Source organism: Thalassophryne amazonica, chromosome 10 (assembly GCF_902500255.1).
Source record: "Thalassophryne amazonica chromosome 10, fThaAma1.1, whole genome shotgun sequence".
NCBI classification, from domain to species: Eukaryota; Metazoa; Chordata; class Actinopteri; order Batrachoidiformes; family Batrachoididae; genus Thalassophryne; species Thalassophryne amazonica.
Window position 1 is genome coordinate 81,792,103 of NC_047112.1, and position 144,179 is coordinate 81,936,281.

The 144,179-nt window shown below is 40.7% G+C and overlaps 4 protein-coding genes and 1 long non-coding RNA gene across 6 annotated transcripts; 1 reads left to right on the forward strand and 4 right to left on the reverse strand.

Annotated features, from left to right (window-relative positions):
- Window positions 1–281: 281 nt before the first annotated feature.
- On the reverse strand, window positions 282–20,472 carry LOC117518142 (desmoglein-2-like). Its single transcript, XM_034179203.1, has 8 exons — window positions 20,443–20,472; window positions 20,190–20,392; window positions 19,845–19,987; window positions 19,314–19,535; window positions 16,699–16,953; window positions 15,388–15,509; window positions 5,747–6,070; window positions 282–1,178 (listed from the first exon to the last, which is right to left on the reverse strand). Exons 1-8 carry the CDS (start codon window positions 20,470–20,472, stop codon window positions 282–284), a joined length of 2,196 nt encoding a protein of 731 aa, XP_034035094.1.
- A 21-nt stretch (window positions 20,473–20,493) lies between these two features.
- Window positions 20,494–25,371, reverse strand: LOC117518143 (desmoglein-4-like). Its single transcript, XM_034179204.1, has 4 exons — window positions 25,276–25,371; window positions 23,276–23,461; window positions 20,720–20,785; window positions 20,494–20,661 (listed from the first exon to the last, which is right to left on the reverse strand). The coding sequence occupies exons 1-4, from the start codon at window positions 25,369–25,371 to the stop codon at window positions 20,494–20,496; spliced, it is 516 nt and encodes a 171-aa protein (XP_034035095.1).
- Window positions 25,372–25,764: 393 nt separating this feature from the next.
- On the reverse strand, window positions 25,765–73,041 carry LOC117518144 (desmoglein-2-like). Its single transcript, XM_034179205.1, has 5 exons — window positions 72,841–73,041; window positions 49,807–49,938; window positions 44,171–44,326; window positions 29,722–29,863; window positions 25,765–25,976 (listed from the first exon to the last, which is right to left on the reverse strand). The coding sequence occupies exons 1-5, from the start codon at window positions 73,039–73,041 to the stop codon at window positions 25,765–25,767; spliced, it is 843 nt and encodes a 280-aa protein (XP_034035096.1).
- Window positions 73,042–79,836: 6,795 nt separating this feature from the next.
- Window positions 79,837–81,961, forward strand: LOC117519055. Its single transcript, XR_004563153.1, has 3 exons — window positions 79,837–80,077; window positions 81,380–81,384; window positions 81,948–81,961. It is a non-coding gene; the product is annotated as an uncharacterized LOC117519055 (long non-coding RNA).
- A 5,234-nt stretch (window positions 81,962–87,195) lies between these two features.
- On the reverse strand, window positions 87,196–133,009 carry dsg2.1 (desmoglein 2, tandem duplicate 1). Of its 2 annotated transcripts, XM_034180363.1 has the most exons (16): window positions 132,878–133,009; window positions 124,558–124,677; window positions 121,942–122,100; window positions 118,221–118,362; window positions 113,653–113,813; window positions 112,719–112,853; window positions 110,658–110,843; window positions 107,000–107,123; window positions 106,675–106,933; window positions 106,424–106,566; window positions 105,092–105,313; window positions 101,669–101,893; window positions 100,658–100,788; window positions 96,406–96,714; window positions 93,451–94,197; window positions 87,196–93,375 (listed from the first exon to the last, which is right to left on the reverse strand). In XM_034180363.1, exons 1-16 carry the CDS (start codon window positions 132,917–132,919, stop codon window positions 93,067–93,069), a joined length of 3,414 nt encoding a protein of 1,137 aa, XP_034036254.1. In that variant the 5' UTR covers window positions 132,920–133,009; the 3' UTR covers window positions 87,196–93,066. The 2 variants fall into 2 exon arrangements, with proteins under 2 accessions (XP_034036254.1, XP_034036253.1); XM_034180362.1 differs by having other exon boundaries at window positions 87,196–94,197.
- Window positions 133,010–144,179: the final 11,170 nt, after the last annotated feature.

The following is a 144,179-nucleotide window of genomic DNA, read 5'->3' on the forward strand; positions in this document are numbered from 1 at the left end:
CGAATGGATGTATATTAACAAATGAAATGAAGTTGATCATACAAAACCTGAAATACCTTGGGTTCATATTTTCTGCAATGAAATATAAGTCAATGTCAGAATCACTACAGATTTATTATTATTATTATTATTTGTTTTTTGTATTTTCCATGCCATCCCAACCTTTTCTGATTTGGGGTTGGTACACCTTTGTCATTTCACGTTCTGCTGTCTGTGATTGTTGCTTTTCTCCAAAACATGCTGGCTGTTGTGTGAAGAGACATTTTTTCGATTGAGCCCTGCTACTTCTGGCACTTCTCTGAAACATCTACCCTCTGGGACAACCGGTTTTCACTCCCTGCTGCTCCCACGGCAATGTGTCCACTAATCAGTGTAAAACTCTGAGCAGGTGGCTGCGTTACTCTGTCAGTGTGACTCCGCTCAGGGGTGACTTCACCCCCTACGCTGACCCTCTTGCTGCTCCTTCTCCGACTGAGACTCAGTGTCCCCCCGGTATTTCTGCTCTGCCTGACTTGCCCGAAGCCACCGTTCAGCACGACCATGCCTTGCAGATTCGTGGCGGGTGACTCCGTCAGCAGTACCGCGTTCTGAAGCGGCGGCTGGAGTATGCAGTGCAGAGGCTGCAGAACAGGGCTGGTGGTGTAGTAGACAGGCTGCTGCTGCAGTAAACATATCTGACCAGTAGAGGGCAGCATTGGCGGAGTAATTTGGCAAATGGTAGGTGATTTGGCCACATGGTTGGTGCTGTGTGATAACTGATGTATGCTGTTGGTGGATGTTCTATCAACCCTAATGGCACTGGTGGATGGCTGGGTGACTTTGTGGTGATGCTCAAAGGCGTTGCCGTGGATTTTGCTGCTGTTGACACCATGTGCTTTTGTCCCCAATGATGGTAATGCAAACTGGTCAACTGTGTCGAGTTCATGAGAAACACTGCTTTCAGATGTTGCATGTGTTACAGGTGCAACAGGAGTAGAAGTTGATAGAGGTGTTGGAGGGCAACAGATCTCAGCCAGTGTCTTAAAATTTGGGTCAAGGTCATTGAGGAACTGCAAGTCATCGTCAAACTCCAGGATGCTGCAACAGCCGACTGAGCCAGCAGATGAACCCTGACCCTCGTAGTCATATTCCAATACACTGTCATTTGCTGGTTGCTGCTCTGCTCCACAGCTCGCCTTCTGCAGAGAGATCAACATTATCAAAAAGTGAAAGGATAAATAAGCTTGCAGTGACTATAAATTAATTTACACTATGGTCTTATTGAATATTTTGTTTAATATTTCACAGAAATAACGTTACTGCATTGCCCGTGGGGATCCACGGGTTCTAGATTGGGTAATGTTAATAAAATAGGTAGGTGACATTTTTCAAGGGTGCTAATAAATTTTGCAAAGTTTCATTAATGATTTTTTACTGAAAGTGGAGGAAATTAAAATGAAAAAGTTTTGTGAATAATTGTATTTATTATTTGGCACATTTATTTGATATCACGTTTTAATGTTTTACAACTGGCAAGGTTGAGATATTTCTTTTGTTCAGAGCTTGTCTGGTTACCAGGGATTGATTAATGGTGATATCCACATCCATTGGTCACTGTTGTTACCTAATATCCTTAATTTTTCCAAATATATTAGTTCTATCAACTTTTGTTTTTGCGGTGTTCATCCTTGACCCACAATACAAAAGGAATATTTACTGAGCATGAGGTCTATATGGGAAAATACCAGACCGAGGTGTTGACAGTATGGACCGAGTGTTAGAGAGGTCAGTGCCAAAAATACAGAGGTCTGATATTCCCGTACAGACCAAGCAAGTGGGGTTAATAAGTATTTTATTTTATGGCTATTTTATACATACATATATACATACATACACATACACATATATATATATATATATATATATATATATATATATATATATATATATATATATATATATATATATATATATATATATATATATATATATATATATATATATATATATATATATATAAATAAACACACAAACTTACAGTATCACCCGAATATGAAAGCTGCTGACATATCGGGCTCGTAGTCAGACCTGTTTACTTCACCTCCGTGAAGAACTTGCTTAAAAGCTGGTCAGGTTACCTGGTTAGTTTTCAGTCTGTGTTTTTTCCGATGCTGTTTAGATATTTATAAAGTATGTTCATGTCCGACTTGGTTTTTCTAATCGTGTTTTTAGCTTTCTGGCTTGTAATGAAAGTGGTACGCGATCCGGACCGATTGTCATGGTAACGGTGTAATATGGGAAACTATCAGACCAGAAATCACCCAATCAGAGAGCGCGTAGCGTCTTAGCCATATAATAAATGTCAGCTCTCCCCAGTTTCTCCATGATTGAAGTTACACACATGTACACAGAGGCCACTTGGCTTTTAATATATAGATACAAATGAAGTAGATGGTTGTTAAGTCCCTAAGTAGATATCATCCTGAAAATGTTAGACTTCTATTGCAAAATGTCAAATAGCGCCACCATATGGAAAGCAAATTTACACCCATTATTAAATGTAAATATTGTGATCTACCATAATTTTTTACAGAATTCATGTATTTTTAACACCAGAAAATTCACGTCCACCCTCCACCCCACCATCTTTATGCAATACTATAGTATGAGTCATTGTTGGCTCATACCATTAATAATTGCAACAGGCTGTTGGTGCTTTTGTTTCCCCTCTAATTTTAACTGGTAACAAAGAAAATAATCATGTAAAAATAGCACTGAAAATAGCAAGAAAAGCAGTATCCATGACAGAAAGAGCTGCAAAAGCAAGAAAGTCTTATTATGCATGCATGTATGTGTGAAAGCTATAAATCTTTGTGCACAGTGTATAAGCAGAGTTATGATGAAGTGCATGAATTTAAGATAGTTGCATCAGTACCACATTGCTCTTACACCTTAGGTGGCCACAAAAGGAGCCAATAGTCACAACCCACACAATTAGGTGGGCTAGAGTGACCTCAGGGAATCCAGACCAACCACAGCACAGAGAGGTGCACCAAATTACAGGTGAGCTAAGGGAAGTGCAGCTCCTCTGAAAAGGACACAAGCTCCCTTGAAAGCATCCCCAGAGACATTTAGGCTGAGCTCTGAAAAATGGCCACTTGTCCAGTGCTAGTGCTGCACTTTGCCGCATCCACAACACCATGGAACTGCCCTGGACCTGGATGGCAATTTCAATTTCTTTTCATTTATATAGCGCCAAATCACAACAAAGTTGCCTCAAGGCGCTTCACACAAGTAAGGTCCAACCTTACCAACCCCCAGAGCAAGCACACAGGTGACAGTGGTAAGGAAAAAACTCCCTGTGATGATTTGAGGAAGAAACCTCAAGCAGACCAAACTCAAAGGGGTGACCCTCTGCTTTGGGCCATGCTACTGACACAATTTACAAAACAAAATACAGGAAATGTTGCCGGTGCACAGGACAAGAGGGTTTCAGAAACAGACACCACACCCATCTCTGGATGGAGCCCCACCTCAAACAGAGAGAAAAAAAAAAACAGGATCAGGCATCAGAAAGACAACAAATACATGGATAATTTGTCACCATTAACCAAAAAGAAAAATAGAAGCCCTAAGCTTCACTAAAAGACCCAGACTTTAGATAAAGTTGAGGCCACGGCCTGCTCAGTTTCCTAATAAAATGAATTTAAAAGGGTAAAATGCATAGTAACATACTATGCCAGTATGCTAACCATACGAAAGGGAAAATAAGTCTGGACTTGAAAGTCTTTACAGAATGTGACTGTTTTATTGATGCAGGGAGATCATTCCACAGAACAGGGGCATGATGAAAACCAACCAGGCAGACAATGGCTCCATTCCTACATCTTTAAAATAACAATCTATCTGCCACAGCCAGGTGAAACATGGACATCCTCTTGGCCTTCTTATTTTGCTTATTATCACTTATATGAATTTTGTTTAAATGCATGCATAAATTGTAGTGTGTTCTGTTGGTGTGAATTCCAACTTTTTAATACTTTAGTTATACTGCTCAATGTGTGTTGTATTCATATTTTCTTTTGCATATTTTAACTTTTTCCTTGCCTTTAGCCTATCCCACATTGATATTTCAACCTATGTGTTTGTTTGATAAGATTACAAACCACAAAACCCCTTAATCCTTTTCATATTTATGGATTCCTGAACCCTAACTTACCTGATTTTAAAACTGGAACCCCAAACAGACCCAGTTCTATCCAAGCTTAGACATTGCTCATACTCCCCTTCACACGAGAGCGCGAATGAGCCCGAATGCCACACGAATGAGGAGTCGATCCACATTTGAGCAAATTCAAGGTGCCTTTGAAATCCTTGTACAGCATTCTTACAGCAGTCGGCGAACATTCGTGTGGCCAGAGCACATGCACTCTACACTCGTGGTGCGCACGTGGTGGAAAACATATGGAACAGCGGTCGAGGTGCAGTTGTATCGTAGTCGTAATATTCGCACGGCATGAAAACATAATTCAAAGCATTTCATAGTGCGTTCAAGGGTTGGTCACAGGTTATTTCCTCAGCCAACACTGAAAAAAGAAAAGACCTGAACCAACTTAATCAAATTGTTTAAATTGGTAACACTTAAATGAATCAAGTTATTTTAAATTAAGTTAACAAGTTAGATTAACTTCTCTCACCTATGGTCATAAGGGTTGGGTCATGACCAAAAGAACTAGATCGCGGGTACAAGCAGCTGAAATGGGCTTCCTTAGAAGGATGGCTGGCTCCCTTAGGGATAGGATGAGAAGCACAATCCTCTATGTGGAGCTCGGAGTAGAGCTGTTGCTCCTTTGTGTTGAAAGGAGCCAGCTGAGGTAGTTTGGGCATCTGGTAAGAATGCCCATGGGCACCTTCCTAGGGAGGTTTTCCAGGCACATCTACCTGGGAGGAGACCCTAGGGAAGGCCGAAGACTAGGTGGAGAGATTATATCTCCACACTGTTGTGGGAACTCCTCAGGATCCTCCAGTCAGAGGTGGTCAATGTGGCCCAGGAAAGGGAAGTCTGGGATTCCCTGCTGGAGCTGTTGCCCCATGACCCGATCCCAGATAAGCGGTTGAACATGAGTGACTGAGTGCATGAGAGTTAGATTAACACGTGTTAATTTAATTTATTAACATGTGTTAATCTAATTTATTAACTTAATTTCAAAGAACTTAATTAATTTAAGTGTCACCAATTGAAACAATTTGATTAAGTTGGTTGTTTTTTCAGTGACAGCTGACACCCAGTTCCAGATGGGTGGACTGGAACAATACAGATGAAGTGTCTTGTACAAACACACAGGCAGGTAAGGATGACTGGGAATCAAACCCAAGTTTACATGTTGGCAAATAGTAAATTGTAAATGGCCTGCATTTTTATAGCGCTTTTCTGTCTGCATCAGACGCTCAAAGAGCTTTACAACAGTAATGCCTCACATTCACCCCAACGTCAGGCTGCTGCCATGCAAGGTCCCTACTACACACCGGGAGAAACTAGGGGATTAAGGACCTTGCCCAAGGGCGCTTCGTGATTTTCCGGTCCGGCTGAGATTTGAACCGAGGATCCTGTGGTCTCAAGCCCAATGCTTAACAACTAGACCGTCACCTCCCCAACCAACTCTTGTCCTTCTGACCTATCTGCTCTACACCACAGCAACTGGAAGAGAATTCCAGTGTAGTTACATTGGCGTGTTCAGCGTCAACGGTCATACTGAGTTATCCTCACCTGGGAGTAGTATTGATGCAGGTATACGTCAGGGAGAGCAATGCCTTCATAGTGCAAATATTGTTTATTTACTGCATGGGAATGGGTTGCTCTATGGATCTCTCTAGATGTTCCAAGGCCTTCATCCAGCATTCCGAAATGACCCTCCTTGATCCTTCTGTTGCTCCCAGATATATTATTGCAAGTGCTGTATGAAGTGCGCAGGTTAAGCCCTGTGAAGGAGTCTTCCATGTATCTCTGGGTGCCGAGCGCTACGTTGCCGGCCTGTGCAGCAGGCAAGGCAGGAGACATCATATGGGCTGGAGAACTGAGCAGTGGGACATCCTGAAACACACAATGAAAGAGAACGATAACAGACACGTTTTATTATAGAGACACTAATATAACAAGATTGCACAACAAATATTTATATGTTATTGTTAATTAATACAAGAAAACCTGTACTTTAAAAAGGAGACTGGTAGAAAATCAGAGCACTGACCTGAGATGACAAACCCCATTAAGCGCTCATCAAAAGTGCTCAGAGAGCACAGCGACACCACACCAACATTTCCAAGTATCAGGTATGTAGAGACAATATTACACAGGCTTAAACTGTGAAGCTCACTAACAATTAAATATCTGAAATATCTATACCTGACAAGTTTGAAGTTTGATCAAAATCAGGTTTATGTATTCTTAAGATACCTTGCAAACACGTAGACTGTACATAAAATACATAAAACTGTAGCTACATAGAGACAAAGGCAATAGCAAGCATGTATTCCTCCAGAAGCTATAATTATTTTTTTACAGCGTTGTTAGTTCAGCAGCCGCTTTGTACACCTGATCCTGTCCGATCTAAGATGTGAAGCATCGTGGGTCCTGGTTAGTATGGAGATGAAAGACCAGGGTTTGTTTGCTTCTCCAGGAAAACTGGAGTTATGTCAGGAAGAGCATCATATGTAACACTCGTGCCAAATCTGAATGTTGATCCACTGCGGTGACCCTGAACAAATGCCGGCAGCCAAAAGACATTGATTGTTCGTTCATTCATTCATTCATACATGCCTTGTAAAAGTATAAGCCAGTTTTGAGTTTAAGTGCCGCAGGGGCTGCTGGGTAAGTTCAAAGGTCAAGTCATACAAATTGCACATTCCTAGGATCACAAACACAAAGCAAACACACACACACACACAAAAAAATCAATAAATAAAAAATAATACCCCAAACACGGTCATCTTCTTTATCAAAAGTAGTAAATGCAGTAATTGTCACAGTTTATCTCTATAGTATGTTGAACTATTAACGGAGCTAACGGCTCACTTGTATTGCATTCACAAACACAAAACAAATGCACCAAATATAAATAAACACAAAATAAAATCCCAAACAGGGTCATCATCTTTATCAAAAGCAGTAAATCACACTATTAATAGTCATCTTATCTCTGTATTATATTTATAAACAATTAATGTAACTAAGGGATCACCTGTATTGTGTTCACAAACACAAACCAATGCACAAAAAATAAATAAATAAATAATACAGACTTTTGAACTGTTTACATACCATTTTTGTTCACAGTGTAACTTATTTAGGCTCCTTAAGCAGTTGTGTTGCTTCAAAAACAACATCTTCTTACCAGCGTTGGTAGTTTGATTGTATGCACTGACTGGAAGTGTTGGCTAGCTCTCCACGCATGTGCACTGATAAACCTGAAACTGGCTTATTGAGTCCCTTGGTATTTCACACATTTTAATTTGTTAATGCCATTGAAATTCAAAACATAAACCAGGCTTCTCAGTATTAAAAAAAAAAATTGAAAATTATCTTTCTTAAACTCAAACTCAAAGCAAATCTCTACAAATTGATATAAATTTATTATATCAATTAATAAAAAAACCCTCTGTCAGTGAAGTCTTCAACTCCCACCTCCGGGGGAGCTTCTCCCAGATCCCAGGGGAGGTTGGAGACATGGAGTCTGAGTGGACCATGTTCTCCACCTCCATTGTCGATGCGGCTGCTCACAGCTGTGGTCGCAGGGTCTCTGGTGCCTGTCGCGACGGCAATCCCCGAACCTGGTGGTGGACGCCGGAAGTAAGGGATGCTGTCAAACTGAAGAAGGAGCCTTACTTGTCTTTGTTGGCAGGTGGGACTCCGGAGGCAGCTGACGGGTACTGGCAGGTCAAGCGTGCTGCAGCCTGTGCGATCACAAGGGAAAAACTCGGGTCTGGGAGGAGTTTGGGGAGGACATGGAGGAGGACTATCGGTCTGCCTCGAAGAAATTCTGGCAAACCGTCCGACACCTCCGGAGGCAGAAGCAGCTCTCCACTAACACTATCTACAGTGTAGGTGGGGAGCTGTTGACCCTGACTGGGGATGTTGTTAGGCAGTGGAAGGAATACTTCGAGGATCTCCTCAATCCCATCATCACGTCTTCCAAAGAGGAAGCAGAGACTGGGGACTCAGAGGCAGACTCATCCATCACCCAGGCCGAAGTCACCGAGGTGGTCAGAAAGCTCCTCGGTGGCAAGACTCCTGGGGTGGATAAAATCCGTCCTGAGTACCTTAAGTTTCTGGATGTTGTGGAACGCTTGGTTGACACATCGCTGCAACATCGTGTGGCGGTCGGGGACAGTGCCTCTGGATTGGCAGACCGGGGTGGTGTCCCTCTGTTTAAGAAGGGGGACTGCAGGGTGTGTTCCAACTACAAGAAGATCACACTCCTCAGCCTCCCCGGTAAGGTCTATTCCAGAGTACTGAAGAGGAGAATTTGACTGATAGTTGAACCTCGTATTCAGGAGGAGCAGTGTGGTTTTCGTCCTGGTCGCAACACACTGGACCAGCTCCACCCTCCATCGGGTGCTCGAGGGTTCATGGGAGTTCGCCCAACCAGTCCACATGTGTTTTGTGGATCTGGAGAAGGCATTCGACCATGTCCCTTGAGGCACCCTGTGGAGTGTGCTCCGGGAGTATGGGGTCCTTTGTTAAGGGCTATCCAGTCCCTGTACGGCCGCAGCAGGAGCTTGGTTTGCATTGCTGGTAGTAAGTCAAGCCTGTTTCCAGTGCACGTTGGCCTCTGCCAGGGCTGCCCTTTGTCACCGGTTCTGTTCATTACCTTTATGGACAGAATTTCTAGGCGCAGTCAAGGTGTAGAGGGGGTTCGGTTTGGGAATCACAGAATCTCGTCTCTGCTGTTTGTGGACGATGTAGTTGTGTTGGCTTCGTCAAATCAGGACCTCCAGCATGCACTGGAGCAGTTTGCAGCTGAGTGTGAAGCGTCCGGGATGAAAATCAGCACCTCCAAATCTGAGGCCATGGTTCTCGACCAAAAAAAGGTGCTTTGTCCTCTTCAGGTTGGTGGAGTTGCCTCAAGTGGAGGAGTTTAAGTATCTCGGGGTCTTGTTCATGAGAGCGGGATGGATGGCGCATGAGATTGACAGACGGATCGGTACAGCATCTGCAGTGATGCGGTCGCTGTATTGGACCGTCGTGGTGAAGAGAGAGCTGAGTAAGGGGGGCAAAGCTCTCGATTTACTGATCGATCTACATTCCAACCCTCACCTATGGTCATGATATTCGGCTCATGACCTAAAGAAAAAGATCGCGAGCACAAGCGGCCGAGATGAGTTTCCTCCGCAGGGTGGCTGGGCGCTCCCTTAGAGATAGGGTGAGGAGCTCGGAAGGAGCTGCTGCTCCTCCACATCGAAAGGAGCCAGCTGAGGTGGCTCGTGCATTTTTTTTGGATGCCCCCTGGACGCCTCGCTGGAGAGGTGTTCTGGGCATGTCCCATTGGGAGGAGGGCCCAGGGAAGACCCAGGACACGCTGGACGGACTATGTCTCGCAGCTGGCTTCAGAATGCTTTGGGGTTCCCCCAGAGGAGCTGGGGGAGGCGTGTGTGGATCGGGAGGTCTGGCCGGCTTTGCTTGAGCTGCTGCCCCCACGACCCGACCTTGGATGAAGCGGAAAAAAATGGATGGATGGATGAATTAATAAAAAAATATAAAAGCCAAGATGATGGGCTGCATAAGTAATGTGCTCCTTTGGTATTGTTATATCATTTCTGTGCTAATTCTTTATTTTATGTTAGCTATCAGCAGAAGGCAGCGCGGTTTTTATTGCTGCAGCCTTCAACTCTCCAAGCTGGCGGTGCAGGCCCCTCCTGCTGCAGCCTTCACCCACTTTTCCTCAATTTGGATGATGGACTGCTTCAAGTTTAGTGCACATAAACAATGTCAAATGTGTATGTGTTATCTTTAATTCTGATGTGTGCCATTATTACATTCAACTAGTAATAATTGTGGATTAATTGCTGTATTTTCTCTGAGGTAATTGGAGTGTAAACTTAATTTTGTTATTGTTGCACTCGTGTAATGACAATGACAATAAATCTCATCTCATCTATCAAGTATATGTGTATGTCCAAGTTTAAGACACAGGCAGAGCTCCACCTGTTGGTGAGAGCCAGTAACATTAGAAATGTGAGAATAAACCACACCGATCGTTAATGCCCACCTTGTATAAAAGTGTTGTACAAGCTACTTCTTGTGCCTTCACAAGATGGACACTGTCTGTGAGGGACACAGGCCTGGTTTTGTCATGACCTTTAATAAACTAAAAATGAGGTATACAATGGTTTGGTTCTTGGTAAGGAGCAGTAAATTAGATGAAGGAACCGGGTACAAATAACAGTATCATACTTATAAATAATCAGTTTAATTGCCAGTTTTCTTTAGACAAGTCAGGGGATGGATACATGAACATTTCCAAGTCACTGAATATGTCTTGAACTTTATTTACATTAGTTATGAAGAAATACAAACAGTATGACACTCTATGGTAAATCTGTGTGGAGTAGACAGTTCTCAAAAACTGAGTGACTGTGCAAGAAGAAGAAAAGTAAGGAAAGTCACCAAGACACCCAGATAACCCAGAAGAAGTTATAGGCTTCTGTGGCTGTGATTGGAGAAATTTTGCACATTGCATGTTTTGCATTTTGCATACCCAGTTATACAACTGCATGATGAAGTGGTATAAAGGAGGATTTTCTTTCACTAAAACATCAGATCTAGGCTTACATCTCAGATGTACCTTCTGGCAAATTATAGCTGAACTTTCAGGTTTTCTTTTTAAGAACATCCTTGAATTTGGCTGTCAGTCAAGTGGCCCAACCTCTACCCCATAGGACATCTATGAGGGTATTGCCAAAAATAAGATGAGAGATACCAGCCGCAAAAATACAATACAGATGAGCTGAAGGCCAATATCCAAGCAGTGTGGACTTCCACAACAACTCAGCAGTACCACAGGCTGGTTGGCTCCATGCCATTCAGCACTGATACAGTAATTTGTGAAAAAGGCACCCCAACCAAGTACTGAGTGCATAAATGAAAATAACTTTCAGAAGCTCAACATTTCTGTATTGTAAATGTTTTTTTTGGGGGGGATTGATAATATGAAATATTCTAATATTTTAAGATATAATAAGTGTCAGTCCATGTTACATGTGTCCTTGTCCACTGATCACCTGACTCTTCGTACTCTCCCTGAAGGTGGTGAGCTCACATGGAGGTGACACCATATTGATTTTTCAGACTGAGCCTGACTGAGCCCCCTAGTTGTGGACCCAACCAAGAAGGTGCTTGCCTGTGAGCCCCCCTAACATGGCTCCCGGAGGGGGCCCTGGTTTCTCTAATCGGGCCAGACATCTATAACCCTACATTTGTCCATCATAAAGGATCTTTTTGAATTAAGGTTTTTTGCACTGAAAGGAGCCAGCTGAGGTGGGGAGGCGGCCTCAACTTTATCTAAGGTCTGGGTCTTTTAGTGAAGCTTAGGGCTAGTGGCCGGCGATCACCTTCGAATTTCGTCTGTTTTTCTTGTTACTTAATGCTGACAAATTTTACTCTATTTGTTGTCTTTCTGGTGTCTGATTCTGTTTATTCTCTCTGTCCGAGGTGTGGCTCCATCCAGAAGTGGGAGTTGGTGTCTTCTTCAGTAATGGTCATGAAATAGATGGGATCTGTGAACCCAACCCCCACTCGCCTCCCAGGCCAGCCTCCCGTCCTGGACACCAGCATGGACTCCCAAAATGTCATGTATATTTGAATTGTCAAGAGTGTCGGTAGCATGGCCCAAGCAGCACCCCTTTGAGTCTGGTCTGCTTGAGATTTCTTCCGCAAATCATCAAGGGAGGGGGTTCTTACCACTGTCACCTGTGTGCTTGCTCTAGGGGTTGGTAAGGTTAGACCTTACTTGTGTGAAGTGCCTTGAGGCAGCTGCTTTGTTGTGATTTGGTGCTATATAAAAAAATGAAATAAATTAGATGCCTCCTGGTCGTCTCCTTAGGGAAGTCTTCCAGACATGCCCAATTTGGAGGACATGTCAGGACACGTTGGACAGTAATTCTTCCTGTTTGCTGTCTGTGGATTTGTTTAAAATGGAAATAGAGACATTAATGGTGTCGCCTTTGAATAAAAATATGAACCACAGTTCAGAAAACTCACATTCCAATGACCAACGCAAAGCAATGCAAATGCAAAATAAAGAGGAATATTCCAGTGTCATCTTTGATTTCTGAGGAAGATTCACAATGCTGGTAATACATCAGATCATCATTTTATGGATGAGTTTCCATGACCAGTTTGGTTTGACTGTGGTGGATATTCAGTTTTCTGTAATATGCTTTATATTTGTGATGTGAAAGTATATTATTCCGATATGTCAGATTTGACACCATAAGTGAAAGTGACTGTACGGTTGAAGTGTTGGTTCATTACATGTTATGAATATTTTAAGGCTGCTCATGTATAAATGCACTTATTTTACTTATTCAATGTATGAGGAAACCACAAAAAAGTTGACAGTTGTGGTGATGTTGGCTTCTTTTGTCCATCACATCATGTGGTGTGACCACAGACTGTGCAGTTATGATGGGTTTAAACAGTCTGTTTCATAATAAATATTTTTCTTTAACACAAATTATCTTATCAGTTTAATTATTTCAAATGGAGCTTTATCTTCCACATCCTTTAGAATTTTTTTTATTGTAATGAATTTTATCAGATAGACTTGACTGATAAAAAGCTAAAGTACACAATTTCAAAATACATCTTCCTTGTACCATTCAGCTATAGGTAATGATGAATCAGTGGCATGATTCACAGTGTGTGACTCCTTGCAGTATTGTCTAGTTTCATATCAGCTCTCTCGCATTTACATACACATACTTTTCGTGTGTATATATATATATATATATATATATATATATATATATATATGTAAGGCTCATTAAAAGTCTGCTAACGAGTCTTTCATTGGATTCAGGTGTGTTGGAGCAGGGAGACAACTAAGAGTGTCAGGAAGGTGGCTCTCGAGGACCGAACTTGGCCACCCCTGCAGTAGATTCTCACAAATCCAACAAGACCAAGCATTCATGATATGCACGCTCTTAAGGCTATGAAATTGGGCTATTAGTAAAAAAAAGTAGAAAAGGGAGTGTTCACAATAATAGTAGCATCTGCTGTTGACGCTACAAACTCAAAACTATTATGTTCAAACTGCTTTTTTAGCAATCCTGTGAATCACTAAACTAGTATTTAGTTGTATAACCACAGTTTTTCACAAGTTCTTCACATCTGCGAGGCATTAATTTTGTTGGTTTGGAACCAAGATTTTGCTTGTTTACTAGTGTGCTTGGGGTCATTGTCTTGTTGAAACACCCATTTCAAGGGCATGTCCTCTTCAGCATAAAGCAACATGACCTCTTCAAGTATTTTGACATATCCAAACTGATCCATGATACCTGGTATGTGATATATAGGCCCAACACCATAGTAGGAGAAACATGCCCATATCATGATGCTTGCACCACCATGCTTCACTGTCTTCACTGTGAACTGTGGCTTGAATTCAGAGTTTGGGGGTCGTCTCACAAACTGTCTGTGGCCCTTGGACCCAAAAAGAACAGTTTTACTCTCATCAGTCCACAAAATATTCCTCCATTTCTCTTTAGGTCAGTTGATGTGTTCTTTGGCAAATTGTAACCTCTTCTGCACATGTCTTTTATTTAACAGAGGGACTTTGCGGGGGATTCTTGCAAATAAATTAGCTTCACACAGGCGTCTTCTAACTGTCACAACACTTACAGGTAACTCCAGACTGTCTTTGATCATCCTGGAGCTGATCAATGGGTGAGCCTTTGTCATTCTGGTTATTCTTCTATCCATTTTGATGGTTGTTTTCTGTTTACTTCCATGTGTCTCTGGTTTTCTTTGTCCATTTTAAAGCATTGGAGATCATTGTAGATGAACAGCCTATACTTTTTTGCACCTGTGTATACGTTTTCCCCTCTCCAATCAACTTTTTAATCAAACTACGCTGTTCTTCTGAACAATGTCTTGAACGTCCCATTTTCCTCAGGCTTTCAAAGAGAAAAGCATGTTCAACAGGTGCTGGCTTCATCCTTAAATAGGGGACACCTGATTCACACCTGTTTGTTCCACAAAATAGATGAACTCACTGACTGAATGCCACACTACTATTATTGTGAACACCCCCTTTTCTAATGTTTTTTTTCACTAATAGCCCAATTTCATAGCCTTAAGAGTGTGCATATCATGAATGCTTGGTCTTGTTGGATTTGTGAGAATCTACTAAATCTACTGGTACCTTGTTTCCCATGTAACAATAAGAAATATACTCAAAACCTGGATTAATCTTTTTAGTCACATAGCACCAGTGTTGTGGAAAATAACTGACAAGTTACTTTTTTAGTTACTTTTTTAGTTGCTTTATACAGGTGCTTTATGCAGTTACTTCATTAGCAGCTTTATGCAATTACTTTATTAGAATCTGCAGAAAACCTGCAACTAATAAGTAATGTAACTAATAAGGTAACGAGTAATCTAACTTGGTTACTCGCAAGATTGAGCAATCAGAAAAGTAACTAATCAGCAAAGTAACTAATAGTTACTTTTCTGATTACTAAATCTTAAAAATAACCAAATTAGATTATGAGTAACTTTATTAATTACATTCAGCAGCTGCCGGCAAGGTGTCCGCAGCTGCTAATGAAGTAAATGTAAGAAGTAACTGTAAAATATAACTGTATAGATTAACTAATGAAGTAACTTTCCAAAGTTACTTTCCCCAACACTGCATAGCACTACTATTATTCTGAACACTACTGTACCATCAACAGATAGAGGAAGTGGCTGACATCAAGACATCCTATCAGTGGCTAGAAAAGGCAGGCCAAAAGGACAACACAGAGGCTCTGATCATGGCAGCACAAGAACAAGCCCTAAGGACCAGATCCATTGAGGCAGGAGCCTACCACAGACGACAGGACTCAAGTTGCAGACTGTGCAAATGCTCCCCCGAGACAGTCCAGCACATAGTAGCAGGATGCTACCGTACATGGATTTGACATGTTCATTTCATCATCTCACTGCTATATTTTCTATGTTTGTCTTTTCTGATTTTTGGGAACTCAATGTTAAGCTCTGAAGCTATGGAATCATGACATTAGTGGGTGGGCATTGTAATTTTTTTCCTTTCTTCAATGTCTTTTCTTTGTCTAAGGTTCGATATTGTGTTGTTCCACTTTGAAACTTTCACAAATGAAACCTGTTTTTATTTTAAATGTGTATTTTACCTTGTCTTCCCCACGTCCCTCTGTATGATAGACTATCAGGTACTCCTTGGCATCAAACGGAAGATCTGAGAAGGATCTTGACTTGTCTCCACATGAGCATGTCATCAGTAGGATACCCACCACTGAAAAGCAAAGTAAAAACCGAGTCTGATGCAAACAGTTTACTGCAAACAGCCAGTTGAAAACTGAGATGATGCCATTAACTTAATCTTTTGATGGGTAAGACATCAATTCTAACTGTGGACACTGGGGAATGGAAATGAATCTCTGAAATGTTATGAAGACAATATCTTGACAAAAACTTAATGTATCAAGGTAAAACTTGGAACACAAGCTCACCTCACTAAGACCTTGGACAAGTTCAATAATGGACACATTTTGATTCTGACTGTGGATGCCAGTGTCTGTGAAACCTAGAGAATACCACAAATTCTTCACCAATCACCATTGAACTTGGTTCTGTTAATTGTAACTCACGAAAACCTTACACAGTTGAGAGGTTTTGCTCAGCAATGCAGGTTATGGTCAGTGTTGCCGTTTTTAACTTAATGACTTGATTTAATTTATATAAGACAGACTAGCTAAAAGACTATATTCATTAGAAATGTATACTAGGAATGAATTCTAGAAGCTATTTGAATTTATGATGAAACATCTATAGATTAAACAAGAAAACCTTTAACATTTGTCTAAAAGTCAATGCATCTTGTATTTGGGTGAGTGCGACTGTTTGTCTGCCTTCTTTTAGCTTGTGAACCTTTTCAGCCCTGTGCTGTTGTGTCTTGACCATGACTAGGATGTGCTGGATTATGAGAACTGAACCATAGATATTGATCATAGATATGTGTGTGCAGGTTTCTGTCAATGTCCACTTTACTCCTGTACTTTATATGACAATGTAGGCCAGTGATCAGTTATGTAATTCCTGGTGAATGGACTCTTCAACATGTTTGTACAGGTGATGAGCTGTTGTACATTATTGGGGAAACATGATGACTCAACAGTTAGCACTTGCATCACAGCAAGAAGGTCTGGTTTTGATTGCATCCATGTCCAACTCCCTTTTCTGTGGAGTTTGTATGTTCTCCTCATGTCTGCGTGGGTTTTCTTGGGTACTCCAGTTTCCTCCCACCATGAAAACTTGCACATTAGCATTGAAACATCTTGAACACGAAACAATAAATCATTTGTTTTTTTATTAAACTTCCCAGTAGATATTGAATGCTTCATTACTGTTTTGATGCCAATATCTGTATTATTTAGATTCTAAAGGTCAGAATAACATAATTTACAAACACAACATATACTCACAAATCAATGGCAGGATTGCCAGGATCAGCACACAAGCTCCTAGACCTCCAAATGTGGCTGATCTATCCTTCAGAAATTGAGTTCGACCATCTGCACCCGTGATCCTACATGTCTCCTCTTCATCACAAGTGCAGGCATATATTTCCATTTCCTGATTGTCTGGGCAAGCAAGACCCTGCTGGTCCTGGATAATGAGAGTGACCCGGTACATGCCAGGCCACAGTGGTGACAAAGGCTGAAGGGATGCCTTGGTATCTACAAGAAAGATGAGAGTGTCACCATGTGCCTTAATGCTGTGAAAAATGGTTAAGGTAATGTAGGTAATAAGGTAATGTAATACACACACACACACACATATATATATATACATATATATATATATACATATATATGTATATATATATATATATATATATATATATATATATATATATATATATATATATATATATATATATATACGTGTGTGTGTGTGTGATAAAATAAGTATTGAACATTTCAATTTTCTCTTTATTTATGTAGCGCCAAATCACAACAAAGTTGCCTCTATGCGCTTCACACAAGTAAGGTCTTACCTTACCAACCAACATGTCACCATTTTCTCAGTAAAAATATTTCTAAAGGTCCTACCCACATGGAATTTTCACCAGTTGTTGGTAACAAGCCAAGTATTCCCTACATGCAAAGAAACCAAAAGAAATAAGTACATAAATTCCATGTAATAAAATGGAATGACACAAGGAAAAAGTATTGAACACACTTACTAAAATTTATTTAATACTTCTTACAAAAGCCTCTGTTGGTAATGACAGCTTTTATTGGATTCAAGTCCACTCTTGTTTCATCTTCATCATCCTGGTAGATGGCAGCAGATTTTTATCAAGAATGTCTCGGTATATTTTTTCATTGATCCTTCCTTCAATAATATGAAGTTTGCCATTGTCATTTGCTGAAAAACAGCCCTATCCGTTGGGTGTGAATGAGCAGATATTAATTTGGTCTGACAAGGGGCAGGACTGCTTTGTAACTCCTGATACATTTCAGCTACTGTCTTGCTCTCTTTGTCTTTTTGCACCTCCCTTTCTTCAGGTGTTCAATACTTTTTTCTGTGTCATTAACATTATCACACATAACTTAATTTCTGTACTTATTTATTTTGGCTTCTTTATATATGTGGGTTATGTTGGTTGTTACTGACATCTGGTAAAAATTTCATGTCAGTGGCACCTTTAGAAATATATTTACTGAGAAAAGTAGTGACATGATAAATAGTTGTCATATGATGGAGCAGTGTTGGGATCCTTCTTGAGCATGCATGCATTTTTCTAGTTTGTAGAGCACGTCAGACATGAGCACCAAACCAAAGACAATAGACATGTACTGCGCCTCCATCGATTTTAACATGATGGAATGACTTCAGGCTGAGAATTTTGACAGAGGATTTGAGAATGTGGAGAGCACATTCAGGCTTTATTCTATATGTCTGCACTCTTTGGCTTGCTGCTGAAGTCTGATGTGCTTTTTGGAGTACAAAAAAGTCACTGATCCAGGCTGAATGGTTTGTGCTGAAACTCCCACACTCTGCCCAGGGATTCTCTGCCGTGTATGTGCCAGCTGTCCCCAGTGTGGTCAGATCCTGCGATATCACATAGGGGTTCAAACAAGACTGCACTGCCCTATTATATTATGCACTTACAACATGAAATCATGCAGTCACACTTTTAATATATAGATGATTTACCGCCCCCTACTGGATTGGTGTGTGAGTCCATAATGTAAATATCAATGTCCATTGTTGTTAGCTAATATATGTGGCTTATCTAAAATATTAGTCCTTTCAGTGTTTGGTTATGGTGCTGTTAATCCTTGACCCAAAATACATAAACATATCAAAAGACAAATGTCAGCTGTCCACAGTTTGTACGTGATCAAAATTGCACACATGCATCTATGCATACAAGCACACGGACAGGTTTTTGTCTTTCCTGCAATCTGCTGTAAGCAAGTGCTTTTCATTTGGCAGAGACGGTGGCGGAAGACATTAAAAACACTATACGTTTCACTCATGGTTCCAGCAACATAACACTTAACTAAACTGACTAAATCAATTGAACTACACAACCCAATAAATTAATAACACTAACAACACTGTTAAACTAATATGAACTACAATAACAGCATTTAAAACCTCAAAACCCCAAACTACTATGGTCCATTGTTTGCTGGTTACCTAAAATTGGTAATTTCTCAAAAAAATATTTGTCTTATCCACTTTCCCTCTCTCAGACTTCATCCTTGACCCAAAATACATAAGCATACCAAACAGCAAATATCAGCTCTCCCCTGTTTTTCCATGATAGAAGCCACACACACACACACACACACACACACACACACACACACACACACACACACACACACACACACACACACACACACACACTTGGCTATTATAAAATAGATGTTCAAGTATTATCAGCAGTGGACATTATTTTGTCTGGTAATGCTTGTGTCTCCACTTCAGCCTCCACGAAATCGCTTAATGCTTGGAATTTTGTTTTGGAAATCTGGGGAAAATAAAGTTCACTTAAGCTAAAGACATAATAAATGCATACCATTTAAGTGCTCAATCTTCCATTTGTCCGTCGTCTGTTTGGGCACAATGCTGAAAATGAATGGGGCAGCATTTGGGTCTCTATCCTCATCTTCCGCTGTTATGATAACCTGTTCAGTACCTGAGCAGACATACTCCAGTTTGCTTTTAAGTATTGGGCAGTTGTCATTTTCGTCTCCAACCTGCAGTGCTATAGTTCCTGTGGCTGTCCTGGAAGGGCTCCCTGTCAACAACAGAAAACAATAGGCATCACACAAGAGTCACTCGTACAAACAACTTAAGATAACTTGTTGCATTTATCAGTGTAGGTAAGGCAAAACCTTCTGTGTCCTAAAAATCAAGAACCATAAAACTTTGACATGTGGATCCCATGTCAAAGCCCCTTGGGTGGTATGAAGACATTTCTTTGCTTTCTCTTCTTTCTTTGCTTTAAAATGTGAAGCACGTTATGATTTCTCTTCTGAAAAGGCAGATTAATAAATTGCTCTTATTAGATTCATTTTATCTCAGCTGTCCTTGATTAAACACTTACCCTGGACTATGCCCACTATTTGAGCATAGTAGGTTCCATTAACCAAGAATGGAGACTCTCTGTCTGGGGTTTTCTGAAGTCTAATCTCTGCTGTGTTTGGGTCGACTAACAGCCAGTTTTCAGGATCATTTCCTTTAGCATATCTGTGGAAAGAGGTGAAATTACAATTTCATTTGGAATCCCACCAAAGCAGTCATGTAAAATAAACAATAATAATAAAAAAAATCTTCAGCTATTGATGTCATTATCATGTCTTCCATCACTATTGCTATAACTTCAAATAGCCTAATGTAGTTCAATATAAAAACACTGCAATAATGTTGGAGAAGTTTGACTTGATCTTACTGAACATTGTCTGCAGGCTGTCCAGTGTCTGCATCAGTGGCTGTGTAGCCGCCAATCACCTTCATTATGGGATTGTCATCTGGGTTCTCAGAAACAGAAACAGGCTTGACTTTTGGCTTGAAGGCAATCCCCTCAGGCTCATTCTGCACTGCAATATTCACCGGGTAACTTTTCCCTTTTGTTGGCTTCTTTTTTCCAGAAGACTTAGATGATCCACCAGATCCAGCTTCAGCATGTCCAGCAGCACCTTCACCTGATCCTCCTCCTCCACCTCCAGCCCCATGTCCTTCTCCAGCACCTCCTCCTAATTTGCCTCCAGCCCCATGTCGTTCTCCAGCCCCTCCTCCTCCTTCGCCTCCAGCCCCATGTCGTTCTCCAGCCTCTCCTCCTCCTCCGCCTCCAGCCCCATGTCGTTCTCCAGCCCCTCCTCCTCCTCCGCCTCCAGCCCCATGTCCTCCTCCTTCCCCACCACCTTCTCCGCCCATTGCAATGTCTATTTCAGCCCCACCATCAGCGCCTGCATCCCCTACAAATGGTGCAACGTTGGACACCATCACTCCAAGCTTTATATCAGGAGTTTCTTCAAAATCCACAGCCTGAAAGAAAGTAAAAAAGGATGGCAGGTGTGTCAGTTTAGTTAAAAGCAAGAGTCAACATTATAAAATCAGTCACATTTTCAGCTTAATATTGACCAAGAACAGATGCGAAGTAGAAAATCACTTTGGACTTCAGCATGAGTTAATTTCCAAGTCATTATTATTATTTGCATTAAAGTATGCTGTGCATCCTGATACCAAAACCTCATGAACAGTTGTTCCACTGCAGTGACTCGATCCTGATTATCATACATCCAGAAACTAGTCCCAGTTATACAGGCTTATTCCCTGTGTACTACTTGTATTGAACGACCACTTATTTCATAAAAATATAGAATAGTGAAACATGAGTGATACTGACACAGCCTGCTGGTTAAATCTTATCTCGCACTTTTTTTTTTAGGTATAAAATGGTGCATTATGGAGGTTGCAGTGACATCTAGCAGCGAGTTTTCAGATTGCAACCAATGCAATACCTTACCCCCCTTCCAAGCATGCACCCATGCTTCTGCTCACAATTATGAGCAACATTCTGGTTTTATTGAAAACGGAGATGTAACTCTAGGCAACAGGACTGACCACCTGAGTTATACAACATATCATTAACAAGAGTGCTCTGAGAGCACAATATCCCCCACTGGCAAATGCTGCTTTGGTACAAGTGCTTGCTACATTCTGATAACATTTCCAGGTATGTAATAGTTGATTTCAGAATGCAGACACCAGCTCGTGTAACTGGCAGTGTCTAGGTTTCTTAATAAAGGCCATAACTCTGCCAAAATGTGTCAATCATGTACAATATTACAATATGGTTATTACCACGCTATAACAAGAAATTGTACCATGTTTCAGAAAATTTCTATTAAAAACATGAAAGCAGTTGATTTCAGAATGCAGGCACCCACTCATGAAACAGATGGAGTCTAGATTTGTTAATCAAGGGCCATAACTCTGGTAAAATGGACCCAACTTGAAGGATATGATAATATGTCTATTACCAACCTATAACTAGGACTTGTACCAAGTTTCAAGAAATTCCTCCTAAAAATGTGAGAGGAATTGATTTCAGAATACAGACACCCACTCATGGAACTGATGGAGTCTAGATTTGTTAATTGAAGTCCTTAACTCTGGTAAAATGGACCCAACTCAAAGCATATGATAAAATGTGTATTACCAACCTATAACTAGGACCTGTACCAAGTTTCAAGAAATTCCTATGTCAGAGGAATTGATTTCAGAATACAGACACCCACTCATGAAACTGATGGAGTCTAGATTTGTTAATTGAAGGCCATAACTCTGGTAAAATGGACCCAACTCAAAGCGTATGATAAAATGTGTATTACCAACCTAAAACTAGGACCTGTACCAAGTTTCAAGAAATCCTCCTAAAAATGTGAGAGGAATTCATTTCAGAATACAGACATCCACTCATGAAACTGACAGAGTCTAAATTTGTTAATAGAAGGCCTTAACTCTGATAAAATAGGCTCAACCTGAACTATGTGATACTATGCACATTACCAACTTATAACAAGGACTTGTACCACGTTTCACAAAATTCCTCCTAAAAATGTGAGAGGAGTTGATTTCAGAATGCTTATACCCTTTTTGGAATGACAGATGGATGGACAGACAGACAGACGGAAATTGTAACAGCATAATTTCACTCCCACCAGCAGGGAATAACAAACAAACACAACAAAACAAATGAAAAATAAATAATTTAAAAACTGTGCAAACTGTTTAAAGTTTCCGGGTAAGTTGTGAATGTTTCACTGTATGCGTTCCAAGCTTGTTTTTAGCTGTGTGTTGTCATAGAAATAAAACCAATGTGCAGCAATTTTTTTCTATGAAATAAAATGCAATCTATAAAACAGTGCATCTGGAATTCACAGCCCTTCACTTTTTTCCATATTTTGTTATGTTACAGCCTTTTTCCAAAATGGGTGAAACTTATTTTTTCCCCCCCTCACAATTCTCCACTTCATACCCCATAATGACAGTGAAAAATGATTTTTGAGATGTTTGCAAATGTAAGTCCTTTTTCTCATTTATAAATTAATAAAATATCAAATGGAATCTATTTTAGTCACTATATAAAACAAATAATGAATCTTTTTCATTCGTTCAATGGAAATAATATTTCATTCAGTGAATGATTTTTCATTCTGACAGATACAGGTTAGGACCTGAGGATCTCCCATTTTGGGTCATGTTAACATCTTTTAACATGCAAAGTAACCACACCATCAAATAAAATAAAAACAGTCAGCCCTATCACACTGCTTGTGAATCCTTGTTACTAATTGCAGGCTCCTAGTGGCCACTGAGGCCACTGTTGCTTGCTGTTAACAGCAATAACAATAATAGTTATCATCATTGTTCAAAATAATTGCATTTCATTGGATTTAAGGGTGTTTAAAATGGAATGTTGGTTGGATACTTCAAAATATATAGCATATATTTTTCACCTCATGGATTTACCTTTTCAAGTATGAGAACACCTTCGTTTGTTTTGGGATCTGTCTCTATCCTGAATGTCCCATCATCGTTTCCGGATACGATATCAAAAACTGCCAGCCAGTTGTCTGTGTTTTCTTCGTCAGCATCCACCACTATAAATCTCATGACCTCAACATCAGCTGTGTTTTCTACAATGGTGCCAGAGTACTACACCAGAAGAGCACATGCAAGAAAGAAAGAAAGAAAACGTTTCAAAATACACGTCAGTTAAGTGTTTAGGAGTATGAGGCAGAGGTTATTCAGTAGATGGATGACACAGGACTGTGCGTAAAAGTTCTTTTTTGGGAATTTGGAGTAATTTAGAACATACAAAAAATGTTTTTATTATACATTCAAAATAATGGTGACACAAAATACTTTGCATTAGATAATATGTAAGAGGGCAGCACGGTGGATTAGTGGTTAACACTGTTGCTTCACTGCAAAAAGATTGTTGAATCGATTCCCACCTGGTACTTTTGTGTGGAGTTTACATGTTCTCTCTACATTTGCGTGGGCTCCATTCAGGTGCTCTGGCTTCCTCCCACTTCCAAAGACATGTAGGTTAGGTGAGTTGAAAACTAAGTTGATTGTAGGTGTGCACATAGGTATGAATGAGCTTGTTACATCCGTCAACAATGTAATAAAATCATTTGGTTGTGATAATCATCATTTTTTTTGTCTGTCTGTTAGCAGTTTTACGTCAAAACTACTGCACAGATTTGGATGAAATTTTCACCACATATCAATATTAGGGCACGGATGACTCCACTGAAATTTGGAGGTGATCCAGATCCTGGATCAAGATTTCACTTTATATAGGCTTTGAAGGGTTACATCAAAACTACTTCACGGATTCTCACGAAATTTTCACCACACATAGATATTAAGGCATGGGCGACTCCATTGAATTTTGGAGGTGATCCAGATCCTGGATCAAGATTTCACTTTATATAGGCTTTGAAGGGTTACATCAAAACTACTTCACGGATTCTCACGAAATTTTCACCACACATAGATATTAGGGCATGGACGACTCCACTGAATTTTGGAGGTGATCCGGATTCTGGATCAAGATTTCACTTTATATAGGGTTTGAAGGATTACGTCAAAACTGCTTAACAGAATCTCATCAAATTTTTACCACACATAGATATTAGGGCACGGATGACTCCACTGAAATTTGGAGGTGATCCAGATCCTGGATCAAGATTTCACTTTATATAGGCTTTGAAGGGTTACATCAAAACTACTTCACGGATTCTCACGAAATTTTCACCACACATAGATATTAGGGCATGGGCGACTCCATTGAATTTTGGAGGTGATCCGGATCCGGATTCTGGATCAAGATTTCACTTTATATAGGCTTTGAAGGATTACGTCAAAACTGCTTAACGGAATCTTATCAAATTTTCACCACAGAGATATTAGGGCATGGACGACTCCACTGAAATTTGGAGGTGATCTAGATCGGCGAACGTCAGAAATCTCAAATTGCTCTTGCCTCTATGTAGCCCTGGATAAACTAAGTCGGCAGCACACCAAACTTACCCACACCGGAGGAAACTGCAGCCCTTGTGGAGGATGTACCTGCACGAGGCCTATGGCCTATGACTGCTGGGATAGGCTCCAGCACCCCCCCGCCATGACCCTTAATTGGAGTGTGTGTACAGAAAATGAATGTACATTCAATACTAAAAATGAGATATTATTATTATTATTGTTGTTGTTGGTTTGGCACAACTCTTTATTATCAGTAAAAAAATTCAGTATTAACAGTTTCATTTTTTTTTTTTTTTGTGGCCATGTCAGTCGAGTGACTGTGAACAAGTCCTTTATTTCAAAAAATACTGAACTAATTTGTGATTCTTCACCATTTACGTATTACAGTATTTACAGGTAAATGCAGACAGTTAATTAGCTAATCTGAATGCAAATCCACAATCTTATAGATTGTAAGTATTGCATAGTAAACCTACCACTTCTTTTTCCAGTGTTGGCCTGTTGTCATTGATGTCACACACTTTGACACGAACAGTACCCGTTGCTGTCAGGCCATCAACACTTCCATCCATATCAACAGCTCTAATCGTCAAGATGTACAACTCTTCTCTCTGTGGACAATAACCAATAGCATCGCCATACAGTATAATGTGACAATATCTTTATTGGACCAAATTTCAGTTTCCTTAGCTTAAGAAATACATTTTACTCTTTCAAAGAATAGCTTGGTCAATACTTGGTATGTAGCCAAAACGTATTTGCTCATAATTATGGCAGACTGAATTGATCAAAGTTTAGCAGTTTTTCCACAGGGTGCTTTCAGATGCATTCCAATTATATTCCTCTGGAGACCTCTGTGAAATGTATTGTGAGGGAATAAATGCTAGTGCAATTTCCGGGTGTCAAGTGATCAAATTTTCCATGATTGTTGACACTATTTTAGTTAAACAGTGAAACTAAATCCTTTATATCAAACTCTTTGTTTCAGGATAATAACCGAATATCACCTCTCTGTCTAAGGTGGTCTCTTTGACATAGATTGATCCACTGTCTTTGTGTATGTAGAAGAGGTGTAGGGCATCATCTGGCTCCTGTTTCACAATGCTGTAAGAAATCCTTGAATTGATGGAGTTGGGCTTGTCAGCATCAGAAGCGTTGACCACAGTAACCAGAGTCCCTGGGGGGAAAAAAAAAATCAGGACAACGTAACGTAATACAATTAAGAACTCTACATTAGCTCAAAGTCAAGGATCAGTTCAAGTGTGAAATGTTTTCAATGATTTCCTTTTAGATTTTAACCATGAAAAATATTTTCCAAATCTATTGTAAATTGTCCTGTGATAGAGTGGTGTCCTGTCCAATGTCCACCCTAATCTCCATTTTCATACTTCGCTGTGATTGGACTCCACATATTTCTGACAAAAGAAAATTGAACCCATCTGTGCTTGTGGAAAACATACATTTCAATCCTATTTCAATCGGGCAGCACGGTGGGTTAGTGGTTAGCACTGTCGCCTCACAGCAAGAAGGTCATGTGATTGATTCCCACCTGTGGCCTTTCTTTGTGGAGTTTGCATGTTCTCCCCATGTTTGTGTGGGTTTCCTCCAGGTGTTCCGGTTTCCTCCCACATTTAAAGACATGCAGGTTAGGTGAATTTGAAAATTCAGCAGGTATCCTTTGCAGAAGAGATTTCAATCTCAATGGGACTAACCTGGTTAAATAAAGGTTAAAATAAAATAAAAATGTGCCATGGAACCTGCACCATACAACTGAGGATTGTGAAATAATTATATTAGCCACAAGTGTTTGACATTCATCACAGCCTGAATATGAAGGGGGGCATCCATCTCTGGCTGATCTACATAAGGGGGTGGAAGTTGCTGACTAATTTAATTTGTTAGTGCCATTGAGATCAAGATCTCTTTTACATGGGCGACGTGGACAATTATGAAGTTTCCAATTCACCTAACCTGCATGTCCTTTAGATATGGGAGGAAGGTGGGGCACCCGGAGGGAACCCACGAAAACACGGGAAAACATGCAACCTCCACACAGAAAGGCCACAGGTGGGAATCAATCCCATGAAGTTCTTGCTGTGAGGCAACACAAAGCCACCGTGCTGCCTAGTAAGCTGGGAACTACTGAATCTCAGTGAGTCTGCAAAGGCTGAGGGTGAGTAAAGCTACAGGGGTTTGCCATATTGGGACTAAACTTCTAGTCGGTGGTGATGTTTCAGCCATCAGATGTGTATGTGTATGGGATGAAGCTGCTGGATTTGTTGAGAGCTTTATTTATCTCAGGAGTGCCATTCATGTCTGTGGGAGCTCATTCTGAGGTGGAAAGACATATGGGAGGAGATTATGCATTCATGGTTTTCTGGACAGAGGTGTTTGTAGGAGAATGAAGGTCCAAGTCATCAAAGCCCTGTCCTTTCAGTCTCCCTGTGAGATTGGGAGGCTTAGACCCTAACTAATGACTAAAGATGATGACTCAATCATCTTGGTATAAGGTCTCGCCGTGTCAAAATAGCAGTTACATAGGGAGGCTCAGATGAAGCATACTGACATAGTAAGGACTTAACTTCTGCTCTTTAGCCCTGTGGTGCACTCCTCTGGGGTCCTCAATACTGAGGACCACAACAACTGGAAAAAGTCATGGGGATGACCAGGTATACCTGGCCATGGCATGTAGATGTCTACTTTTAGGAGTTGGAAGACACCAGTGGTCTGCCTGGATGGTTGCCAATCAAGACGGAGAGGGTTTCATAATGTTGGGGAGTAAATGCCCCCAAACCTGAGGTGACTAGTAAAAATGAAACATCCCTGGAGAAACAAAACCCAATTTTGAAAGGAGTTAAATAAAGCATTCTTGAGCATTTGTAGAGGTCTTAATCTACTATTGGAGTCAGTTTCATGATAAGCACAACTCTACACCCGAAACTACTCCCCTAATTTAATTTTATTTTATTTTTGAAAAGGTGGATGTAACAGTTCTGGACTCAAATGGGATCAAAACAAGATTTCCTTGATTTTGCAATTCTTTTAATTTTACTATATTGCGAGATCACTGTTTAAATTCCAAGTGGTTCCTTATGTTTTTGGAGCATGAAGAGCACATTCTACGACCACCTGAAGTGTAATTTTTACAATAGTTTTATCACGACTAAAAAGTCAGTAGTCCTGGCAATTTGACATTTTACTTCAGATGTAATAGTAGTGAGGCATGAAGAATGTTAATACACTCAACAAAAATATAAACGCAACACTTTTGGTTTTGCTCCCATTTTGAGATGAACTCAAAGATAAAAAAAACTTTTTCCACATACACAATATCACCATTTCCCTCAAATATGTTCACAAACCAGTCTAAATCTGTGATAGTGAGCACTTCTCCTTTGCTGAGATAATCCATCCCACCTCACAGGTGTGCCATATCAAGATGCTGATTAGACACCATGATTAGTGCACAGGTGTGCCTTAGACTGCCCACAATAAAAGGCCACTCTGAAAGGTGCAGTTTTATCACACAGCGCAATGCCACAGATGTCGCAAGATTTGAGGGAGCATGCAATTGGCATGCTGACAGCAGGAATGTCAACCAGAGCTGTTGCTCGTGTATTGAATGTTCATTTCTCTACCATAAGCCGTCTCCAAAGGCATTTCAGAGAATTTGGCAGTACATCCAACCAGCCTCACAACCGCAGACCACGTGTAACCACACCAGCCCAGGACCTCCACATCCAGCATGTTCACCTCCAAGATCGTCTGAGACCAGCCACTCGGACAGCTGCTGAAACAATCGGTTTGCATAACCAAAGAATTTCTGCACAAACTGTCAGAAACCATCTCAGGGAAGCTCATCTGCATGCTCATCATCCTCATCGGGGTCTCGACCTGACTCCAGTTCGTCGTCGTAACCGACTTGAGTGGGCAAATGCTCACATTCGCTGCCGTTTGGCATGTTGGAGAGGTGTTCTCTTCACGGATGAATCCCGGTTCACACTGTTCAGGGCAGATGGCAGACAGCGTGTATGGCGTCGTGTGGATGAGCGGTTTTCTGATGTCAATGTTGTGGATCGAGTGGCCCATGGTGGCGGTGGAGTTATGGTATGGGCAGGCGTCTGTTATGGACGAAGAACACAGGTGCATTTTATTGATGGCATTTTGAATGCACAGAGATACCGTGACGAGATCCTGAGGCCCATTGTTGTGCCATACATCCAAGAACATCACCTCATGTTGCAGCAGGATAATGCACGGCCCCGTGTTGCAAGGATCTGTACACAATTCTTGGGAGCTGAAAATGTCCCAGTTCTTGCATGGCCGGCATACTCGCCGGACATGTCACCCATTGAGCATGTTTGGGATGCTCTGGACCGGCGTATACGACAGCGTGTACCAGTTCCTGCCAATATCCAGCAACTTCGCACAGCCATTGAAGAGGAGTGGACCAACATTCCACAGGCCACAATTGACAACCTGATCAACTCTATGCGAAGGAGATGTGTTGCACTGTATGAGGCAAATGGTGGTCACACCAGATACTGACTGGTATCCCCCCCCAATAAAACAAAACTGCACCTTTCAGAGTGGCCTTTTATTGTGGGCAGTCTAAGGCACACCTGTGCACTAATCATGGTGTCTAATCAGCATCTTGATATGGCACACCTGTGAGGTGGGATGGATTATCTCAGGAAAGGAGAAGTGCTCACTATCACAGATTTAGACTGGTTTGTGAACAATATTTGAGGGAAATGGTGATATTGTGTATGTGGAAAAAGTTTTAGATCTTTGAGTTCATCTCATAGAAAATGGGAGCAAAACCAAAAGTGTTGTGTTTATATTTTTGTTGAGTGTATGTACTGCCAAAAGCATACAAATGTCATAATTCTAACCAGTGATGTTTTTGAAAAGAAATTTACCTGCTGGACTTGACTCATTGACGCGAGCAATAGGCATGTCTGCAAACACAGGTGGATTGTCATTTTCATCCTCTACGTCGAACTTCAGTTCTATTTCATATTCAGCCTTTGTGCCATTACGATATCTGGCCATTCCAGTGATCTGTTCAACAACATAAAAAACAAACAAACACAAAATAAAAAAAAATTACATAAGAATTTTTTTTATGTTAATTTACTGTCTTAATGTATTTATAAGTTGTTTAGGTTGTTTTTATCATACACACAATATTATTATTATTACTTCTATTTTGTAATTTGATTTTTACAATACTTTAACATTTCCCATAATCCCTATGCGCTTCCCAGAATGCACCTCGACCCCAGCAGAGTTCCAGTGTTTCAAAGCCATGTAAACAATGACTAGCAAGGATGTGAATGGCGCAGATTCAGTGACTTTATGAGTGATTATGATGATGACACATTCTCTCAAGTTGAGAGGGTTATTGAGAAGAGGTGTAGCACGTCTGCCATGCCCCGATGTTGTCTTGTTGGCCAGATGTCACAAGGTGTTTACGTTGTACCGTAAACTGGAACTCACGTGACTCACGGACCGCGAGACAGCACGAGATTCACCACTGCGAAACAGTGAATGGACCACAATGGAAACAAGTGTTTTCAGTTTCTTGTGTCATCAATGGATTTTTAATGTATTTGCAATTATATTATGTACTTACAATGAAACTACTAAATAACATCTCATATGCACACACGCATGCACTCCCGCTTTTAATATAAAGTTGATTTCCCGCCCCCTACTGGAACAGCGTGCGAGTCCAAAATGTAATTAACAATGTCCATTGTTATAAGTAATATCAGTAGTTTCTCCAAATATATTAGTCCTATCAATGTTACGTTTTGGAAGTATTCATTCTTGATGCAAAATACATAAGCATACCAAATGGCAAATGTCAGCTCATCCCTGTTTGTCCGTGATCAAAGTTATAAATCAAATCAATTTTATTTATATAGCGCCAAATCACAACAAACAGTTGCCCCAAGGCGCTTTATATTGTAAGGCAAAGCCATACAGTAATTACGGAAAAACCCCAATGGTCAAAACGATCCTCTGTGAGCAAGCACTTGGTGACAGTGGTAAGGAAAAATTCCCTTTTAAGAGGAAGAAACCTCCAGCAGAACCAGGCTCAGGGAGGGGCAGACTTCTGCTGGGACTGGTTGGGGCTGAGGGAGAGAACCAGGAAAAAGACATGCTGTGGAGGGGAGCAGAGATCAATCACTAATGATTAAATGCAGAGTGGTGCATACAGAGCAAAAAGAGAAAGAAACACTCAGTGCATCATGGGAACCCCCCAGCAGTCTAAGTCTATAGCAGCATAACTAAGGGATGGTTCAGGGTCACCTGATCCAGCCCTAACTAAGCTTTAGCAAAAAGGAAAGTTTTAAGCCTAATCTTAAAAGTAGAGAGGGTGTCTGTCTCCCTGATCTGAATTGGGAGCTGGTTCCAGAGGAGAGGAGCCTGAAAGCTGAAGGCTCTGCCTCCCATTCTACTCTTACAAACCCTAGGAACTACAAGTAAGCCTGCAGTCTGAGAGCGAAGCGCTCTATTGGGGTGATATGGTACTACGAGGTCCTTAAGATAAGATGGGACCTGATTATTCAAAACCTTATAAGTAAGAAGAAGAATTTTAAATTCTATTCTAGAATTAACAGGAAGCCAATGAAGAGAAGCCAATATGGGTGAGATATGCTCTCTCCTTCTAGTCCCTGTCAGTACACTAGCTGCAGCATTTTGAATTAACTGAAGGCTTTTCAGGGAACTTTTAGGACAACCTGATAATAATGAATTACAATAGTCCAGCCTAGAGGAAATAAATGCATGAATTAGTTTTTCAGCATCACTCTGAGACAAGACCTTGCTAATTTTAGAGATATTGCGCAAATGCAAAAAAGCAGTCCTACATATTTGTTTAATATGCGCATTGAATGACATATCCTGATCAAAAATGACTCCAAGATTTCTCACAGTATTTACTAGAGGTCAGGGTAAGGATATGGTTAGACACCATGTTTCTAAGATTTGTACAAATGCACACACACACACAGCTTCTTGTATTTTCTGCATTCTGCCGCAAGCAGGTGCTTCTATTTTTACACATGCACAAACAGAGTTGGTGGCAGAAGACATCGAAGCCAGTACAGTTTTGGTACTGGTGGTTGGCTCTCACTGCGGTATTGTATCACTTCCTGTTCCAAAGCACAGCAGTGTTTTGCTGTATCTGTTAGCTGTTTAATCTGCGCAGTTAGATTGATCTAGTTACCTAGATAACGATTTGTTTCACAGTGTAATCTTCACGTGCCTTAACTAAAGCACTCCCTCTGCTGAATCACCTCTAAATTATTTACACATTATTCACTTTGTGTGTCTTTAGGAATCTGCTAGCTTAGCGCAGCTACTAGCTCTTAGCCGGTTTAGCATGGCGGCTTCTCCTGTCTTTCCCGCACTTTTCTGCTCTGGGTGTGAAATGTTTAGTTATTCCTTGGCCTCCTTAAGCAGTAATGGTACTTGTAATAAGTGTAGCTTATTCGTAGCTTTGGAGGCCAGGCTGGGCGAATTGGAGACTCGGCTCCACACCGTGGAAAATTCTACAGCTAGCCAGGCCCCTGTAGTCGGTGCGGACCAAGGTAGCTTAGCCGCCGTTAGTTTCCCTCTGGCAGATCCCGAGCAGCCGGGAAAGCAGGCCGACTGGGTGACTGTGAGGAGGAAGCGTAGTTCTAAACAGAAGCCCCGTGTACACCGCCAACCCGTTCACATTTCTAACCGTTTTTCCCCACTCGACGACACACCCGCCGAGGATCAAACTCTGGTTATTGGCGACTCTGTTTTGAGAAATGTGAAGTTAGGGACACCAGCAACCATAGTCAATTGTCTTCCGGGGGCCAGAGCAGGCGACATTGAAGGAAATTTGAAACTGCTGGCTAAGGCTAAGCGTAAATTTGGTAAGATTGTAATTCACGTCGGCAGTAATGACACCCGGTTACGCCAATCGGAGGTCACTAAAATTAACACTGAATCGGTGTGTAACTTTGCAAAAACAATGTCGGACTCTGTAGTTTTCTCTGGGCCCCTCCCCAATTGGACCGGGAGTGACATGTTTAGCCGCATGTTCTCCCTGAATTGCTGGTTGTCTGAGTGGTGTCCAAAAAATGAGGTGGGCTTCATAGATAATTGGCAAAGCTTCTGGGGAAAACCTGGTCTTGTTAGGAGAGATGGCATCCATCCCACTTTGGATGGAGCAGCTCTCATTTCTAGAAATCTGGCCAATTTTCTTAAATCCTCCAAACCGTGACTATCCAGGGTTGGGACCAGGAAGCAGAGTTGTAGTCTTACACACCTCTCTGCAGCTTCTCTCCCCCTGCCATCCCCTCATTACCCCATCCCCGTAGAGACGGTGCCTGATCCCAGACCACCAATAACCAGCAAAAATCTATTTAAGCATAAAAATTCAAAAAGAAAAAATAATATATCACCTTCAACTGCAACACAGACTAAAACAGTTAAATGTGGTCTATTAAACATTAGGTCTCTCTCTTCTAAGTCCCTGTTAGTAAATGATATAATAACTGATCAACATATTGATTTATTCTGCCTTACAGAAACCTGGTTACAGCAGGATGAATATGTTAGTTTAAATGAGTCAACACCCCCGAGTCCCACTGCCAGAATGCTCGTAGCACGGGCCGAGGCGGAGGATTAGCAGCAATTTTCCATTCCAGCTTATTAATTAATCAAAAACCCAGACAGAGCTTTAATTCATTTGAAAGCTTGACTCTTAGTCTTGTCCATCCAAATTGGAAGTCCCAAAAACCAGTTTTATTTGTTATTATCTATCGTCCACCTGGTCGTTACTGTGAGTTTCTTTGTGAAGTTTCAGACCTTTTGTCTGACTTAGTGCTTAGCTCAGATAAGATAATTATAGTGGGCGATTTTAACATCCACACAGATGCTGAGAATGACAGCCTCAACACTGCATTTAATCTATTATTAGACTCAATTGGCTTTGCTCAAAATGTAAATGAGTCCACCCACCACTTTAATCATATCTTAGATCTTGTTCTGACTTATGGTATGGAAATTGAAGACTTAACAGTATTCCCTGAAAACTCCCTTCTGTCTGATCATTTCTTAATATCTTTTACATTTACTCTGATGGACTACCCAGCAGTGGGAAATCAGTTTCATTACACTAGAAGTCTTTCAGAAAGCACTGCAACTAGGTTTAAGGATATGATTCCTTCTTTATGTTCTCTAATGCCATATACCAACACAGTGCAGAGTAGCTACCTAAACTCTGTAAGTGAGACAGAGTATCTCGTCAATAGTTTTACATCCTCATTGAAGACAACTTTGGATGCTGTAGCTCCTCTGAAAAAGAGAGCTTTAAATCAGAAGTGCCTGACTCCGTGGTATAACTCACAAACTCGCAGCTTAAAGCAGATAACCCGTAAGTTGGAGAGGAAATGGCGTCTCACTAATTTAGAAGATCTTCACTTAGGCTGGAAAAAGAGTCTGTTGCTCTATAAAAAAGCCCTCCGTAAAGCTAGGACATCTTACTACTCATCACTAATTGAAGAAAATAAGAACAACCCCAGGTTTCTTTTCAGCACTGTAGCCAGGCTGACAAAGAGTCAGAGCTCTACTGAGCCGAATATTCCTTTAACTAGTAATGACTTTGTGACTTTCTTTGCTAATAAAATTTTAACTATTAGAGAAAAAATTACTCATAACCATCCCAAAGACGTATCGTTATCTTTGGCTGCTTTCAGTGATGCCGGTATTTGGTTAGACTCTTTCTCTCAGATTGTTCTGTCTGAGTTATTTTCATTAGTTACTTCATCCAAACCATCAACATGTCTATTAGACCCCATTCCTACCAGGCTGCTCACTGACCTCAGTGCTGCTTTTGATACTGTTGACCATGAAATTTTATTACAGAGATTAGAGCATGCCATAGGTATTAAAGGCACTGCGCTGCGGTGGTTTGAATCATATTTATCTAATAGATTACAATTTGTTCATGTAAATGGGGAATCTTCTTCACAGACTAAGGTTAATTATGGAGTTCCACAAGGTTCTGTGCTAGGACCAATTTTATTCACTTTATACATGCTTCCCTTAGGCGGTATTATTAGACGGCATTGCTTAAATTTTCATTGTTACGCAGCGGATATCCAGCTTTATCTATCCATGAAGCCAGAGGACACACACCAATTAGCTAAACTGCAGGATTGTCTTACAGACATAAAGACATGGATGACCTCTAATTTCCTGCTTTTAAACTCAGATAAAACTGAAGTTATTGTACTTGGCCCCACAAATCTTATAAACATGGTGTCTAACCAGATCCTTACTCTGGATGGCATTACCCTGACCTCTAGTAATACTGTGAGAAATCTTGGAGTCATTTTTGATCAGGATATGTCATTCAAAGCGCATATTAAACAAATATGTAGGACTGCTTTTTTGCATTTGCGCAATATCTCTAAAATTAGAAAGGTCTTGTCTCAGAGTGATGCTGAATAACTAATTCATGCATTTATTTCCTCTAGGCTGGACTATTGTAATTCATTATTATCAGGTTGTCCTAAAAGTTCCCTGAAAAGCCTTCAGTTAATTCAAAATGCTGCAGCTAGAGTACTAACGGGGACTAGAAGGAGAGAGCATATCTCACCCATATTGGCCTCTCTTCATTGGCTTCCTGTTAATTCTAGAATAGAATTTAAAATTCTTCTTCTTACTTATAAGGTTTTGAATAATCAGGTCCCATCTTATCTTAGGGACCTCATAGTACCATATCACCCCAATAGAGCGCTTCGCTATCAGACTGCAGGCTTACTTGTAGTTCCTAGGGTTTGTAAGAGTAGAATGGGAGGCAGAGCCTTCAGCTTTCAGGCTCCTCTCCTGTGGAACCAGCTCCCAATTCAGATCAGGGAGACAGACACCCTCTCTACTTTTAGGATTAGGCTTAAAACTTTCCTTTTTGCTAAAGCTTATAGTTAGGGCTGGATCAGGGGACCCTGAACCATCCCTTAGTTATGCTGCTATAGACTTAGACTGCTGGGGGGTTCCCATGATGCACTGAGTGTTTCTTTCTCTTTTTGCTCTGTATGCACCACTCTGCATTTAATCATTAGTGATTGATCTCTGCTCCCCTCCACAGCATGTCTTTTTCCTGGTTCTCTCCCTCAGCCCCAACCAGTCCCAGCAGAAGACTGCCCCTCCCTGAGCCTGGTTCTGCTGGAGGTTTCTTCCTGTTAAAAGGGAGTTTTTCCTTCCCACTGTCGCCAAGTGCTTGCTCACAGGGGGTTGTTTTGACCGTTGGGGTTTTTACGTAATTATTGTATGGCCTTGCCTTACAATATAAAGCGGCTTGGGGCAACTGTTTGTTGTGATTTGGCGCTATATAAATAAAACTGATTGATTAAAATTGATTGATTTATTGATGACACTTAACTCACTTATGGTAATGGCAACATGACACTTAACTAAACTGACTAAATCAACTGAACTACAAAAACACAATAAATGACACTAAGAACACTGTTAAACTAACATGAACTGCAATAAAAACATTTAAAACTTCAAAAACCCCAAACTTGCATGGTGCATTGCAGCACAATGTCCATTGATCCCTGTTGTTAGCTAATTTTCTACAAAAATATTAGTCGTATCAACATTCTGTTCTCGCAGCATTCATCCTTGACCAGAGGTGGGCACAGTTCCAATAATCTGATAACCGATAATTATCAAAGATAAAGTTTTCATTATCGGATTATCTTTTCAGATAACTTTGAAAACCATTCTTCTTCTTTGTGTTTCGGCTGTTCCCGTCAGGGGTTGCCACAGCAGATCAATCGTTTCCATCTCACCCTGTCCTCTGTATCTTCCTCTGTCACACCAACCACGTGCATGTTGTCTCTCAGCACATCCATGAACCTCCTCTTTGGTCTCCTTCTTCTCCTCCTGCCTGGGGGCTCCATCCTCAGCATCCTTCTCCCTATATACCCTGGGTCCCTCCTCTGCACATGTCCAAACCATCTCAATCTCGCCTCTCTGACTTTGTCTCCAAATCGTCCCACCTGAGCTGTCCCTATGATATGTTCATTCCTAATCTTGTCCATTCTTGTCACTCCCAAAGAGAATCTCAACATCTTCAGCTCTGCCACCTCCAGCTCTGCCTCCTGTCTTTTTGTTAGTGCCACTGTCTCTAAACCATACAACATAGCTGGTCTCACTACTGTTTTGTAAACTTTCCCCTTCACTCTTGCTGATATTCTTCGGTCACAAATCACTCCTGCCACCTTTCTCCACCCACTCCACCCTGCCTGCACTCTCTTCTTCACCTCTCTACCACACTCTCCATTACTTTGAACAGTTGACCCCAAATATTTAAACTCATCTACTTTCACCACTTCTACTCCTTGTAACTGCACTATTCCACTGGGTTCCCTCTCATTCACACACATGTACTCAATCTTGCTTCTACTGACTTTCATTCCCCTTCTCTCCAAAGCATATCTCTACTTCTCCAGACTAGACTCAACTTGCTGTCTACTCTCACTACAGATCACAATGTCATCTGCAAACATCATAGTCCATGGGGACTCCTGTCTGATCTCATCTGTCAACCTGTCCATCACCACTGCAAACAAGAAAGGACTCAGAGCTGATCCTTGGTGTAATCCCACCTCCACCTTGAATGAGTCTGTCATTCCGACTGCGCATCTCACCGCTGTCACACTATTCTTGTACATGTCCTGCACTACCCTAACATACTTCTCTGCCACTCCAGACTTCCTCATACAATGCCACAACTCTTCTCTTGGCACCCTATCATTAGCTTTTTCTAAGTCCACAAACACACAATGTAACTCTTTCTGTCCTTCTCTGTACTTTTCCAACAGTATTCTCAGAGCAAACATTGCATCTGTAGTGCTCTTTCTCGGCATGAAACCATATTGCTGCTCACAGATCTTCACCTGTTTTCTAAGCCTAGCTTCTACTACTCTTTCCCATAACTTCATGCTGTGGCTGATCAGCTTTATGCCTCTGTAGTTACTGCAGCTCTGCACATCACCCTTGTTCTTGAAAATAGGAACCAGCACACTTCGTCTCCACTCCTCAGGCATCCTCTCACTTTCCAAGATTTTATTAAACAATCTGGTTAGAAACTCTACTGCCATCTCTCCTAGACATTTCCATGCCTCCATTGGAATGTCATCTGGACCAACTGCCTTACCACTCTTCATCCTCTTCATAGCAGCCCTCACTTCTTCCTTGCTAATCTCTTTTACTTCCTGATTTACTCTTATTTACTTTAATTTAAAGCATCAGTGGGCACGAACAACATTAAAAGGTTTCTGTATTTCTGTCTGTGGGGTGAGGATGTGGAACAGATTGGGAGTGGGGCTCAAGCAATGTCCAAGCATGAACCAGTTCAAACAGCGGTACAAAAATATGTTTTTTTCTGGGTATAGGGAGGAGGAAGGGTAATGAGGGTTAGGGTGTTTTTGTTTTTTGCTTCGGCTTATAAATATATAGTATTTTGTATGTAAGTAGGTATGTGTGGGTGTATATTTATGTTTGTGTATATATATGTGTATATATGTATATATTGATATCGGTTTAGGTGTGTAGGAATCTGTGTATATGTGGCAAAGGGTATTACTGGTTGTGGGGAAGAAGGGGTAGGGATAAATAAGCTGATGCTTCACCCTACCCCTTTTCGGACATGTTGGGTACACAGTAGGAACTTTTTTGTTGTTGTCTTTACTGATCTATCTTGTAATTGTTGTTGTATCAAATGTTCGAAATAAACAGTTTTCATTCATTCATTCATTCTCACCACATTATCCAGCCTTTTGTCTCGCTCATTTTCTTTATTCATCAACTCTTCAAAATATTCCCTCCACCTTCTCAGCACACACTCCTCACTTGTCAGCACATTACCATGTGCATCTTTTACCACCCTAACCTGCTGCACATCCTTTCCAGCTCTGTCCCTTTGTCTGGCCAATCGGTACAAGTCCTTTTCTCCTTCCTTACTATTCAACTTCTTGTACAGCTCGCAATATGCCTTTTCCTTTGCTTTTGCCACTTCTCTTCTCGCCTTACACCGCATCTCCTTGTACTCCTGTCTACTTTCTTCATCTCTCCAACTATCCCAAAACTTTTTCGCCAACCTCTTTCTCCTTATGCTTTCCTGGACCTCTTCATTCCACCACCAAGTCTCCTTGTCTTCTTTCCACTGTCCAGATGTCATACCCAGTACTGCCCTAGCTGTCTCCCTCACCACATCTGCAGTAGTTTTCCAGTTGTCCAAAATTGCTTCCCCTCCAACTAGTGCTTCTCTCACCTGCTCGCTAAATTTCACACAACAGTCTTCCTCCTTCAGCTTCCACCATCTGATCCTTTGTTGAGCTCTCACTCTCTTCTTCTTCTTTACCTCTAAAGTCATCCTACAAACAACCATCCTATGCTGTCTAGTGACACTCTCTCCTGCTACCACCTTACAGTCTGTGATTTCTTTTAGCTTGCATCTCCTATAAAGAATGTAGTCCACCTGTGTGCACCTTTCTCCACTCATATATGTTACCCTGTGCTCCTCCCTTTTCTTAAAGTAGGTATTCACCAGAGCCATTTCCATCCTTTTTGCAAAATCAACTACCATCTGTCCTTCCCCATTCCTATCCTTGATACCATATCTACCCATTACTTCCTCATCACCTCTGTTCCCTTCACCAACATGCCTATTGAAGTCTGCTCCTATCACCACTCTTTCATGCTTGGGCACACTCTCCACCACCTCATCTAACACACTCCAGAAATCTTCTTTCTCCTTCATCTCACAACCTACCTGTGGGGCATATGCACTGATGATATTCATCATCACCCCTTCAATTTCCAACTTCACACTCATCACCCTGTCAGACACTCGCTTAACCTCCAACACACTTTAACATACTCTTCCTTTAAAATGACCCCAACACCATTTCTCTTCCTGTCCTCACCATGGTACAACAACTTGTACCCACCGCCGATGCTCCTGCTCTTACTTCCTTTCCACTTGGTCTGTTGCACACACAATATGTCTACCTTTCTCCTCTCCATCATATCAGCCAGCTCTCTCCCTTTACCAGTCATGCTACCAACATTCAAAGTCCCCACTCTCATTTCCACCCTTCTAGTTTTCTTCTTCTCCCGCTGTTGCTAACTTTGAAAACCATTATCGGACTAATTATCTTCCGATAAATTTTTGTCAGATAATTTTTAGACTGTTAACGTGGTAAACAAAGGCGAACAGATGTGTAGTTCTACCCTCTGCAAACACAGGAGTGCTGCTTCTAGAAAAATGCTCTATCCTCTGCAGGCAAAGGAGAACTGGCCACAAAAGCAACAAAACAACAACAACAACAACAAAAACTCATTTCTTTTAACCCCATACTGATACATGGCCAATATCACCCAAGTCATCCAGAGGCATAAAGTTTTAACTTATGGTTCAAATTTTAACCAAACTTATTTCGAACAAGTTATTTAAATTAATGTCACTTCTTAAGTTTTATAAAGTGAAAATATCACATATGTTTTAGTTTTAAAGTAATATGCTAATTTTTAAGGTTTTAGTGTGGGCATGCTGTGTCCAGGTGCATTATGGGTGATAGGGTAATCTCAGTAGGTTCACGACAGGAAAATGCATTTGAGACACTCTGATCAGGACAACAGCATTAAACTCTAGTGCCTAAAACTCTCGTGAATCTATATGCATCTATAAATAAATCTATCTATAAATCATCTATGCATAAATATATGCATTTAAGAGGCATCTTAAACGTAGCATGTAGCAACACAGATTATCTGGAATTTTGTGTTTGCAAGTTTTCAAGGTCTCTACTGCCATCTACTGACCAGTAGTGTTCATGGCAGTATTCAGACTGAAGCTGGGCTGATATTTTCAATCACTGTACTCGGTTCCACCTCAAACTGTACCACAGAATTGCACGGTGTAAAAGTTCAGATCACACGATTTATGTTCTCACACACATTTTACATTCGTCGGACTTGTGTTTCCAGAAGCAAAATGTAAACAGAAGCTTTTTTCAAATTTAATTTACAAAAACTCTTGATGGGAGACATCAAAGTTTAAAAACAAAACAACAACAACAAAAAAAATTATTACAAGACAGGTCTGCGGTGTTTGCACAGGCACCGTGTGAGAGGTGGTTGTGAGATGTTAAACGCAGCTCGTTACTCCATGTATACTAAATGATGCAGGATGCGTGATTAACCTGAAAGTCGGTGCGGTCCAAAAAATTGTCGCACAAATGAAAAATCAGCTGAAAAAGGGCCAAAACTCGCACTGGCAACAGTAGATCATGGCAGTGTTCTATTTATTTTGACACCGGTTATATCAGACCGTTATCTAATTACAACGTGGCTTTCTTTTTTTTTTTTTTAAAATGCTTTTTTTTTTTTTTACAAATAAAAAATGGCATATTTTACAAAAGCACTTGTCAGTTGCTTCTGTGCATGGGGCAGGGCAGTCAAGGACAGAAGTGCTGACTCATTGTTTGGGTCTGCTGTTGCTTTTGGTCCTTCCAAAAGCGATCATTGTTAAAACTCAAAATCAGCTTGTTTAGTAGTTGCAAGTGTACCAGAGACATACTGGAATTTAATGGTTATCTGTAACTTCCGATACATTTTTGGGTGGTTCATTGTTTTAGCTTTATCGAGTATAACTTTTCAGTTATCTGATTATCTGTTATCGAAGTTACTTTTTTGGTTATCTGTGCCCACCGCTGTCCTTGACCCAAAATACATAAGCATACTGAACGGAAAATGTCAGCTCTCCCCAGTTTGTCTGTGTAGCCTCTGTATGCATGTGCGCATACAGAGGCTACTTGGCTATTATAATATAGATAATTAATTATTGTTAGTCCCTTTGGCTTCTCCCTTGTTTCACTCGGGGTCGACACAGCAGATCGGAGGTAGATCTGCTTGTTTATTTGCCACACGTTTTATACCTGTTGTGCTTTGTGACGCAACTCCACTTTACATGAAGAATGGGTAGGGGTCATCTTGAGCCAGGAACTCTCTGCACCAGAAAAAGTCCACTTGACCGCTTGACCAGCCCTACCTTATTTTAGTATTATTGTAATATTAAATAATATTTATTTTCAGATTTTATACTGAAACATCACACAGCTGTATATATTATGCATTCACTTGTATAAAACACAAAGAAAACATTTTCACAAGACTTTTGGTGTCAAAGAATTAAATTGACTATTCAAGCCTAGAAAAAAAAGAGGAAAAATATAACCTTAAACTCAAACCATCTTTATTCAAATATTTCTTTGCTGACCAAACAATAATGAATGTTGACTCTCTGCAGTTATACATAGACTCTGGGCTGAAAACATTGAAATTCACCCAAAATACTTCTTCTGCTCCTTCAGTTCTTGATGGATTTTTATAAGCCCTGTTCACAATTCTTCCTCACAAAATTTAGAAAATTTGGGAAAATACAGAGTCTGTGGTCAAAACAGTTAAATTCACCCAAAGTGCTTCTCCTGTGTCAGTTTCTGACCAATTTTAATTATGATGGGTTTGTGTGATTCATCTTAGCACTGTTAAAGGTTATTTCTTTCAGAATTATGAAATTTTGAATTTGTGGGAAAAAAAATATACTTTTAGTAATTTAACACTCTTATTCGCCTTCTGGGAAATTTCACATCACTCCACCGAGAAGCTATAATTGGTGGTGCAACAGGAAAAAAAAAAAAGCAAAATGCAGAGTTTCTCCAGGCATGACCCTGTAGGCCTACATTGAATAAAGAGGGACCTAATGAAATTACTTCAAGGATTCAAAGGATTCAAAGGATTCAAAAGAATTTTATTGTCATATGACCAAAGGAACATGTTCCCTGCACAATGACCAGCTCCAGATGTATATCCTGCCTTAGGTCAACAGCAGGACTGAGCAAACCTTGACCGGCCTCATGACGACAGACAACACACACATAACACACACATAAGCCGGCCCGGTACATGAACACATATAAAAAGCACACACAAGGTAAAACTTGGGAAAGAAAAACCTTCAGCTGCATGATTCAATGCAGCAGCAATGCAGGAAAAAACCCATCAGCACAATGAACAATGATCACACACAACAACAGGACGAGAGACGACGACCGAGATTTGTAAGAGTCCAGTTATCAGACAGAACACCCGGAGGCTGCCTTTAGGCACCATCAACGGCCTTGCTCGTCCATTCTGAAGGGAGGAGGGGCCCAGCCCTGAACAGTTCACTGTCCACAGTCAACGACAGAGCTGGAGAAGCTGAGGGCGGAGGAAGACGAGGGGAGTGAGGCATGAGCGTTGTTCTTCTCCAGGAGGTTTTTATCACAGCGGCCTTGAAGTGCAGCTGTGTTTTGGGAAGCCGAATGAAAATCCAGACTAGCAGATGCCTGAAAGATTCCACAGTCTGAGACAGAGTGGCTTCCAATACATCTGAATTAGGAGAGGAGATGTGGTCATTACTGACGATCAATGCGGTTTTCCAGTGCAGCCATCCTACCGGAGATGGTATCCAATGCGCGGTTAACACCCGCCGACTGAGCTGACATTGCCCTTCCAATCGAATCAATCATGTGGGGCAGCCTGGACTTGCCAATTATTGCCGCTTCCACTTTCTTAATTTTCCGGTAAACCAGCGCTATGCCCGCTCCACACAGCAGGAACCCGGTCACCACCATGCCAAATATATACACATCTTCGACGTCCTCCACAGACAGCATGTAAAGGCACATGACCTGCCATTTCCTCCAACTGTCCATCACGTAACCCATCACATGTGTCCCGGCAGGACAGTTCATGTGTTCATTTTTTCTTGTAGAAAAAATAGTGTCAATTGCGTTCAGAGACCACTTTAACAGATCCATTTTTGCTGTTTCCAGAAGAGCAAAGCTGGCAGCCTCACAGACAACATGCCACAGAAGCAGGAAAGATAAGGAGGGAGGGAGAAGAGAAAAATACGACTGTCTCGGCTGAGAGCAAGGAGGCAAAAAAAAAAAAAACTGGTTCAACTGGTTCGGGCATTCAACTGGTTTGTGAATGTTGATTTCATCCACACTGTCAGCTTGATTACTTTAGATCATGATAAATTCTGGTGAATAAATTTCAATGTGAAAATGTTGCTACATTATTTATTATGAATGGATTGTATATTTTGGGTTCTTGCCCTATAACTGCTGGGATAGCCTCCAGCTACATCCCCACCCACTCCCGTGACCCTAGAAATGAATCAATGAATGAATTAAAAAATATCTTAGGGTTACATGTAAATTGACTACATAAGCTAGTTGATTAATTGATGAGTGCACTCACAATGTAAGTGTCTATTTCTTCTCGGTCCAATGTTCCACGAACACGTACTATTCCAGTCTTCTCCTCCACCACAAACTGGTTCACAGGGTGTCTATTGGCCCCAGGGCCATGGAGGCTGTAGAACATCTGCTCTTCTTTGTCGTTGTCTGACCTGATCTGAGAACAAATAGCAAAAGTCTTGAATTATCAAACACCACTTCAGAGAATTGCAGTAGAAAGCATGATCGGCATAAAATGAAGCTGAATTAACAAGTCATACTACTCATCACTCATCTTCAACCGCTTATCTGGGATCAGGTTGCTGGGGCAACAGCTCTAGCAGACTTCCCTTTCTTTTTAGACTGTTAACCTTTTCTCTGACTGGGGGATCTCGAGGCGTTTCCAGGCCGATGTGGAGATATAATCTCTCCACCTAGTCCTGGGTTTTCCCCGGGGTATCCTCTCAGATGGACGTGCCTGGAACACCTCCCTAGGGAGGCGCCCAGGAGATATCCTTACCAGATGCTTGAACCACCTCAGCTGGCTCCTTTCAATGTGAAGGAGCAGCGGCTCTCCTCCAAGCTCCTCACTAATGACTGAACTTCTCACCCTATCTCGAAGGGAGACACCAGCCACCCTCCTGAGGAAACCCATTTCAGGTGCTTGTACACGAGATCTAGTTCTTTCAGTCATAACCAAACCCTCATAACCATAGATGAGAGTAGGAATGAAGATTGGCCAGTAGATTGAGCACTTTGCCTTTTGGCTCAGCTCCCTTTTCGTCACAACAATATGGTAGAGTGAATGCAACACCGCCCCACCTGCGCCGATTCTCCGGCCAATCTCACACTCCATTGTCCCCTCACTCATGAACAAGACCCCAAGGTACTTGAATTCCTTCACTTGGGGCAAGACAGCATTCCCTACCTGTAGTAGGCAATCCATCAGTTTCCTGCTGAGAACCATGGACTCAGTTGTAGAGGTGCTGATCCTCATCCTACACTCACAGAAATATTTAACCCTAACTTTTAAGATTTATGTAATTTTATTATAGGCCAATCTCCAACCTTCCTTTTCTCTCAAAAATTCTTGAAAGGGTAGTTGTAAAACAGCTAACTGATCATCTGCAGAGGAATGGTCTATTTTTAAGAGTTTCAGTCAGGTTTTAGAATTCATCATAGTACAGAAACAGCATTAGTGAAGGTTACAAATGATCTTCTTATGGCCTCAGACAGTGGACTCATCTCTGTGCTTGTTCTGTTAGACCCCAGTGCTGCTTTTGATACTGTTGACCATAAAACTTTATTACAGAGATTAGAGCATGCCATAGGTATTAAAGGCACTGCGCTGCGGTGGTTTGAATCATATTTGTCTAATAGATTACAATTTGTTCATGTAAATGGGGAATCTTCTTCACAGACTAAGGTTAATTATGGAGTTCCACAACGTTCTGTGCTAGGACCAATTTTATTCACTTTATACATGTTTCCCTTAGGCAGTATTATTAGACGGCATTGCTTAAATTTTCATTGTTACGCAGATGATACCCAGCTTTATCTATCCATGAAGCCAGAGGACACACACCAATTAGCTAAACTGCAGGATTGTCTTATAGACATAAAGACATGGATGACCTCTAATTTCCTGCTTTTAAACTCAGATAAAACTGAAGTTAATGTACTTGGCCCCACAAATCTTAGAAGCATGGTGTCTAACCAGATCCTTACTCTGGATGGCATTACCCTGACCTCTAGTAATACTGTGAGAAATCTTAGAGTCATTTTTGATCAGGATATGTCATTCAAAGCGCATATTAAACAAATATGTAGGACTGCTTTTTTGCATTTACGCAATATCTCTAAAATTAGAAAGGTCTTGTCTCAGAGTGATGCTGAAAAACTAATTCATGCATTTATTCCTCTAGGCTGGACTATTGTAATTCATTATTATCAGGTTGTCCTAAAAGTTCCCTGAAAAGCCTTCAGTTAATTCAAAATGCTGCAGCTAGAGTACTAACGGGGACTAGAAGGAGAGAGCATATCTCACCCATATTGGCCTCTCTTCATTGGCTTCCTGTTAATTCTAGAATAGAATTTAAAATTCTTCTTCTTACTTATAAGGTTTTGAATAATCAGGTCCCATCTTATCTTAGGGACCTCGTAGTACCATATCACCCCAATAGAGTGCTTCGGTCTCAGACTGCAGGCTTACTTGTAGTTCCTAGGGTTTGTAAGAGTAGAATGGGAGGCAGAGCCTTCAGCTTTCAGGCTCCTCTCCTGTGGAACCAGCTCCCAATTCAGATCAGGGAGACAGACACCCTCTCTACTTTTAAGATTAGGCTTAAAACTTTCCTTTTTGCTAAAGCTTATAGTTAGGGCTGGATCAGGTGACCCTGAACCATCCCTTAGTTATGCTGCTATAGACTTAGACTGCTGGGGGGTTCCCATGATGCACTGAGTGTTTCTTTCTCCTTTTGCTCTGTATGCACCACTCTGCATTTAATCATTAGTGATTGATCTCTGCTCCCCTCCACAGCATGTCTTTCCTGGTTCTCTCCCTCAGCCCCAACCAGTCCCAGCAGAAGACTGCCCCTCCCTGAGCCTGGTTCTGCTGGAGGTTTCTTCCTGTTAAAAGGGGTTTTTCCTTCCTACTGTCGCCAAGTGCTTGCTCACAGGGGGTCGTGTTGACCGTTGGGGTTTTTACGTAATTATTGTATGGCCTTGCCTTACAATATAAAGCGCCTTGGGGCAACTGTTTGTTGTGATTTAGCGCTATATAAATAAAATTGATTGAAATTGATTGATTGAATGTGGTGTCACACATTCCACATGCTCGCACTGTGTTCGTGTCCGTGCACAAAGCCGTCGCTGCGGTATCATTCATGCCTGTCCCACCATGTGTTCCTCCCAACAGCAGGTGGAATTTTTTGCAGTTGCCCAATTCTTTTTTGTTGCAGTTTTTCTGGCCGGTTCCTGCATTTTTTGCCCAGCTTTGTGTTAAGGGGTCCTGAGCAGTTTTGGCATGTTTTTAATGGATAAGTATAGCAGGAGATTTACATTAAACCTTTTTAAGGTCCCACAATTGACTGCATGTCAGAACTTGTTTAACACTTTGGTGATTATGCAGCTGAACACACCTGCTTGCTATATGAGGCATGACCACTGAACTTTGCCCTGATAAAGTTTTCTGGAGATGTTCTCAGTTTCACTGTTCACACACTGTGTCTGTGGACGATGAGCTTGTTTCATTTCAAAGATTTTACACAGTGATGCTTTAACATCTATTTCATGCACTAGTAATAGTGAAGGGCTTAGCCAAAATGCAGATGAGTGAGTGAGTTTGTCCATCCCAGCCAGCTTATGTAGTCAAGAACCTTAAAACAACAAATCATATCATCTTGTAACTCACCAAGAACACACAATGTGGACAAACCCTATTGCAGCTATGTATATTCCACATGTTTGAGCTGGAGTTAAAGCTCATACGCAGTTTATCTGCCTCCTGGAAATGCTATTTGTGCTTCCCTGACTGTCCCTCTCAGCAAACAAGCCAGCAATCACAGGGATAAACATGCTGCCCAAGATGTGGATAGAATTTAGACAAAATTAAACAATACTAAAGATAGAATGTGCGGCTGGGGCTGGTACAAAAGCTTTTATTTTCTATAAGTTACTGACACTAGCTGGAAACTCTGCTCTGGAGTTTTTCCAAAATGTGTTTCAAATGCTGTTTTGGTATTCAAATCAAAACGGAAGATATCCCTTTACTTTAATTTACTTTAGTTGCAAAGCTGAAAATAAAAAGAATGGCATGTGACCATATCATTCTGTATGCCCCACTCATTCATGTACGTGGTGTGTAATCCATGCTGAGTGAGGTTTGCAAATTTCCCCATTGTGGGACTAATAAATGAATATTTTATTTGATCTTATCTTATTGCATCTTCTGGCGCACACACAACATGCAATGTAGTGGTCAGACATAATTCACCAAGTCAGATCACCACCAGTGGTTACAGTGTGTGTCCTGCTCTACATGTTAAACCTGCTTTGCATGTAAATGTGCCACCACTTGCGGTTATACTAGTTCCTTACCAACAAGCCGAGACGTGCCTATGACTGCTTTCCCGGCAGGACCCGTGTGTTTGTTCTCAAAGCTGTTTTCCTGTCTCAACAACGTGTATTCGGGTTCCGATCACACGCTGCATTGTAGCTGGTACAGACAAAGGTCTCTGTACCCCTGCAGATGATGGGCGATGGTATGTCGCTGCTGTGTATGTAATCAGCCAGCCTGGCCCCTTTGATGTTTTACTGTCAGGACTACTGTGGGGTTAAGGAGCAAGGCCAAGCATCCTTATAAAGTCTGTGTGTGAGAATGAGTTTAGTAAAACAGTTGCTCTCTTTCGCCTAGTGCAATTTCCACAATCTCTAATTAATTAGATCTTTAGGCTATAGGCATAAAGTAAGAATAACAATAATTTTTAAAAATTGTACAGTTAAATAGGATAATATCAATGGCATTATTTTCAAACAAAAACTGCATCAAAGTAACAATGTCATATATTTATTATTGAAAAATGGTTTAGATGATAGTATACAGTGCTGCTTGAAAGTCTGTGAACCTCTTAAGCTTTTACATGTTTGAAATTTATTAGGGCATCAAACAACAAAACAAAAATTAAGGCTGGTTATATTAAAATTTCTAAAAACCCAGTCACGGTAATGGTCACGGTGAGGCTGGAGCCTATGCCAACAGTCATAGGGCGTGAGGCGGGGTACACCCTGGACAGGACGCCAGTCTGTCGCAAGGAAATATAGGGACAGACAAACACATTCAAACCCGCATGCACATCAACGGTCAATTTAAATTTTCCAATTCATCTTACCTGCATGTCTTTGAATGTGGGAAGAAGCTGGAGCAACTGACTAACTAACCCTAACCCATACAATCATGAGGAGAGTGTACAAATTCCTCAGGTGGGAATCAATCCCATGACCCTCTTTATGTGAAGCAACTGTGTAAACCACTAATCCACTGTGCTGCCTTTAAAGGGCATAATTTTAGAAATTATATTTAATATAAAAAATTGTCCAATTTTTTTTTCATATAGGTAAAAGCTCAAGGGGTTCACACACTTTCAAGCAGCACTGAATGAACAAGTCTGACTACAGGTGCTTCTAGATTTTGTTTATACCCACAATAAATAAGTATATGAATAAATAAAACTCAAAATGTGATAAAATTGATGAAACAATCAGTTAAGTCACTTATGAACAAATCTAACAAAAAAGCAACAAAATCCACAACAAAGAAAAGCAGCAACAATGTGTATATTCATGCAAAAAAATCTGTCTTGAGTTTCCATTAAAATTACTCAGTCAGATAATAACCTTTTAATTTCCTCTTAATGTTGGAGAAAGTACAGTAAGTTTGCAACCTGGGAACATAAGAAAGTATTTTAAATGTAAGCAGCATCAGCTTCAAACCTGATTTGACATGGATCCAATAAAATGAGGCTAAAACTGGAGTCATATGATCAGATTTTTTGACCATTTGTACACTTGTGGTGATACAGTGGAGGGAACCATAAAATCAAACATTCATTGCTGTCAGGAAAGAGAATGTGAGAACACAGATAATGAGAGGAAATATCCTACCTTGGCAACAACCTTGCCTTCTGGGGGGTAGTTATGGTTCTCTTTAACCTTCAGTGCTGGGATGATCCAGTGCCTCTTCTGCCGTATGAGATGTGGAAAGCTGGTTGCGTCACTTCCCAAACATCCATTGTGCTGTTGGAAGAAGTGATATTCAGCTCCTACCCTTCCACATAGTAATTCCACTTGTTGGTTTTAATTTAATAATTCTGTTGTACTGCAGATCAGATCTAGCTGCTACTGAGCAAAACATCAAGGCACATTTACAACGGGTAAAATAAGTAATTTACATGTCACCATTTTTCTCAGTAAATATATTTCTAAAGGTGCTATTGACATGCCATGTTCACCACATTCCCAGTAACAACCTAAGTAATCCTCACATACAATGCAACCAAAACAAATAAGTATAGAAATTAAGTTATGTGTAAAAATGTGAAATGAGACAGGGAAAAAGTATTAAACACATGACGAAAGGGAGGTGCAAAAATGCATGGGAAGCCAAGACACCAGCTGAAATCGAAAAGAAATTAGAAAGCAGTCCTGCCCCTTGTCAGTGCAAATTAATATCAGCTAGTTCAGTCCCAAATGATGGTCTATAAAAACGTGTCTCATTACCATGGTGTCACACAAAAACATCTCATGATGGGTAAAATCAAGCTTTTTTCAAGATCTTTGCAACCTTATTGTTTCAAAACATTTTGATGGTACTGGTTACAGGAGGATTTCTAAACCTCTGAATCTTCCAGTGAGCACTTTTGGGGCTGTAAACTGGAAGTGGAAAGAACATCATTTCACCATAAACTAGCCACAACTAGGTGGTTCTTGCAAGATTACTGACAGAGGAGTGAAAAGAATTATCAAGGTGTCCAAGAGCCAAGGACTGCTCGTGGAGGGCAATTGAACAACTGTTTCAAAGAAAACAATTAGTAATACATTCAAGAATCATGGCCTGTATGCACACTCACCACACAAGACTCCATTGCTGGAGAAAAAGCATGTTGAAGCTCATTTAAAGTTTGCTACACATTTAGACAATGCTGTGATGTACTGGGAGAATATACTTTGGTCAGATGAGACCAAAATTGAACTCTTTGGATGTCATAATACACACCATAAATGGCACTGCACATCACCCCCAAAACACCATACCACCAGGGAAATGCACCTATTTTTCAGCATCTGACACTGGCAAACTTCGTACAATTGAAGGACGGATAGAACGGAAAAATGTATCAAAACATTCTTGATAAAAATCTATCAGGATGATGAAACTGAAATGAGGGTGAACATTTCAGCAAAACAGTGATCCCAAATACACAGCCAAGGAAACTCTCAATTGTGTTCAGAGAATTTAAATAAAGCTGCTAGAATGGCTCAGCCAATCACATGACTTGAACCTTATAGAAAAATTATGGAAAGAACTAAAGATCAGAGTTCATAGAAGAGGTCCACAGAACCTTCAACATTTGAAGTCTGTTTGTGTGGAAGATGTTCCAAAATCACACCTGAGCAATGCATGCTACTAGTTCCTCCATGCAGGAGGCATCTTGAAGCTGCCATTACCAAAAAAATATTCCATAAATTTCAGTAAGTAAAATCAAATCAACTTTATTTATATAGCGCCAAATCACAACAAACAGCTGCCCCAAGGCGCTTTATATTGTAAGGCAAGGCCATACAATAATTATGGAAAAACCCCAACGGTCAACACGACCCCCTGTGAGCAAGCACTTGGCGACAGTGGGACGGAAAAACTCCCTTTTAACAGGAAGAAACCTCCAGCCGAACCAGGCTCAGGGAGGGGCAGTCTTCTGCTGGGACTGGTTGGGGCTGAGGGAGAGAACCAGGAAAAAGGCATGCTGTGGAAGAGAGCAGAGATCAATCACTAATGATTAAATGCAGAGTGGTGCATACAGAGCAAAAAGAGAAAGAAACACTCAGTGCATCATGGGAACCCCCCAGCAGTCTAAGTCTATAGCAGCATAACTAAGGGATGGTTCAGGGTCACCTGATCCAGCCCTAACTATAAGCTTTAGCAAAAAGGAAAGTTTTAAGCCTAATCTTAAAAGTAGAGAGGGTGTCTGTCTCCCTGATCTGAATTGGGAGCTGGTTTCACAGGAGAGGAGCCTGAAAGCTGAAGGCTCTGCCTCCCATTCTACTCTTACAAACCCTAGGAACTACAAGTAAGCCTGCAGTCTGAGAGCGAAGCACTCTATTGGAGTGATATGGTACTATGAGGTCCCTAAGATAAGATGGGACCTGATTATTCAAAACCTTATAAGTAAGAAGAAGAATTTTAAATTCTATTCTAGAATTAACAGGAAGCCAATGAAGAGAGTCCAATATGGGTGACATATGCTCTCTCCTTCTAGTCCCTGTCAGTACTCTAGCTGCAGCATTTTGAATTAACTGAAGGCTTTTCAGGGAACTTTTAGGACAACCTGATAATAATGAATTACAATAGTCCAGCCTAGAGGAAATAAATGCATGAATTAGTTTTTCAGCATCACTCTGAGACAAGACCTTTCTAATTTTGGAGATATTGCGCAAATGCAAAAAAGCAGTCCTACATATTTGTTTAATATGCGCATTGAATGACATATCTTGATCAAAAATGACTCCAAGATTTCTCACAGTATTACTAGAGGTCAGGGTAATGCCATCCAGAGTAAGGATCTGGTTAGACACCATGTTTCTAAGATTTGTGGGGCCAAGTACAATAACTTCAGTTTTATCTGAGTTTAAAAGCAGGAAATTAGAGGTCATCCATGTCTTTATGTCTGTAAGACAATCCTGCAGTTTAGCTAATTGGTGTGTGTCCTCTGGCTTCATGGATAGATAAAGCTGGGTATCATCTGCGTAACAATGAAAATTTAAGCAATGCTGTCTAATAATACTGCCTAAGGGAAGCATGTATAAAGTGAATAAAATTGGTCCTAGCACAGAACCTTGTGGAACTCCATAATTAACCTTAGTCTGTGAAGAAGATTCCCCATTTACATGAACAAATTGTAATCTATTAGATAAATATGATTCAAACCACTGCAGCGCAGTGCCTTTAATACCTTTGGCATGCTCTAATCTCTGTAATAAAATTTTATGGTCAACAGTATCAACAGCAGCACTGAGGTCTAACAGAACAAGCACAGAGATGAGTCCACTGTCTGAGGCCATAAGAAGATCATTTGTAACCTTCATTAATTGTTGTGGCTGGTGTGCCTGGCTGGCTTTTGTGTGTCTTCTGTTTCTGTCTTTTGGTTTTCCTCCCAGGTGGTGCGCATTTGGGACTAAGTGGCTGTGTAGCTGAGTTTATCAGGACCTCACCCTGATCACCTGAGGCTGATCACGTGCAGCTCATCAGGACTCACAGCTGTGGTGCATCTACACGGATTGGAACATGGTGGCATTTAAGTCTGGAGTGCACAGTGTGTGTTTGCCAGAGACTCGACCTTGTGACCAGACGGGTGAGATCGTCGTCTCTAGAGCCATCTCCCATCAGTGGATGCAGAGAACGTCCAGGTTTGATGCATGGTCTGTGAAAGAGGAGGGGGTGAGGTCTCACGCTCGTCAGCACACTTCCTGAGGTACGTTTGGTTTTGTGACTAACATTTATACAGTCAGTAAATGTGGTGTCCCTCACACCTTATTATATTGAGCTGTATGTTAGTCGTTTAAATCAGCTTCCACTGCAGTGGAGTTTTGTGAACAGGGTGTTCTATGCCTGCAGGGTGGGAAGCTGATTTGCAATTAAGCCAGGAAGTGTTTGCTGTTTGTATACCTTTGAGTGGTCTCTCTGTGTGTTGAGTGTGGACTCACATAATGATTTCTTCTTTCACAGACTCAGTTTGTCGCGGCCACCTGGGGGGTGTCAGTGGGGTCCTTGGGTCCGAACAGTTTTTCTGGCTCCGGACCGTTAGCGCTGCTGGGAGCGCACCGCAATCCACCACGCCAGACCGCGCACTCTTTTGTTGTTTTCGTATCACTTCACTGTTATGTTTATTAAACTCTGTTATCCTTTGTACCGTGCTCTGCTTATTTCATACTGGGTCCTTCAAACGCTGGTCGGTTCTCCGGGCTGTGTCCGACACATAACAGTAATGCTGTTTCTGTACTATGATGGATTCTAAAACCTGACTGAAACTCTTCAAGTGTGTTCAATATGCTGAGTCATTCCATTTTATTACAGATAACTTAGTTTTGGTTTCTTTGCATCTATGGATTACTTCAGTCATGACCATCATCTGGTGAAAATTTCATGTCAAAAGCACCTTTACAAATATACTTATTGAGAAAAATGGTGATGTGTTCAGGACTTATTTTATCTGCTGTATATGTCTAACAACAATTAAAAAAATAATATTTGCAAATATTTACAGTTTCATAAAAGTACATAAAATGTGTCAAAATAACATTACTTTTGATAGTCTCCTTCAAATAATAAAAAAGTGTATTTAATCAATTTATTGGAATTACTTTTATTATTGAGCTATCAAGAAAAATCAGCATGTTTCAGTCCATAATGTCTAATAACGGGTAACTGTTATGGAGGTGTTCAGTTACAGCTAAGAGTGACAGTGTCAGGAGATCCATCATTTTTATGTATTAGATGTCAAAAGTAGCTGGGTGTTTTGGGTTTGACAATGCACATGATGGCCAAAATTAAAATTTGCTACAGAAAAATTGCCAGAGTTAATTTAATACTAGAGACTATATGCTTTGAGTCTTATCAGTGTTAAATGAACACATTTCTAGTATCAACTTTAACACTGGCCATGTTAATTTAACACTGTCATTATTAATGTAAGGGCCCCTTCACACATAGTGCGAATTTCGCACGAACCCGCGGCAGGTGTCGGCCAAATTCCAGGTGACACACATGAACATCTAACACCACTCATTTGGCACTTAGAAAATGTGTGGCCATGACACAACAGTCAGCAGACAATTAGCCGTGAAATCAAATCGTGAAATTTGTCTAAGTGCCCCATGAGTGTGGCTTTGTTCTGTGCGCTAAACTGAGAGGAGGTGTGGCGGCCAACAGAAGCACCTGTTGAGATCTGTTAACGTGGACATCCCAGCTGGACAACATATACTGTGTTTGGACAGACATGGACTAACAATTGCCCACTGTGACATGCGTGTGTCTGCTTGCTATCATCACGTAGACATAAAAAAAAAAATCATATGTCACTTAGCGACAGGCTGCAGTGAGTGAGTGCACGCACGCTGCAGCCTATGGACAGGCTGCCCCCAGGTTGAAACGGACCATTAGATCATAACACGCAGCAGGTGATCTGACTGTCACACCACCCACATGAGCTCTGTTCCACATGACGCGGTGTCTGTCGTGCAGCACAGTGTCTGCAAGACGTGTGTCGGGCAGAACATGCGCGCGGCCAGCTGGACACACTGGAAGCTGGCGAACTGCTTCATCATTCATGTCATTTCTTGACTGTATGTCTGTGACCATGGGTCATCTACAGAGGAACAGATGGATCATATTTGTTTTTGTTGTGAAAGTGTAGTGACACGGACCCACAACAGGGGGCGCAAATGAACGGTCAATAGATGAGCCAAAATATAACAATTTAATGTTGTGAAGGTGCACAACGAATACACAGACAATCTCAGAATATAATCACAGTCAAATCACAAAGGTGACGTGTGGGCAGGCTCGAGGATAGAAGACGTCTGTCCTGAGAAGAGCCGGAACCACACGATTTCCGCCGCCACCGAACCTGGTGAATACTGGAGCCGCCAAGTCCCGAATTCCCAGGTGATCACCGTCCCCGACTGTCGGATCTGGTACTGCTGGCGAGAACAAAGACAGTCAAGTGTAGGTGTGTGCACCCCCAGTAACAACAACGGTGGGAATGCCACCTCCACCTCTAACACAATATTCTGCAGAGTACCGCAGCGATTCCTCAGGGGAAAAGAGTGCCGTCCAGCACTCACTCAGCTTCCACAGACAGAGGGACCGGTACTCCTGCAAACACTCACAATATACAGATTATATTGTAAAACACGAACGGCTGAGTCTATTACCTCCAATGAAGTACGATATCTCGGCGATGAGGTGGAGATGACGTCTGGGTTTTATGGAGTGGGATGATGCAGAATGAGTGACAGCTGTCACTCCCGGCTGTGTCCATGGCGGCAGCGCCCTCTCATGCCTGAAGCCCGCACTTCAGGCAGGGCACCCTCTGGTGGTGGGCCAGCAGTACCTCCTCTTCTGGCGGCCCACACAACAGGACCCCCCCCCCCTCAACGGGCGCCTCCTGGCGCCCAACTAGGTTTATCCAGGTGTCGGCGGTAGAAATCGGCCAGGATGGCCGGGTCCAGGATGAAGCTCCTCTTCACCCAGGAGCGTTCTTCGGGACCATACCCCTCCCAGTCCACCAGATATTGGAACCCCCGGCCCATTCGACGGACGTCCAGGAGCCGGCGCACTGTCCAAGCCGGCTCCCCGTCAATGATCCGGGCAGGAGGAGGCGCCGGACCGGGAGCACAGAGGGGTGAGGTGTGGTACGGTTTGAGTTTGGAGACATGGAACACCGGGTGGATCTGCAGTGAAGCTGGGAGCTGGAGCTTCACTGCGGCAGGGCTGAGGACCTTGAGGATGCGAAATGGGCCGATGAATCTGTCCATCAGTTTTGGTGACTGTACTTGTAGGGGGATGTCCTTCGTCGACAACCACACCTCCTGCCCGGGCTGGTATGCAGGGGCCGGGGACCGCCGGCGGTCTGCATGGGTCTTGGCCCTCGTCCGGGCCTTCAACAAGGCAGAGCGGGCGGTGCGCCACACCCGATGGCACCTCCGAAGGTGGGCCCGGACCGAGGGCACACCGACCTCTCCCTCCACCACGGGAAATAATGGGGGCTGGTACCCCAAACACACCTCAAATGGGGAGAGGCCGGTGGCTGAAGACACCTGGCTGTTGTGCACATACTCGATCCAGGCCAGATGGTTACTCCAGGCCATCGGGTGCGTGGATGTTACACAGCGGAGGGTCTGTTCCAGCTCCTGGTTGGCCCGCTCTGCCTGTCCGTTCGTCTGTGGATGGTACCCGGACGAGAGGCTCACGGTGGCCCCCAGTTCCCTGCAGAAACTCCTCCAGACGTGTGAGGAGAACTGGGGACCACGATCTGAGACGATGTCGGTGGGTATCCCATGCAGACGGACGATGTGGTGGACCAGGAGGTCTCCTGTCTCCTGGGCTGTTGGGAGCTTCAGGAGGGCCACGAAGTGGGCCGCCTTGGAGAAACGGTCCACTATCGTGAAGATGGTGGTGTTGCCCTGGGACGGCGGGAGGCCCGTGACGAAATCCAGGCCGATGTGGGACCAGGGGCGATGAGGCACAGGTAATGGCTGGAGAAGTCCTTGGGACCTTTTATGGTCTGCCTTGCCCCTGGCACAGGTGGTGCAGGCCTGGATGTACTCCCGGACATCGGCCTCCATAGACGCCCACCAGAAGCGCTGCCGGACAACTGCCACGGCCCTTCGCACCCCTGGATGACAGGAGAGCTTGGAACCGTGACAGAAGTCCAAGACTGCAGCTCCGGCCTCTGGTGGGACATACAACCGGTTCTTCGGGCCTGTTCCTGGGTCCGGGCTCCGTACCAGGGCCTCCCGGACGATCTTCTCCATGCCCCAGGTGAGGGTGGCCACGATAGTGGACTCAGGCAGGATGGGTTCTGGTGGATCCGACAGTGCAGTCTTGACCTCCTCTTCGTGTACCCGGGACAAGGCATCCGACCTCTGGTTCTTGGTTCCGGGGCGATAGGTGATCCGGAAGTAAAAACGCCCGAAGAACAGTGACCAGCGGGCTTGCCTGGGGTTCAGCCGCTTGGCGGTCCTGATATACTCCAGGTTCTGATGGTCAGTGAAAACCGTGAACGGCACAGACGCTCCCTCCAACAGGTGTCTCCACTCCTCAAGAGCCTCTTTCACCGCAAGGAGTTCTCGATTGCCGACATCATAGTTCCGTTCAGCCGGGGTCAACCTGCGTGAAAAGTAGGCACATGGGTGAAGAACCTTATCGGTCTCTCCGCTCTGGGATAGCACGGCTCCTATCCCTGAGTCAGAGGCGTCCACTTCAACCACGAACTGGTGGCCAGGGTCGGGCTGCACCAAAACTGGCGCAGTAGAGAACCGTCGTTTCAACTCCTTGAACGCGGCTTCGCACCGATCCGACCAGGTGAAGGGGACTTTTGGAGAGGTCAGGGCTGTCAGGGGGCTAACTACCTGACTGTAGCCCTTAATGAACCTCCTATAGAAATTAGCGAAGCCGAGGAACTGTTGCAGCTTCCTACGGCTTGTTGGTTGGGGCCAATCTCTCACCGCCGCAACCTTGGCCGGATCAGGGGCGACGGAGTTAGAGGAGATGATAAACCCCAGGAAGGACAAAGACGTGCGGTGAAACTCGCACTTCTCGCCCTTCACAAACAGGCGGTTCTCTAATAACCGCTGCAGGACCTGACGTACATGCTGGACATGGGTCTCAGGATCCGGAGAAAAGATGAGAATATCGTCCAGATATACGAAGATGAATCGGTGCAGGAAGTCCCGCAAGACGTCGTTAACCAAGGCTTGGAACATCGTGGGGGCGTTGGTGAGGCCGAACGGCATGACCAGGTACTCAAAGTGACCTAACGGGGTGTTGAATGCCGTCTTCCATTCGTCTCCCTTCCGGATCCGAACCAGGTGATACGCATTTCTAAGATCCAGCTTAGTAAATATTCTGGCTCCATGCAGGGGGGTGAACACGGAATCCAACAATGGCAACGGGTATCGGTTGCGAATTGTAATCTCATTCAGCCCCCTGTAATCAATGCATGGACGGAGTCCGCCATCTTTCTTGCCCACAAAAAAGAAACCTGCCCCCATCGGGGAGGTGGAGTTCCGGATCAGCCCGGCGGCTAATGAGTCCCGGATGTAGGTCTCCATTGATTCGCGCTCAGGTCGTGAGAGGTTGTACAACCTGCTGGACGGGAACTCAACGCCTGGAACCAAATCAATGGCACAATCGTACGGACGGTGCGGGGGAAGGGTGAGTGCCAGATCCTTGCTGAAGACGTCAGCAAGATCGTGGTACTCAACCGGCCCTGCCGTCAGATTGGGAGGGACTTTGACCTCCTCCTTAGCCTGTAAACCGGAAGGAACCGAGGATCCTAAACACACCCGATGGCAGGTTTCGCTCCACTGAACCACCACCCCAGACGGCCAATCAATCCGGGGATTGTGCTTCAACATCCATGGGAAGCCCAAAATCACGCGGGAGGTAGAAGGAGTTACAAAAAACTCAATCTCCCCCCGATGGTTTCCAGACACCACCAGAGTTACTGGTTGTGTCTTGTGTGTGATTAAAGGGAGGAGGGTGCCATCTAGTGCCTGCACCTGCAATGGCGAAGGAAGCACCACCAGAGGGATCCCTACCTCCCTTGCCCATTTGCTGTCCAGCAAATTCCCTTCTGACCCGTGTCCACCAGTGCTGGGGCTTGAAGGGTTAAATCCCCGCTCAGGATTGTAACTGGGAGTCGTGTGGCAATCTGTGTGTGTCCCACATGAATGTTTTGACCCCCCCTTAGCCCAGTCTCTGAAGGCGGTTGTTGTGGCCGTTTGGGGCAGTTTTTCTGTATGTGCTCCTTTGAGCTGCAAAGAAAACACTCCCCGCGGACCAGCCTCCTCATTTTGGCCCTGTGCGTTTCCCTAACAACGTCAACAGGGGGAGCTGTTGCCCCACGGAGCGCTGCGGCTGTGGAGCGTGGGGAGGGCGGCCCTTTTTCGAACCCGGAAGGGAGAGGGATGGCGCGTATCCGGCCACGTCCTTCGCCTCACTCCCTACAGCGTTCCTCCAACCGATTGTCTAACCGTATATCGAGATCGATAAGCCCATCTAAATCCCGCGGTTCCTCCTTAGCTACCAGATGCTCCTTCAGGACCAAAGACAGTCCGTTTATGAAGGCGGTGCGGAGCGCAATGTTATTCCAGCCGGACCTCGCAGCCGCGATGCGGAAGTCGACTGCATATTCGGCTGCGCACCGACGCCCCTGTCGCATAGACAGCAGCATTGTTGAAGCGGCCTCTCCTCTGTTAGGGTGATCAAACACTGTTCTGAACTCCCCCACAAACCCAGTGTATGTTGATAACAACCGTGAGTTTTGTTCCCAGAGCGCCGTAGCCCAGGCGCGTGCCTTACCCCGAAGCAAAGCAATAACATAAGCCACCTTGCTGGCGTCAGACGCGTACATCACGGGTTGTTGTGCAAAGACGAGCGAACACTGCATCAGAAAGTCCACGCACGTCTCCACACAACCCCCGTATGGCTCAGGGGGACTTATGTATGCTTCAGGGGATGGTGGGGGGGTTTGTTGAATGACCAGTGGAATGTTAATACCCGGCACCGGGTCGGCAGGAGGAGGAGCCGCAGCAGCGCTCTGATCGCGCGCTTCCACCTGTGCGGTGAGAGCCTCCATCTTGCGATTAAGGATGATGTTTTGCTCGGACATCAAATCCAGCCGAGCGGTAAAGGCGGTGAGGATTTGCTGCAACTCACCGAGCACGCCTCCTGCAGACGCCTGTGCACCCTGCTCTTCCATTGGCTGTCCAACAGATGGATGACGCCCCTCGGGATCCATGACGCTGGCCGAGATATCCTGTTGTGAAAGTGTAGTGACACGGACCCACAACAGGGGGCGCAAATGAACGGTCAATAGATGAGCCAAAATATAACAATTTAATGTTGTGAAGGTGCACAACAAATACACAGACAGTCTCAGAATATAATCACAGTCAAATCACAAAGGTGACGTGTGGGCAGGCTCGAGGATAGAAGACGTCTGTCCTGAGAAGAGCCAGAACCACACGATTTCCGCCGCCACCGAACCTGGTGAATACTGGAGCCGCCAAGTCCCGAATTCCCAGGTGATCACCGTCCCCGACTGTCGGATCTGGTACTGCTGGCGAGAACAAAGACAGTCAAGTGTAGGTGTGTGCACACCCAGTAACAACAACGGTGGGAATGCCACCTCCACCTCTAACACAATATTCTGCAGAGTACCACAGCGATTCCTCAGGGGAAAAGAGTGCCGTCCAGCACTCACTCAGCTTCCACAGACAGAGGGACTGGTACTCCTGCAAACATTCACAATATACAGATTATATTGTAAAACACGAACGGCTGAGTCTATTACCTCCAATGAAGTAGGATATCTCGGCGATGAGGTGGAGATGACGTCTGGGTTTTATGGAGTGGGATGATGCAGAATGAGTGACAGCTGTCAGGACATAATGAGTAACAGCTGTCACTCCCGGCTGTGTCCATGGCGGCAGCGCCCTCTCGTGCCTGAAGCCCGCACTTCAGGCAGGGCGCCCTCTGGTGGTGGGCCAGCAGTACCTCCTCTTCTGGCGGCCCACACAACATGTTTTGCCCGCTTGACAAGAAGGATTCAATAAAATGCAATGTTATAATATGGTGTGCGGTTTTATTTATTTTTTTAATACGTCCATGTCCTTCCTGATATGAGGCAGTTTCCCGCAGCTTTTGCAGGACAGCAATTGTTACTCAGTGGAAAAGTTTCTGACTGGTAATCAGAGCTTTTGACATAGGTTCAATTCCTGTGGGTGGCATGCAATTTTTATTTTTCACAGCAGCTGCGTGATGTTTACAGTGAGGAAAATAAGTACTTGAACACCCTGTGATTTTGCAAGTTCTCCCACTTAGAAATCATGGAGGGGTCTGAAATTTTCATCTTAGGTGCATGTCCACTGTGAGAAACATAATCTAAAAAAAAAAAAAAATCCGGAAATCACAATGTATGATTTTTTAATAATTTATTTGTATGTTACTGCTGCAAATAAGTATTTGAACACCTACCAACCAGAAAAGAATTCTGGCTCACAAAGACCTGTTAATTTTTCTTTAAGAAGCCCTCTTATTCTGCACTCTTTACCTGTATTAATTGCACCTGTTTGAACTTGTTACCTGTATAAAAGACACCTGTTCACACATTCAATCAATCACAGTCCAGCCTGTCCACCATAGCCAAGACCAAAGAGCTGTCTAAGGACACCAGGGACAAAACTGTAGACCTGCACAAGGCTGGGATGGACTACAGGACAACAGGCAAGCAGCTTGGTAGAAGACAACAATTGTTATGATTATTTATTAGAAAGTGGAAGAAACACAAGATGACTGTCAATCTCCCTCGGTCTGGGATTCCATGCAAGATCTCACTTTGTAGGGTAAGGATGATTTTGAGAAAGCTCAGAACTACACAGGAGGACCTGGTCAATGACCTGAAGAGAGCTGGGACCACAGTCACAAAGATTACATTAGTAACACATGATGCTGTCATGGTTTAAAATCCTGCAGGGCAGCAAGGTCCCCTGCTCCAGCCAGCACATGTCCAGGCCCATTTGAAGTTCACCAGTGACCATCTGGATGATCCAGAGGAGGCATGGGAGAAGGTCATGTGGTCAGATGAGACCAAAATAGACCTTTTTGGAATCAACTCCACTTACCATGTTTAGGGGATGAGAACAACCCCAAAAAAACCATCCCAACCGTGAAGCATGGGGTGGAAACATCATACTCTGGGGGTGCTCTTCTGCAAAGGGGACAGGACGACTGCACCGTATTGAAGGGAGGATGGATGGGACCATGTATTGTGAGAGTTTGGCAAACAACCTCCTTCCCTCAGTAAGAGCACTGAAGATGGGTCATGGCTGGGTCTTCCAGCATAACAATGACCCCAAACACACAGCCAGGGCAACTAAGAGGGGGCTCCGTAAAAAGCATTTCAAGGTCCTGGAGTGGCCTGGCCAGTCTCCAGACCTGAACTCAATAGAAAATCTTTGGAGGATGCTGAAACTCCAAACCTGAAAGATTTGGAGATCTGTATGGAGGACTGGACCAAAATCCCTGCTGCAGTGTGTGAACTACAGATCAACAGCAAGCATTTGACCTCTGTAATTGCAAATAAAGGCTACTGTACCAAATATTAACATTGTTTTTCACAGGTTTTCAAATACTTATTTGCAGCAGTAACATACAAATAAATTATTAAAAAAATCATACATTGTGATTTCCGGATTTTTTTTTTTTTTTTTTTTTTTAGATTATGTCTCTCACAGTGGACATGCACCTAAGATGAAAATTTCAGACCGCTCCATGATTTCTAAGTTGGAGAACTTGCAAAATCGCAGGGTGTTCAAATACTTATTTTCCTCACTGTAACCACATTGTGCAGCTGGTGGCACTGTGTTCCCACATGCATGAACCATCGCACCGGCATCGTGCATACCTGCCCATCAGCGTGATGTTTCATGGCTTGCTCATATGAGCTGCTCTGATGCGTGTTGCCCCGAGTTGTACATATTCGCACTATGTGTGAAGGGGCCCTAATACTGGCAGTGTAAAACTAACACTCTTGAAGTGACAATCAAAATTTCCTTTTCCAGCCACAGAGTTAAGCATTTTTACGAAAATCTACAATGGACAGGAGTAACACTCCTATACAGTCAGACTGGTTCCCTTTCTTCTTGTCAATTGCAATGATGAGGGCACCTCTCGAGTCTATATCTTAGTGATCACTTCATACACATGGCAAAGTAACAACACCTTTTTTAAACATTTCAGCAGAGATACCATCAGCTGTTTTCTTTTTCAGTTCTTTTATTACATCTTGAACTTTGATCAGAGTTGGAGTTGCGCACAGGTTTTCTTCTATAGGCTGACACGGAAGGTGATGAGAGGAGTATCATCATCAGCCTCAGGATCATTGTGTCGACCCCAAGTGAAAAACGATGGAGCAGCCGAAGGGACTGACTTACTTAAATAGGACCTTATGCACTTACCGTGTTGATGTCAGTTTTGCATTTAATTAAAAAAATTAAATTTCATGCAATCCATGGTGCACTTCATTTTGGTACGATTCACCACACCTCAATGTTGAGGAAACCAGCAAATGGGACTCTTATGTTTCATCTGGTGATAACAAACAGGTATTACTTTGGAGAGGTGGAGACAGACCTGTTGCCGACATGGGAGGATGCCATCCAGAACCTAAGGCTTTTCCGTCACAGTGGTGGATGCAGAAATAAACTGTATCTGTACATAATCTGAGACCTGACTCAAACATGACCTCATATTGGATTGGATTCTGTTGCAATGAAAAATGAATTAAAATGCTCATGCATTTTTCTAAATGTGGGAAGTGGGAACAAATTGTAACAAGTGCCCACGTAACTACTACTTGTGTAGCGCTCAGTGCAGCAAAACATGGCCTAAACTCTTCTCTCTCTCTCTCTCTCTCACGCACACACACACACACACACAAAGTGTGGAACAGGTTAAGAGTTAAAGGCTTGACAGACCTGTTTTTGTGAGTACACGTCTATACGATTAAGCTCGTGTTCATTCTTGCGTTCTCTGATACTGACACAAAGTTAACTCTTATAATAAAGCCCTAAAAGCAAAAGAAATAAAGAGTAACAACCAAATCATTTACATCCACCAAAGATGTAAAAAAAAAAATTCATCATCATTTTATTTATTTGTCTGTCTGTCTATTAGTAGGATTACATCAAAACTATGGATTCTCACCAAATTTGCACCACACATAAAGATTAGGGCACGGAAGACTCCATTGAATATGGGAGGTGATCCGGATCCAGATTCTGGATCAAGATTTCTCTTTATATAGGGTTTGAAGGATTACATCAAAACTCCTTCACAGATTCTCACCAAATTTGCACCACAGATATACATTAAGGCAAGGAAGACTCCACTGATTTTTGGAAGTGATCTGGATCCCAATTCTGGATAAACATTTCACTTTATATAGGCTTTGAAGTATTACATCAAAACTACTTCCCTCATTCAGAGAGCTGCTGTCTTCTCTCAGAAGGCTCGAAGACAAAATGGTCACACTACACACCTGACAGGACATCTGTCCAACCCCACTGTTTCAGACTTTGAGAAGACCATAAAAAATAATTAACCTTGTGGCCTTTGTAAAACGTGTCACACCCTGTCACCCGGAACAATGACATTTCAACAGTACATTGAATGTGAGTGTAGAAACTGCCTCCAGGTGCACGCAAATGACCCGGTCACACGGCGACAGCTGAACGAAGGATAAAAAGTCAAAAATTGTCAAGAAAAGGTGGACAAAAGATCTTGCACTTTTCCCATCACCAAAAAAAACAAAAAAAAAACACTGCAATTCACGAGTGCAAAAAGGAATGAAACAAAACCGAAACTAACAAAAGAAAAACTAAGCGAACTAAGTGAACGAAACATTCACGATGTGACCGACAGCAGGTATGAGACGAAGCGCAGCCAGCGCTGTGCTCATGTCCACCATACTTGCAGGGGTGGGATTTGGTTGTCTTGAAAACAGGTGACAACAACAACAAATGTGTGTGCACAAGTAGGCCAGCCACAAATGGTTGGAACGTGCGTAGTCAAAGTAGTTGATAAAATCTATGTCCCAAAGATGGACGAGTCATCTGCGATACAAGGAAGTTACGTTCAGCTCATCAAAGCTTTAGTTATTGATCTCTTGAGATATCGTCACCTTTCGTTCAATAAAATCGGACTTGGGATGTTGGATGAAGTTGGACGAAAGTCAAATGAAATGCTGATGTCACAGAAACTATGCAAATGATAAGGAACTGTCAAGACAGACAGCAAACCAAAATACTGATGAATTGAGGTTGTTGGTATTCTTTCACATTTTTCAACAGTTTGATAATTCTGACAAAGTGCCAGCTGCAGGAATGAAGCTGGATGAAGGCTAAACGATGCCTCCAAAAGTCGATGCAAGTCCAGATTCCTTGTTTGTTTTGGGCTTCATTGTTCTTGGTTAGTGCCGTGTGACCAGGGCTTAGGGCCCCTTCACACATAACACGATTGAAGTCGACTAGCGCACGAAGGAGGAACTGCATGCCAGTCGTGAAAAACTGGAGCTGCCTCTAACACCTGGTACACTTGTTGCTACAACTTTTCATGCACACCAGTGGCCAAAAGACAGAGTGCCCTGTGAGAGCCTGTACAATCCCTCTCGTGGCAGGTGTTGGCATGAAAATAGTGAGCACACAACCACTTTCGAGCTGGCTGTAGAATTTGCCAAGCAACACACGTGCCGTATACGTGTATCGCACGTATGCTGCGCCTCCCGCACCCCCCCCACAACACATGTCATGTGCTTGTGTTTTGCGTGCCCCCGCTCCCCCCACAACACACGTGGTGAGGGGGAGCACATTTGCAAATGCTGATATGTATGTACAGATGGGGAGTAGCCAGACAGAGCGCACACAGCACAGTGAGGCGCCTCAGCTGATCACTGGCCAGAGACTCACTGACACCAGGAAATGATGGCTCAGTGCACACGACATGTCACAAAAACACAGACCACAGCCAGGACAGGTATAGAAATAATGAATACAATAACTACATACACAATTACATGCCAAAATAACTATAAACAAAAATGATCACATAACACAGAAACAGAGTGACACTTTGGTCTTTGCGCTGAACAGACAGGGGGCGTGGCTGGCTGCCAACAGCAGCAGCTGTTGAGATCTCTGGTCCTGGACATCACAGCTGTAGAACACGTACCATGTTTTGACAAACATGTCTGTGACATGCTTGTGTGTGCTTGCTGTCATGTGAAAATACATAAAACATATATTGCTTTTGTGATGGACTGGAGTGCACGCACAGCGCTCACATTGACAGGCTGTCCCAAGTGAAACAGACTGTCAGATCACGTGCACTCACAGCAGGCAATCTGAATGTCACATCTGTCTGATAGGACACACGTGTCCTGTGAGCAGTGTACCGCATGACTATGGCAAGCCAAAAGTGCAACAAATACATCCCTTTCAGTCACATATCACCAAAAATGTGCCATAATGAATGTCGTTTTGTCAGTTATTACGCCACTTTTTCTGCCGTAATTAAAGATGACAAAAACTTCCTCTTCATCTACATCGCCTAATTTCTCTCTCTTTAAAAAAAAAAAACACATTTATCTCCTTGTTGATTTTAGGCATTTTACGCTCCTGTTGTAAGACAGTGATTATAGCGCAGTGGTAATGTTTCCATCTGTTAATCAGAGCTTTTGTAAATTGTAGGTTTGAATCCCGCAAGTGGCATTTATTTTTGAATTTAACCAGGGTTATTTAACCACAGGGTTCTGTATTGGGTCCCCTTTTATTTATTATTTATATCAACCCAGTGATTTTCACTAATTGTACACCAATATCTAATCTATCAGTGTCCAGTGATTGTAGTAATTATTTATATACCGGCTGGACATAAGAGCGCACTGCTTCATTCATTTCATTTCACAACCATACGTCTGTGACCATGGGTCATATACAGAGGCACAGAGGGATCATACTTATGTTGTCCGCTCGAAAAGAGGAATTAAATATTGGAAATTGCGGTGTTTTATATGGTGTGTGGTTTTCATTTTGTTTCTCTACAGCAGCAGCATGATGTAGTGCAGAACTCAAAAGTTTACATACCCTGGCAGAAGTTTAGTTTATTTGCCATTTTTCAGAGACTATGAATGACAACACAAAACTTTGTTTCACTCATGGTTAGTGGTTGGGTGAAGCCATTTATTGTCAAACAACTGCGTTTACTCTTTTGAAATCATAATGACAGCAGAAACTACCCAAATGACCCTGATCAAAAAAGTTTACATACTCCTTTTCTTAATACTGTGTATTACCCCTTTAACATCAATGACAGCTTGGAGTCTTTTGTGGTAGTTGTGGATGAGGCTCTCTGATGGTAAAGCAAAACAGAATATGTCTTGGACTTTATTTACATCAATTACAAAGAAATACAAACAGTATGGCACTGTATGGTAAATCTGCATGGAGTAGACAGTTCTCAAAAACTGAGTGACTGTGCAAGAAGGAGAAGAGTGAGGAAAGCCACCAAGACACCCAGACAACCCAGGAGAAGTTATGGGCTTATGTGGCTGTGATTGGAGAAATTGTGCACAGTGCTGTTTTGCTGTGATTCGCCCTGATTCGCATTTATTTGTGCTATGTGTGAAGGATCCCTTAAGGAGTGAATGAATTGTTTTTAACAGGAAATCTAATTTTTGCAGAGCAACAATACACCACAAGAGTATAGTATGTCACACTGCCAAGCAGTTTAGTAATGAAATAACTGTATAATTGTAAAACAAACAAATTTAATCAATATACTATTTTCTCATTATTTGGAGCTCTAAACAAAATGACACCATACAATATGAATTTTGGATTTTGTGCTGCTGATGTTGCAGTTATTCAGCTTGTTAGAACACTACAAAATAAAAAAATAAAAAATATATAATTAAGTTTTATTGTCGAAGATTACAACAAGACAAAATGGATGGAATAGGTAATTTGTCATGTGCATTTTTCCACCCAAAGTTGGATGTTCACTGAACAGAAGGTTGGCTGACTACAGTGAAAAAAAAAAAGATCACTGACCACTGGAGTGGTCAGTGGTACCCTACCCAATTGTACCCTAATAGGCTACAATTAGGCAACTAGGTAGACAGCACGTCTGGCAGTGTTCAAATGAACACAACTGAGTGTGTTTGAGCCCATTGAAAACAAAGTTAATTTATTAAATTTAACAGAGTATATTAGTGTTGAACACCTTGATTTAACACTGTAATAGAGAGTTTGTTTAACACTATTGTAGTGTTATTTTCTCTGGGACCATATGCTTTTGTTGCAGCGTCAGTTTACCATTGCGAAATGTATTGCGCACTTTTTAAAATGCAACTTAAGATGACTTTGATGTCACACACACACACACAAAAAAAACCTTCCAACATTGACAAAGACCATTTCTACACCAGCATTTTAACTCAGAACTCGCATTTTTGTTTTTACTGTATTGCGGTTGTTTTTTTTTTTTTATTTGTTCCTTTTCAGTGTAAAAGTTGTTAATTTTGAATTCCCCATTCCAGAACCAAAACACGTTGGACCATCATGAGCAAGAATCCCTAAGTACAGCAAAAATATTAGTATTTGTACTAAGTACACCATCTATTGTACCACAATGACGTGGTGATCACTGAGCTCTCATCAAATCTGTCAGCACTGCTGCATTATCTGGCAAGACCAACTTAAATTTGAGTAAATTTTCATATGTACTGGGCAAATGATAGAATGATAATGAAATGCAGAGCTGTATTTGGTTGCTGATTCAGCACAGATGTTGGGCATTACTGGTACTGACCAAGATAGACAATTACTTCTAGATAATTGTACATTACAGGAGTAAGTGATGCATTGAGACTTTAGGGTTTGAACTGGATATGGGTTTGGAAATCAGTTAATGTAGGAAAACAATTTCTAGGTATCCCGTCCAGGCCACATCCAACATTTTTACCAAGTTACATGATCTGATCCCAAAATAAAGACCTTATTCTCTAAGCCAAACCTAATCTTTTCAGAAAGATATGTTAAAAACACTTCACTATCTCATTAGCCATTTTAATCAACAGATTGGCCAGCAAACCGGTGTGGGAAAAACACATTTACGACAATCAACCTTCATCAGTTCAGTCATTTTGAGACTGTGCTGAATTAATAAAAAATAAAGAATGAATTTAGTAATTAGTAGAAATGGACTTCTAAATTTTATCAGCATATGCCCGTTTTTAATTCCATATTTGTGAGATATTTATTCACACAGGTGCAAACTCACCATGACAAAAAGATGAAGAAATATAATCAAGACTGGAAATGGTTCCATGTTCCTCAATGAGAATCGACACTCAGAACTGCTCAGCAGACAAATTAAGTTCCTTCAGGTACATGCTGGTTCATTATTACAAGTTTCTGTTGCCAACAAGCCCTTAGAGTATGAAAATGTAACAACATCTCCACCCCTCCTTCAGTGAGCTCCGTCTCCTCTCCCTCTGCTCTAATTAAAGGGACACATTCTCCTCCCTCTTCACAACTGCTACACTCTTACTGTATATTGTATATGGAAGACTGGATAAATTAAGAGCTTGATACATACACACAAATAAAATATTTTATCGTACGTTGGAAAAACTTCCTGGATTCCAGTTGTTCCATTCATCCACCCATCTTTTTCTACTCACTATCCAAAGGTCCCGGAAGTTGACCATAGCTCAGCATACGAGGTCTGTGAGAAAAGTACCGACCTTTTTATTTTTTTTCAAAAACTATATGGATTTGAATCATGTGCGCTTGCATCAGACAAGCTTGAACCTTCGTGCGCATGCGTGAGTTTTTTAACGCCTGTCGGTTGCGTCATTCGCCTGTGGGCAGGCTTTGAGTGAGCACTGGTCCACCCCCCTCGGCAGATTTTTATTGTTTAGGAATGGCGGAGCGACTGCCGCTTTGTTCCATGAAAATTTTTTCAGAAACTCTGCCAGACGGAAACCATTTGGAAGATTCAGATGGCTTTCGGTGAAGATTCTATCGGTATCACATGGATTAAGGACCATTAAAACTGGATTAAAAATGGCCCACAGTGCCGGAGGGCGCACCGCACCCCGAGCGGCCATCGACAGGCTGAAACGAGCAGATCACTAACAAATTTAAGGCTCTGTTGATGCAGGACATCGTGTGACTAGCAGAGAAGTTTCATAAGAGTTCGGGATCAGCACTTTATCAGCACATTCCACTGTTAAAGGAGATTTTGTAATGAAAGACGTGCGGACGGATTCGCGCATCGGGATGCAGCTGCATGGCGCGGGACAAAAAACACCTCCGTGTTGGAAACCATTCGTAAGATTCAGATGGTTTTCGGTGGCTTTTCAGTGGAGTGAGTATCCGAGCAATTGTTTAAAAGCTGGGCATGTTCCAACTTGTCCTGTGAGACTTCCAACATGGAGGTGTTGTTTGTCCCATGCTATGAGCGGCCGCATCCCGACGCGCGAATCTGTCCACACGTCTTTCATTACAAAATCTCCTTTAACAGTGGAATGTGCCGATAAAGTGCTGATCCCGACCTCTTATGAAACTTCTCTGCTAGTCACACGACGTCCTGCATCAACAGAGCCTTAAATTTGTTAGTGATCTGCTCGTTTCAGCCTGTCGATGGCCGCTCGGGGCGCGGTGCGCCCTCTGCCGCCGTGGGCCGTTTTTAATCCAGTTTTAATGGTCCTTAATCCGTGTGATACCGATACAATCTTCACCGAAATCCATCTGAATCTTCCAAATGGTTTCCAGCTGGCTGTCTGGCAGAGTTTCTGAAAAAAAATTTGATGGAACAAATCGGCAGTAGCTCAGCTGTTTGCTGAGAATGAAAATCCGCCGAGGGGGCTGGACCACTCCTCCCACAAAGCCTGCCCACAGGCAAATGACGCAACCGACAGGCGTGAAAAAACTCACGCATGCACACAAAGGTCCAAGCTTGTCTGATGCAAGCGCACATGATTCAAATCAATATAGTTTTTGAAAAAAATAAAAAGGTTCGATAGTTTTCTCACAGACCTCATATACTTGACAGAGGCAGGCTACAGGTCACCAGTCCATCACATAACAAACAATCATTATCTCAAATAAATGATGTCATTGGATCATGTGATCAGCAAATTTGATGGCATGAAAAGTTTGCTTCCATTGCTGTGACAGACTAAGCAGTAGCTGGAATGCTGTCATGTAAATGTACAAACATGCAAGACTCCTGTGCTACCTTGGCAGAACTAAACACACGCACACCACACAGTGGAGTGAGTTTTAGGTGTGTGCACGACAGACCTGGAAGCCCATCTGAACATTCTGAACATTTGAACATTTCACAGGTTATTTTGGGCTTTTGTGTGTGCGTTTTTTTCTTCTTTTCGTCACCTGGCTGTGACATTGTGAGCAGCGAGGGAGAATCACCAACTCTCGTGGCATAACAAAGATGCAGTCGTTCAGACAAAAGCAAATTTGCAAAAAAAAAAATGATTTAAATCACTTTTCAAACTACCTATGAATGAGGCTTGAATGGTTTTGGAAAAATCTAATTTCATGTGAGTTTTGACTCTTCAGACTTGCAGTATGGAATCAGATTCATATTAGATACGCATGAATTAGAATTTTACCAGCAGTCTGAACAAGGCCTTAGGAGCCTTTGTTGGTCATGGCCTTGACGTTGCTGACAATGCTGTGCTCTCTATGCAGCACTTGACAGCTGTGGAGAAACAAGAAGTCTTCACTGGCAGATCAGGTGGAGGAGGTGATGGATTGTAACCCGACGACTGCAAAGGCAGATGAAGGCTGCTTCAGGTCTTCAGACGCCGATCCTCTGGGATGTCCTAGCGATCGGACCAGGCTAAGGATCTATTAGGGACAGTGTTTTTTTCAGAGCGCAATGACATTCCCAAGTTAAACAAATGCATGCACAGGCATCTGTAGATCAACACCTGGATGTAGATATCCCATCCAGGAATTGATCAAAAACAATCTTCCTCAGCACCTAAGGATTGTGACAAGACCCAACATTCAGGCCATGCAATCATTCAAAAGAGAAGGAGCCTGCTGCCTTCTTTTTAATCTTTGGAACATGTAATCCTACCTTTTGACAATGCAGAGCATGGCCTACGTAGATCAGCCAGGGACAGGGAGGTGCTAGCCCATAGATGATTTTGAATTTTAACAAAACCTTAAAATCTGACCTTGTTTGGACAGTGAACCAGTGAAGGCAGATCAAAATTGGGATAATATGGTCAAAGTTTATTCTCAGAGTCAAAACTCCAGCAGCAGCATTTTTGAACAAATGGGAGCGTTCTACTGATGGACTGTGGTAAGGCAGAAAATAATGACTACAGTAATTCAATTAGTCGGGGACTTAACAGACGTTCTTGGAAGGATGCAAATAAACTAAAAAGAAAAATAAATGAAGAGATGAATGAGATAATTGAACAGATACATGAAAAACTTTCTTCTTCTTTATTCCCACTGAGAGCAATGACAGGAGGATGAGTAAAACATCCCTCTGGGTCCGAATAGTATAGTAATCCATATACTCCTGTGTATTACCAAGGAAATGCACTCCAAGGAGGAAGGGACTGACAGAGACATGGTCACGGCATCGGAGGGGGGGAGAGAGAGGATGCAGGGGATCATGGTGACATCTGCTACAGATGTAGTAAACCCGGACATTTTGGCAAAAAACTGCAAAAGCAGGGGAGGAGGAGGAGGTGACAGTCCCCAGACAGGATCGAGACCATCCTCCAGCATGACTATCTACCAAAAAAGGTCATGCACATACGCCACACGAACATACACTGAAAAAAAATAAATGCAACACTTTTGTTTTTGCTCCCATTTTTCATGAGCTGAACTCAAAGATCTAAAACATTTTCTGTATACACAAAAGATCTCTTTCTCTCTACTATTGTCCACAAATCTGTCTAAATCTGTGTTAGTGAGCATTTCTCCTTTGCTGAGATAATCCATCCCACCTCACAGGTGTGGCAAATCAAGATGCTGAATAGGCAGCATGATTATTGCACAGGTGTGCCTTAGGCTGGCCACAATAAAAGGCCACTCTGAAATATTCAGTTTTATATAACGGCTGAGTGGATCCTTGTCATTTGATTGGTGCTTTGTATGTCATGTGACAGATTATTCGTCCCATTTGTGTTGCGTTGCATTTAGCATGCAAATTTGGTTCCATACATTTTGTACCATTGCATGTTACTGGGTCGCTGTTTGGTTAAACATGGAGGTGTTTGTTTTTCTGATGGACGATGATTTGAAGGAGCTAATTGACAGTGCTAATTATTCTAATACACACACACAAAAACAAATCCACTACGCTGTAAGCTGTCTGGAGGCATGAAGAGCTGTTAGGATGAAAACTACACAGATTAATTGACTGACGTGGTTTTTTCGCTGCACTGAGGAAGTACACAGTCTTTTTTTTTGGAAGTACATTAAGTCGGTGCACGGAATCACAGACTAGTTTTTACCAAGTTGACTGAGAACAGTTTTGAACTCCTAAGTCATTATTTGCATATTATCACACAGCACAATACCACAGATGACTCAAGTTTTGAGTGAGCGTGCGATTGGCATGCTGACTGCAGGAATGTCCACCAGAGCTGTTGCCTGTGAATTGAATGTTCATTTCTCTACCATAAGCCATCTCCAAAGGCGTTTCAGAGAATTTGACAATGCATCCAGCCTCACAACCACACCAGCCCAGGACCTCCACATCCAGCATGTTCACCTCCAAGATTGTCTGAGACCAGCCACCTGGACAGCTGCTGCAACAAATCGGTTTGCAGAACCAAAGAATTTCTGCTTAAATGCTCATCTGCATGCTCGTCATCCTCATCGGGGTCTCGACCTGACTGCAGTTCATTGTTGTAACAGACTTGAGTGGGCAAATGCTCACACTCGATAGCATCTGACTGCTGATCAGCTCTATGTGAAGGAGATGTGTTGCAGTGCGTGAGATAAAACAGATACTGACTGGTTTTCTGACACCCCCCCCCCCCAAGACCCACCCCTCCAATAAAGCAAAATTACACATTTCAGAGTGGGGGGTGTGGCAGTCTTCAGGCGAGAGAGAGAATTCAACCTGCATCAGATATCTTACACCACACCTGGATCTTGGACTGTCTTGGTTGGAGCATTGTTTGAATCCGAGAAAAGGACTGCTGTCATTGGAGTTGGTGAACATTTGGCACTCTGAGTAAATATGACTTCACTGTCTTGGTCAGGGTTTGGTTTAGGCATTGTTAAGTTTGTAAGCAGCCCACTTTAATAATTCATTATTTATGGTATCAAATGCTTTGCGTAATTCAATATGACTTCCACAATATACTCTTTTCTTTAAATTGCAGCTATAATTGTTTCTACCAGTTCTAGATCTGCTAAACGTGTGTATCATTGACATCTAAATCCATATTGTTTTTTGCTAATTAACCTATGTTTCTCTAAAAACGTGCTTAGTTTTTGTGTGAACCATTTATCGAGAACTTTAGAAAACTGAGAGCTGCGACACTGGTCTGTAGTGGTAAATTTGTGTTCATCCCCATTTTTGAAGATAGGGATTACTTCAACAACTTTCACTTGTTCTGGAAAAAACACCAGTTTCTATGGAAAGATTACAACTGAAGGTCAGTGGTTTAAAATGCAGTCAATTATTATTTTAATAATTAGCATATCTAGTGCATCAGTGTCTGTAGATGTTTTATTTTTGCATTTCCTTTCTATAGTTAAGACTTCCTGTTCTCTGACCTCCCCAACAAACACACTGCATTATTCTGCTTCCCATTTCAGATCTTTTCTTTCGGTTAGCTGTATTCATGGATTTTGCAATATTGGGTCCAATATTTGTAAAAATCACGTTAAATTCATTAACAATACTTTTGTTGTTCATATACTCAACATTATTCTCAATAAAATAATCTGGTATCTGTTTTGGTTTGCATTCCATGTTGCTTTCACATTCCTGCGATTTTCCCTCAATTAATCTCTAACTGGTGCAGAAACACTGAACTATGAACAAAAGACCAACGACTGCACTTATAATACAAACTGAAGAAGAACAATAGTATTTCTTTGTGACACAGTAGCTTGCAGATCTGTAATATGTCTGTCAAACAAATAATGAAATGCCAACTCAAAAGGAACACAAAATAAAGGTAATATCAGCATCAGGGCATATTGAGGTTCAGCCACTCTCAAAACCAATAAAGCTCACTGATCCCATATCCAAATGAAGAAATGTATCTGTCACAGTGATAATCTCCAGGACATGTGTGGTTAATTTACTGGGAAGCGATCTTCTAGACATAAGTTGGCTGTAAACAGGTAATATCCAGAGGCTGTAAGGGCTGACTGAGAAAACGCTCTTTCCCTCAAAAATCCCATTAAAAAGATCATGAACCTGTTTCCAGAGGTCATTTGAGTTCACAAACACACTACCCAAAATAAGGATACTGCAACAGTACCTGAAGCATGAAGCAAAAAGCAGGGTTCAAATGTCAAGCAAACAGGTCAAAAAACACAGCAAGACATGTACAGGACAAAACTCACCGAAGAAACACTCAAACAAGCTCACAAGGCACAAGAATCTCACAAGGAAGTACAGGGAGAGGTGCAACTTATAAAGAGGAAGTGATTAGCAGGAAATGCAGGACAGGTATGGTGGAATGATCTGGAACAGGACGTGGCAAGCAGGAGGGAGAACTGGAGGGAGACGTCCAACACCAAACACCCAGACAAGACAAGAGAAATCACTCACAATAAACCAAATCATCAACATAAAAGACAGCAAAAGGTCCCACAACCCAAAGACTGAACAAAATCTCACAAGTCCAGTCATGACAGATATCTCCTATCAAAATTGAGACTCATAAATTAAGGAGAAAAAAATGTATGTAAATTTACAAAGTGACAGATTTTAATCCAGCTGACTGACAGGATAAAAGGCAGACTGGTTGTTAACCCAGGTCTTGGCGTTTGTGTGTTCTTGTTCTGTGTCTAATGCGTTCTTTGACTCTGTGATGTATTCATATTGTAACTTCGCAGCTTTGTGATTTTTTGTTGCATTTCCACATTTTGTTATGTTACAGCCTTATTCCAAAATTGAGTAAATTCATTTCCCCTCAAAATCCTACTCACAACACCCCATAATGACAATACAAAAAACATTTTTTTTTTAATTTTGCAAATGTATTAAAAATAAAAAACTGAAAATAATTTAATCAATTTTGGAATAAGACTGTAATACAGTGGTGTCCAAACTATCCAGAAAGGCCCAAGTGGGTGCAGGTATTGTTTGCAGCCACTGACTCCAGCAGGTGATCACTTTGAGCAGATGAAATGAGTTCACCTTCACCCACTTGGCCCTTTCTGGAATACTTTGGACACCACTGCTGTAACATAACAAATGTGGACAAGCAAAATGCTGTGAATACTTTCTAGATGGACCATATGTTCTCAACGCTCAGCTAAAGTTTATTATTTTTATTCTTTGTCGTTTGCGCTCTGCAGTGGTGTGCAGTAGAGTGGGCTCCTTATGGCCCCTTCACACATAAAACAAAGTTGGGTGAAAGAGGCAGGAACTGGCCGGAAAACCTCAAACAAAAAACAAAATGGGGAACCGCGAAACATTTCACCTGCTGTCGGGAGGGACGCATGGTCGGACAGGCGTGAACGATATGCGGCGACGGTTTTGTGCACGCTCGTGCAGCTCGTAGAGACTACAAAATAGAAATGCACTCATCTGGCACATTTTTGGCTGCAATATGTTAATCATGTGCTCCTTGAAAAGTGATATCCAGCTGCGAATATATTACTGTGAGCATCAGCACTGATTTTCAAGTTGATCAAATGAATGCACACTTTTCAGAACACTTCAGCGTTCCACTAAGAAAACACAGAGGACATGAATCATCACATTTCCAGCAGTGAAAAACATTCATTTGTCTTAAGAGCTATACTTCTGAAATATACTGGCACCCTTACAACTGGCAAGAAGCAGGCACAGCTGAATTGTATAAAACAAACTGATCAGGGAGGCATTATAAACGCTGGGGGTTATGGAGAGCGTCTGTGAAATATATGGGCTAGGCTTATTTGATGCATGAGTCGACAGGGAGTGAACTGAAGAAAAAACACTGACGCCACTGTGAGAAAGGGCCTGAAGCTGCTTAGACGAACCTACATGCTTTTACCTATACATGCCCATACGTATCCTAAATTACTTCAGATTGTTGGTTGTGCACATTCTCAGAAATGAATACGACATGTCTGCAAGATGTTGCTATGCAGAAGATTTCTTGATGCAACATGTGAGACTCTGCATTTGGCATAATTCTGAAATAACAGTGATAATGGGTTAGGGTTTGTGCTAATCCTAATCTGATACCATCCATAAGGAGTGTGTTGTTCTTACTCTGCAACTCAGAGATCAGATAGATACAAAGAAACATTCCATAGGCAGCAACATCAGATATAGTAGACTTCTGAAATGATTTTCAGAGTCACAAAAGTTTGTGTTTATGCTTTCATATTAACTTAGTAGAGTGCAAGGATGAATACATGGATATTGACCAAAGTACACTTGTGAGTCGAAAATCATGGGATCATGAACATTGACCCATCATCAAGAACAATTACTTATGCTTGATCTTGATTGCTGAGTTTTTTTTTTCAGTTTTGTGTGTTTATATTATGATATCTGAGTCTAAATCTTTGATCCTGATCACAGCATTTAGGGACCCTTCACACATACAGTGAGGAAAATAAGTATTTGAACACCCTGCGATTTTGCAAGTTCTCCCACTTAGAAATCATGGAGGGGTCTGAAATTTTCATCTTAGGTGCATGTCCACTGTGAGAGACATAATCTAAAAAAAAAAAAAAAAAAAAAAATCCGGAAATCACAATGTATGATTTTTTAAATAATTTATTTGTATGTTACTGCTGCAAATAAGTATTTGAACACCTGTGAAAATCAATGTTAATATTTGGTACAGTAGCCTTTGTTTGCAATTACAGAGGTCAAACATTTCCTGTAGTTTTTCACCAGGTTTGCACACACTGCAGCAGGGATTTTGGTCCACTCTTCCGTACAGATCTTCTCCAAATCTTTCAGGTTTGGAGTTTCAGCTCCCTCTAAAGATTTTCTATTGAGTTCAGGTCTGGAGACTGGCCAGGTCACTCCAGGACCTTGAAATGCTTCTTACGGAGCTGCTCCTTAGTTGCCCTGGCTGTGTGTTTCACACAAGTGGGTCACAGTGGACAGTTGTTAGGTCATGTCCATCCAAACACGGTATGTGCTGTCCATCTTAATTTTGGCATGTGTGATTACTGTTTGAAATATATTTTTGTGTCAGAGTACAAGTTGTTATTGCATATTAAAGATGGATTATCAACAGTTTAAAATGTTTAAAATCCAAGCTAATGCAAATTTGCACATAGCAGGGGTGGTGGACAAGTTGTTAGTGTGCTTAGGTTCAGCATGGAGGGTTCCTGGTTCAAACTCCATCACTGCCACATTTTCCATGTAATGTGGAATTGTGCCAGGAAGGGCATCTGGCATAAAACGTGCCACTTCAACATGTAGATCCACCTTGGATCTGCTGTGGTGACCCCGAGTGAGAGCGGCCGATGGGAGTTACTTTAATGTCAGTTTTGCAGGTCCACTCTGACTCACTGACATACTTAATTAATTTTATAATGGTACAATTAATCACAGGGAATGTTAGGTAAAAAAAAAAAAAAAAAGATAGTCCTGATTTGGCAGGCTGTACATAAACTACAGTTTTCTACAGATGTAATTATTTATTAGACTGATGAAATTATGAATTAGAGAAACCCTTATTACATACATTCTTCTCCACAATAGGTATCCATCCCTTTTCTAAACCCACTTATCCCAAATAAAGGTCAATGGGGTCTGAAGCATGTCCAAGTGTTCATTGGCACACCCTGGACAGACCACTAGTCTAACACAAGGCTGACACATATACACAGACAAAAACATTCACCCTCCCACTTCACACCGACAGTTAATGTAGAGTTTCCTCTTCACCTAATCTGCATGTCTTTGGAATCACAATGCTAATTAATGTGCTTATTCTATATATGAAGGACGTGTCTTTGAATTAAAAAGATTAATAAGTGAAGGCATTTAAGAAACTTTTATTTTGTGACACATACATCTAGAAGTGCTTGTGCTGAATTGACACCAGAGATTTCCAAAGCCCAGAATGAACTATCCGCCAATTGTAGAAGACAAATCTCTCCCCCTGATCTCCGCTCAGATTTGAACACGCACAAAACTTTCTGATGAACTCCTTGGACATCACCTGACATGGAATTCATTTTGTGGCTTATAACAATGATTCATAAAATGAATTTTATTCATAAAAATCATGGCACTCAGCCCTGATCATTGCGCACCCATCCAAACTCATGTCACTTTGGTCATTTGTCAGTGGGCGATCTGCTGTTGCATTGGTGAAAAAGCTCGAGTCAGGCAGTCATGGGGTGGTTTGTGAAGTGTTTTGCATTGCCTGTATGGTATTTGTGCATCTTCCAGACTTGGTGACTCTCCTGCGGAAATCAGGTGCAGCTTCATACTTCACTGCGATCATTGCAATCATGGCGATTTGAAAGAGGATACCAAGCAGGCCGTGTGACGTCCTGGTGGCAGCTGAGCGCCTCTTTGGCATTATGCAGCATTCAATGCAATTTCATGACAGCACAAGGGCAGCTGGACAGACCCCGTCCCTGTGTAAAGGGGTTTAGAGTGCTAAGCTACCCATTGGTCCCATTGAAATATGGTGTGAGAAGAATCATAATCTCTGTAGATATACATGTGATTTCTTAGTTTTTTATTTTTAATAAATTTGCAAAAATAAAAAAAAAAATACCTTTTTCCTGTCATTATGGGGTTTTGTCAGTCAAACTTTGAGGGAAAACATGAATTTACTCCATTTTGGAATAAGGCTGTAGCATAACAAAATGTGGAAAAGTGAATACTTTCCGGGTGCACTGTACTCATGCCTTCAACATTCCTTCTGGGTGTGTTCCCACTGTCAAACCCTATCATTATCTCTGACATTTAAATTAGCCACGCTGAAGTGTTCTTTAGAAAAAGACGTTTATTGAAGTATGAAAATTTAATGTAAAAAACAAAACAAAAACAAATGCATATAATAGCACCACTACCACATTTCATGGAGATAATACAACACTCATCCCAGTGGTATTTTATCAAAAGTGCAAGTTTAATCTTGCAGCGTCAACACAAGACATAACGTAAATATTTTCCAACCCTTCAGCATTTGATTGTGTAGTATCGAATTAACCAGTTTAACCATTTATGACCATGGCATGCATGAATATGCTGTATGTACATGTACAAAAATGCAGTGTATGCATACGATGTACCTTAACACAATGAAATAACAACAAAAACCCTAAAATGAGATAATTTTTTTTAAGTTGACAACAAACATTCAAGATAATATAGCATCTTAACCAAATGTGAACAGTCACTGAAAATAGACAATATTTTGATTGAGCTGAATCATAGTTTTAAAAAAGTTTCATCTGTAGTTTTTTTTTCTATAAAGATAAACCTTAATTTTACTAGGGGGTGGTACTATTTGCAAAATTAAAGATTGTGGTGTATTACCCCCTTAAAAATATGGGGACAGATCTTCTGAACATGAAAGTATTAAGTTGTGACAAATTTATCCAACCTAACCCCCATGTACATACCTTGTGAATGTGAGTACCCTCAAAAAATGCCAAAAATATGATTTTTTTCCTTTTTGCGGATATTTTCAGTACAGAAAACTATTGAAAAGTGTGGTTATAACTTTAAATATAAGTTGTATGCACAGATTCATTTTCATTTTCAGCACAATTTGCAGAATTGAAACCCAGGCATAAACAGTAATAATAGTTTATCAATAATATAATTTCCCTATTTCAGATCTTGAACATTTTTTTTAATAATATTTATTTCATTCATTTAAAAGAAAAACAGAAAAGCAAAAAACAAAAGCACCACAATACCAGAATGAAAAGGAGCAGAAAGAAGAACAAGTCTTATGATTTCTGCCCCTTTTAACAATACAATCTTTCAATATACAGCATCATAGTCAACATTATTTAACAGATTGCATTTCTTTAACTTGTCACATACCACTGACCCATTTCATAATTATGACCATTAATTAATAGATTACATCACTGACAGGTTACATTTAAACTTAAGACACTCCAAACATTATTAACAGTTTACTTTTTTTTTTTTGACTTTCTTGCAGCCCACTGACTTACTTCATAGTTTCATACTTACTTAATACATCTAATTTAATGTTTTTTAAATAATTTAAGTGACCTTAATTCTTTAATTTCTTTATTAAGATTGTTCCATAATTTGACACCATTTACTGCAATACTCCTTTCCTTTACTTTGGTTCTAAATCTTGGTTTTTTAAAGACTTCTATTCCTTTCAATTTATAACTACTTACTCTTTTTTCAAACATATTTTGAATGTTTGTTGGTAAAGTATTTTTATTAACTTGGTACATCGTTTGTAATATTTTCAAATCGACTAAATCATGAAATTTAAGTACCCTATACTTAATAAACAATGGATTAGATGGATCTCTAAAACCACTGTTGCTAATCACTTTTAAAGCTCTTTTCTGCAAAATAAATAAAGGTTGTATATAGGTTGTATATGTTGATCCCCAGATTTCTACACAGTAAGTTAAATATGGGACAATCAATGAATTGTACAATGTTAATAAACCATAACTATTTAATGAATATTTTACTTTATGCAAAACAGCAATGGCTTTCGCTATTTTTCCTTTATGTAATTTATGTGTGACTTCCATGTAAGATCTTCATCAATCATGACTCCTAAAAATTTCATTTCTTTTACCCTTTGTATATCCATTCCATCTATTTGTAATGACACATTATTTTTTTTCGCTCTATCATTAAACAATATGAAATTTGTCTTATTAATATTTAGTGACAATCTGTTTATATCAAACCAATGTTTAACTTTTTCCAACTCTGTATTTATCACTTGTGCTACTTCCTGTATATCTTATCCAGAGTAAAACAGCGTTGTATCATCAGCAAATAAAATGCTGCCAAGCACATTGGATACATTCACAAAATCAATGATATACAAAATAAACAGTTTGGGTCCAAGTACCGATCCTTGTGGTACTCCATAAATAATGTTACACAATTCTGATTTGGTATTATTTATCTGAACAAACTGTTTTCTATTTTCTAAGTAGCTTTTTACCCATTGATGTGCAACACCTCATTCCATATTGTTGTAACTTGTGGAGCAATCTTGAGTGGTCTATAACATCAAAAGCCTTTTTCAGGTCAATAAAAATACTTACAAAATAATCCTTATTATCTATTGTTGTTGATATTTTCTCTATTAGTTCCATAATTGCCATAGCTGTCGAATGTTTTGTTCTGAATCCATACTGAGCATTATTTAAAATATGATGTTTCTCAATAAATTTATCCAATCTTGTTACAAAAACTTTTTCCATAATTTTAGAAAACTGTGGAAGCAATGATACTGGCCTGTAATTAGAAAAATTATGTTTGTCTCCATTTTTATATAATGGGACTACCTTAGCAATTTTCATTTCATCTGGAAAAACCCCAGTTGACAGAGACAGATTACAAATATAAGTAAATGGTTCAATAACAATTTCTATTATACTTTTTACAGTCATCATGTCTAAATCTTCATGGTCAGTTGATCTTTTGCTTACACAGTTTTTTACAATATTTCTTATTTCATCTTTTTCCACATTGTCCAGGAAAATACTATTGACCGTATTTACCAATGTACATAATTTATCTTCTATTATTGGTTTATTTCCCACCGGACTTGACCCTACATTTGAAAAATAATCATTAAACCCATTTGCAACTTCTTTTATATCATTTATCTCTTTATTTTCCTTAACAAAGTAATTTGGAATAGTTTACCCTCATACCCTCATATTATCTTTACTCTTATTTAGTTTTTCACTGTAATAATCTTTTTTTTGTTTCCTAATTATTGTTAATAGTTTATTTTTATATTTTTTGTATTTATGTTCTGATTCCTTTGTTTGCAATTTTAAAAAGCACCTGTATAAATAGTTTTTCTTTGCACAAGCATTTTTTATTCCCTTTGTCAGCCATGGTTTATTTACTCTTTTCTTACTAATTTCAATTAATTTACAATTTTTATTGTATGATTTCATCAATATTTTCATAAATGAGTTATATGCTACATTAACATCACTGACATAAACTTCTTCCCAGTTTTGATTTTTAAGGTCATATTTTAATACCTCTAAGGCTTTTACTGACTTATCTCTTTTAAAGTTTATATCAGTTTTTTTGTTGTACCTATTTTTATATTTAAATATTGAAAAAATTGGTAAATGGTCGCTAATATCTGTCATGAAGATCCCATTCTTGATAATTTCATCTGTTCTGTTTGTAAATATATTATCAATTACCGTTGCACTTTGCGATGTAATTCTGGTTGGTTTTGTTATCAAGGGGAATAACCCCAAACTATACATTGAATTCACAAAATCACTTAATCTTTGGCAGCTGGAGCTTTCTACTCAACAAAAATATAAACGCAACACTTTTGGTTTTGCTCCCATTTTGTACGAGATGGACTCAAAGATCTAAAACTTTTTCCACATACACAATATCACCATTTCCCTCAAATATTGTTCACAAACCAGTCTAAATCTGTGATAGTGAGCACTTCTCCTTTGCTGAGATAATCCATCCCACCTCACAGGTGTGCCATACCAAGATGCTGATTAGACACCATGATTAGTGCACAGGTGTGCCTTAGACTGCCCACAATAAAAGGCCACTCTGAAAGGTGCAGTTTTATCACACAGGACAATGCCACAGATGTCGCAAGATTTGAGGGAGCATGCAATTGGCATGCTGACAGCAGGAATGTCAACCAGAGCTGTTGCTCGTGTATTGAATGTTCATTTCTCTACCATAAGCCGTCTCCAAAGGCGTTTCAGAGAATTTGGCAGTACATCCAACCAGCCTCACAACCGCAGACCACGTGTAACCACACCAGCCCAGGACCTCCACATCCAGCATGTGCACCTCCAAGATCATCTGAGACCAGCCACTCGGACAGCTGCTGGAACAATCGGTTTGCATAACCAAAGAATTTCTGCACAAACTGTCAGAAATCGTCTCAGGGAAGCTCATCTGCATGCTCGTCGTCCTCATCGGGGTCTCGACCTGACTCCAGTTCGCCGTCGTAACCGACTTGAGTGGGCAAATGCTCACATTCGCTGGCGTTTGGCACATTGGAGAGGTGTTCTCTTCACGGATGATGCGAAGGAGATGTGTTGCACTGCATGAGGCAAATGGTGGTCACACCAGATACTGACTGGTATCCCCCCCCCAATAAAACAAAACTGCACCTTTCAGAGTGCCCTTTTATTGTGGGCAGTCTAAGGCACACCTGTGCACTAATCATGGTGTCTAATCAGCATCTTGATATGGCACACCTGTGAGGTGGGATGGATTATCTCACCAAAGGAGAAGTGCTCACTATCACAGATTTAGACTGGTTTGTGAACAATATTTGGGGGAAATGGTGATATTGTGTATGTGGAAAAAGTTTTAGATCTTTGAGTTCATCTCATACAAAATGGGAGCAAAACCAAAAGTGTTGCGTTTATATTTTTGTTGAGTATATGTTAATATTAAAGTCCCCACACATAAAAAGCGTTTTGTTTTTAATTTGATGGAATAATTCAATTATTTTATCTGTAAATTTCACAACACAAGAATCTGGTGCTCTGTATACACAACTGATTAAAATATTCTTAGATGTTTCATGTACAAGTTCCACTGTTACAATTTCTATGACATCATTCATAATTGTCATTTCTTCAACAATTGTACACATCAGATCTGTTTTTGTATACAGAGCAATACCACCGCCTTTTTTATATCTTCTGTTTACAAAATACAGCTCATATCCCTCCATTTGAACTTCATCCATGAGATCATCTTTAAGCCAAGATTCAGTGATTGCAACAATACTAAATCTATTTTTAAACTGATTTAAATAATCTTTTATTTGTGACATTTTACAATACAAGCTTCGACTGTTTATATGTATGAGTGACAGGGTATCTTCTGCAATTTTTTCACTATTCAGCTGTTCTACTGTATAATACTCACAACCAATCGTTTTTAAGTCAAATATACTTTCATCAATATTACTGTCTATGTCATATATTTTATCATCTGTTTCCATGTTTGATCTGATTTTTTGTTGGTCCAATTACCAACAGATGTTATATTTGATTGTCTATTCAGGTCTGTATTTCGTAAGGTCCTCCATGTTTTTGATTTGTATACCGTTTGTTCCTTCTTTCACTCTAATCCACACCCTACAATTCCAGACCCATGTAGCAACAATATGTTTCTGTTTCTTAGTAGTCTTGCTTCCCTAGCAATATCTGCATTTTTTTTTTGTTAGATGCTCATTTATATAGACACTCGTTCCTTTCAAATTCTTTGCCTGTCTTAATAACTCATTTTTATATTTTCTGCTTGTAAATCGTATAACAATGTTAGATAGTTTATTTTTTCTATCTTTAGTTGGAACAGTATAACAGTCTGATATTGTGTCTTGATGGATGACAACACCTTTTTGATATAAAAAGTTTGTAACTTGTTGTTCCAATGATTGTCTTTCTTCAGGTGGTGCATTCTCCCCACTGGCTACACCAGAATCCACCACCCTTGCATATGTCCGATGCCTTGTTTCTAGTCCAGATATTATAACGTCATCTTTTCTAGTAAATTGTTCAAGTTCATCTACACGTTGCTCAAGTTTCTTAATGATCTTGTCCTTCTCTTTAACCAGATTTTGGAGTTCTTTAATTTCCACCATCAGTTTGTCTAGATTAGACATGTCTTTTGATATATGGTTTAATGAGGTCTTTATCTCCTCTATATCTTCCTCGAGTTTATCTGTTTTCCTGGGTGGTGCCATGCCGACTGTCGTGGCTCAGTATGGCCACTATTGATTACAAAAACAATTCTCACCAGTAGCCTCCACCACCACAGGTCCGGTAGCCGCACCCCAACCCTCCCCGTTGCTAACCTCATTCACAGCCACCCCAGCCACGGTCGTAGCCGCCGCCAGCCCCGGATGTAGCCGCTGCTAGCCGCGGATGTAGCCGACGCCTCGGGCCTGGATGTATCGCCGCCACCGATGCCTCGGGCCTGAATGAACCGCCTCCACCGATGCCTCCGCTGCTAGCCTCGGACGTAGCCGCTGTTAGCCTCGGATGTAGCCGACGCCTCGGGCCTGGATGTATCGCCGCCACCGATGCCTCGGTCTGGATGAACCGCCTCCACCGATGCCTCCGCCGCCAGCCACGGATGTAGCTGCTGCTAGCCTCGGATGTAGCCGCTGCTAGCCTCGGATGTAGCCGCTGCTAGCCTCGGACGTAGCCGCTGCTAGCCTCGGACGTAGCCGCTGCTAGCCTCGGACGTAGCCGCTGCTAGCCTCGGATGTAGCCGACGCCTCGGGCCTGGATGAACCGCCTCCACCGATGCCTCCGCCGCCAGCCTTTCAACTTGTCGCAAGTGAAAAAATGGCTTCTAGTAGTAGTAGTAGTAGTAGTAGTACACCCTTTACAAGATCACAGGCCAAAAAGACACTTTGTGGTGTGGACTACATAGAGAAGGCAGAGTTTCCAAGTGGAATGCTTCCAGCAGGCAAGGACATCATACAGAACATGCTGTATCTTTTGCGGCCAAAGCGGGCCGGCCAGGCCCAACGATCAAGGGATGCAGCAGCTCAGCTGCTTGCTGAACTGGTCCAGGAACACTGGCTGTTTTGCAACCTGTACACCATCCACACCAGGCACATAAAGAAGCACATTTTGAAGCTGTATTATGACTTTCTGACTCTGGTTCAGACACGAAAACAGCGACAAAATGATAGTTTCTCCAAAAGAGCAGAGACATTCAACAGTCGAACACTGGAGGTGTTTGACATCTTCTGTCAGGACCCTGTAATACGCAGGAAACTGGAGCTGAAGCATGGTGTAAAGATGAGTGACATGGAGTGGAACTTTCTCAGTGATCAGAGAGCTGAAAGGAAAATGTACTGTGAAGACTTTGTTGACCGCAAATGGATGAAGACAATGGAGCGCAGGCAAAAGGAGATGCAAGCCATTGATCAAATGAGAGAAGAAGCTGAAAAAGAAAAGGAGCTGAGCCAGCCAGTTGCCTATTTTGAGGACAGTGACCAGTCAGAGGAAGGTGACCACAGTATGGACACAGATGCGGCCTTCTCATCCTGTGATGAATGCTCCAGTGCAGCTGAGACTGAGGAGACTCAGAGTCAGACAAAGAAGCGCAGGTTGTCTTCCACAGTCACTCTCACTCAACCAGGAGACGAACTGCCTCTAAAATACCAGCACATCCGTGAGAGCATAAGAAAAGTTAGGCCAGAGTTTTATGAGACTATTGATAAACTGAAGAGCTGTTATCACATGTCCGAAGCCCAGGCTGAAGCATCTGTCATAACGGTCGGTAACCGGATGTTTGGACGAAACTGGAAGCCACATGATGAGCCAGAAGTAATTGATCTAGACACTCTGCCAGAATCCAAGAGTATCAGGGAAGCCTGCAAGAGCATCGAAGTTCTGGCACTAGATGAGATTGTCAAGGAGATCATGAACTCTGATGAACAAGTTGTGGTGACCTACTCTGATGATGGCTCAAAAAAACAGGGTGCTGGGTCATTTTCTGTGCAGGGAATCATGATCAATGGAACATACAGGGCACTACCCACCATGAGCATTGCTTCGGAGTCCAGGAAAAACTTAGCAGCTCTCGCTGGATTCACTGAAGGGAATGGGAGGCCCATTCACATCTGCTGCTGCAGTTGAAGAATATGTAGCAGCCACTGACATAGATGAACACACCAAGATTGGACGTCTCTACCTGGAGGTTCGCTATGCTCGAGATACCTCGCTTTCCCTGCCAAAATCAAGTGACCTCTTTCGCCTCATGAAGGACCACAAGAAGCTGCCCATGAACACATATGCAGTGAATCTGAAACTGTACCTCAAAAACATTACCTCAAATGCAGATGTGACTTTGGATGACTTTAGTAAAGCCATGGATACAATTCTGGCTGACCGAGACTAGCTGTGGGCTGTGGGACTTCAAATTTCCATGGACTCACCCTTAAATGTTGATTATTATTTGAACCAAAGCATTGCTGTATTAGTATTTTTTGTGTTATTAAAGAAAATGTTACTAAAAAAATTTCATGTTGGTTTACAGGCCCTTATATTATTGCCGGACAGCATTTTTGATTGAAAAATGTAAAATTTGGCGGTTTGTGATTTCAGGGGGTATGTACAGGGGGGTTAGAATCAATCATTTGGACAATAGTTTGTATTTTCTGGTTCATAATGACCATCTCCATATTTTAAATGGGGTATTTCACAATATTTGTGCTAACACCAACCCCTAATTTTACCCACATTAAAAATCCTGTATTGTTTTATATTTGTATGTGGTATTACAGTCACCAAGAAAGTCACGTCTGTGGCTGGTTGGATTGATATTAATGTTACTGAGACCCAATTTTTTATTTATTTATTTTTTTTTTACCAAGCTTAATCTACCTAACAACAGCAAAAGGATGCAAATGGAGTGTTAATGTAATTTTTTCTTTTTAAAATTGTAACTACAGTATTTTGGAGCCATTTCACGCTAATTCCTTTTGTAATCTAATCAACCCATCTTTCCAAAGTAAACTTCATGAAAAGTCAAATTATGTGAGTGAAAGATGGTGGATTAAACTTGTGATTGGCTTCTAAGCATATTTGATAAGTGTTTGAATCCTTTTTTTTTTCAAGTAAACTCTAAGGGCCTGATTTACTTTGGGTTTGACCATCCGAGTGCACAAAATTGTGCGAGGAAGCATGCAAAATAGGTGAGGTTTACACACTCAGCATGATTTATGAAGGTCAAAAAGAAATTTAATGGATTTATTTTGTATATTATTTTGTATATTTTGCTTTATTTTGTAAGTTTGAAATCTTGGCGTTAATTGATTGTGCCTGATAGATTATCTGGGATACTATTCCAGCACAGAGGCTTCACAGAACAATAATAATAATAATAGTCATTAAAATGTTGGGCAAATTTAACTTTACTTTGTGCCCATTTATTTATGAGTAAGTGTCTCCATGCATAACAGGTGAACTACACACAGATGCAAATATCAGAGTGTCATATCTGTGTGGGATATCACAGCTCTGCATACAGGATGCAGTGTGCGTTAACATGCACATTATATTAAAACAAACAAACAAAAAAAACAAGAAAACAATCTCTTATTTTGGACTTTTAGTTCTTGTTCCATTCACGGTATTTAAACTAAATATGAATAATTATGCTGTATTCTGCTGGTGGAACTGTGAACACAGCTGTCTGAGTGCATTCCACTGGGAGAACATTAAGGCCATATATGCATGCCATCAGATATCAATTGTACATTTACTCTTAACAAATAACCTGCAAAGTTTTCTGCACCCCAGCACACAAAAGTTTGGATTGGCCATGAAAATTAGTTCTTGTTATCTCGGATCATAAATCAGGCCATAAAATGTTCCATGTCGATTCATAGTGTCACAAGTTCAATCCAATTTAATTCTACATGTTACAGTAAATGTCTAAAAGTGCATCTTTTTGCATTTGGTTTAAGTGAGGCAAGTTTAAAATAAATTGCCAGATTGGAGAGGTAAATACAGGTATTTCAAATCTTTAATTTATCAAGAGAGCCCAAGAAATCCACTTGAACCACAAAGCTCTTACTTCATCATCATCATTGTTGCATCTACCACACTTACAGATCTTAGCTCCTAGACTGCAACCACCCAAGCAGACTACTTGTACAAATCCAAAGGATAAACTGAAGAAAATATATTTACAGACATTTGCTGCGTTATCAAAAGTCATTTCTGTATTGTCATATAAATGCTTTGTACTGAAAACTATGAACGATTCCAAAACATTTTTTCTGCTATGGAATTTTTCCCCATAAAAACTACCCAGCAGTAAACTGCCAGACAGAATAATAATAAAAAATAATAATCAGAAAAAACTAACAACCTTAAAAAACACCATAGTTCAGTAATGCACATCATTTTTAAAAACAGGTTCTATTGCACAGAATAACCTAAACACATACATCCATGTTATTATACCTTAATTATGGAGTCTGATATTTTCAAAAGCTGTGTATAATTATATGGCGCTCCTAGAACTCGCCGTGACTACAGGCAAATGAAGTAACATGCAGATGTACAGAAGGTATCTCTCGTATCTTGCAGTCCAGATGGTGCAACATTCTTTGAACTTTCTCGGGCAGTCCTTTATAAAGGCGTTGACAGTCAGATTTGATGGGCTCATAGACTGTGTTCGTGTCTATTAAACAGTGATATCTTGACATTTTAATACTTCCAGCATCAATAGGCAAATTGGGGGCAATGATCCACAATAAACAAATGAGGGAAAGGGTTTACATCCCCTTACTTTGAAACGGCAACAAGAGTAAACCACTTTTTTTATTCTCACCAACCTAATATTTAATGTGCATATAGCTCATACAAATGTTCCTTCATCATCGAAAGCATGAAGATGTGACGAGTGGTAAAATAGGCAAAACTTGCACTCTGGACAATTTCTCCAGCATCAGTTGCAAAAGCCTAATAATGCCTTCACAGTTATTCCAGGTATCTTGATAGCTTTGTTCACTGGTGTCCTCCTTGCATAGTCACTCAGTTTTTTTGAGAACTGTCTACCTCAAACAGATTTACCATACAGTAGAATACTGATGGGTATTTCAATGATACATAAACTACCAGTCCAAAATTTGGATGCACTTTCTCTTTCATTTGAATAGAGAAGTGTGTCCAAATTTTTTGAATGGTATTGTGCATATATTTCTATGACAAGATAGCAATGCTGCTCCAATGTATTCCAAAAGGAGAACATAGAGAGTCTGAGAGAACATTTCATAAAGAGGGATGCAAACTTTTAGACGGATATTTTTTTTATTTTTATTATTATTTTTTTTTTGCAATTTCACTAAAACTTTCTTTTTAGATGCTCAAACATGGTGGGAATATTGCTTGGATATGGTCTGAAAAACACCTCTGCATAACAATTAACACCTGGTTCTCACGGCAAGATTTTAAAATTGTTGGTAGGTTTTCAATACCTGAGAGACCCCATACATGGTGATTAAAAAAAAAAACATAGATCTAACAGTTTTGGTCATACAGTGTGTGATGTGCAGCTACATGGTAAAGAAAACACACATGAGCAGATTTCGCTCACAAACATTCCCAGGTCAGACGGGAAATCTTGCAAAACCTCTGGAGATCAAACGTGACTTTGGAGTAAATAATTTTGGATTCCCCTCCGTGCTTCCGTCACTTTGCTTTCTGATTGGCTACATGTCACATTCAACAGGCTGTGTGCTAGAATTTGTGCTGGGAGAACACCACACATGCTGGGATATCGGGCCAAGACAATCCAACATGTGGGATATTCATGATTTGAGGTCTGAGGGGTCCCAACGTCCTTCCGCACAGACTAGAGAAATCTTAACCCACCACACACAGCAAGAATATCTGAAAAGATTATCTTTAGAGCCATCATGATAGTTGGGGCATCCTTAAGGTTGTAGGAAGGGGTTAGATTGAGTCAGAAATCGGGATAATTATGTTGCCCTGTGAACCAGTCATAAGAAGAAAATTTGGATGATCAAAAGCATATACCGATCAGCAAAATATTTATGATTGACTGGTATGAATGACTTCATAATGACGTCACACAGAAATCATGTGTTCAAGTCACACATAGTCAAAAATGCCATTACAGACATATGCATACTTACTTGCCGTATTGTGGTGTGTGTACACAGTAAAATCATCAGTGTAAAACTAACACTGACAGTGTTAAATTAACACTGACAGTGAACATATGGTCCTACTCCGGCCAGAGTGAGTGCACAGGGTTTGCGTGAGTCCTCTGATGCCTTTCATGGATATTTTTGATGATGAAGGAACATTTTCATGATATGAACAGTGATTAAATATTATATTTTGCCATTTCAAAATAAGGGGATGCACACTTTTGCACTCATCCATAGTGTTAAATGATCTGGCTTTTGATATTACAGATTCTACACTGTCTTGTTATTGCAGCAAAAGGAACCTTAGAAATTGACCATTTGGTTTGCTGATGTGGACCGATAAATTCTGCTAACATCAGAGAGGTTTGGGTTATTCTTAATCTCTTAAACGTGCATCACACATTATTAAAAATGGTAAAATTTATGAAATGCTGAGATTTGTTGCTAGTCTTGCACAAGTGGAATGCAACACAAAAAATATACATCAACACAATGCCTGGTGTGTTGCTCTAAGACACATTTAGACCTATCCAGTAAATATGGACATGCAGACACATGTGAATTCATTTATTGCCAGACTGCTGCAGCACAACCTCCCCATTAAACTGACATGTAAAGTTTTTGAGTCTCATAAAAATGATGATGAGATTGGCTTGCTACATGTCTGAACTAAATCAAACATGCCTTCTCTCAGCCCACATAGCTTTGAAGTGCAGATGTCTCATTTGATGATTTCTCTTTTCTCCTGCACCACCACCTTGTGGTAGGATGGGATTGTGCTTTGAGGGCTGGTAGAGGGATGAGAACCTGTTAAACTGCTCTGCGATGCACCAGAGGTACTGCCTTTGCTGTGGAGGACTCTTTGAGAGCTAGAACTACCATTTCTGAGAGACTGACCTCCAACTTCCTGGACAAGCTTCCCTCCACTAATTGTTGGGCCTCCAACCACCAGGACTCTCTGGGATCCAGAGAGTCCTCCTGGCTGGAGAGTACCTCCCTGCACCAAGCAGGTCTGGCTACCCTTCAGGACCTTCATGGACCCTGCTGGTAGTTGGCTTTCTACAACCATCATAGCCTGAGAGCCTGGCTGGCTACCCTTCAGGACCTTCATGGATCCTGCTGGTACTTGGCCTTCTACAACCATCATAGCCTGAGAGCCTGACAAGTTGTGCCTGTTCCCTTCAACCAGCACCATGCCAGGGGTTTGTGCTTGCGCACTGGATACAACTCTCTGAATGACGTTACCTTGGGCAGGGACTGTTTGCGTGCCGTTCACCAGGATCATTCTCTGAAGGTTGGTGGGTGGTGCCTCAGCCAGCAACACAGTGTTCTGCATCTGTGGTTGAACAATGTAGTGCACAGGCTGTGCTACAGGTGTGGTGGTGTAGTAAACAGGCTGTGGCTGCTGTACCATGACCACTTGGCCAGTATTTGCCTTCCCGTCAGTCACTGTGATCTTATCTTCTCTCAGTGTCATTGCTGCTTCCCTCACAATGTTCTTAGATGACTCCTTGACCACAGTCTCCTCTGTCTTCTGGACAGGTGACTGCACTTTGGGTGGAGTGAATGGCTGCTGGGTAGACATCACATTTGATACTGAAGTTAGAGTGTTGATGGTGGTCCTGGGTCGGGGAGTGGGTGTTGCTTCAACTTCAGTTTGGATCGTCTTTCCTCCACAGATCTCAGCCAGGGTTTTGAACTTTGGGTCAAGATCATTGAGGAACTGCAGGTCATTATCAGTCTCTAGAAGACTGCAGCAGCCCACCGAGCCAGCGGGAGAACCGTTGCCCTCATAGTCGTACACCAACTGACTGTCCTTCACCGTCTGCTTTTCCCAATTACTGTTTACTTTCTGTAGAGAAAACAGGCAATTGTTACCAAAGCTTAGCCAAACACAAAAGAGATTTTTGTTTCTCTTTCATTAATTTTTCATCACGTTGTTTTTATTATGAGTGATTAACAATCAGGCCCATAAGCATTTGGACAGTGGCATAAACAGTAAAACGTTTCACTGTGAATTCACAATAAACTACTGACAGCTATAGTCCCAAAAAAGTGCAAAAATGGGATGAAACCACTTAACCTGGAGTTGCAGACTGAACAGCCCCCCCGCCTTCACTGTACAAGCATCATTTCGGAGCGTCAGCAGCGATTCACTAATTATGGACTTGTTTCTGCTTAAAACTGACTTTACAATGATTTAAGAGGTTTTACTTTGTCGTCTGATAATCACATTATTCCCTCTGATCGGGTGTAGAGAGTCAGACTCTGAAAGTCAGACTCAAACGTGCTGCTGTTGTGCTGTGATCGCTTCTCCATCTTTTATTATGAAATAATGCTGAATTTATGTGGGAATGATTGTTGTACAAAAGTTTCAGATATCTGTCGCTAAGTTAGATGATGAATGGAGTGCAGTTTTAAGTAGAAACGAGGTGATAATCAGTGAATTACTGAATTACTGGGGACCATTCATTCAGTGACACTGGCTTGCCTCCTAACAGGCTAACTTATAAAGTGCAGACCTGGGAAACCCATACAAAAAAAAAAAAAATGGAAGAAAGGAGCTGTGACCTCAACAAATGTTTTGGCTTCAAATTTTTATCCCGATGGAGCATGATCAAACAAGTTCCAAGCCATAATCAATATGAAAACTAGGGGTGTCGGAAAAAAATCGATTCACGTCTGAATTGCGATTCTTATTTATTACGATTCTGAATCGATCCAAAATGTCCAAGAATCGATTTTTAAAAAGCATTTTATTAAACATTTCCTTGCTTACTCGCTGCGTGTACTGTTTGTCAGGCAACGGCTTCCGTACTACAGCGTCTCCGCGAGGGGCGGGTCCGGCGTACTTCAAACATTTGTGAGCTGAAGCTTAGCATGGCGGCTTAAGAGATAATTCAGCCAGCACCGTCTTTGCTGAAGGCAAATGTTTGGGCGCATTTTGGATTTTATTATTTGCTGAGTAAGAAGGAGATTGACATGACTTACGCAGTGTACAAAATCTGCAAAATGAAAGTTAAGTACTTCGGAAACACTTCAAATCCGCAAGCCCACATGCTACGTCATCACCCGGAGCTAAAAGGAGCGGAGCAGCGGTACCTGCCGACTACTGACCAGCGCTTCGCTAAACTGCCAGTCAACTCCGAACGAGCAAAGCAGATAAGTAAATTTACATCTTTAGAATCACTTGATTAACCTTGTAAAGCTGCATTTTCTTAAACATAAACATTTTTTAAGTAATATAACTATTTCTCAGAGCTCTTTGAATCAAAAATCGATTCTGAATCGAATCGTCACCCCAAGAATCGGAATCTAATTGAATCGTGAGTTGTTGTACGATTCACATCCCTAATGAAAACCCTTTTAAAGACATTCAAACATGACTGAAGCTGTTAAGACTGTAATTCCATACCACTTCTCTGTCTGTAATTGTATTACTTATGGCCTAGGTTGGCTCTTTTCCTGGAACAATCCACTTTATGTTGAGAAAACAGGCAAATTCTCCCACATAGTTAAAATTCCATAGGCCTAGACTGCCAGGGGATTATGATGCAGAGCTTCTCTCAGTTTTCTCTCTATCATTCTCTCTTTTCTGTCATACTTTTATTATCTCTCCTTTTTCCTCTCTCTCTCTCTCTCTCTCTTTCTCTCTCTTTCCAACAAAATCACATAAAGGCATGTATGCCCCTGTTTTTCTCTGTCTCCCTCTTCCTGTCACTTTCTGGAGGTATTTCCACCTCTGTAGGTGGATTATCTAGAGCACTATGCTACTATCCACCTACTGTCCTCCATTACAGTTTATGACTCTGTTTCTTATAACTCAACCAGTCATGACAGATGGTCACTCCAAAAAGGTGTGGTTCTGCTTGACATGTCTTCTTGTAGTAGGAGTGAGTTTTCTTCTGTCACGGTCACCATGTGCATGTTTTTCAGAATATGGTGTAGTGTTGGTTTGAGGTGAAATCTGTTGTTACGTAACCTATGTAAATCAAGCTGATGTAACATTCCTTAGTAGTTGCAGAAAATAAAGGGTGACAATAGTGAGCTGATTCCTCACCTCAGTGTAGTACTGCCTGAGGAAGTAGTCTGGTAATGTAATACTATCAATAAAATCTTGTCTTCTTCCTTGTGCTCCTCCTCCTCTTGCCTCCATGTCTTGAAACTCAGAGATAAAGTCCTGCCTGTGTTCTGTCATCCCCCATCCACATTTGGCTCGGCCAGTACTGTGGTCTCCGTGTAGGAAGCCCTGGTCCATGGAGATGAAGTTCTCTTTGATACCCACAGGCACTGTGTTGATCAAACCTGCTGTTCCCATTTTGCTCGTTCCACCATCCACATTTGAACTTCTGTTCACTAATGGCACTGCCTAAAGGGGGGATGAACCAAATGTAAGAACAGAGTAAACATCTGTTCAGTAATATATATATATATATATATATATATATATATAAAGGAATATTTTACAAAAACATTTATTTGTAAACACTAACACGTTACATTGATTCACTTATGTTGGTTTTTACATAGAATGAATTAGTCAACCAATCAGTATGAGCAGAGGCTAAGTTTACCCATAATCCCTTTTGGCATTTGTGTGTTAATGTTCAAATCTTTAGAATTAGTGCATTATTTTAAAATTAACAGATATGTGTTATACGAGGGCTGTCAATAAAGTAACGGTCCTTTTTATTTTTTTCAAAAACTATATGGATTTCATTCATATGTTTTTACGTCAGACATGCTTGAACCCTCGTGCGCATGCGTGAGTTTTTTCCACGCCTGTCGGTGACGTCATTCGCCTGTGAGCACTCCTTGTGGGAGGAGTCGTCCAGCCCCTCGTCGGAATTCCTTTGTCTGAGAAGTTGCTGAGAGACTGGCGCGTTGTTTGATCAAAATTTTTTCTAAACCTGTGAGACACATCGAAGTGGACACGGTTCGAAAAATTAAGCTGGTTTTCAGTGAAAATTTTAACAGCTGATGAGAGATTTTGAGGTGATTCTGTCGCTTTAAGGACTTTTCACGGTGCGAGACGTCACGCTGCGCTCTCAGGCGGCGTCATCAGCCTGTTCAAGCTGAAAACCTCCACATTTCAGGATCTATTGTTAAAGGAGATTTTTTTAATGAAAGACGTGCGGACGGATCCGCGAATCGGGACGCACAGGAAAAACACCTCCGTGTTGATAACCATTTGTAAAATCCAGGCGGCTTTTGATGGCTTTCAGTGGAGTGAGTATATGAGAAATTGTTTAACAGGCAGGACATGTTCCAACTTGTCCTTAAGGCTTTCAACAGAGGTGTTTTTCCTGTGGCGGAGCGTCGCGGCGGCTGCGTCCCGACGCGCGGACCCGTCCGCACGTCTTTCATTAAAAAAAATCTCCTTTAACAGTGGAATATCCGGATAAAATGCTGAAACCGACTTCTTCTGAAACTTCTCTGTTCTCTCACGACGTCCTGGATCAATAGAGCCTGAAATGTGGAGGTTTTCAGCTTGAACAGGTTCACGACGGCGGCTGAGAGCGCTGAGCGACGTCTCGCACCGTGAAAAGTCCTTAAAGCGACAGAATCACCTCAAAATCTCTCATCAGCCGTTAAAATTTTCACTGAAAACCAGCTTAATTTTTCGAACCGTGTCCACTTCGATGTGTCTCACAGGTTTAGAAAAAATTTTGATCAAACAACGCGCCAGTCTCTCAGCAACTTCTCAGACAAAGGAATTCCGACGAGGGGCTGGACGACTCCTCCCACAAGGAGTGCTCACAGGCGAATGACGTCACCGACAGGCGTGGAAAAACTCACGCATGCGCACAAGGGTTCAAGCATGTCTGACGTAAAAACATATGAATGAAATCCATATAGTTTTTGAAAAAAATAAAAAGGACCGTAACTTTATTGACAGACCTCGTATATCAATTTGTACATTTTAAGAGTTTACAGTAATGGAGTATTTTTATTTGGATTAATTTGATTTATAAATCAAACCCATAAGTCAAACCTGCTTTCCTTTTCAAGACCTCTGCCTCATGGCTGGACTGCTGTATGTTGTCAAGATGAATGACACTTCTCTACAGTAGTGGGCAGGGCGCACAAAGACAGAAGCGCTGACTCATTTGTTGTGTTTGGGTTTGTGATCACCTTTGATTCTATTAGAAGCTTTGTCAGTGTTTAAACTCAAAAAAGGCTTGTTGGTAGCTGAGAGTGTGCGGGAGACAAAATAGAAAGTTAGCGGTTAGCTGTAGCTTCTGATCAATTTTTAGGTGCTTTATCATTATAAAAGATAACTTTTCAGTTAGCTGATTAGCAGTTATCAAAGGTAGCTTTATGATTACCTGTGCCCACCACTGTGTGTGTGTGTGTATATATATATAAGGTTTATGACAGACATAATATATTTATATTTCAATATGACATTTAAGGTTATTAATTTTTAGGGTTCATGCATGGTTTTGGTATGCATTTGGTTTCTGTAATTTCTTTTTAGAAATTTAAAGATTTAAACTGAAGATTGGGAGAACACATTGTTTACAAAAGTGAACATAGAGTTGTCCAGATGGGAAGTCCAGACCAAGTCTGTGACCAGTTCTGACCAAAGGAGCTGAGGGGGCTGAGGTGGAGGCTGTGGATTCCTACATGTACCTCGGGCTGTGGCTGGACAGCAAACTGGACTGGACAACCCACAGCAACCATCTATACAGGAAGGGACAGAGCAGGCTATACTTTTTGAGGAGGTTGCAGTTGTTTTACATCTGCAGGAAACTCCTGTGGATGGTCTACCACTCTGTGGTAGCCATCGTCCTCTTTTACACTGTGAGGTGCTGGGGGGGTAGCACATACAAGAAGGACACATCCAGGCTAGACAAAGTGATCAGGCAGGCTGGCTCTGTGGTTGGCATGAAGCTGGACTCTCTGCTTATGGTGACAGAGAAAAGAACTCTGGACTAAGTGCTGGACATTATGGACGATGCCAGTCCCCCTCTGCACACCGTCATCAGCAACCAGAGGAGCCTCTTCAGCCACAGACTGCTCCTTCCCAAGTGCAGGACCAACAGACTGAAAAACTCCTTTGTCCCTCAGGCCATCAGACTGTACAACTCCTCACTCAGGGGGAGGAGGAGTAACAGGAAGACAGAGGACACGAAGGAGAGGAACAGTAGTAGCCAGTAAACCAGTATTGATCAGTATGTCTGGTATTTATATTTATATTTTCAAACTGTTTTTTTTTTTTTTACTTTCACTTTTGATACTCTGTATGTTTCTTACCGTGTGTGCTGCTATACACACACGGTAAGAAACTGCTGGAACCTCAATTTCCCTGAGGGAGTCTTCCCAAGCGATCAATAAAGTTCTATCAAATCTAATCTAATGGTGTTATGAGATTTCCTCACAGTACATTTTCCATGTACCACGTATGCGTCACATTTTTGGTCCGTTCTACATATCTTTCTTGCAGTACATGTCTGAAATGGGCAGATGAACAGGAGAGAGAGAGATTGGCGCAGCCTGGGGGGGTAGAGAGTGACAGTGAATGCATCACGGAGTGGGTGTACAAAGAAGAACAATGGACTGTTAATATCCCCAATGGCAAGGCATTACAGTGTGATTATTGACCTCATCTGATTCGCAATTGTTGCATTTCTGTTTCGACATCAATCCAAAATAGACCTCGTATTTGCTGCAAAATTGTATGCAATGCTGCAACTGCAATGCACCTGAAACATAGTGCTGTGGAGCGAGTGGAGAAGGAAGCACTGACCCGAGTTGAGGCTATCAGCTCCACACACACATATCACAGACAGATAATGGACTGCAGACTGAATGCAAATGTAGTATGTGGAAACTAGATGTTTATACTGTTAAATCAGGACATTTTGATCAGTCTTCATTTTTCCTGTGGATTTCAAAACCATTCAAAGTATGTTCATTGTATTGTCATGTGAGTGGTACAATACTTTCTTCTGGTTTCTGCATTTGCTGGAGTTAACTTAAGAATTCAGACTATGTTTAAAACAAACTGGAGACATGCATTTTTGTGTTGAGACTTTGTGTTGCACAATTTAAAAAAAATTTCATTGTATTAGTATAATCCCTAATCTACTGTCATTAGCTGTGCATGCAAAGACATGCATTACACAACAGTCCATACAATTACGGACAAAGAGTGAAGAATGCGTATGTGTGTGGGCATTGCATGCAGTGATATCGTAAAACAACAGGAATGTGGAAATTCGTTGTTTGGGTACTAATGCTCTTTTCACATACACGACATTTAACCAGCTCTGTTTTGTACATTAAAATAAATATGTTGATTTTACCGCGTTCTCGCCCTGGCCCTCAGTGTGGTAGGCAATAAGATGTGATTTGGTGTCAAATGGCATCTCAGTAAAACCTTCTGGCAGACCTACAGCACTTCCGCAATGGCAGAACAGCAGGAAAAGTAGAAGAACTGTGGACATAAAAAAAACAAAACAAAAAAAACAAAGTCTGAGTCAATGTTCATAGCTCCTGAATGGTGTAGTGGGACGTAAGGTGGAGTTTTTAAATTTCCCTCTATAATCAAACATTTAGTTACAGTCCATCCAGAAAGTATTGACAGCATTGCACTTTTTCCACATTTTTTATGTTACAGCCTCATTCCAAAAAGGATGAAATACCTTCATTTAAATGGGCATTTTTGACTATGCAGCTCGTTCACTAGACTTCCTAGGCAGATACATCTGTAGATCATATGCATAACAATGAAAAGACAAATTATGCTTTGTTAAAATTGACCCCAGAGTCAGCATGTACAGCGAAGTAAAAAGATCCGGGCCAAGAATAGGGCCCTGTGGCAGTCCACAAGAAAGAGGCGTATGTGATGAAGAGAAGAGCGGTCACAATCATGACAGAAAAATTCAGATTGAGCAAATAAGATCTAAACAACTTCACTACAGTTTTTTGTTGTTGTTTATTGAACCCACAAAGTCCAATGCTATGATATTAAAGTGTCCATACTACACTGAAAAAAAGTGAAACATCAGTGCACGTCATTCAAAGTAGTTATTTACATTTGTCTAATGGAAGATTGTGGTTTCCAGTTTAAATCTGCTGAAATCACTTTACCAAATCATAAATATACATTGTGAAAAAAAAAAAAAAAAAATTAGCTGTAAATTGCATCAATTTTTTTAAGTTGATCCAAGGTATCATTTTTTCAGTGTAAGTGACTCATGAAAAATAAAAAGGTTGATACGGACTAGAAGCAGTCTGTCCTGAACTTTTGTCTGCCTATATACAGTATGAATTGTGTTTCATTAGAAATAGCTACATGTAGATGTAATACTTACGTAGTAAGAGCAGAAGGCCCAAGAACAGCAGTCCAATGCCGGCAGGTCCGAGCTCTGATTTGAGACTTTTCCTTTCACAGGTTTTTCTGGTGTCACACGTACAAACTTGGACTTTGACTTTCTGTGGCTCAGGACAGGCTACTCCCTGCTCGTCCTTCACCAATAATTCCACCTCATATACCGCAGGCCACAGTGTGTCTTCAGCCCTCAAAACAGCTGCAGTGTCTGCAAGCAATAAGTTCATGATCAATAAATGTAATTATTTAAAAAAGATAATTACCACTTGCATTTCTGATATCCACTTTAAATGACATTCTAGGTGAAAACAGGCATAGACCAAGTGTTAATATCTTGGCAAGATGTTTGTTACTATGAAGACATAAAGAGTGGGTTCTGATTTGTCATCCTCACAGAGACTCATCCACGGGGCATTCACTTACCAATATGCATTGAATTTGGACTTTGAAAAGTTGTGGATTACATATGGTAGCTAGAAAGTTAATATACAGAAACACTATGGCGGTTCCCTCATTTGCCGTCACCCCCTGCATGATCGCATGAGCAAGGGGATTGAGATCACATCGCATAATATCGACTCACATTCCTTTTTTGCAAGCAAGAAGGGAGCTGGTGCTACTCTAGCAGGAGTACACAACATCCATGATAGCAGCACTTTAAATATTTTCTAGCCATTAAATGTATTCTGTCTTTGTAAAATCCAGTCCTATGACCAATTGATGTACATAAGACATTTGTCCTGATGTTGTGGATATATCTGACACTTCCTAGTTTCTGGTTGAGTTTTACACAGCTGGTTTATCTGAAACTAGGCAAGCAAGAGTTTAGTATTTGAATTAGAGTGATATGAAGTTGCTAACCCCTTCTTTTGGCCAAAACAGGCACAAGATGTGTGTCTGTTTGCTCTGATGCCTGGTCTGTTTTTAATTCACAGTTAAAATGGGAACATTTTCAGAGATAAGTGTCCCTGGAAATTGGGGATGTCTGGTCAACTTGAAAAACGGTTCCAATGACAGACCAGTATAATGCCCTGTTAGTTGTAGGATATATATTTTATATGATATATATTTTAAATTGAATATCTTTGTTCTAAGTGGTAAAACTGGTTCAACTCAGTTTGACATGCACACTTTGACAAATAACAGACATAAAGTATATCAAACTACAACGCCAATTCCAATGAAGTTGGGACGTTGTATAAAATGTAAATAAAAACAGAATACAATGATTTGCAAATCCTCTTCAACCTATATTCAATTGAATACACCACAAAGACAAGATATTTAATGTTCAAACTGATAAACTTTATTGTTTTTGTGCAAATATTTGCTCATTTTGAAATGGATGCCTGCAACATGTTTCAAAAAAGCTGGGACAGTGGTATGTTTACCACTGTGTTACATCACCTTTCCTTTTAACAACACTCAATAAGTGTTTGGGAACTGAGGACACTAATTGTTGAAGCTTTGCAGATGGAATTCTTTCCCATTCTTGCTTGATGTACGACTTCAGTTGTTCAACTTGTTCAACTATTGGCGTGTTTTGCGCTTCGTAATGCACCACACATTTTCAATAGGCGACAGTTCTGGACTGCAGGCAGGCCAGTCTAGTACCCGCACCTTTAGTATGGAGCCATGCTGTTGTAACACATGCAGAATATGGCTTGGCATTGTCTTGCTGAAATAAGCAGGGATGTCCCTGAAAAAGACGTTGCTTGGATGGCAGCATGTGTTGCTCCAAAACCTTGATGTACCTTTCAGCATTGATGGTGCCATCACAGATGTGTAAATTGCCCATGCCATGGGCACTAACACACCCCCATACCATTACAAATGCTGGTTTTTGAACTTTGCACTGGTAACAATCTGGATGGTCTTTTTCCTCTTTTGTCCAGAGGACACGATGTCCATGATTTCCAAAAACAATTTGAAATGTGGACTCATCAGACCACAGCACACTTTTCCACTTTGCGTCTGTCCAATTCCAAATGAGCTCGGGCCCAGAGAAGGCGGCAGCGTTTCTGGATCTTGTTAATGTATGGCTTTCGCTTTGGATGGTAGATGTTTCTGTGTAGGCTCTCAGTTGTCCAGGTGGTTTCCATAGTAGGGAAGCTTGAATCTTCGACTGGACTGGGTTGCTTGACGCGAGGACGTTTCGCTTCAAATCGCAGAAGCTACCTCAGCTAAAATTCTTGCTCTGGTGGTCTGACTTCTGTCTTGACTCTTGTAGAGAAGAGTCAAGAGTTGCGCCAAGCAACCCAGTCCAGTTGAAGATTCAAGCTTCTCTACTTTGGATGGTAGAGTTTTAACTTGCACTTGTAGATGTTGCGATGAACTGTGTTAATTGACAGTGGTTTTCTGAAGTGTTCCTGAGCCCACGTGGTAAGATCCTTTACGCAGTCGGTTTTTAATGCAGTGCCACCTGAGGGATCGAAGGTCACGGGTATTCAATTTGGTTTTCGGCCTTGCCGCTTACGTGTAGAAAGTTCTCCAGATTCTCTGAATCTTCTGATTATATTATGGACTGTAGATGATGGAATCCCTTAATTCCTTGCAATTGAATGTTGACAAAACATTGTTCTTAAACTGTTGGACTATTTTTTCATGCAGTTGTTCACAAAGTGGTGATCCTCACCCCATCTTTGCTTGTGAATGTCTGAGCCTTTTGGGGATGCTCCTTTTATACCCACTCATGACATTCACATGTTTCCATTTAGGTGTTCTTTGAGCATTTATCAACTTTCCCAGTCTTATGTTGCCCCGTCCCAACTTTTGTGAAATGTGTTGCAGGCATCCATTTCAAAATGAGCAAATATTTGCACAAAAACAACAAAGTTTATCAGTTTGAACATTAAATATCTTGTCTTTGTGGTGTATTCAATTGAATATAGGTTGAAGAGGATTTGCAAATCATTGTATTCTGCTTTTATTTACATTTTACACAATGTCCCAACTTCATTGGAATTGGGGTTGTATTATGTGGGAAGCAGCTTTAGTAAGTAACCAAGCCTAGGTATTGCCCTTACTTTCCTTGCAAGATAGCTAGATATTACATAGTTAAGAATGAGCCTATTAATGTATGTATACCTGTGTTTGCTTGTTCCATTAATCCTCCCAGGACCTTTTGCCAAACTTGATATGTGGATGATAGGCAAACCCCAAATTGCCCTGAAAGGGTTTGTTTAGACGTAGATCAATGTCATTGGGGTCAAAAGTCAAAATTAGGATTTTTAACTCTGATGCCCCTCAAACTTGACACACACACACACACACACGTAGATAGATAGATAGATAGATAGATAGATAGATAGATAGATAGATAGATAGATAGATAGATAGATAGATAGATAGATAGATAGATAGATAGATAGATTTGTGTAGGTGTAAACAATAGGATTTCACTGACCATTTAAATGCTCCACGTGCCACTTTCCTGTTGTGCCCTGAGGGATGACTTCAAAACTGAAAGGTGGTCCATTTGGAAACACATCTTCATCTTTTGCATTTACAGTCACAGAATCCAATTCTGTACACATTGTGTGTATTTCACTGGTAAGTGTGGGACAGTGGTCATTGAAGTCTTCAACCTGGATGGCTATGGTACCTGTGGCTGTCTTACCAGGCATGTCTGCATTGGAACAAGAAGACACATCACTCAGTATTGGTCAGCTTCTGTTTCCATTCCATTGACAATCAAGTTGAAAGCAGGAGCACAAGAGCAGTGGCTGAAGACATTTCACTTCATAGAACCTTCATAGAAGTTCTGTCCAAGACCGTTCTTAGACAGGTCCTTATGTATTTGGACAGTTATGCAGTTTTTATACTTTTCCCCCGTACACCACCACAATACAGTTGAAATGAAACCAATGAGATGAGCTGGTAGAGTACGCTAAAAAAAAGACTCACTGGATTGGATTTCCATCTAATAAATATATGTAGTCCCAAATAAATTCCAACTAAATTAAATTAAATTAAATTATCTTGCATAGATGTGCTTTTTTGAGTTGGGGCTACATATATTTATTAGATGGAAATCCTGCACATAATTGAATTGTGTTCATCCAATGAGTCATTTTTTTTTAGTGTAGACGATAAATTTTTATTCAAAGGGTGTAAAAATATATTGCATTAACCATTTAGGAATTACAGTCATTTTCAGAGTCCATAAGAAATTGGATAAACTATTTTTTTTTTCACAATTCATCACTTTACAGCTAGTTTTAAAGTCAGTGGTTGGATATGTGAATATTTCCAAGATGTCTTGGACTTCTTGTACATCATTAATTAAGATAAATACAAACAGGGTGGTGGATCTGTCTGTTGAATCAGTAGTTATGTTGGCTCATAACAGAATGGCATTCAGAAAAGACTTGAAATTTCAACTACAATTGGCCAAAAATGCACATGGAAGACTCAAGCCTAGAATTGGTATGTATTCTAATACTGCAAAGGTATTTTGCAAGCTCATCTGTCCAATACCTTTTGATCACCTGCTTTACATTATTCATGTGGTTTATGCAACCAATTTCAGAGCAATGTGTGTGTTTATGACTGTGGTGAGTCCTTCACATGATAACACCACAGTTTATGCTTATTTCACTGGCATAGCAGGTGTAATTTACCCACACAAACACAGGGAGAACATACAACGTCCACACAGAAAGGCCCAAAGTGGGAAACGATATATAATGAATGATCCATAATTTTGAGTAATGAAATGTATTGTCAAAAGTTATACCTTGTGAAATGCAGAGCACTTTAGCAGTGTATGTTCCATTTACCAGGTGGGGGGATTCTCTATCGGGCATCTTGAGCAGTCTGATGTCAGCTGTTTCTGGGTCAATACTCAGCCACTGGTCAGGATCATAACCCTTGACATACCTACAGCAAAAGTAATTTATAAGTTTTTGTACTGAGGAAAGACTATTAAAAGTACAATTCATTTTAAAATGGTGAAGATTCCCCATGTGTGTTTGTGTATGTGCTAACCTGACATTCTCAGCTGGCTTTTTGGTGTCTGCATCGATTGCTGGATATGCGGTGATAATATCTTTAATGTTGAAAGTGCTTCCCTCTGATATGAGAATAACCTTGACATTTGGGTGAAATCCCGCACCTTCTGGTTGGTTCTTCACATTGATTTTGATTGGATATGTTTTATAAGATGACCAAGTATGCCATGTTGTTGATGTTCCAGATCCACCTCCCGTACCAGTAGCACTTGATCCACCTCCTCCTCCACCACCTCCTCCTCCTCCTCCTCCTCCTCCTCCTCCTCCTCCTCCTCCTCCTCCACCTCCACCTCCACCTCCACCACCACCACCTCCTCCCCCAAAATTTATTGTTGTTCCAGTTCCGGCAGATCCATCATATGCTGGAGCTTTGTTTCTCACAGCAATGCCCAGGCCTAGGTTACTCACATCCTCATAGTCCACAGCCTGGGAAAAAAAAAGAATAACGTAAAATATCAAACTTTTACAAGATGTTCTTTGTTCACATTTATCAATACTATCTTAAAGCATTTCAAGGCATTTCAAGTACTGGTTTTATCAAGCATGTGACAGAAGTACCTGAAACTAGACTCACACAAAGGAGAAGAAAGTGTTTTTAATTTCACTGTTCTAATTGTATAATTTGGAAATGATCAATCAATCAATCAATCAACTTTTTTCTTGTATAGCGCCAAATCACAACAAACAGTTGCCCCAAGGCGCTCCACATTGCAAGGCAAGGCCATACAATAATTATGAAACACAGTCTACGTCTAAAGCAACATAACCAAGGGATGGTCCAGGGTCACCCGATCCAGCCCTAACTATAAGCCTTAGCGAAAAGGAAAGTTTTAAGCCTAATCTTAAAAGTAGAGAGGGTATCTGTCTCCCTGATCTGAATTGGGAGCTGGTTCCACAGGAGAGGAGCCTGAAAGCTGAAGGCTCTGCCTCCCATTCTACTCTTACAAACCCTAGGAACTACAAGTAAGCCCGCAGTCTGAGAGCGAAGCGCTCTAATGGGGTAATATGGTACTACGAGGTCCCTAAGATAAGATGGGACCTGATTATTCAAAACCTTATAAGTAAGAAGAAGAATTTTAAATTCTATTCTAGCATTAACAGGAAGCCAATGAAGGGAGGCCAACACGGGTGAGATATGCTCCCTCCTGCTAGTCCCCGTCAGTACTCTAGCTGCAGCATTCTGAACCAACTGAAGGCTTTTTAGGGAACTTTTAGGACAACCTGATAATAATGAATTACAATAGTCCAGCCTAGAGGAAACAAATGCATGAATTAGTTTTTCAGCATCACTCTGAGACAAGACCTTTCTGATTTTAGAGATATTGCGTAAATGCAAAAAGGCAGTCCTACATATTTGTTTAATATGCGCTTTGAATGACATATCCTGATCAAAAATAACTCCAAGATTTCTCACAGTATTACTAGAGATCAGGGAAATGCCATCCAGAGTAACGATCTGGTTAGACACCATGCTTCTAAGATTTGTGGGGCCAAGTACAATAACTTCAGTTTTATCTGAGTTTAAAAGCAGGAAATTAGAGGTCATCCATGTCTTTATGTCTGTAAGACAATCCTGCAGTTTAGCTAATTGGTGCGTATCCTCTGGCTTCATGGATAGATAAAGCTGGGTATCATCTGCGTAACAATGAAAATTTAAGCAATACCGTCTAATAATACTGCCCAAGGGAAGCATGTATAAAGTGAATAAAATTGGTCCTAGCACAGAACCTTGTGGAACTCCATAATTAACTTTAGTCTGTGAAGAAGATTCCCCATTTACATGAACAAACTGTAATCTATTAGACAAATATGATTCAAACCACCGCAGCGCAATGCCTTTAATACCTATGACATGCTCTAATCTCTGTAATAAAATTTTATGGTCAACAGTATCAAAAGCAGCACTGAGGTCCAACAGAACAAGCACAGAGATAAGTCCACTGTCCGAAGCCATAAGAAGATCATTTGTAACCTTCACTAATGCTGTTTCTGTACTATGATGAATTCTAAAACCTGACTGAAACTCTTCAAATAGACCATTCCTCTGCAGGTGATCAGTTAGCTGTTTTACAACTACCCTCTCAAGAATCTTTGAGAGAAAAGGAAGGTTGGAGATTGGCCTATAATTAGCTAAGATAGCTGGGTCAAGTGATGGCTTTTTAAGTAATGGTTTAATTACTGCCACCTTAAAGGCCTGTGGTACATAACCAACTAACAAAGATAGATTGATCATATTTAAGATTGAAGCATTAAATAATGGTAGGACTTCCTTGAGCAGCCTGGCAGGAATGGGGTCTAATAAGCATGTTGATGGTTTGGATGAAGTAACTAATGAAAATAACTCAGACAGAACAATCGGAGAGAAAGAGTCTAACCAAATACCGGCATCACTGAAAGCAGCAGAAGTCTAGTAAAATCTACGAAAAGTAACACGCAAAAACTTGTACATCTCCCACATATTCATCAGATGGCAATAAGTGATGGAAACACCAAAAACAATATGGTGGACTTTCTGTAAAAAATAAATAAATAAATAAAAATTAACCCAAACCCTCATTCTAATGTTGCACATGAGCGTGGAAATTCCTGGGAACATGTACAATTGTGCTTTATTTTTATATGTTATCATACAAAACAGGTCCTGTAAATACATTGACTTGACCGCAATGACTTTGCACAAATAAGTTTACCTTGCAAAGGTGATTTTTAATATTCTCATATTGTCTTGACCCACCATTAAATATCAGCCGTGTCCATTGAGGGCTGCATGAATTCTTTCACAATATATGAAATTCCACCATCTGGTCTTGAAAGAAGAAATTTGTACAAAACCTCTGCTGCAGTCTTGAGTTTGCATAAAAAATGGTGTAGTGTATGTGCACCTTTTGAATTTGAATTGATCACATATACTCTTAAATACTACAGTTGTGAATGACTTCATTCAAAAATGACATGATACGTATCTTGATAAAAGGTCTATGAATGATTGAGGTTCCATATTTGTTTTTATTACAGACAAACTTGATTCAAAGTAATTAAATTAAATATGATGTGATGCAAAAAATCACTGTTTAATAAAAGCATTCATTTTCCATGATAAACTAGAATAAACTAAAGTTGGCATTGCTTACATGCAACACATTGGTGCTGCCTCTACTTACCTTTTTTCTTCCCTGGGGCAGTGCAACATACTAGTAGCACAAAGCGCAGCATTGATAAAACACAGGTGAAACTATCGATTCCAGTTATAGCAGTATAACTTTTCCGTTCTGAACTGGCATGGTACTATTAACTAATTGTGAAAGTGAAGTTCAAACGGGTACATTTATGTGTTACACTGCCTGCTACTATTAAATGTGTTTATTTCAGCTGCTCCCTTGTTTTGCACTCGGGGTTGCCACAACAAATTGCCGGATGCCCTTCCTGCATGGAGAAATGTGGCAGGGGTGGGATTTGAACTGGGACCCTTCTGAACTGAAACCAAGCCACTAACCGCATTTGAACTTTTGCAAGAGTTTGAAGACAGAGAACCAAGGAATGAAAAAAGACAATTCAACCAATGAATAATGTTATAATCGATCCATCACCCAGTCCACAGTACATTTGGATCATTTCAGCGGTTTGTGTATTGATGTAATCATATCTATTACTTTAAAATCAATTTTGGATTCATAATGGATAATTTTTAGTCAGATAATCGTGAGCAGTCAGTAAGCTAAACAATCAATAGGTGTGATGTTTTCAAGAAGGTCTAGAAGTTAAGGGCTCTTAAATGGAAATTTTGAAACTTGAGCATCCAAAGTGGCCATCTTCTGATATCTCAGTAGTAAATGTGTACCAGTGTAGTTGTCGCACAGGTGTGTGAACTAACCACAGACCTAAGGAAGAATTTGACATCAATGATTAGATCCCAGCTTACAGTATATTTGAGCCGGCACTGCTATGTTGATTGCTCAGTACCTTGTCAAGCATGAGGATGCCTTCATTGGTGATGGGGTCTGTAGTGATGCTGAAGTGTCCGGCCTCATTGCCTGTGACAATTTCATACACAGCTTCCCAGTTAGCTGTACCCTTTTGGTCCAAGTCAAATGATTTGAGTCTCATCACTTCCACATGTTCCTGATTCTCCTCGATGCTGGCCTCATACTGCAAAAAAAAAAAAAAACTACGATGAGATAACATTAACAGTGCCCAAGTACAGACTCAGAGGACATTGGTAACACTTTACTTCAGGGTTTTCAAAGTGTGGGACAGTGAGCCCCCCCGAGAGAACAAATGAATCGCTGCACCCCCACCCGCTCCCATGACACACATACACACAATTTCAACATCTTCGTGTGTTTCTTTTTGATTCTTTTACACATCTTAAACACATTTTAAATGTATCTGTGCGTTTTAAGGAACTGTCTATGCATTTACACATTTTACAGCCTTTGTAAACATTTTAAACGTGTTTTTAAAGAACTTTCTATTCTTTCACACATTTTACGCCCTTTTCAAACAATTTAAATGTGTTTTTAAAGAATTTTCTATTCTTCTATTTTTACCTTTTGTCATATTTAAAACATCTTTTTTAAAACATTTAAACATCTCTGAGTGTTTTTAACATTTTAACATAGGGATGGGTATTGATAAGATTTTAATCGATATCAATGTCATTATTGATTCCGCTTATCGATCCGATTCCTTACTGATTCCCTTATCAATACCTCCTGTGAATTTTCTGTGTACTAAAAGTACGCTTTACAGGTTTTCTATGTCAACAACATTTTATTGAGTCTTAAAGCAAATAAATATGAAATTGGTCACTGGATCCTTGATCTCTGGACATAAATAAAAATAAACAAAATCTGTAGTTTTCCTTGAAAGCATTTCCTTTCAGACATTAATGGCATGAATGTCACTCCATACCTCTGAGCTCTTGCAGCCGGCTGCACTGCACGCCAACATCAATGTAATTCATAAAGAATGCAGGGCGTCTCTTTTTGGGAGGAAAACAATGCTTTAGTCTGTCGTAGTTTGTTGTCTGTGTTTCACATTTGGAAAGAGGTGTCATTTGATTTAAAACGGTGATTTGCTTTGAAGTTATTAATTCCAGCCAGACTCTAACTTGACTCGGCAGAGAGTGGCGCAGCTTTTGGAGCTGTGCCAACGGAACGGAGGACGATTCTCATTTCTTGACTGTAACAAGACAAGAGTCCCAGTTAAGGACTTTAATCCACACAAAAGTGACTCACAATTGACATTTTTAAATGGCTCTGAGAGGGGTTAAGAAGCGGACTTGCCACTTCTGAAAAGCAGCAAAGCAATAAACCAACGAAGCAGTGGGTCAGAGCACTGCTTCATTGCTTCAAGCTTCAAGAACAGCCGCTGTAGAAGTGGTTGATTACAGACCCGCTGCAGGGTCTGCAATCAACGTAAAAAAATGCTAATTTTCCAGATAAAACACCCTCAAAAACAATGGCCGCTCTGAAGGACCGATAAGGGAATCGTTAAGTAAAAAGGCTATCAATGTTGTTGGATTGAATAATTTCTTAATGATTCTCGAAAAGAACCAGTTCTCTATACCCATTCCTTAACCCCCCCCCCCCCCCCCAAGAAATCTGGTGCCCCCTAAAGCTGCAAAATCTGTAATCCGGATCAGATCCAGATCATCCTTTGTCAGTCTATAAAAGATACCATCCTACATAATGCTCACAAATATGAAAGAAATTTGAATTTTGGAAAATTTGTTCAATGTTAAAGATAAGGATTTTTTCCAATTGTCCAAGATTCTTCCTAGCTTTGACCTTTGACTTATGACCTTGAAAATTGAATCAGTTCTTGTCTATCAGGATATGAATCCTCTGTAAAATGTAATAATGATATATGAAAAATTGTGGGTTACAGGGTGTTCACAAACAATCAATCAAACAAACAGGGGTGAAAACATCACCTCCACTCAACTTTGTTGGTGCAGGTAAAAAGAAGTAGTCACTACACACATGCATGCACTCATGCGCACTCATGCATGAAAATTACCTCTTCTTTTTCCAGAGTAGGGGGGTTGTCGTTCACATCTTTGAGATTAATGGTTACGGTGCCAGTTCCCTTGTTTCCTTCTGGGCTGCCGTTTAAGTCTTGACCTTCTACTGTCAGAACGTACTGATCCTTTGTCTGAAAAAAGTCAGAAAACACTCTTCAAATAGTTTGTTTCACATATCGCATGGGGGATCTACAGAAAACATGTGGGTTTTTCAAGATGAGTAAAGCCAATAGGTTTATAAACTATAGAAGAAAGCAGTGATAGTAAAATATTCAAATTTAGTGTCGCACAGTTGCACAGATTGTGCAATTCTGTCTGAGTGCCCATAGGTATGTTTGTCTAATAAGGTGTAGCCAGGTGCAGTGTTGGTACACTGTTATCATGAAGCAGCAGAAAGTGATTGCGCAATAGACCAAACAAACAAACAATTAAACAAACAAACAAACAACAAAAAAACAAACAGGACTAAAGTCATAGTTTCCCTGCTATTTAGTTTTAGTTTAGACACACCGTACACAGGTGGGTTCACATTGTACATGTACTCTGCATGTACACACAACAAAATGGAACTGGAAACCAACAAACAACATAAAAATAAACACATGGAAAAATATAAAACTTCACCTTACTGCTTCATTGTTTCACCTCAGGGAGCTATGGTGACTGGCAGTTTGCATGCAGATAAGTTAATTTACCAAAATAAAACCTCTCTTAATGACAGATTACAATCTGATACTGGATTTAAAAAATACTGCTATTGTTGCTATTTAAGTTATTAACTATGCCCCCTTTGCACCAACTGTCTCACTTTCAACTCAAGATTATACGCGACAGACTGAGTGTTACAGATCACCAACAATATCACGAGTGTGTATAGTGTAATTTCATAAAATCACTGTTGTGTTACTTGTGTGTTGGTGTAAGCCACACCTCTCTGTCCAGTGTGGACCTTCTGACGTAGATGCTTCCATCCTCATCCATCTCGAACATGTCCGCATCAGGTGAATCCATCAGAAGCTTGTAACGGATTTTGGAGTTGATGTTCCCAGGCTCATCTGCATCGGTAGCACTAACCATCATGACAAAGGTCCCTGTAAGAACAGCATCACCACTTCAACATCACTTGAATTCCTGAAAAACAGCAAATCTGGACTCCCATCACTTCAACGAAACTTATTGTCCTTCATAAATTATGTTTGTGTCTCCATTTAACCATTTTTTTTTAAATAAAACAGTGAAAAGTCAACCTCCATTTTTAAACCCCATGACATTATTATTATTATTATCATTTTTTTATTTCAAAGTCAAAGTCAAAGTGTCTTTATTTATCTCCCTAAGGAGAAATTTGCCTTGGACAGGGTCTGCTACACAACAACACATCCAGTACATAGCACCCATACAACAAAACAACAACATAGTAAGTCAAAGGTTAAAATATAAATACGCAACATTATTAACATCTTTGTGCAAATTCCACAATACATAACCTTATGCTATCTTCCCTGAACTATCTGCTGATTTATGAGCTTCACTGATAATGGAATTAATGAATGTTTATATCAATTATATTTACAAAGAGGAACCCTGTACCTCCTTCCTGAGTTAAGTAAGAGTGCACTACATGAGACGCATCTGTTAAAATGTTGTCAGCACATCTGAGAACTGCCTGTTCAAACAACTCTTGGGGAGTTACAGGTACCACCATACGATTTTGCCAGCTATCTTAATCAGATTTAATATTTGAGTTTTTGATTTAACCGTTAAAATACAAACCAGCTAGTAATACCATACCGTAACATGGACTCAATCGTTGCTCTGTAGAAAATCAACACAATATTCCTACATACACCAAACAGTCGGAGTCGACGAAGAAAGTGCATGCGCTGGTGGATTCGGGCACAAACGCTTGACACTTGCATGTGCCATCTTAAGTTGTTATCGATGTAAACCCCCAAATATTTATACCAATCCATCCATCCATCCATCCATCCATCCATCCATCCATCCATCCATCCATCCATCCATCCATCCATCCATCCATCCATCCATCCATCCATCCATCCATCCATCCATCCATCATCCATCCATCCATCCATCCATCCATCCATCCATCCATCCATCCATTTTCTTACGCTTTATCCGGAGTCAGGTCGGGGGGGCAGCAGCTCAAGCAAAGCCGCCCAGACCTCCTGATCTACACACACCTCCCCCAGCTCCTCCGGGGGAACCCCAAGGCGTTCCCAAGCCAGCCGAGAGACATAGTCCCTCCAGTGTGTCCTGGGTCTTCCATGGGGCTTCCTCCCGATGGGACGTGCCCAGAACACCTCTCCAGCGAGACATCCAGGGGGCATCCAGAAAAGATGCCCGAGCCACCTCAACTGGCTCCTTTCGACATGGAGGAGCAGCAGCTCGACTCCGAGCTCCTCCCGAGTGACCGAGCTCCTCACCCTATCTCTAAGGGAGCGCCCAGCCACCCTGCGAAGGAAACTCATCTCAGCAGCTTGTACTCGCGATCTCGTTCTTTCGGTCATGAGCCAAATCTCATGACCATAGGTGAGGATCGGAATGTAGATTGATCGGTAAATCGAGAGCTTTGCCCCCCTACTCAGCTCTCTCTTCAGCACAACGGTCTAATACAGCGACCGCATCACTGCAGATGCTGCACCGATATTTTACCCCTTTACCCTGTCTCTTGGCCAGTGATTGCTGTTCCAGGCTCCAGGCTCCCCGTCACCCTTATTTGGATTAAGTGGGGAGAGACAATGAAAGAATGAATGGATACACTTATTCATAAGCATGTGACATTTTAAATCCACCTGCTCAATGTTACGTCCATGTATGGTGACCACACTACGGTCTCCAACAGCCCGAGGGTCCACCAACAGCTCCACTGTTTTATTAGTATTAATCTGCAATTGATGGACATCACACCAGTTCACAAACCTGTCCACTCCAGATTTGTGACAACATGAATTAGTACTAGTGTTTAGCAGATTGAGTATTACAGTGTCATCTGAAAATTTAATAACATACTGGTTTGGCTGATAGCTGACGCAGTCTTTGGTATACAGTGTAAATAAAAAAGGTGAACTAACACAGCCCTGAGGGGCACCAGTGTTACTTAATGCAATATCAGAGCAGACAGAATTGACCTTCACCTATTGTGACCTGTTTGTCAGAAAATAGTGATACCACTTAATTAAAAAAGGGTTCACATTCAGCTGAATCATTTTTTGAAGAAGGATATGTGACCGGATACAGTTAAAAGCAGAACTAAAATCAATAAAAACTAATTTGGCATATGCAGAGGAACTCTCAAGATGCTTTAAAACCAAGTTCATGCTTCCTTTTGTACGCAAACGTATACTGATCCAAGTGTGGCTCCGCCTCTGCAGTCAGCTCCTGAATTAACAGTTTCTCCAATGCTTTCATTACATTAGAGGTTAGGGTCACTGGCTGAAAATCATTATTCACTTGGGGGCATGATTTCTTGGGGACTGGAATGATAACTGATCTCTTCCATAGCTCAGGTACTGAATAAGTATCAATAGAGAGCTGGAAAAGTTGATGCCAAGCTGGAGTGAGCTCCTCTGCAAATGTTTTTAAAAGAAAAGCAGACATATCGTCTGGCCCTGTCGCTTTATTAGTATTTAAAAGCTTGAGTAACTGATTGTGGGTCAATTAAAATTCTGTCCTCATGCAAATTACACCTAATTTCTTTTAAAATTTCCCTGCACTCTTCCTGGTTATCACTCTCAAAACGCAAATAATCATTGGCTCATTGGCTTTAAAACAGAATTTAAAACAGAATGCTCGCTCATTCATTCACTTTTTGCTGCTTATCTCTGTCCCAGTCACGGTGGCAGTAACTCAGCCTACTTTCATATCCTCAACAAAGTCCTCTAATGCTTAATGGCGGATCCTGAGTAGTTCCCAAGCGAGTGTGTCCTCCAGCATCCAAAGACGTTCTTCCCTAGGGATTCCTCCCAATCAGAAGTGCCTGGAAGATCTCCCTTGGAAGCCAACCAGGGCATCTTCACCAAAATTCCAAAGCACATCAGCTGGCTGTTTTTGATGTGAGGGAGCAGTTGAGGATAGGTGTGTAAGTCAATTTGCACATTGAGAGCCTCACCTCCACATGGGGCAATGCCTGACCCAGAGGGAATAATCCACTGTGTCCTCACAGAAGACCATGGCATCATATTTGGATGTACTGATCCTCATCATGAGGATAAACAAAAACAGAATGACAGAACAGAATGTGTATTCTGTTTTGTCATTGTGATATTTCTTAAATATCATCAAAACAGAAGCAATGCCAGGGGGCTGAAAACAAAGATTTTAGAGGTGGCGTCCCTTTAAATTTCAGTTTGAATCACTTTACGGACAGCAGACTGAATGTAACCGGTTTGACACAAAGAACAGATGCACACACTGAAATTATTTATATATTAGGCCTTCTATGTAGGCTGAAAATCCCAAGATAAAGTGATAATATGACAGCTGTGAGGTCCAAATTTAAGTCTAGTTGTTCAATATAACTTTTTATATAATGGCTGAGTGGATCCTTGTCATTTGATCGGTGCTTTGTATGTCATGTGACATGGATTATTCCTCCCATTTGTGTTGCGTTGCATTTAGAGTGCAGTTTGGTTCCATACATTTGGTACCATTGCACACTGCGAACCCTGCCCACTAGTGGGGGCGGTGTTGAGCTAAACATACAGAGTTTGTTTTGCTGATGAACAACGATTTGAAGGAGCTAATTGACTGTGCAAATTCTTCTAACACACACACACACACACACACACACACACACACACACACACACACACACACACACACACACACACACACACACACACACACACACACACACACACACACACACACACACACACAGTAAACAAATCCACTGCTCTGTAAGCCATCTGGAGACATGAAGAGCTGTTAGGAGGAAGTTAGAATGAAAAGCTAAACTAATTTCTGACGTGAATTTTTTCACTGCACTGAAGAGGTATAGTTTTTTTGGAAGTCGGTACATGGCATCGCGGACTTCATCGTCGGAATTATTTTTGGACTCCTATTTAAAGTTCGTGTTGGATTGTTCATGTCAGAGCAGCAGTGTGATGCACAAAAGCTGGACAAATTTCTGACATGATTTTATGCTGGAGTGAGGAAGTCTTTTTTTTTTGGAAGTACACAAAGTCAGTGCAGTGATGAACCAAAATCTAAGTCCCTTTTCTGTTGTTTGTAAATTAATATATGAAATGACAAGGATCTATTTTAGCCATTATATAAAACAAATAATATTTCATGAGGTGAAAGCTGGAACATACCATTCAACGAGGTAAGCTCAATTTGTGACCGTATAACCAACATGAACGTCCGCAAATCAACAGGCACAACAGGGTAATTCCCTAATTTAAAGTCACAGTGCTGTGCTAATATTAGGTTGGACATTTGTAATAATGATACATGAAAGCAGAAAGACCAACCTTCAGGGCTCAACTCTGGCACTTCTGCAGGCTTCATGATACTAAACACTGGAGGGTTGTCATTTTCGTCTAAAACCTTGACTCTGAGGTCAATGTTTCTCTCTGCTAGCGTACCATTGCGGTATGTAGCAACACCCGACAGCTGAAATGGGAAGAGATATGCACAGCATAGCTTTATCATCTCTATCAGTGGCATGGATGTTTTCATAAAATAAATACATTATGTACTTTTTATAGGCAAACTATAAGCAGGCCTTGGAAGTGAAAGAAACTGGGGGAAAAAATTAATCCAAGATGCGTATTAATTCAACTACACCTGCTAACAATTTACATCATTGTAAGTACTGATAACATTAATCCTGGCAACAAGCACAGACATTTCTAACAGGTGGCAGAAAGGTCAGGTATAAGATTACTCCCTGCAAAAATGGTAAGATGTGTACATTAAACTGCCAATATTCAGGTCTACATATAATAAAACTAAAGTGGTTATGTTCATTAACCTAATTAGTCATCCTCATTATACACTCAAGATGATGGTGGTTCGAATTAATTAGCCCCATGCAAGAACATTTTTCAAAATGACTCAAATTTCTCTTGTGCTTATTTTTCATATATATATATATATATATATATATATATGCTTGAGCAAGTGTGTTATGCCAGATTCAGCAATCACTTGTACATTGAAATAACTACATAAATTCTGTGTAATCAATGAATGTTCATAATAATGGAGAATTAACATAAATAACGGCCCAAGAATATCAAATAATTCTCCATGTCTTACAGTATGCGTGTATGTCAGAGCTGTCCCATCAGAACATGAATCAGACGCTGAAGAGAAACAGCTTTGTCAAAAAAGAAACATTAGCAATTGAAGACTTGCACCCTGCTGTCACACATGCAGATATGGAAGTCTGTAATTAAGTTAAAGCCATAAAATATGGACTTGTATTTTATATAGCATTAAAAAAAAACACAATACTCGTAGGCTGTTGTATACATATACATTAATAAAAAATATTTATTTCAGTTTCAATTTTTTATTTAATTTTATTCATAACAGTGGGTGAATGAGGGTGACCATAAGTACCTGCTAATTTTTGATCAGCCTGTGCATTTTGCTTGAGTCACTAAGAGATTTTCATACACAGTGCGTCTGGAAAGTACACTCAACAAAAATATAAATGCAACACTTTTGGTTTTGCTCCCATTTTGTATGAGATGAACTCAAAGATCTAAAACTTTTCCACATACACAATATCACCATTTCCCTCAAATATTGTTCACAAACCAGTCTAAATCTGTGATAGTGAGCACTTCTCCTTTGCTGAGATAATCCATCCCACCTCACAGGTGTGCCATATCAAGATGCTGATTAGACACCATGATTAGTGCACAGGTGTGCCTTAGACTGTCCACAATAAAAGGCCACTCTGAAAGGTGCAGTTTTATCACACAGCACAATGCCACAGATGTCGCAAGATTTGAGGGAGCGTGCAATTGACATGCTGACAGCAGGAATGTCAACCAGAGCTGTTGCTCGTGTATTGAATGTTCATTTCTCTACCATAAGCCGTCTCCAAAGACGTTTCAGAGAATTTGGCAGTACATCCAACCAGCCTCACAACTGCAGACCACGTGTAACCACACCAGCCCAGGACCTCCACATCCAGCATGTTCACCTCTAAGATCGTCTGAGACCAGCCACTCGGACAGCTGCTGAAACAATCAGTTTGCATAACCAAAGAATTTCTGCACAAACTGTCAGAAACCGTCTCAGGGAAGCTCGTCTCCATGCTCGTCGTCCTCATCGGGGTCTCGACCTGACTCCAGTTCGTCGTCGTAACCGACTTGAGTGGGCAAATGCTCACATTCGCTGCCGTTTGGCATGTTGGAGAGGGGTTCTCTTCATGGATGAATCCCGGTTCACACTGTTCAGGGCAGATGGCAGACAGCGTGTGTGGCGTCGTGTGGATGAGCGGTTTTCTGATGTCAATGTTGTTGATCGAGTGGCCCATGGTGGCGGTGGGGTTATGGTATGGGCAGGCGTCTGTTATGGACGAAGAACACAGGTGCATTTTATTGTTGGCATTTTGAATGCACAGAGATACCGTGATGAGATCCTGAGGCTGAAAACGTCCCAGTTTTTGCAGGGCCGGCATACTCACCGGACATGTCACCCATTGAGCATGTTTGGAATGCTCTGGACCGGCATATATGACAGCGTGTACCAGTTCCTGCCAATATCCAGCAACTTCGCACAGCCATTGAAGAGGAGTGGACCAACATTCCACAGGCCACAATTGACAACCTGATCAACTCTATGTGAAGGAGATGTGTTGCACTGCATGAGGCAAATGGTGATCACACCAGATACTGACTGGTATCCCCCCCCAATAAAACAAAACTGCACCTTTCAGAGTGGCCTTTTATTGTGGGCAGTCTAAGGCACACCTGTGCACTAATCATGGTGTCTAATCAGCATCTTGATATGGCACACCTGTGAGGTGGGATGGATTATCTCAGCAAAGGAGAAGTGCTCACTATCACAGATTTAGACTGGTTTGTGAACAATATTTGAGGGAAATGGTGATATTGTGTATGTGGAAAAAGTTTTAGATGTTTGAGTTCATCTCATACAAAATGGGAGCAAAACCAAAAGTGTTGCGTTTATATTTTTGTTGAGTGTATTTACAGCTCTTCACATTTTCCACATGTTATGTTACAGCCTTATTCCAAAATGGAATAATTTCATTTTCCCCCCTAAAAAATTCTACTCACAACACCCCATAATGACAACAAGAAAAAGTTTTTTTCAAAGTTTTTGCAAATTTATAAAAAAAAGAAGAAAAAAAAAAGAAATCACATGTAAATAAGTCTTCACAGCCTTTGCTTAATACTTTGTTGAAGCACCTTTCATAGACATTACAGCCTCAAGTCTTCTTGAATATGATGTCACAAGCTTGGCACAACTAACTTTTGGCAGGTTTCCCCTTTACAGCACTTGTTTGTGCTATGACATGCACTGTCAACTGTGGGACCTTATATGTAGACAGGTTTGTCATTCCAAATCATGCCCAATCAACTGAATGTACCTCAGGTGGATTCCAACTAAGCTGTAGAAACATCTCAAGGATGATCAGTGGAAACAGGATGCACCTGAGCTCAATTCTGAGCTTCATGGCAAAGGCTGTGAATACTTACGTATACATGATTTCTTAGGGTTTTTTTAATTACTCTGAATGAATTTGCAATAATCTAAATAAATAGTTATTCCACATTGTCATTAGGGGGTATTGTGTGTACAATTTTAAGGAAAAACATTAATTTCGTCCATTTTGGAATAAGGCTGTAATGTAACAAAATGTGGAAAAACTGAAGTGCTGTAAATACTTTGTGGTTGCACCGTATGAAAAATTTAAGATATGAGAAAATTGGTGAATGAGGAAGCACTGTTTAGTCAAATGCCATTTTTGACAGAATCTGTTTTGATGTATGGTTCTTGCATGTGCTCTATTGTGTTAAGAAATTGCATAACTAGTATTTTTTAAAGCCAAGGAAAATGTATTCCAATGGAATAAGCTGACTAAACATCTTAAATAAACAAACGTCTTGTCAAAAAAGTGTTAAGTGATGCTGACTCCTAAACTAACACAACAGATAATATAACAGACTAATATTGCATCAGGTGGAAACTGTTATCTACGCCACTTACATTGTACATAGCAATTTCCTCCCTGTCAAGGACTTTGGTTACACGAATCTCTCCAGTCCTTGGGTCGACCACAAATACATGGAAGGGATACATACTTGTTCCTATCCCTTCCAGCGAGTACTGTAGATTCCCTTGGCCATCATCAAAATCTGACCGAATCTGAAAAACAGAAAATGTGAAGTGGCAAAGCAGTTTGACAAATCTTATTTTTACTCTACCAAGAAAGAGACACATTTACAGCTGAAAAGGAGAAAAGCTGAAAAGGAGAAAAAAAAAAAAGCTTTATTCAACTGTACAAAACAGTGTATAACATTATAATGTTTCTAAAAGTGAATATATATATATATATAAAGGAGACTTTGAGTAAAGAGTCCTTGTGTATCTTGAAAGGTGGAATATACATGTATAGCCCGATAACTCGCCGAGTTGATAATCGGTCTATCCCATTGGCAGGGCTAATTATCAGCTGGGCTGATAATCGACCAATAGATAATCAACCAATAGGTTATCGACCGATAGGTAATTGACCGATAGGTAATTGACCCGGCAATTGCCTGATTATCGGTCCAATAATCTATCCCTAATTATTATTATTATTATTTGTATTATTGATATCTGAATATTTATGAAATCTGTGCTTGCAGAAATATCATAGCTATTATTATTATTGTTTTTGTTATTATAATTAATAATATTATTATCAATAGTAGTAGCAGTTGAAATAATAGTATAATACTAAGCCTTTTACTGTAATTGTACATATACATATATACATACATTGCAATTTGTTCTCTGCATTTAACCCATCCTAATTACAGTTAGACACAATCCAACCACTAGGATCAGTGGGCAGCCACAGTCCGGCACCCGGGAACCAACTCCAGATTTAGAAACGCTGCCTTGGTCAGGGGCAGAGAAAGGAGCGGACCCTAAATAAACACGTTTTACATTGTGGGAGGAAACCGGAGCACCCCAAGGAAACCCACACAGACACGGGGAGAACATGCAAACTCCACACAGAAAGGCCGGGAAGTGATCCCACAATCTTCTTGTTGTGAGGCATCAGTATATATACTGTGTTTGTGTAGTGTATTTGTGTAGTGTGTAGTGCTATAATAAAAATATTTCTGCATTCAGCGTCTTCTTATACCAACCCAGTCTCGTGCCAGTTCATGAAGACATCACGAAAAGTAAATTAATCTATGGTTCATGCACCTGTTTCATGATGGGAGCACAAAATCATTTTATGACGAGAACACAAAATGCGGGGTGACACTGGTTGGGTGCCTGTGAGGGTTATCATTACACTTAATACACTTAATCATAAGCATGTGACATTTTAAAATTTAGAAAAACTTCAAGCAAAGAGCAGAATTATCTGTATTTCGGCACAAGGGGGAGCCAAATACAGGTTTTAAATCAGTGTTCAAAGTCTGTGTGCGGCAATATAGATCATAAAGAGGAGGCAAACAGGTTCCACCAGCCTTCACAGCATATGTAGGAAATCATAAATTAAACACTGGTTACTTTCAGATTCATATACATACTAAAGTCTAATCTTTCTAATGGTCATGTTGGGCCCACTCAGCAGGAATTGTAACATTATGAAAACACATCACAAAATGTGACTGATTTAGGGATATTTGTCAACTCCAACCGCTTATCCGAGATCAGGTCGCGGGGTGGGCATATTTGATTAAGATATAATGTAAATAAAATATACATTAAATGGGGTTTTCAATGTTAAATTTAAATGGCCACAAAATATGTAATCTGGATCAGATCTGGATCAAACTTTGTCAGTCTATAAAGGATACCATCCTACATAAATCTCTCAAATATGAAAGAAATTTGATCTTTTTTTGACAGTTATGAATTTCTGAAAATTCATTCAATGTTTTAAAAGATATGGATTTTTCCAATTTTCCAAGAATTTTCTTGACATTGACCTTTGTCCTATGACCTTGAAAATTGAATCAGTTCTTGCCTATCAAGATATGAATCTTTAGTAAAAATTTAATGATATCTGAAAAACTGTGAGCTCCAGGCCATTCACAAACAGACAAATGAACAGACAGAGGTGAAAACATAACCTCTGCCCAACTTCGTTGGCGGACGAAAAAATAAAAAAATAAAACAATGTGCCACTGTGCAAATACATTTGGGCTTGACTGTAGCATTACAATGCCATATATTTACCACAGCCTAATTGCAATATTTGCAGCCCTAGACATAATGATTATAAAAAGACATTTCTTTCAGGGTGCTCAGGTTAATTCCTATAATGAAACTGTCAATGCTGTCTGTAAATAATACAATGAATAAGATTATATATTGCTACTGACAAAACTGATTGTTTTATCTGTTTTTTCTGTTTTTTTTTTAATCTACCTTTATTTTAACGTTATCTTTATGTTGTTAACTTCCTTATGATGTGTGCTGCTGCCTTTCAGGTCACCCGTGCAAAAGAGGTTTTGATCTCAGTGAGCTTTTATCAAGTTAAATTAAGGTTAATAATTTAATAAGATTGTCTACAGACAAAATCTGCTTTTTAAATTGTTTCATGTTGAATGAATGAGGATCAGAGTCAAAGAGAGCTAAAGAACGATGTCTCACCTTGGCAATAGAATCCAGTTGAGTGTAGTCATAGTTTTCCTTCAGTGTTTTAGGAGGCACAACCCAGTCTCTTCTTATTCTTGTCAGATAGCCCAAAAAGCTTGCTTTTACCCCAACAATCTGGAGTCAGAAAACAATAAATGTCATCAGGTTAATCTATGACAAGGGAACTGCACAATAGGTGATGTTTAATCATGGGATGGAAGATGCCTTCCACGTAGAGGTTCAATCATTGTGCATCAGGGGGATCCAACCTGGAAAACCAGTTCATCCAGTGTTTCACTTTGTATGTCCTACCTATCTATTTAACCAATGTCTAATTTTCTCCTCCAACATTTAAAAGTTTCAAGTTAATTCAATTCAATTAATTGTATTTATATAGCACTAAAGCACAACACTGCCTCAAGGCACTTCACATGAGTAAGGTCTAATCTTACCAAGTTCTGTGTTAAAAAGTTGGAATGATATTATGTATTCTGTTAAAATGTAACCCACTGGGTCTTTTCTTATCTTATAAATATAATACAATGCTAAAATACCCTTGGCTGTATGAGTATTGTCTTGTTTATAATATAATAGAGGTGTTTAATTGGTAACCCTGTGCAAACTATATATATATATATATATATATATATATATATATATATGTATATATTTATATGTGTGTGTGTGTATAAAGGGCTACGTCTGTCTGTCCAGGATAAACTATCTATCTATCTATCTAGCTATCTAGCTATCTATCTATCTAGCTATCTAGCTATCTAGCTATCTAACTATCTAGCTAGCTAGCTAGCTAGCTAGCTAGCTATCATCAGGAACAAACTGTTACCATTTTTTAAAAAGTTGAACTGAAAATTACCCCCAAAATAGCCAGCTGTGGGTATGACCAGGCAGTTTCAAATTTCCAGCCCTGTATATGTGTTGGCCATCTCTTTTTATTTAATCCCTTCCTTCAGCTACCTTATGTTCTCAACTGTTAAGGCACCTGATTGTCTTGTACAACCCAGTTTGCCTTCCTATCTGAATACATTAATTTTGTTTGTAAAATTGCAAAGTAAAAACACTGAAATACACCACTACCTCAATTTTGATTCACTGATATTTACATTTACTGTTACCTACCTTTTGTGTGTAATTTTGTTATACATTTGTTTGCAAAACAAAGTCTGCATGAAGGACTTCAAATGTGTTTGTCTTTTAACCAAGTATTTCCACTTAGTTTGGGAAGTCCACCTTTTATAGTTCTGCTGGACAAACTTTAGCCTATTAGCCATTATATTTATAAGACATCAGCATTACAAAAACAAATGTGCAACTGTTTTGATTAAAATGATTGGCATTTGGCTTATGTCTAAAACAGGTTAACCCGGGCAGTGCCGGGTATCCCAGCTAGTATATATATATGTATAATAATAACAAATGTTTCATTTTATATATATATATATATATATATATATATATATATATATATATATATATATATATATATATATATATATATATAAAATGAAACATTTGTTATTATTCACCTTAACTATTAAAATCCTATAGTTTTATGCACAATTTGTACACATCCAATCAAGCCCTTCTATTCTGTCACAGACCACAATGGAAATAAGCATTTATACTTCATTGTGTTATCTGTGTATCATTGATATATTCACATCTGTATGTTTATGTTGAAGAATAAATTCAATCAATCAATCAATCATAAAAAATGTTATTTATTTTTTAACAGCATCTGCAGGAGGGCATGCGTTTGCACATACATGAGCTTTTCAAAAGAACGATAGCTACCTTTCACCGTTTAATGCTGATTTCACGTGTGAATGCTGATTTCTGTGGGATGTCTCATCAAACACTGCAGAGGTGTTATCAGGTTACAAAAATAATGTTTTCAGTTTTAGAAATGTTTATTTCTCACTAGTTTAAATGGACTGCATTTATATCGCTCTTTTCCATCTGCATCAGATGCTGAAAGCGCTTTACAATAATGCCTCACATTCACCCGATGTGAGGGTGCTGCCATGCAAGGCGCCCACTACACACCTGGAGCAACTAGGGGATTAAGGGCCCTTAGTGATTTCCCGGTCAGTCTGGGACTTGAACCGAGGATCCTCTGGTCTCAAGCCCAACACTTTATCCACTAGACCATCACCTCCCCTTTTACATAATATATAAGAAACATGTTAGATTTACACAGAAACGCAGCAGTTTGGGAGCATATTTCGCCATGTTGAATTAGCAGCCAGAAAGAGACCAGCCAGCGATGTCACAGTGCCTTTCGACTCTGATTGGCTGTCACCCCCCCCTACAAAAAAAAAAAAAAGATTTGCATGACTCATAGCATAAAAATTGGAAGCAGAATGTAACCTTTTGACCTCCCAACATAAGGCAAGCTGAGCCATCTTTGAACTTGTCCAAGGTCTGTGTCCCAAGAATGTCTCAAACTAACGTGGAATGCGGAACGGACTCTGTCACGGGAACAGGCCCACTGGATGGCATCATGGATGACCCATGCCTGTGGACTGGACACCAACATAGACTTCTCATCAAATTCATCTTTTGCTGTGTTATGTTCTATTTTGTGAAACTTTGCAAAATCTTGTAACTGTTAGAATGGCCAAAGCAGTGGGTCACCCCTCTGTGTCTGGTCTACTTCAGGTTTCTTCCTCAGTATCATCAGAAGGAGTTTTTCCTTACCACTGTAGGCTGTGTGCTTGCTCTAGGGGTTTGTCAGGTTAGATCTTACTTGTGTGATGTGCCTTGAGGCAGCTTTATTATGATTTGGTGCTATATAAACTAAATAAATTGAATCAAATAAATTTAATGTTTCCTGTGAATTTGAAGACCCTGGCAGTAGTAGGACTGGACTTATGCTGAGCACAGACAAACAAACGGACAGACAGACGCAAAGTCTTTGCAATACCCGATGGCTGTATTTTGATTGCCTGAGCTAAAAAAAAAAAAAAAAAAAAAACTAATAGGGGAGTTACGAAATTGACATTAGATTCATATGAACTTTGGTGAAGATATAGAAAAATATGAATAAAGATGAGTCAGATGGTGAAATTTAAATGTTATGGCAACACGTATGAGTATAATGTATTGTATGTGATTATATTAACTCAATTCTATTCAACTCAATTCATTTACAGGACACCAAATACACACAACATATAAGTTGCCCTATTGTTTGTCAAATGAGCAAGGTTTCATCTTGCACACCTTGGCCTATATTATATTATAATATTTTATATTATGGAGTCATGGGGTCACTGGGTGTTTGGCAATGCTGTTATATTTACAAAGGTCCAAGTTGTCAGGGTCTTGGTGCTGCCTGTCTTACTGTGTGGTTGTGAGACACTAACCATTGTCTTAAGGCAATGAGTGGATGCCTTTGGTAGGAGGTTTCTTTGAAACTTTGGTGAGGGATCATCAGCGTTGACATTTTGGCCATGTCTGGCATTTCTTTGTTCATGTGCTGATGATCCTAGTAACTGGAGAAGGCCAAGAGGATACCCACAGGTCATCTGGCTGTTCATCTCTGTGTTATAGACCCACACCTTCCACTTGGTAGGTTTTTTGCACTCGCCACAGAAAATTTACAGTGGACCTGCAAGTTGAATTGGTACAAGTTTTATGCCAGATGCCCTTCCTGACGAAACTCCACATTACATGGAGAAATGTGGCAGGGGTGGGCTTTGAATTGGGAACCTCTGCACTGAAACCAAGCACACTAACCACTTGGCCACCACCCCTGACCGTATCGATATTTGGCACAGGTTTTACGCCATATGCCCTTCCTGATGCCACTCAAGAAGAAACACACACAGCCCCTAGTGTCCAGAAGAGGTCTCCCATCCAAGTACTAACCAGGCCCCACACTGCTTTGCTTCCAAGATCTGATGGGATGAGGCTGGCACACAGCAAAGTGGCTACACATGTGCAGATTGTGTAATCGTCAATGTGACTGTGATCAAGAGATGTCTCACTGAGCTGAAACCAATATGTTGATGATCAATCCGGGCCACTTTGTCCTCTAAAGTGGGAGTGGCATAGCACAGCCAACTATGCTCCAAGCAGCTCCACCTGACCTGAACTTTGTGACAAGTTTATAGCACCACACCTGTGCCTCTCAAAGTACTCACAATAAAAGAATTCCCTGTACTGGTATGCACTCTAGTTGTGTGAGGAGGAGTTGCAGACACCACCCTTCCACTCCTTTGAGATCCTCTGTTCACACAGTGCACAGGCATGGTAGGGTGTTAGAACAGGCATGACTTGAGCTTTGTGAGAAACAAATGCCTCATGTCTTGTACAGAAAATTGAGATAATGAGTCATCAAAACCTGCCTGAGCACAAAAATTCTCCAACCGCAGGATCTATTCAGCTTTGTCTCAGAAACGTTTCGAAGAGAGCTTTTATTATTCTGACATTAAAGGTTAAGGTGCGCCCAGACAGTTCAAACCACTGCTGAGTCTCTCACACAGCTTCAGGTAAAACTGGAGTCTGAGTCTGTCATTCGGCTGCCGCTGTTTTTCTGAAGTACAGAGCCAAAGTGGGATTTGTTTTACACCGGATGACCTTCCTGTCTTGCTCCCAAGCGGCCGAGCAGCGCGGTACCTATGCCGACCAATGGTTGAGTGATGTTAAGCAAGTCGAGAGCTCAACGGACCAATCATTGAGCGTTGTTGAGCAGCTCTCTTGCTCAACAGACCAATCAGGCAGCTGTCTCCCAGAGGTCAGATTTGGAACACTGTTTTGCAAATGGTTGCCGCCAGTGTGGAAGCAAGCGGAACACTTTTTCTGTCATCGTTTTGCTCAAGTAAGTCGAAAATTCTTCTGAAGTCCCCCTTCCAAGTACTAACCAGGATCCACACTGCTTAGCTTCTAAGATCTGACAGCATCAGGCTTTCACAGAGCAGACTGGCTCCACAGACCATGACACTCCTAAGAAAAGCCTGAAATTTCTTGGTCAAAATTATCACAGTAAATTTCAGTGATAGTCTAACCAAATTAGGCATTAACTGGCAAACAACATTTATCAAGTCTGAGAGCATGCGTTGGTCCATGACAACCATAGTATCACATTGGGTTGTGGATGGCAACCACCCAGACAGGCAACCAGTTCATTCCCACATCTTGAAAATAACCATCTATCTGCCACAGCCAGGTGAAATGTGGGCATCCCCTTGGCCTTCAACAATTACTGGTGTCTTCAACACTCCAGCATGTGTGTGCTGGATCAGGCACATTTTGGCAACATGGCCAAAAATGTTGAAGCTGACACTCCCTTATAATGCAAGTGATACTCCTCATATTAGTTTCTCTTAGTAACTGCTCATTTGATACAAAGTCATTTCAGCAGCACCGAAGGATCCTCCAAAGACCCCTAATACCAAAGACATCCAGTCATCACCTTAGTTCCCTGGTTAGTGTCCAAGTCTCACAACTATACATCAAGACAGGTAGCACCAGGACCCTAAAGACTTGGACCTTCCTTCAACTGCAAATATATTGGCATAGCCAGCAACCTCATGACTCCATAAGCTCTTCCCAGGCACAGCTTGATCTCAAAGGAAGAGGACCCAGAAACATGCATGTCACTGAACTGGTATTAAACTTGTATAAACATGGGTTACACTCTACGAGTGTAAATGGACTGCATTTATATAGAGCTTTTCCATCTGCATCAGACGCTCAAAGCGCTTTACAAATAATGCCTGACATTCACCCTGATGTGATATATATATATATATATACAAAATTCTGTTAATTCCTCAATGCATTCCTTAATTCCTTTATACAAGTTGGAATATAAACCACGATTATTATTATTTTCAACAGTTAATCTTAAATCTGAATAATCTGTCAAACTGTAAAAGCAAAGAAGTGATGATATTACCATGCAAAATAATCACAATTGTCATTTTGTTTGTTTGATGTTGAAGGTGTTTGGTTTGTTATATGTCACAAAGTGACATTTAATGTGCTATTGTAGCAACTGTAAATAAATAATTCTAACAAAATATACAACCTAAATGTACTAAAATTGCAGGCGTCATACACCATGATTACGATATTCAAACTTCACACTACAAAAAAATATGGTATTTAGAAAATCCAACCCTCGGGGCCCCTTCAGACATAGTATGAATCCATAGCTATCAGGGTGACTCATGGCAGAACAGCTCGTATGTACGAACCATGAAAACATCGACCCGACAGGCAGGCGTGAACGATCCCGGTGCGATGGTGTCGTCCACGCGGGAACACAGTGCGAGCAGCTGTACGATGTGGTTACAAAATATAAAAAAATACATGCTGCAATGGTTTCGTGCGCGGAACACACTGCGCGATTTCAATGCATGAAATATACAGTCATATCGCAGAATGGAACAAATTAAATATTCGTTCCATTTAGTCTTGCAAATTGTTTGAATTACACCTGCAAATTACACTGAGTAGAGATGGGCGTATTGATCCTAATATCGATAAAATCAATACCAACGCTGGTATCGATATTGAACGATCCTTGTGTAAAAAGATCGATACTCAAGCTTTTTTTCTCTCCCGCACGCACTGACTGCTGTGCATGCAGATTCATCAAAGTCTACTCTCTGTCTGTAAGAGTAGCACTGCACTGTGTCACACAACATGGAGCAGCACACTCTTGTATTGTGGTTTGTCAGCCCTCTACCTCAGGAGATTTTGTTTTAAGTTGTGTTGAGTGATATTTTTTTAAACAAAAATGTTGATTGTGATAATAAAGTATTTTGTTGTCGTGTACAATGTTTGGCAAAATTCTATCCTAGGTTTTTTGGACACTTTGGCTCTATGAAGCTTAAATATGAAAAAGTATCGTATCGGTATCGATATCGGCAATACTGGGCCTGTATTTACTTGGTATCAGATCAATACCAAAATTCCCGGTATCGCCCACCTCTAGCACTGAGTAATTTGCTTTATGTCACTTATTTAAAAAGTAAAAGCCCATTATCGCAATGATCTTCAAGACCCAGAAGTTAATATTCACTTTCGTTTTTAGAATTGTTTAGGTATTTTGATCATTTTTCATTACTGCCTGTTGTGACATTACTGCAACAGGCACAACAGTGAACAATTGAAAAAAAAAAAAAAGAAAGAAAAAATTCAACAAACATGACTGCAATCAGTAGCTGAAATATGAACATGCAAGATAATTACTGAGCACGCAGATGGCTCTGGGTAAAGATGTTTACATTTAAAAACCATCCATGGGAGCCATGCTGCTTAGCCAGGCGTGGCCACATTGGGGCAGTATAACATAAAGAATGTGTTTCAGTCTGAGCTTTTTAATCATAAGTTTTAGTAATTATTATTCTTTGTAATTTGTGAAATCCAAATCACTCAGTTCATGAAATTACTTTCAGAATCCAGTAAATTGTATTGGAAGGTTGTTTCTATAAGTTTCAAATGAAGTCTCCCCAACACTAACTGGCAACTGAGCATCATTTTAAGGTTAAATGATTTAAGATGTGTGTCAAAAATTATTTTTAATGCACTCAAATAATAATTAAAATGACAATAATGTTTTTAATACTGCTCAAACGTTAAGTGGAATGAACATGACAATAGCCTTTTACAACAAAGTTTATTTCAGAGGTATATTGTGAATTCTGATGCACTTGTCTCTTTTCTGAGAATGAGAAAGGTAATTTGTTCATTTGAAATTTGAGAAAAAAAAAAGATGGTGAGATTTTAATACCCATATGGCTGGCCTTTTAGTTTTTTGCCCACTTTTTTTTTTTTTTTAGCTTTTAGTCATACAGGTAAGTTAAAATACTTCTGCTATTGACTTCATAATCAAATATCAATCAAATGAACATTTCCACTGAAATGTAACAACATATTATGCATAGGGGTGGACTGACAATTATTCATATAAATTACAATTTGAAATAAGAGTTGTCCAATGAAAAATGCAGTATTATCAGTCTTAAACTCTATGAAACCAATACAACTTTCATGTGTTGCTATGGCACCCTCGTATTTGTTAGGATTAACATAAAACTATAGGTGCATAACCAGACACACTGCTCTTTCAAAAATTTGTTTGGACATTTTAATATTACAGGGAGAGTACTTTGTCAGTTTGGCTGTTGAAATTTGAGTCGTCTGCAGGTGAGGACACTGCCTTATTTTTTTGTCAGTCTGCTCATGTCGAGCTTCTAAGTGGTAAAACGGCTTCATGTTTGAGAAGATGACAATTTTAACTTCAACACATATACTATATTGCTGAAATTGACTGAAATATGATAACTATTGTCATACTCACCGCAAACAGCCAAACCAAAATGAGTGATGAAGTCCTAATCATGGTTAAAGTCCTGCACTTTCTCTTCCAACAGAAGGAGCACAGTCCCAGTGGCGCTGATCTGAGTATCCTGACAATCTCTGAGCTACACCGGGCTTACACCTATGAAAGAGGAGGGCTGTTTTATGTCAAACACAGCCAGGTGTAGGCAGCGCGGGGTGGAGCCAGGTGAGTGTGAGAGAGCGGGGAAAGGGAAACTGCATTATGCATAAAAATCTTGGTTCTACACGAGTAAACCATGCATCAATAAAGTAGAAGGATCAAGTACACAGCCCTGCAGGCATTACTGGGAAATCTTGGCTTTATTAGAGTATTGATGTAACAGTTGAGCAACAACATATCAGATTGTAAGGACTCCATATCCCAAGGGATTTTTTTCTTCGTTTTGGTCTCATGGGCCCATACATACACTGTCAAATCTTGTGGTTGCCATTCAGACAGTATTTTCGGATTGCATATTATACAAATAGTGAATGTTTGTGAATTCAATGGTACAAATATTTCATGAGATGAAATATTCGTACCATTGAAAGAATGGAAAAACATTCATTATTTGTTTTATATTACGGTGAAAATAGAGCCTTGTCATTTGATATTTTATTAATTTATAAACAACAGAAAAGGGACTTGCATTTTACTAACATCAGTAATCTGTGATGCCGTCCACTGACTTTGTGTAGAGACTGCTGTCTGCTTTCCTCACTCCAGCAAAAAATCCCGTCAGAAATTTGTCCAGCTTTTCGTCCTAACTTCATTGATCCTAACAGCTCTTCATGCGTGGTGGATTTGTTTTTTTTGTGTTAGAAGAATTAGCAGCGCCAACTACCTCCTTCAAATTGTCATCCATCAGCAAAACAAACTCCGCCATGTTTAGCTAAATGCCGAACACGGTGGTCGGGCGTGCAATAGCACATTTCATATAGCACGCTAAAAATGAACTATTGCACGGTCAGTGAAACACAATGGCAGATGGCACGAATAATCCATGTGATGTGACATACAAGCCACCAATGAAATGATAAGGGTCCACTCAGCCGTTATATAAAATGCTTAATAGGTTAACGTAAATATACTTCAAAATACTTGTGTGTGTATGTGTGTGTGTTGGGGTGGGGGTGGGGGTGGGATGGGATATACTTTGTGTTTGATTGGATGCATTATTGTGTGGAAAACTCAATGGAAAAGGAGGTTGTGCTGTTCACTGAATACAGGTAGAGTTAAACTGGTATGTTTGCATACACCTTGACTGAAAACTATTTTTTTTCCCCCAACTTAACAAAAATTTATTAAATAATAAATAAACACATGAGTAAATTAGTATATCTACTTCACTTCCATAAAATGATTTGGAAAAAAAAAAAAATGAAGTAGTTAAAACAGCCTGACATATTTGTTTGATGTCATCTCGTGTTGAGGTTTCAAACTGCCACCAAACCAATGACTGAACTTTACCCTTCATTTCCAACTTTGGGCTCATGTGCTGTCTTGCAGTTCTGTGCTTACAACAAAGGTGAAATGGAGACATGACACATTGTAGAATAGAGTATTGACTCACATCATGAAGATAGTCTAGGTTTACAGTGCTGTAGCATTAAAATGATATAAACATTTTTCAGTATATGAGGCTATCACTGCATCACAGCATCTGAGATTATCAAATGATACACACATGGTTATTGAATGAGACTGAGATCTGTTGTCAGACTTCATTATAAATGCTTTTGTCAATAATGTTGCTGTAGCAAATGGGTCTTGGAATTTATTTAGATGCTACCAGTCCCAATCTAATCAACAAGCAGAAATAGAATGTGTATGTAAATGATTAAAATAAATAAAGAAATAAATTCAGTGGCCATATTACATTAGTCAGAAAATTAACTACCAGTTGTAGTCAAGCATGATAATGAATGTGGAGTAAATAGGCCTTGGTCTTGGTAAAAGACATTGTGGAACCATCAGCACCACTTAATAAAATATTTAAGTGAATGCATGCATATATTTGAGGCTGTATGTATAATTTTGACCGTGTGTGGAATACAGAAGATCCAAAATAAACTCTAAATTGTGCACCCAGTTCTTATTTTTTGAAGTCAGTCATGTTGTGTACTGTTCAAAGACATCATTAAGAGATTAGGCAGTCAAGTTCAACTGACATTTTTAAAATCTAGATTAAAAACAACTGCCTACAACTCTTCATGGTGGCAAACGTTTAGTGTCTTGATTTTGTTTTTATGTAATTTCTTTTAAATGATTTTACCTCCTATTAATTTGTTAATTTATTTTCATTTAGACCGCACCAAATCACAACAAAGTTGCCTCAAAGCGCTACACACGAGTAAGGTCTCACCTTACCAACTCCTAGAGCAAGTACACAGGCAACAGTGGTAAGGAAACACTCCCTCTGATGATTTGAGGAAGAAACCTCAAGCAGACCAGATTCAAAGAGGTGACCCACTGCTGAGGCCATTCTAAAAATTACAAGGTTGTGAAAATGTGATTTGGTTTACTCTCCCCCCCCCCCTCTCTCTCTCTCTCTTTCTCTCTCTCTCTTTCTCTCTCTCTCTCTCTATATATATATATATAGAAATGAACTGATATAGTGCCTCACAGCAAGAAGGTCATGCTATCGATTCCCACCTGTGGCCTTTCTGTGTGGAGTTTGCATGTTCTCCCAGTGTTTATGTGGGTTCCCTCTGGGTGCTTCAGCTTGCTCCCACATCCAAAGACATGTAGGTTAGGTGGATTTGAAAATTGAAATTGTCCATAGGGTTAGGGTCTACTGTAATTTCCGGACTATAAACTGCTATTTTTTTCCACATACTTTGAACACTGCTCTTACCTGTTTCTTTTAGTGAAAAAAAGTCCCTCTCGGGCACTTTGCGCCACAGTTGCACCATCAGATCAGTTAGTGGAGTGGAGCCTTCTCCCCCCACCTTTCCAAACTGGTTCTCTGTCTTGGCGCAATAAGTCAAAAAAGTCACAGGGCCTCATTTACCAGAGACTCCATCCGATCCCTGCTGCATGCTATGAAATCTCAAGAAAAAGTTCAAATTACTCAGTTCTCCATGTGGCACAGAGACACCATGCGTGCACTGGTAATTACATATTTAATTAAAAGTTGAAAAATCTTTCTAACATCTTTCTGTGTAAATATCTTAATTGGACACTTAATTGAAGTAAGCAAGTACAGAAAATGGAAAGTTTCCATGACACTGGATTCCAGTAAATATTGATGGAATACTCTGGTCGCTGATCAACAAAATGAATTAAGTGAATTGCTTTATACTTGAATATTTTGCCTTTTGTTTTGTCAACAAATTAACTGAGTCAGCGGTGTCAGTGTTCAGGTGAGGTGTGTGTGTGTGTGTGTGTGTGTATACACATGATGTATGACAGTAGCAGATCAAAAACAGACAGACAGGGTGTGGTGTATGTATTTCATTAACTCCAGGTGTGTCTTTATGAGTCATTTGTTGAAGCCAAGCCTTTGGCAGTTTGACTGGGTGTGTTTTGATGTACTGCGGTAAAATAAAATTTCTTGCGACGCTGTTAGCACCATAAAATGTGACAGGAATAAAAAGGTACTTGTCAATAAATCTGATGAGTAGCATGTTGAAATTCTCTAAAATGCTCCATTCAAGAAGGTACAGGAATTTGTAGTCCATGGACCTTCCCGTTTTAACACTTGTGCCCAATATACAGTGCATCCGGAAAGTACACACGCTTTACTTTTACCACAGTTTGTTAGAGGTCACAGCATGATTTCAAATGGATAAAATTCATTTTCACCTCAAAATTCTACATATGATACCCCATAATGATAATGTGAAAAAAGTTTTTTTTTGGATTTTTGCAAATTTATTACAAAAACAAACAAAAAACAACTAAGAAATCACATGGACATAAGTATTCACGGTATTCCCTTTGCCATGAAGCTCAAAACTGAGCTCAGGCGCCTCCTGTTTCCATTCATCCATTCATGCTTGAGATGTTTCTACAGCTTACTTGGAGTCCATCTGCGGTTAATTCAGTTGATTGGACTGAGTTGGAAAGACACCCACCTGTCTACATATAAGGTCCCACAGTTGTCAGTACATGTCAAAGCAGAAACCAAGCATGAAGTCAAAGGAATTGACTGTAGACCTCTGAGACAGAATTGTCATGAGGCATAAATCTGGGGAAGGGTACAGAAACATTTCTGCTGCTTTGAAGGTCCCAATGAGCACAGTGGCCTCCATCATCCGTAAATGAAAGAAGTTTGGATCCACCAGGACTCTTCCTAGAGCTGGCTGCCCATCTAAACTAAGCGATCGGGGGAGAAGGTCTGGATCTGGATCTAGCTCCATAACATTTGAAGCTACATCAAATCTGATGACACCTTACGGAATCAGTACAGATTCAGCTACAATTTGGTGTTAGTTGTGCATCTCTAGCTTCATTTGTCACCTCACACTGACACATTTTCTATTTTCCCTATATTTTTGCATATTCTGGATCACCAGATCTGGAATCCAGATCCGATCATCACCAAACTTTGTTGTTTGATAGAACATTTGACTATGTTACACCCTAATTTTTTTTCAAGCCTTTCTGCCTTGTTTTTGTGGAGTAAGAAACTAGAATGTCAAAATTCCCCCTATCCCACAATGGTGAAGAATCCTTTAAAAAATTCATGGATCCCACTCAAATTTAATCACTTGTTCCTCTTGTCATTTCCAATGACTCCACAAAATTTCATCAAAATCCGTTCAAAACCTTTTGAGTTATCCTGCTGACAAACAGACAGACAGACAGACAGACAAACAAACAAACTCGACCAAAAACATAACCTTCTTGGCGGAGGTAATGATTTCAACATTCTGGATAAAAGCATGAAACATTTTCCATGTACTAATGGGGATCTGGCTGACAGCTTTAGCCTGTCCACATTGTGTGGTTTGTGTATGCAGCACGTTGGCTGCATGCAACGGAAGGGGTAAATGGGATTCCTTGTATCTTGCAAAATTTGAAAGCTTTCTTCGTTATCTAACAAAGACTTATGAAGTGCACGGCGGAGTACAAGAAATGTCACTGTTTTAAACAGTGTAATGGAGACTGTGCTGCCTAGCAACAGGACAACAAAGAAACAAACAGTCCTTGTGAATGCCATACTACATGTGAAAGCAGTACAGTCAGTTTTCCATTAATGATGAACTTTAACAGGATTAAAGGAATTAAATATAAGGCATGCTAAAATACCCTCAGCCGTATGAGCATTGTGTTCTTTATAATTTACAGTTGTTCAATTGGTATCCCAGTGCATATATATATATATATATATATATATATATAGATATATATATATGCACTGTAATTGACTCTTTGGTCCTGGCCATAGTTGAGTTTGGAGTCTGACTGTTTGAGGCTGTGGATAGGTGTCATCAAGTCAGCTCTGACTTGGCCAGTCGAGCTGAACGTTTCAACCAGTTGCTGTCTTGGGCAGTCAGTGAGATTGGGTGGAGAATCAGCGCAGCAGGGATGGTATTGCATTCGCTCTACCACACTGTTGTGACGAACCAGGAGCTGAGCCAAAAGGCAAAGCTCTCAATCTACTAGTTAATCTTTGCTCCTACTCTCACCTATGGTCATGAGGGTTGGGTCATGTCCGAAAGAACTAGATCACGGGTAAAAGTGGTCGAAATGGGCTTCCTTGGGAGGGTGGCTGGTGTCTCCCTTAGAGATAAGATGAGAAGCTCAGCCATCGGTGAGGAACTCGGAGGAGAGCTGCTGCCGCTGGGCACCTCACTAGGCAGGTGTTAAGGGAAAATCCATCTGGGAGGAGACCATGAAGAAGACCCAGGACTAGTTGGAGAGATTATATCTCCACACTGACCTGGAAATGCTTGGTTTCTCCCAGGCAGAGGTGGTTCATGTAGCCTGTGAAAGGGACATTTGGGGTCCCCTTCTAGAACCTTTGTCTTCGTGACTCAATCCCGAATAAGCAGTTGAAGATGAGTGAGTGACTCAGTTTGATTGAGTGATTCTGCAGCTAAAGGCTAAGCTAGCCAATCATAAAATTTTAGCAGTGCACTAGCGTCACATTTTATTTTTAATTACTCTCACCTTAGACAAATTTGCAGAAGCTCCGTTGCTCGTACTGGGCGTATACATCCAAACACATAACTCTTATAAACTAACACAAACAAGTGTAATATAGTCTATTGTCAAAGGACACAGACAGGCATGGGTGCAATTCAAACATTAACATTAACAATTCAAACATTTTGGCAGGCCAGCTCCTAAACCACTGACTTAGACAGATTTGACAAAAATGCTACGTTGGATTTGAATCTCCAACCTTCTAACTATAGGCAACAGCACTACCTCTGGATCACCACATCAAATGTATTGTTCAAACTACTTTTCCACAAGGTGAAAGATTTAACCAGTTAACACTATCAGGGAATTAAAAATGTAACACGGACACAATTCAGTGAATCTTTCAGCTTTTCTCTTTTTGCCCAGTGTTCCCACAACAGACTGAAAACAAATTTGCAATTTGAGTTGATATACATTTAACACAGATTGCCTCTGTGACACACCACCTCAAAGTGAGACTGGGTGTAGGTGGTCTTGAACCAAAAATCATTTGTGTATGAAGCAAGTGCACTAACCACTTGGTCACCATGCTGGCCCGTAGACATATATAAACAGGACAAACATTGTTAGTGTTGGTTTTGAGCTTCTGCTTGTGTAGGTGCAACTATGTGCATAAAGTAAGTGTTGGTATTTTATTATATTGCACATTCAGACATTTCTTCTTTTTGTCATTTCTCACTTGCTCATGGATGACGTTTAACACCTGTAGAGACATGAATTAACACTATGCCATATAACAGTATGTTGTGACACCAAAGTGGTGTAAATTTATTTGAAATTAACACCAGGATCTTACCATTTTATGCTAATATGGTGTGATACCAGTAGGGACGGTCTTGCAACTTATATTCTGGTGAAGCTTTAATTCATGTCCCAACTGCCTGACCTACATCATTTCAACAGTGGTGGGATCCATTAGAAACAAATATTCCCTTCTGCATGGAGTTCCACAAAAAAAGAAAATAAAAAAACAAAAGAAAAAAATCATTACATTTTAAAGTTGTAGAGCACCTGTAAATAATATTTAAGGCAGTACATTTGTATGACAACAAATAATGATCTTACATTCTAAACAAATTTTATTTAGATTTTTTTCAACTGATATATTGTGGCGGTCATTCAACACGTAACGGACATTGCGGTAGAAGTGGGAGATACCAGGAATTTTGGTATTGATCCGATACCAAGTAAATACAGGCCCAGTATCACCGATATCGATACTGATACCAATACTTTTTCATATTTAAGCTTCATAGATCAAAAGGATCCAAAAGACCTAGGATAGAATTTTGCCAAACATTGTACGTGATAACAAAATACTTTATTTTCACAATCAACATTTTTGTTTAAAAAAATATCACTCAACACAACTTAAAACAAAATCTCCTGAGGTAGAGGGCTGACAAACCATAATACAAGGGTGCGCTGCTCCGTGTTGTGTGACACAGTGCAGCACTGCTCTTACAGACAGAGAGTAGACTTTGATGAATCTGCATGCGCAGCAGTCAGTGCATGCGGGAGAAAAAAAAAGCTTTAGTATAGATCTTTTTACACAAGGATCGTTCAATATCGATGGTATCGATATTATCGATATTAGGATCGATCGGCCCACCTCTGCATTGTGGACCTGTGGTTTGAGAGTGTTTCCTGTTTTGCATGTGATAAAATCCCCATGCCCTGTTGAAGTTTTCCCGGCAGGACCCTTGTGTGGCTAATGGGCGGGGCCGAGCTGTTCTATATATTTTATGTGTTGTGTGAACCAAAAGAGAAACAAATGACACACTGTTGCGTTGTTGACATGGGAAACTGTCGCTCCTTTTTTCATCCATTGCAATTTCCACACTGGTGACCCCCAACATGATGTCTTCTGACTGTTTTTGAAGGACATGATCATGATGGCGAACGTTGTGTCTTTGAAGGTCCCTGAGTTTTAGGAGTTGTCGGCTTCAGTTTGGTTTGCTCAAAAAGAGGCGTAGTTTGCACTCCGGGAGATCAAAGTACTATTATACAGTACAATGTCGGCTCTCAGCAGTTCCACAGCAACAAGACTGGTTAGTCTCCTGAAAATCCCCCTGTGGTGGATAACTTTACAGCTGTCAAGGCTCACTTTTTAAAGATATTTGAACTTTTTGATGCTGAGAGGGCCAGCAGGCTTTTTTCTTTGCACAGCTTAGGGGACAGTAAACCCTCTGAGCTTATTGACAGAATGTTAGAGCTCCTGGGGGTACACAGGCCTAATTTCCTCTTCGTCTACCTCTTCTTATGGCAACTCCCACCTCAGGTGTGTACAGCTTTGTCCAACACCACCATCGCTGATTACCGCACTCTGGCAGAGGAAATTAACAAGTTTTTTCTGGCTGGTCAACACCATGGCATGGCTGCTGCGGCACTCATCCCCACCCACACTGCCATAACTGGCCCGACCCACACCTTTCACACACCTTTGCCACCCCTGGGTGATGCAACATTCATGCCACCTATTTGGCCTCAGCAGCATTCTGAGACCAGCCTCTGTTTCTGCCATGATACATTTGGATCCAGAGCCAAGCTCTCCTGCTCACCCTGCACTTTCAGCAGACAAGGGAAACATTGGGACCGGCGCTCAGTAGCGGCAATGAGCGTCAGCTGCACTGACATCCAAGACATCATCTCTGGCTGTCATTTCCTGTGTCGCACCGGTGCACAAAGGAACATTGTGTCCACTTCCAGACTGGATGGGCTTGGCCCTTATGTGGTGGACATTTGACACATAATGGACATTGTGGAAATAATTCACCATACCAAGTGTTGTCACGTGTGGTTAGAGTGTGTTTTGCATGTGATAACACGTCGAGATGTGCAAAACGCATACCAAAGTGTCTCAGCCCCATTGATGTTTTCCCATCAGGAACTTTGTGTGGTCAGTGGGCGGGGCCCAAAACAGAAATAAGTGACACGCCATTGCGTTGCAGACCTGGGAAACTGTCACTCCTTTTTTCATTCATCGCAATTCCCACAATATAAAAAAGATACAAGTTAGTAAATAAAACAAAACAGCAAAGATAAATGTATCGCACCATCTGAAGAACGATCAAACTGTGATTGCATTGGTTGGTTGGAAGTAGACAAGTTAAACACAAGACTGGATAACCTGAAATTGCCAGCAGCCCACCCCAGCAGTCATAGGACGTGAGGCGGGGAACACCCTGGACAGGAAGCCAGTCTATCACACAACCACATATAGACAAGCACACACCACACACACTACCACACACACCTACAGACAACTTTTAATGTTATGATCAGTTTTCTGTTTCAGCACATTGTGCAGTTGGACAGATGCATTGTTTTAGACACACCGAGTCACAGTTTTGAGTTTCTATTTTTTCTTATACATGTCGCAACTCCACTGAGTTGATACGTCTTATGCTCTCCATTACTTACTTTCAAAGGACTTTAACAACAAATAAGTAAAAACATTTGAGTTTGTACCTGTATCTATATATGAACTTGTATTGTACAATTTTATTAAAATTTGTACTTATTATTCACTGCCAGTCACACCAGGACAAAAATATAGACTCAGGGCCTTTCACACTGAAAGCATCAGACACGTCAGAAGTGTCAAAAATCGGTCTAAAAAGCATGATTTTCAATGCGACACGTTGCTTGTCAGAAGCGTTGCATCAAAAGCAGAGCTAAAATGACACTTCTGACGGGAGCGAGCATTGTCGCTTGTCAGCAGGCTGACGCGGTCAAAACTCAATCCAATCCAACTTTCGACGCACTGGGTCGTGACGTAACTTCGCACTGTCCAATAGGAACAACGTGTCGGGCCAAAACACAGAAGACTAGTGGCAGAAACCACCCATCTGTACAAAAACAGAAACGTGTCACAGGACTGTTCATTAATGGAGCAGTTTTCTGAAGAAAAATCCTTGGAAATGTTTTTTTGTTGTTTGTTACCTCAGAATTTCTGATTACTGTTAAAAAAGTTTAGAACACTTGTAATTAAAATAGCTAAATAAATCAATAAATGGTTCTTTAGAAACCTTTCATCTGTAAATTAAAACCACCTGTTATTTCAGATTAGATAATTTCTTGTTTAACATAAGGAACCTCGGACATTTATTTTTAGACAAATAAAATAACATGGAAACTTGTACATTTTTAAAGTCTGGTAGATTATTTATATCTCATTTCAACAAGAAAAACAGACACTATAAATGAATACAGATGTTTATTATTAATGCAACAGCAAATAATTTAACAATGGCTGCAGTGTGATTGTAAGGTAGGATTTCTGTGACATAAACCTCATGATGAATTTTTTTTAATGGTCATTTTGAACTTGTAATTTCGCCAAAATATGTAATTGCCTTTAATATTGTTATCAGGACAGAGTCATTTCTAAAATATGAATTTGAGCACAATAAGTGGAGAGCTTCAACCTGTGCAAATGTCTTTTGACTTTGATTCGTGGACATTTTTAATGATCCATTCATTTATTATTAAAATATAAAATGAAACAGATTTTTTTAAAAATAATAAAATAGTTGCTGTTCAAAGAGCCTTTTATTTAGAAGCAGGTGATGTTATGCTGGATTCTTGGGACCAGATGAGGGTCTCTTCTGCAGGTTTGAACTCTGGTGGTTTTGCTGAAGACACTTTTGTCCTATTTTGAAGAGCAGAGATGTTTTCTTTTGACTGGACTTCGTGGTGTTCAGCTCATCAATGGAAGTTTGGTTGTCTGCACAGCAAATGTTCCTGATTGGGACAAATAAAATATTTCTTTAAATATAAAGAAACACTAAACAGTTTATATACAAAAAAGAAAGAAAAAAAAAACGATGGGGAAAAACGCCTGAAAAAAGTTATTTAAAGTTGAGCTTTTGTGGTCTCTGAAAAAAAAAGAGCTGTAGCTTTATTTGGTAAAAATAAAAAAGACAGAACCATTTACAAATTAAAGCGTTCACTCAGATCAACTGTGCTAATATGCTAAGCTAATGTTAGCGATCATTAAACCTTCACAACCTTCAGTTGCAGCCTGTCGCAACAGCGATATGTTTTTATGTATGTCCATGTGAGGACAGCAAGCAGACACATGCACGTCACAGTGGACAGTTGTAAGTTCATGTCCGTCCAA

Bases quoted from the DNA above. Each gene is read 5' to 3' on its own strand.
- LOC117518142 (XM_034179203.1), bottom strand. From the start codon at position 20,472: ATGGGGCTGGAGGTGGAGGAGGAGGATCAG. The intron at 19,988-20,189 runs GTAAGATCAAGT...CTCTTTCCACAG, and splicing joins CAGCCTGCAGACAATGTTCA to ATATGCTAAAGGAAATGATC. The intron at 15,510-16,698 runs GTGAGTATATGT...TTTGCTTTTCAG, and splicing joins GGCAATCCTGCCATTGATTT to TGGTGGGTATCCTACTGATG.
- dsg2.1 (XM_034180362.1), bottom strand. From the start codon at position 132,919: ATGATTAGGACTTCATCACTCATTTTGGTTTGGCTGTTTGCG. The intron at 124,678-132,877 runs GTGAGTATGACA...TTCTGACTCCAG, and splicing joins TTTTGGTTTGGCTGTTTGCG to ATTGTTGGGGTAAAAGCAAG. The intron at 96,715-100,657 runs GTAAAATCAACA...TCCCCCCTTTAG, and splicing joins AGGGCCAGGGCGAGAACGCG to GCAGTGCCATTAGTGAACAG.
- LOC117518143 (XM_034179204.1), bottom strand. From the start codon at position 25,371: ATGGATGGAAGTGTTGATGGCCTGACAGCAACGGGTACTGTTCGTGTC. The intron at 23,462-25,275 runs GTAGGTTTACTA...CTTCTGGTGTAG, and splicing joins CAACACTGGAAAAAGAAGTG to TACTCTGGCACCATTGTAGA. The intron at 20,662-20,719 runs GTAGGGGATGCA...TGGGCGGAGAAG, and splicing joins TGTCCAACGTTGCACCATTT to GTGGTGGGGAAGGAGGAGGA.
- LOC117518144 (XM_034179205.1), bottom strand. From the start codon at position 73,041: ATGCTGGAGGATGGTCTCGATCCTGTCTGGGGACTGTCACCTCCTCCT. The intron at 44,327-49,806 runs GTAGGATATTTC...ATTTGTTCTCAG, and splicing joins AAGGCAAGGTTGTTGCCAAG to ATCAGGTCAGACAACGACAA. The intron at 25,977-29,721 runs GTAAATTTCTTT...TTTTCCCCCCAG, and splicing joins CAATGAGTCAAGTCCAGCAG to GGACTCTGGTTACTGTGGTC.